This window comes from Ceratotherium simum, chromosome 6 (assembly GCF_057802395.1).
Source record: "Ceratotherium simum simum isolate JZ-2026a chromosome 6, ASM5780239v1, whole genome shotgun sequence".
Classification (NCBI taxonomy): Eukaryota; Metazoa; Chordata; class Mammalia; order Perissodactyla; family Rhinocerotidae; genus Ceratotherium; species Ceratotherium simum.
This window is the reverse complement of record NC_141905.1, coordinates 31,103,213-31,222,824: the sequence shown is the minus strand read 5'-3', so window position 1 is coordinate 31,222,824 and position 119,612 is coordinate 31,103,213. Positions and strand designations below refer to the sequence as shown.

The following is a 119,612-nucleotide window of genomic DNA, read 5'->3' as shown; positions in this document are numbered from 1 at the left end:
AGAGCGTGGGCCCTGCCCATCCTAAACCTGTCTCACGGGGAACAATCAGAGAGCCATGAGCTGGATTTGATGCTCCAGGCGCAGCGAGCCTTGCGTTTGTCCTGGGCTTTGCAAACTTCCAAATAGTTTTATCTCCTTTTTTTCCTCCTGAAACCCTGAGAGGAAAGTAGGGTGGGGATTAAACTCTCACACTGAGCAGGGCACAGACCACTTTTGACCAGCTCTTTGGGGCAGAGACCCCGCTCTGCTGGGCTTGCGGTGTCTGACCCTGACCCCAGCACCTGGTTCCCTAGGAGTTCACTAATGTTTGCTTAAATGAATGATTTCTTTTTAATTAAGATATAATTCACATATCATAAAATTCACTCTTTTACAGTGTACAATTTAGTGGTGTTAAAGTTGTGCAACCATCACCATTATTTAACTCCAGGACATTTTCATCCAATTCTTTTCATCCAAAAAGAAACCTCATACCCACTAGTAGTCAATCCCCACTCCTCCCTCCACCCAGCTCCTGGCAACCAGAAAGATCTGTTTCTAATGAAACAATCCTACCAGTACTCTTAGAAAAATAATAGCTAAGATTTATTGAACACAAACTAAGTGCTTTGGATAGCTTCTCAAATTTACTTTTCATGTGGGTCCTCCAACGTAAGTTTTATTAATCTCCATTTCACAGATAAGGAAACTGAAGCTCATAGGCTAAGAACTTACGCAAAATCATGCAGCTAGTAAAGGAGAGGGGCTGGGCCTTGACCTAAAGCCAGGAAACCCCTCAGCAGGGCATCATTCCTAAGGGAGCCAGAGGTCACTGAGCAGGCCAAGGGGAGTCTCAACTGTGAGTCAAGCAAGCATCGAAAATTTACTGGACACATGCCCTTGAAGCCGGGTATCTGAGGGGTACTGTAGATATTAAACCAATTTGCTGTTTTTCCTGTTCAACTTGAGGGGTGACTCAGGGGTCTCGAAGATTTGTGAGCTTGTTTTGCAGGAGAAAGAGAATGCCTTCGGGGAGGTTGCGATCACCGGATGGCTGGATGGCCAGATAGCAGATGGCCGGCCCTCAGCAGCTGTTGAAGCCCAGAAATCAGATTGCCCAGAGGCTTATCTGGAGTGACCCCTTTGTTTCCCTGAAGTCCCTCCTGCCAAGTCCCTTAGCTTATAAAACCCCCCTGCTTTCTGTTCTAGAGGAGGTGGATTTGAATGAACTTAGCCTCCCACCTACTCGTTTTGGCCAATTTGAATAAACCTTTCTCATCTCTAAGCACCGATGTCTCAGTGTTTGGCTTGCAGGGCATCGGGCACACAAACTTAGCACACAAACTTGAGATTAAGAGGTTCGGTATCACCCTGGCCCTGTGGGAGGCAGAGAGATGAACAGAGAGCACTGCAGCCTGTCCAGGTCAGGGAGACAGCCCTGGGGCTTGGGAAGGTCAAGGAAGATTTCACGGAGGCACCAGGCCTAGGCAGATTAAGAGGATTCCAACTGGCAGGATGCAAGGAAAGAGCTCTAAAAATCGCAGCCAAATCTGACACTGGGAGGGAGGAGAGGTGTGGGGTGGCCCCATATTGGCCTTGGGGCATGACTTGTCTGAGCTGGTGTGGTCCCTCTCCAAGGACCTGCCACAGACCACAACAATCAGGGAAGGTCATTCAACACCTTCTTGACAACCAGAGAACACCTTGATCCAAGAGGGGGAGAGGGTCTCAGTCAACCCCTCTTGTGCCCTTTCCCAGGCAGTTTACCCCACATCCCTCCTCTCTTCCCACTCAATAGTGCCCATAGCTTTGGAACTGAAAATCAGGGCTCCTTGCCTAACAAAGGACTTTGTCTTTGAATTTCCAGGTGCCAGAGGCAGTGGGAAGGCACAGTTTGGATGCTGACACATTGGCAGTTCTATGGAACTTTAATGATTAGTAGGAATGGCAGGCAGATTGTCTAACATCACAGAACCTAAGAGGAGAAAGCCTTGCTAGCTCTCAGCCATAACGAGCTCAGCCAGGCCTGAGGACGTTCCTTGACAGACAACAGGTGACTTTACTGCGGGCTCCCAGGGCTGGGGGGAGCTCCAAGGTACTGGGGTCAACTCAGGGGCCCAGAGACACAGAGGCAGTGTCCCCACTTGAAGAAGAGGCACCCTTTAATTCTGAAGAGCCTCATAAGTGTTTTCCTTTTCCATCTGTAGTTCCAGCTAAATTCATGAGCCTCTCCCCAAAATGTGGTTTAGCATAGTACTCCCAGCTAGGGAAGGACTATACCCGTGAGGATAAGTTCTACTGTTGTGACAAATAGACCCCCTAGCCTAATGGCTCAAATACAACAGAAGTGCATTTCTTGCCTGGGTATTAGTACAGGCCAGTGGACTGGTTAATGAGGCTGCCACCTCCACACAGTCATCCAGGGACCAGACTGACAGAGGCTAGCTTTAACAAGTGGCTTCCAAGGTCTCTTTTTTTTTATTTTTTTTGAGGAAGATTGGCCCTGAGCTAACATCTGTTGCCAATCTTCCTCCTTTTTCCCTTTTTTGTCCCCAAAACCCCAGCAGATAGTTGTATGTCATAGTTGTACATCCTTCTAGTTGCTCTATGCGGGACGCCGCTTCAGCATGGCTTGATGAGTGATGCATAGGTCCGTGCCCAGGATCCGAACCAATGAACCCTGGGCTGCCGAAGTGGAGCGCGCAAACTTAACTGCTGGGCCACTGGGCCGGCCCCACTAGGTCTCTTTTAGGGGTTGCCTCCATTCCCACCAGGGGGAGGGGTACAAGCACGCAGAAGACCAGGTAGAAGGTAATTTTATAGGCCAGGCCTGGGAGTGGCACACCTCCCTTCTGCCCTCATTCCATGAGCTGGAACGCATGGACACACCTAACTGAGGGTAGCCAGGAATGCAGTCTAGTGGATGCTCAGAAAGAAAGGGGAAAACAGATTTTGGTGAGGGGCTAACTGGTGTCTGCCCTGGTGCCCTAGGTCTTAGCCTCCCTGGGTTTCTTGCTGTGCCTCTGCTTGTCTCTTTTCAGCCCCCTTGCAGGCTCCCACTCTGCCTCTATCCCTTAAACACTGGCGGCCCCAGGCCCTTCACTGCACCTGCTCCCACAGCTTCAGCTGACAGCACTCAGCTTCATCTGCAACCCAGAGCCCGGTGTAGATCCTCTCCCAGCCTGAATGAATCCACCCTGACCACTGCTCCTCTGAAGGGGCAGCCCCAGATATAGCAAGGCATGAGAAGACGATGGGCCCAATCAGATATTTGCTCTCTTGGGCATTTATTGAGGAAATCTGATAATGGGCATGTGATAAGAACACTTACAGATAAAAGGTCATGGAGAGCAGGGCCAGAAAGGACTGGATGGCCAAATGCACACTGCACTTATGAGGAAGGAGAGACTGAGTGCAGAGGCCAGAAGAGAGTGAACAAAGCAGAGAGGGATGCTGAGTCATCACTTATACCTAGTAGCCCCTGGAGCCTCCCCAGGTCAAGGAGCTTTCTTGCACCTGTCCAGGAGGGTGTGAACACTAAATCTACTTTTATTTAGGTAATAGGAGTGAGTCTTTGTTTCCAAAGCAGCACTAGAACAAGATCCAGCTTGGCAGAGCTGGCCAGCTCTCTACAAAGGTCATTCTCCCCTACTATGGGGAAGAGGTCCTGCTGAGAAGCATCTGCCCAGCCAGGGACTACATTTCCCACCACTACCCCTTGCTTCTGGGTGATGCAAAATTCTCACGGAAGGAATGTGAGCAGGGATGATATATGTCACTTCTGGGCTGCAGCAGTGAAGAAGGGTGGCTTCCTTCCCTCTTCCTAGTAAAGTCAAAAAACCTAGGCAGGCTTGTGGGGAGCAGTAATGTTGGCCCGTGTAAGAAAAGCATCAGAGCAGGGTGGCAGGGGCAGCCTGATGGTGTTAGAAGATTGACTACATGCAGGTGAGGGAGCAAACAAGTAAACATATGGAGGAAGATGGAGCCGTGTTTCTGACAGGAGGGAGGTACAAATATGACAAGGGCAGAGCTAGAATGAATCTTGTGGTATTGAATTCAAATTGGAACTATTTGTGTTAACTCATGGCTTACGCTATGTAGAGATAGAAATAAATATAGATGTAAGGTCTGTCTACTGGGAGGGCCTAGCAACACCTCAGCATAAGCACACTTAGTTCCTAGATCTTGGCTTCTAAATACCATTCTCCAGTAAAAAGAACCCTGGAGAAATGGCTGATTCCAGAGAAAGTACCAGGTAAGCCCAGAACATTTTGTTTTGAAGGAAGGACTCAAAGAATGATGGGGAGGTGCCAGAAGAACACAGACGCTGGTTGAAAGGAGCTCTCACCAGCCAATACAGGACAATTTGAGCATCAAAATAAATAATGATAATAACAGATTATAATCCATTGAATAAAATATGAATCCATGAGTCCACACAGATAATTAAACAGAGAGAAGGGAAAGCTCTTACAATACCAACTAATAAATGTACAAGAAATAATGATAATAAAAAATTACCATTTGGCAACCATTAAAGTTATTCAGCCAAGAGACATCAATGGATGATAAACATAGTAGGAGAAAGTGGGGTAAGGAACAGTATATTTATATAGTCTCAAAGTATTTCCGCACAAAATACTGTACCAAGAAAAAAAAGGAACTTTACGGTGGAGAACCTAGCAGGCACCACCTTATTCAAATGATCGATGTTATCATCTGTAATGGGACAAAGAAACATCGTGTGCCTCCCAGTAGGACACTGACAAGAAGACATCACTGATGTGACATCCCAGCCAAAGATGCACATTCTGAATCTAATCCTGAGGAAGCGTGGAGAAACCCAACCTAACGCACATTCTACAAATGACTGCCCTGCTATCTTCAGGAAGGTCAAGGGCATCTAACTCAAGGAAAGACTGAGCAGCTGCTCCAAGTCAAGGGGCAACAGAGCCCTGGCAGGTGGGTACAACTCATGATCCCAAATTAGAACATTTTGTCACAAAGACCTTCACTGGGGCATTCAGCAAAAGTGGAACAGAGTGTCTGGGTGAAGGGTGTATGAAGATTCTTGCAACTTTTCTGTAAGTTTGAAATTGTTTCAAAATAAATTTTTTTTTTTTTTCTTTAAAGCAGGAATATCTTCTCCTGTCTCTTCCCCCATCCACCAGCCAGGTACAGAGGCCCTGGCAGAGGACTCTGAGGTCCCAGACCCAATGACAGAGCCACAAGAGAGAAGAAGCCTGGGTTCCTCACCACTACTGCACAAGAGCCACCCTTCCCTTCCCAGTCAGGAACACTACACCTTGGACTTTATATGAGCAAGAAATAAACTTCTATTGTCTTAAGCCACTGAGATGGGGGAAGGGAGATCTTCTACTGCACTATCCTACCTCATTCACTTATTCAACAGCCTGCTGTACCTCTCTACTTGAAGTCCCACAGACATCCCAAGGGAAACAACTTGTCCCTAAACTCAGCCATTCATTATCCTAGTCAGAAATCCAGGCACCATCTGACCTTTCTTTCTCTGCATTGCCCCACATCCAGGCAGTTCCACCTCCTGTGTCGTCACTTCATCTCCATGCCCACTGGTCCTACTTTAACCGTCTTCTCCCTCACCAGGGCCACTGTAACTGGTTCTCTAGCCTCCAGTCTTGCTCCTTTCCAATTTTCTCCCGCTTAGCACTGCCAGAAGGTGCATGTGGTTTTACACTTCCTTGTCCCAGCTCCTGCTCTCAACCTGGAACACCCTCCCTGATTCCAGCCCATTTGGTAAACACCTACTCTCCTTTTGGGGTTCAGCTCGTGAGTCACCTTGATGAAGCCTTGCCTGATCCTCCCTCCCTGGGCCCCTGGACATAGTCTTCCATCTGAGCAGGCCAGGGCTACCCTGCTCATCGCACTAACGGGCTGACACAAAAGTCTCTCCATGATAGCCTGAGCTCTTTGGTACCCACACATGCCAGAATAAACCCTCCCTCTCCCACTCCAGCAAAGTTAGACCTCAGCCTTCACCCCTTGCCTCCATTAATTTACTATGGGATTTCTCTCAAGATAACACGGCCCTCTGGACCCATTCCTCATCCATAAAGGGGAGAACCACCATCACAGGAGTGTTCTATGGTTGCCCAGAGCTGGCACTCCACAAATAAATGTTAGAAACAAGGTACTCCCAGCAATTCTCTCTGCTTAGAATTAGCGGCCCAGTCATCCCCTAAATGGCATCCAACCTGTCAATGATTTAACAGTCATTTCTTGAGGTCCTGCATGTGTAGGGCCGTAGGCACACAGTGCATGCTCCTCACTGGCAAGGTTGGTCTTGGCTCCCAGGGGCTGCCTTTGAACTTCCCAACTCCCACCCACCCCGGGGCCCAGCATAGGCCTTGGCACATCCAGCACTCTGTAAACACTGGCTGCCAGGCTAAGACCACCACCTTGTGGGATCTGCAAGCCCCACCCAGTGCTGACTGGTGCCATGACCAGCTATGAGGACGTCTGGACCAGAATATCCAGTGAGATCAAAGCCCGACGAGACAGCAGGACAGAAAAGGTGTATTTCTGTGCCTGGCACTTTCCTATTCCCAATTCAACTCCCCAAAAACAGAAGAGAAAAAAGAATCTGATCTAGGGGCCAGCCCCATGGCGTAGTGGTTAAGGGCTCACGCTCTGCTGCTGGTGGCCCGGGTTCGGATCCCGGGTGCGCACCGACACACCACTTGTCAGGCCATGCTGTGGCGGCATCCCATATAATGGGGAGGAAGATCGGAACGGATGTTAGCCCAGGGCCAGTCTTCCTCAGCAAAAAGAGGAGGGTTGGCGTGCATGTTAGCTCAGGGCTGATCTTCCCCACAAAAAAAATAAATAAATTCATTAAAAAAAAAAAAGAATCTGATCTATAGACGAATAGAGGTCCTCCTATAGGTCCTGTTTATTCCCAAACCCCAACCACAGTCTACCTCCCAAGGTTCCTGAGGCCCATTTTATGGGCTGGAAAATTAAGGCACTGTCAGAATGCCCCTGTAGGTCAGCAACACCTGACATACAGAGACCCAGGAGTCCTGACTTTCAGGGATTCCACCTCCCCGTAGGTCTAGCAGAACAGGAAGATGCTCATTTCCTTTCGTCTCTGGCCCTCAGAGCAGAGCCTCTCTGCCAAAGCTTCCTGAGGAAGTCCCAGGGCTCTGTCAGCCCAATTCTGACTTAAGAGCAAAGAGAAGCCAAGGCCTCAGTGAAGCAGCGGCTCTACATGGCCTGTGGCCGTCAGGAGACAGTGAACAGATGCAAAACCAGGGCTGGGCTTGCCTTCCAGCCAGCATCTGTCTGTCAGCACCAGGGCTGATGTGCAATTGTACTGGGCTCCCCAGAGGGGAAATAACACAGCTGAGCCTAGTGCCGGGGGCAGAGAGAGGTGGGGGCTCCAGAAAGCACCCCAAAACCGGCTGCCAAGCTGGAGACCCATGGGGCTGAAGAGAAGTTTGATCCCGACTCCGGAGCTGACCACGGTGGGGTGATGGGGAGGTGGCCCAGCTGGGGTGTGCCGAGTCAGGATCCTGAGGCTGCCAGCCTCAGCACTTCCCATGGCATAAACGGGTTGCTCTTCTCTCCAGAGGAGTGACACAGCCTCAGAGCTTGCTCCTCGGTGCCTCTGCCAGGGGCCGTTGCAGCCGCCACACCACCCTCACCGGCTCAGTCGCACGGTCCAGCTCGAGGAAGCCGCCCAGGTCGCCTGTCTGACTGTACTTCTGCAGGGCTGGTTGGAGCACTGTGATGGGGATGCTGAAGTTCAGGTGGGGGTAGGTGGCCCCTGTGTTATTGTCCCGGGTGTTGCTGGCGACAATGCCTATTGAGGAGTCAGAGAGGAAAAGAGGGCATGAGCCAGGGGACAGACAGACGGATGGGAAAGGAGGCCCATCTCCATCCTGGAGGCCCTACGGCTGCGGGGGGCTTGAAGGCCCCTCCGAGTGACTGACGCTAGGCTTCCCTTCGTGGACACTGGCTACCCACACCCTGGTCGCCTTCCCAGCTTTACTTTCTCCTTAACATTATCAATATCTAACACACTATGTTTCACTTACAGTTGTGTGTTGCTTAATGACGAGGATACGTTCTAAGAAATGCATCGTTAGGCGATTTCGTCATTGTGCGAACATCACAGAACAAACCTAGATGTATAGCCTATTACACACCTAGGCTATATGGTACTAATCTTACGGGAACACAGTTGTATACGCATAACCGAAACGTCGTTATGTGGCATGTGACGGTATTTCATTATCTTTCTCTCCAATTAGTGTCAGCTCCATGAGGGCAGGACTTTGCTGTCTTGTTCATGCAGCCTCCTCAGGACCTAGGAGAGTGCCTGGCACAGAGGAGGCACTCAACAAACACTTGTCTAGGGAACGAATAAATGAATCAGACTCACAGACAAGTCTTGTTTGGCCTGCTTAGTACATCTGTATGTATGTATTTTTTGAGACAATTTTAGGCTTACAGAAGCCTTGCCAAAAGTTCCTGTATATCCTTCATCCAGTTTTCCCTTACGTTAATATTTTATGTCACCATAAAACACTTATCAAAACCAAGAAATTAACCTTCATATAATGGTATTAACTAAAGTACAGGACTCATTTGGATTTCACCAGTGTTTCCATTAACTCTTTTTCTGTCCCAGGATCCCACATGGCATTCAGTTGCCACGTCTCCTAAGTCTCCTCCAATCCGGCTCAGTTCCTTAGTCTTTCCTTATCTCTCATGGCCTTGACACCGTGAAGAATACAGGTCAGTTATTCTGTAGAATGTCCCTCCATTTGGGTCTGCCTGATGTTTCCTCGTGATAAGACTGAGGTTATATATTATTGAGAACACCATGGAGGTGACGCGTCCTTCTCAGGGCATCGTATCAGCAGGGGTGTGAGGTCTGTAGGCATTACTTGTGATGTTAACTTTGATCACTTGGCTAAGGTGCTATCTGCAAGGTGTCTCCACTGTGGATTTACTATTTTCCCCTTTGTAAAGTGCTAAATATTTTAGAGTTATGCAAATATCCTGTTTCTACTTAAACTTTGCCAACCGGTTTTAGCATCCATCAGTAGATCCTCCTGTGGTTTCCTAATAGTGAGCTTCTCTTTCCCTCATTTCTTTTAAAATTACTAATTGGAAATCTGTAAGGAAGAGCTGTCACTTGTCTCCATTTTTAAATTGATTTGGTTACTTATTTATATCAGTGTGGACTCATGGATAGTCTTTCTTTTTGGGGGGGTTATAATCCAATACTATTGTTGTTTGTTTTGTGGCTCAAGTTGTTCCAATGGGAGCTCCTTCTAATTGGCTCTTGGTTCTCTCAACATTTGATATGCCCATCATTTTGTTCTTGTTGTTAGCATTTCCTTCCTTTCCAGCACCACAAGGTGCTCCAGGCTCCTCTTGGATTTTCCCTCTCCCAGTCCTGGAATCAACCAGTTCCTGGTTCCTTTCATTAGAGAATAGCACTTAGAAACCAAGATCTGGGCTCTTGGTGTGTTCATTGCAGCTGGGGTGTTACTGCTTCTAGCCCTTCTCAGCAGAGCTAAGATACATATATATACACTATATATATCATATATATATATATATATATGCACACACACCCTAACTCATACATACACACAAATCTATATTTATTTCTGTATCCACTTATCTGTACATATACTTTAAAAAGTCATAGTTGACTTTATTTGTAGACTACGGTTGAAGAAATAAGTAAATCTATTGTAGCCAGCAAGAGCAAGGTCTCTCACTTTGGGAGGAAGCAGTCAGAAATAAGAGAAGGGGAAGCTCACATCAACTCTGTGTGCTGGACTACAACTGGAGGTATTCATATGGACTTGTGGTTGGCGCTTTTTTTTAACAGACAGATTTAAAAAAAAAGAAAAAGAAAAATCTGAATTAGTTACCAAAATGTAAAAATGTTAAGATTTAACAACTACATATTAAAAGAAAAATAGAAAAGGTTCACAGCTTCCGGTGACAAATTAGAGAATCAGCCAGCGTGAGGCCCACATTCCTTCATAATGAGGCAACAGTGTGCTGGCGCTGAGTGGTGTTCACCCCAGTTCACACTTGACCCTCTACTTCCTGTTGTCTTCAATCACTCATTCATTCACTTTACCTGCCCAGCCTCCGTAGACTTTTGAGTTTGTGACCCTTTGATTAATCCAGCTCCTGAGTGTCACAGATCAAATGAGATTAAGTGACTTACCTAAGGTCATGCAGTAGCTTAGTGGCAGAGAAGGGACCAGAACCCAGATCTCTTCCCTCCCAGCTCAGCATCCTTCCCTTTCCCCCCTTAGGAGCAAAACAGCCTGAAAACCTTGGCTACCTCCCTCCTGGGCATAAGGACCACCTCTTTCCAGAGAGAGGTGGCACTCAGGGCTGGACACCAAGCATCACAAGATGAGACTGAGGCTCTGGCAAGGGGAAGCTGGGAGAGGGCCAAGGAGCTGGTTACCCAGGAGGTCCCCTGAGCAGGTGGAGAAGAGGGGTCCCCCACTGGAGCCGCCGTGCACAGCACACGTGGTCTGCAGCATCACCGGTGTGTCATCCACCTGTACCACAGCTGACAGGATGCCTGTGGTCACTGAGGGCCCACAAGCCTGGCCGAAGACGCCGAAGCCCACCACACTGACAGCCTCGCCTGCCAGGGAGGGAAAGAGGGTGAGGCTGGGGAGTCCCTTCGTCCGGCAGGACTCACATTCCCCGACCCATCCCTGCCCTCTCCAATGTTCTAAACTCTCTCTGTCCTTCGAGTTTCTGCTCAGATACTCCTGCCTCCAGAGAGCCTTCCCCAGGTCCCCATGGGAAGAGGCCAGGACCCGCCCTGAGCTCCCAGCACTGCACCTGCCCAGTCACTTCTCCTCAGCATCAGGCTGTTCTCCAGCCTTCACTTCCCTGCTGGACTGCGCAGCCACTTTTTAGGGTTCTTACACCTAGCCAGGTGCTCAATAAATGTTTGTGGAATTAATACCTATCTCCTGCTGGGACTAAGAAGTCTCTTGGTGAAAAAAAAAATGGTGATGACGACTACAAAGTGGCCACCATCTTCCTTTAGCAAGTACTTTGAATGCACGGGGCATGGAGCCAAGTGCTTTACAGGCAACATCTCACCCACACCCCACAATGCCCAGGAGCAGGGAGCATTTTCCCCACTTTACGGATGTGGAAGCTGAGGCAGGGAACGTTATATTACCTGTCCAAGGACACAGGGCCAGTGAGTGGCAGAAGAGATGCCAACTCAGAGAGCTTGTACTCTTTGTCATTATATCACCCTGCATCCACAGAGTGAGACCCCTTGTTACTCCTGTGGCAGCATCACAGAGCCTTCTACTCAAATTATGTCATTGGGGCCTCGAGGGTACAACAACTTTCTGGCCAGTCTGCAGTGTTATAAGGAGCCCCCAAGGCTCAGCATCTCCAGACTACACTGCTGCAGGGCTTCAGGAGAGAGGCGTGCCTTACCCTTCTCCGGACCTTCCACCTGCCCCCCAGCCCCTTGGGCATGCTGGGCACGAGCAGGGAGGCCTCCAAGAGCAGCCCAGGCACTGTAACCAGATGATTTCACGCCAGCCTGATGCCACCCTGACTCATTAATCCAGAGGGCCGGAAGGGAGCTGGTCTGGGGGACTGGCCCCTGATCTGCAGGGTTGGAGTGCCCCACACTGACCTTCCTTCCCGAGCCCCACCCCACACCAGAGGGCCTCTTTGTCCTTTACCTTCATGGAAATGCTCAGCGGGCACAGGCTTCGGGACACCATCTAGGTCTTCCTCCAGGCTCACCACTGCTATATCATACGGAGATGTCTCCTGGGTAGCAAACACCACACGTCCCCAGATCATGGCACTCCTGGGAACAAGGGAAGCAAAATGACAGGCTAGCTTTCTGACCCTTTAGTGCTGGGAGGAAGCAAGGAGATGAGTGACAGTAAGTCATGGACTTGGTGTCAGCCCTGAAACCTACCAGGCAGCAACTCAGGGCATGTCACTTAACCATTCTGTGGTATTCCCAAACATGCTTTACCACCTACCTGTAGAGTACTTCTACGTAAAGCTGCCTGCACCTCAGCATGATTGTAGACCCCTGCCACCTAGTGAGCACTGTGAGCCAGGCCTGGTGTTAATGCTCTGTGGACATCATTCCATTCAGTCCTCACAGCAGCCCTATGAACTGGGTACTGGTATTATCTCCATTTTAGATGGTGCAGTTGAGGCCCAGAGAGGTTGAGTAACTTTCTCAAGGTCACAGAGTAAGTCGTAGGAGCCAGGGCAAACATTTCCAGTATTTTCCTTCACTGCCTCATTTGATACCCACAATCCTGTCAGTTGGTGGGTATGATTTCATCCCTCTGGATCCCTGTTTACATAAAAGCTAGCACTTCTATAGCTCTTACTATGTGCTTCAAGACTTTACATGTCAACTCATGGGGAGGCAGCTTAGACAGATTAAGTGACTTGCCCAAGATCACACAGGGCTTCCTGCTACACACTCTGCAGGGGTAGCTTCCAGCAGAGCTGGTGGTTTCCCTAGAAGCAAGAGTATGTGTGTGGGGGGGGGGCAGGAGTAGGTTAAGGATTTGGGGGCCACACACATAGGGAAATTCTCATCATCAGTCTTCTCTGTAAAGTCACGGCTGTCCTGTGGGCTGCCAGTGTGGACCTCTATGGCAAAGCCGGGCTGGATTAACCTTAGAAATTCAGTAGAGAGATTTGGAAACGCCTGGGCTGCGAGGCTGGGTTGAGCCAGGTACAGGAGAACATCAGGCATTAACACCAAGGTGCTTTGCTCTGGGCTAAATTAAGCACCTGGGACTACAGAGAAAACAGAAAGAACACGTAGGTCACTGTCCCCACTGTCAAAGCAAGTGGAAGTAAAGGAGGCAAGAGTGCTTTTCCCTACAGAGAAGGAACAGATGACTGTCTGAAGTCCCAACCTGGCTGCCAGGATCACCCAAATATTGTTCAAAATATATCTATCTCTCTGCCTGGGCCCTACTCCCACATTCTAATTAGGTGGAATCCCACATCTGTAATTTTGATCCAGAAGGGAAGCTCTGGTTAAGATCTAAGAGATAAATCAAGTATGAGTAACAGGCCCCTCTCATTACCCCAAGAGGGTAGCATCTTGGGCCCCTGGGACCTCACTACGTTTTAGGGGAGAGAGGGCAGGGTTAGGAGGTTTCCATTCAAAGGGTCAGTGGTGTGCGGGTGCAGGGCTATGAGACAGAGAAGCCGCCCAGAAGGAATTCAGAATGGCAGGGAGAGCTCCAAGGTGCCCAGTAGGGGATGCTGGGACGCCCCAGAGTGCTCAAATCCAGAGTTGCTTGATATCTTGCCCATGCCCCATTCATCCCCTGCCAGGCGGCCCAGAGCCCCCTACACTGGGATTCTGGGTGCCAAGGATGAGGGGAGGGTCCCAGGTCTCTACACACACTACACCACCAAAGCACCAGCGTGACGCTAGAAGGCCCCCTTAATCCTCAGAATTATGACCTGAGACCTGAGACCTGGAGAGGAGGTAGAGTGGGGACAACCTTGCGGGCCTTACTTGGGGGTGGTGAAGCGCACCAGAACCCTGGCTGCCTTCCGAGGAGCCACATGCCGGCAGGTCACCACGAGGCGGGGCCCCACGGCCACCCCGGAGCCCCACACAGTGCCGCACTCCACCATCGCAGCCGCAGCTGCCCACGGGGGCCCCGGGTCTCGGAGGGGCATGCCCCACGGGGCGCCCATCTCGGGCGGCAGGAGGGCGGCCAGGGCAGCGGCGCCGGGGTGCAGGCGGCCGAGCGCGGCTCGGGCGGCGCGGAGGAGAGGGGCGGCGGCGCAGAGCAGCGTGAGGCCCACCCACTCGCGGGCCTTCCAGCAGAGGGGCGCCGCCACCAGCGCCACCAGAGCCCCCGGGGGTCGCGCCGCGAACACGCCGCCGCCCTCGGTGCCCGGCAGGCAGCGCGCGTCGGTGAGCAGCAGCGGGCCGGCCGCGTTGCTGAGCACGCCGCGGCTGAGCGTGTTGAGAAAGATGTCCGGGCAGAAGGCCCCGAACGGGGAGCCGCAGGCCAGCAGCGGCGCGCCCTTGGGCACGGCCCCGAGCGGCGCCACGGCCATGGCCGGCCCGCGCTCCTCCGCCTCCTCCTCCGGACCCGGCCGCACGCTCAGCAGCGCGAACCAGCCCAGCGCTCTCAGCTGATCCTCCTCCTCGTCCTCCGACACCTCGTCGTCCGGCGCCGCACTCGCGAAGTGCCACTGCTCGGCCGCCTCGCCCCCGAAGAGGCGCGCGAAGTGGGCCCGGAAGGCCGGGCAGCTCAACAGCAGCAGCAGCTCGGCGGGGCGCGGGGGCTGCAAGGGCCGCCCGCGGGGCCGCGCCGGCGGGCCGGGCTCCAGGCCGGCGCACTGGGGCGTGCACAGCCCGGGGCGGCCCCGCTCCGCGCGGCCTGCGGGACTCGCGGCCGTTGGACCCCACTGCACGTGCAGGCGCAGGTCGTCGCCGCAACTGTCGCCGGGCAGGAAGGCGGCGCCGGCCGCAGTCAGCGCCCCGCTGCCGGCCCGCAGGAAGGGCGTGAAGATGCCCCCGTGGCACAGCACCAGGCCCGGACTGCGGCTCAGGATCACCCCGCTGCAGCTCCACGAGTCCGCCTCCGGCTGCCCCGCCCGGGAGGCGCTCACCACGCAGCCCGCCTGCTCAGCTGCCCTCATGGCGGGCCCCCACTGCCGCCCCATGGCCTTCGGGACGGTGCACCAGGGGCTTCGCGGAGAACGAGGGGGCGAGCGAGGACCCCGGGACACTCGCTGACCGCACGCAGCGCCACCCAGAGCTGGAAGCGAGAGGCGCAAGCCCTGACGCAGGTCTTCCTTGTCGGGCCGGATTGGCTAAGCCCCAAGTGGCCGGGCCCGATTGGCTGGACTTGGGGCCGAGTCCTGATTGGCTGCTGAGACTGATCCCCGCCCCCTTCCCCGCCCCGGTGCAGGACACCTGTGCGCCAACGTAGAGGGCAAAGCAGACCCGGAGAACACGCCAGAGTGACAGGCGTGTGGCTTTACCGGGAGATGGGACGGGGCGGGGGGGGGGGGGGTGTCCCTCGGAACCTAGTCTCTTCTCCGCTTGTTGGGCTGCGGGAAAGGGAACAGAAATGAGCGCTGACTTGGCTAGGCTTGCCCAGGCCATGACAGGACCTGTCAGCATCTGCCCAGGTCTAGGCGATTTGGCCTCTGACTCCTAGGATAATACGGGCAAGGAAATCCTTGGCCGATTCAGTATTTTGAAATGTTGAAAGAAAAACCTACAGCAATCCACTAGGGGACATGGAGTTCACAAGATTACCTCGCGGGCCTTTTGATGCCAAAGCCCACCACGCAAATCTCATGGAAGCTGGATTTGCTCAAAATAAAAGTGCCCTTTAAAAGTGACTATGAGACTATGAAATCCAGCCATTTGTGACAACATGGATGGACATTGAGGGTATAATGCAAAGTGAAATAAGTCAGAGGGAGAAGGTCAAATACCGTATGATTTCCTTCATTAAGTAGTAGATAATAACAACAATAAACAAACACATAGGGACAGAGATTGGATTGGTGGTTACCAGAGGGGAAGGGGGGAGGGAGGAGAGTGAAAGGGATAATTCGGTACATGTGTGTGGTGATGGGTTGTAATTAGTATTTTGGTGGTGAACATGATGTAATCTATGCAGAAATAGAAGTACAATGATGTACACCTGAAATTTTTACAATGTTATAAACCAATGTTACTGCAATAAACAAAAAACTTAAAAAAAAAAAGTGACTATGAGGAACAGTAGCTGAAGTCAAAGTTTTTAATCATACAACTCTATATTTTGCAGTATGCACATTTCACATAATGACATTTCTAACAACCACCCAGGATATATCTAGGTCAGGGGCGAAAAGCTTTTCCTGTAAAGGACCAGAGTGTAAATAGTTCAGGTTTTGCAGGCCATACATTCTTGTCTGAAATATTTTGCAGCTATAGCGTGCAAAAGCTAAAGGAATGGGGTGGCTGTGTTCCAATAAAACTTTATTTATAGACAATGAAATTTGAATTTCATATAATTTTCACGTCACTAAACAGCATTTTTTTTTTTCTCACAGGCCATACAAACACAGGCAGCAGCCCAGATGTGGACCATGAGCTATGGTCTGCCATCCCTGATCTAAGCTAACACACACGTCCCTACTTTTCTAAAGGAGTATCCCTAAGGACAGAGGAGCATGAACAATTATGTCTTTGGGGGGCTTCAGTCTATCCCCAAAGCAGTCACCACAAGCAAGAAATTCTACAAAGGTCTGTTTATATCACTAAAATGCACATTAATTTTCAATGAGATTATTTTAGTACATATTTATGTCAGCATTAATGAAAAAATATTCAATTACTACTTAAATTATATAACCTTTCTGCCTCAAACTTTTGAATAAAACTAACAGGATAATGCTCGCAATGCTCCCAGGGACATAAACCTGTTTGAGAAAGGAAATGATGATCCAGTATAGTGAGGCAGGAGTGAAATTAGCAGTATTCCCAGAGCAGGCACCGTCTTCTTTTGGTTCTGTAACACATAAGATGGCTTGATCACACTAAAATCTCTTAGCTATCCCAACTTCGTAGCAATTAAGAGTGTCTCCCTCAAGTCCAGTGATTCTCCCTTAATAACGCTCAAGCCTCCAGCATGAACTGTCTCGCGTCAGATTTGTGTGTGTTTACGGCATCACAGTAGAGAGTCCCAAGTCACAGCCAACAGCCAGGGTGAGACCTCTTGAGTGCTGGGCTCATTGATCCAGCCTTTAATTCTCCTGTTCCACTCCAAATGGAACACAAAGCAACCCATACAAACACAGACCAACCCACACAAACACAGAACCCATGGCATCATTTCATAGCAAGAGGGACATTCGTTTCAATCATAAGATGCCTCCAATCATTTTAATACTCAAAAAGAAACTGTTCCATTTTGCTTCCCAATCTATTTGTCCTAGTTCCTTAGTTTTAGAACCTCATTTGGGTTTTCTAAAAGCAAGGCTTCCTGCAAGCCTAGCAAATGCACAAGCACAGGTTTCACTCCTTCCCCTATTTTGCCAAATATAGCATTGCACTGAATCTCTCCAATTTTGTATAAAATCATGAGTTTTATACAAAACTCATCACAGCTAAACTGGACCCAGTCCTTGCTAGCACGTCAATATGAGATTTTGTTCAAAAGTCTGCCATGTCTATCCTGTTGCAGAGATGAGTACCAATCCTGGGACCACCGCAGGCTCCAAGGCTCTTAGACAGTACAAAATTTATTACTCCTAGTGCAATGTGTGAACTGGCCTAGCCTTTTTTTTTTTTTTTTCCTGGCAGCAAAACTTAAGTCTATCACATCCACTGTAAATATTTCTTCCCATAAGTAGGAAAGAACTTCCCCCCCACCCCCACCCAGAACAAATGTCATAGTATGTTCAGAACAAACCAACACACACACACACACACACAGAGGAGCAAGATAGCAAGTTTGTTTTAACTTTTTATTAAAATGCTAAGGATACAGACTGACTTTCTTTTGTAAATGACTGTTTTACTTTTCCTGAAATAGGACATATATGCACTCTGATAAAACAGAATGAAAAGTCTCAATTCATGGGAGTTCCTGTACAAAGCTCTGATCCTCACTGTTAGGAGCCAAGCTCCTCACAGCAGCTTCTTTCCACTATCTTATTACAGGAACAGTGTTTTCTTTGGGGCAAGGAATAGACTGGTGCCACTTGACTTTCCAATCCCCTCTTTCTCCAGTAGCCAAAATAAGCCACTTTCACAAAAAGCTGCCCTGTCTAGAATCCATAGTTTTCTCGCTTGCTACAAAGTGATTAGGGACAAATAGGAAAACAAAAACAAAAATAGGAAAACTAACACTGAAGCAATCATACTTCTCATGTCTCTGGATAGAGAAGTATGGGTTACCTTTAGCCAAAGGAAATTAAAAGTATGCAAGTTAACTACCTAGTTCATTCCCCATTAGCTAGATTTGTTCACTTAAGGCTTTAACCCCTTTCCAACACAACAACCATTGTGTCTTAATCCAGCTATGCTTGCTAATAAATGACAGGCATGCTCTTCCCAGATTTATACTTCATTGAGCCTCTACATTTGGTACCTGTAAAAAAAAGTATGCTTTCCCAACAGGTCAGTACTGCAGACTCACAAGCAGAAATCCAACTAAAGAATGATACTCTCATTCCTGGAATATGTTATCCACACTTTCCCCACCCTCACATTAGAAGCAAGAATCCACTGAATTTAGTTCAATCCTCTGTAAATAAGCATCATCATTATCACTTTCAATTTTGAGGAAACTTTTAATCTTTCATTAAAGGAAAAAAAATGAAGATACTCTCCTATCTTAAGACCATCTCCTATCCCTTCATCTTTTAGCACAAGGGTAGAATATTGGTTAAGATCATGAAAATCCAATTTCATTCGTGGCATTAAGAAAATGGAATGCTATAAAAATAGTCCTCATCACACTACGGGGGACGCTGGGGTGCTTACTGACAATAAGGGATGCTGGCTCAAAAGGAACAGCTCCACACAAAGTTCTTGGATTAGAGTTTCCCCAGCTGATTTCTGGAATGGAGAAAGGCAATTTCATACCAAAAAAAAAAAAATCTGGAAAAGCTACAGATGTTAACCTTTACTTCAAACACCAAAAAAACTGATAACTGATCAAAAGACAGAGCTCATGAACAGTCCAATAAAGAGACCAAATTCTGCAAGTGGAAATTTTAAAGCCCAATGAGTAAATCTTTCCTAGATTCACGCAAATGCTACAATACCAGATTTTTAAGTTCTCAACTCACAGAATTAAGAGCTCTTAAGCTGTTAACTTTGTCTTGTGTGACTTGCCTATTCAGAAAATATTCCCCTAGAATCTGTGCAAAAGTAATTGAGACATACCTGCAGTGTATGACAACGTGACAGATGTTCTCAATTTTATGAGGCGAAAGTCACTTTTTATAACTAAAAATGAAAAAGGTGCTAGAAAGCAATGAAATTTCACAACAGTATAAAAGCAAAGACTGGCGGAAATCTGTAACTCTATAAGTAAAATAATAACAATAACCCACTCTACAATTAACTCCTCCGCAGTGAACAATTTGTTGTACAGTCCGTGATGAGGAATGACCCTAGCTCGCCAGTGGAAACCTGCCGCAAACGTGCGGCCAGGGCTCTGCCGTTTCCTGTTCTCTGTGCACAAGGTGATGCCGCCTACTACAAGGCAGTGAGAGACGGGCGCTTCTCTCACCTACCTGCTAACTCAACAGGAGTAAGTTCACTCGGCTGAGCTCTGCCCTCCAAGATGTATCTGTGCATAATTTTATGAAGTATCTAAATGGCATCCACTAGATTTAAAAAAAAAAGAATAGAAAACTCTGGACCAAGTAAATTGTGAACTCAAAAAGTTAGGAGGGACACCAATTATGTTAACAATACCTTTAAAAAATAGAATCACTTTCTTTTGAAATCAACCACAGTGGTGAGACGTGTTTTTCTTTTCAGGTGCCCCATGACGGCACACAGCTTTACCCGGCAAATCCTGCCAGCTTCCAAGTCCCGGGATGCTGACCTGCACCAGCACGTGGGGCAGCGTTACCTCCCAATAGTGTGGAGAAGAGCACATGTCACCACTGGGCGATGAGAGAGCTGACAGAGACTCTTGGCTTCTCAACGCCAGACATGGTTGGAGAGCTTTCCTTGTTCTATTAGAAAAGTTCATGAGGAAGCTGTGAATAGGATCAGTCCAGAGAAGTAAAACTCTTTTATTTTCACTGTCCAAACATCAGTCAATATACTGGGAGAGCCAGCGGAAGCCCTCGCCGTAGCCTTGCCTCTTGAGCACACTGCACATGAACACTTCCATGGGGCGAGCGTTCAGCTCCTTCAGGGTCACATTTCCCTAAGGGAGACAAAACCAAGCAACACCTGTTAGCATCTCTCACTTTCTCCATTCCTCAAAAGCAAATCTAAGTAGGGATTAATCATGGAAATGTGGTCAAGGCCATACAGATGACTTCCCCAGGGCTTCATGCTTTCAGGATAGAATAAACAGCACAGTCTCTCATTCCCAGCCTCTCTCTCTCTGAGAAGAGCATTTGCTTTGAACACGTCAACATTCATCTGGAAAGTTATGGCAGCAAACCAAGAAAGAGGCCACTGGGACCCAGAGAACCAGCATGCTCTTTGATGGACAAAAAGCGTCTGGGACTTTTTGGAAATAAGGACATTCTCATTAACACAAGCATTCAGAAATAGACACTAATAACAGGTTACATCAAGGAAATTAAGAATTCATGTGTGCATAACAATCACGCAGAGGGGAAACTAAGTGAATTAAAGGCAGCATTTCTAGAAAGAAAACAGATAACCAAGAAGAGGAAAGACTAAAGAACCAAGTAAAAAAGTCAGAAAGTTATCAGAGATCCCAGAAAAGGAAAATTTCAAAAATTAAATATGCCTAAACCCAAGCTGAAAAGACCAGGATTCATAATTAATTATAGCTGATCTAGCTCTTCTCTCTCATGAGTACACTTTTCTGCAACAGAGTTCCCCTTCCAACTGGAGATAGCATAACCTGCTCATCTGGAAGACTCAGGTTCTATTCCTGGTTTTATCCACCAACTTGCTGTGTAGACCTGAACAAACCACTCTCAGAGTTTCCCCATCTTCAAAATGGGACAACAGTGATACTGATCTCAGCAAGGAGCACTGAGGATAATCAGTGCTTTGATTTCAACGCTTGGAAAGTGATAGAAATGATCACTCTTCTTCATAACCTGAAATCTCCAGTGGGGAAAAAAAAAAGATTTCTAGCTAAGAAGGGCTCTTTCAGGAGAGATTTCCCAGAATCAGATTTGAAAGACAGTCAGAAAAGTCTTAAAATAGTTAAGTTTGCCTTTTCTACCATTCCCTTCACCCTCAAATACCCAAGGAATGTATCTCATTGGAAAATGGTTAAAGAAAGAACATGCTTCTGCCTTCAGAGAGTTTACAATTACCTAGAGTAAAACAAATCCTGAGCCCAGGTACACTTTTGAAAGAAAAGTAAAATCTAGACAGGAAAACATAAATGTTTCAAAAGCTGTGCATTTCCTTTACAATATGGCCCCTGAAGATTTTCTTACCTTTCCTGTGGTCTGTCCATAAAGCCCAAATATCTCACGTAGCTTTTCTTCACTGATTGCATCTGTCCTGTCAATTTTGTTACCCAAGATAAGGATTGGCACATTGGATATTGTTTCATCAGTCATTAAAGCCTAAAGACAAGATAAAAAAAAAAAAGAGCTAAGTGAGGATCTGTAAGAGCCCACCAGATAATGAAAACAACTTTGACTTTCACTTGTCTGTAAGGTATCACATGTAAAGTGAAAATGTGATCATCTTTAAAACTGAGTGATTAACTAAAAGTTAATCTTGGCATTATATAACACCCTTAACATTAGGTAAAAATTCCCTAAAAATTACCTTGACATTAGGTAAATATCCCCTAACAGCCTGAAAACAATTTCAACTTAAAGCTGTATCTATTTACAAGGCAGTGGAATTGCCCCAACCTTAACCCTGAGCTAAATCACTCAGCCCCAGACCATCCTCAGTCTATCCATTGAGCACAGTCCTATGAGAATGAATGCTCTGGCTACAGAGCCTCAAAGATGACTACAGGAACCCCCCACGTATTCACTGACTGCCCATTGTGTGCAAAGTGATCTCAGGTACTGAGAAGGATACAAAAGGAAGGATAAGACACATTCCTGGCCTCAAGAAATCCTCACTCTACGTTCATACATCTGTCAACAAAACAAGGCAAGTGGATGATTAAGCGTCACAATGAATGGGGACAGAATATAAATACTAAAAGACCTTCAGGGAAATAAAATGGCAAGTAGTCTTGAGGAAAATCTTATTAGCAAAGAGGTGGAACCTAAACTGGGCTCTGAAGGACAGGCAGGGTTTGAATAGCTGGAAAGGAGAAGGAAGAATACAAGCAATGGCTTTTCAGTAGGAAAAGGATTCACGAAGCCACATGGAGTATCACCTGACTGGATTACAGCATTTATGCTGACATGTAATGACAGAGTAAATGGGATGGGAAGGGACAATCAACATTACGGTGTCAGTCTGAGAAGTTAGCTGCAATAGATCCTAAAGACCTCAAATCCAGAAATTACTAGACAGAATCTCTTACTTTTAGTACAATGAATTCAAAAATAGTATCCATCTGTAGTGCTCAAGCAAGAGATGATGATCTAGCCTAAGATGGCAGCATGTAATGAACAGTGTAGCAAGCATTTTGAAGAAATAAGTGAAGAGACTGATGTCTAAATAAGAGACAAAAGAAGAGTCAAACCTGACAGATTTCAAGCCTGGGAATCTAGTTCTCACTGATAGGAAAAGCTAGGAGAGGACAGGAGAGCTGAAGGGATAAACAGGAACATGCTTTCACCATCTTAAGTTCCAGGAAATGTTAGACAAAATCAAAGTGAGGATGTCATTCATTTATTAAACACTAACAAAGTACCTACTATGTATCCGATGCTTTGCTAGGTGTAGGGGTTTCACAAAGAAATAAGACAAGGTCTCTACCATCTAAGGTCACAGTTGGGTTGGACAGACCTATATGGAAACCAGTAAAGACAACAGACACTGTAAGGCAAAGAGTCTAACAGTCTGAGAGGTCAGAGTAGGCTTCCTAGAAATTAGTCATAACTGAACTCTGAGATCTTTTAAAGGACATTTTGAAATTTACCAGCAAATGAAGGTAGGGGGTCAGGTAAGAAAGCCAGGCAGGGATAGCGACTTCTGTATACTCAAGGAAGGACAAGTTGTTCTCTATGTCTGGAATATAGTTCAAGGTAGGCAGTAGAGAGAAAAGAAGCTGAAGAAATAGAGGAAAGATCATGAAAGGTCCTCTATGCTATGCAAAAGATTTGTGGATTTCACTCCGAAGGTGACAGAGATCTATTAAGGATATTAAGTAGAGCAATGACAAGTCTGACAAAGTTCCTTCTACTGGAATCTATAGTAATTAACAGCATTCTGGACTGCATGTCCAGGTAGACGGTGGGAAAGATGCATAGTTCCATTCTGGGAGAACAGGATTGATAGGTGGAGTTGTCCAGTAGCCAGCATTATGTATGAGGCTGGAGCACAAGGGAGGTTTAGATGAGAGAAATCCATCTGGGAGTCACTGGCATGTGGGTGGCAGATCAAGGAATGGGAGTAGCCTGGACTAGTCTGGGAGAGAGTCTAGACCCTGGGGAACACCAAGATTTAAGCGCTAAGCAGAGGAACAGGGGCTTATGAAAGAGTTTGAGAAGTATCAGCCAGAGACAGAGCATCAAAACCAAGAATGCAAAGGGGAGTTTAAAGAGAGAATGGCCAGTGCCAAGAGGTCAAGTAAGGGAAGGACTGCCTTGCAGGTGATTCTACATGAGACTAGAACTATAGATTCAAGAAACATACTTACAAATAAACTTCAGACAGGTTCAAATTGCCAGGAACAAGAATGCAGAGAAAGAGTTATGAATCAAAGAGAAAGAGAAGGCACAGGGTGAAGCAGTAGGGATAATAAAGGCAACATTATAGAAACTATAAAGCCAAGAAAATGCAATGTTGCGAAAGGAGAAAACTTAAAGTGAGTCCTTGATAGTATCAAATACTGCAGATGACCAAACTGAAGCCTGAGAACAGACTGTTAAGGTCTGGCAAGTCATTCAGCACAAAGGTGGGCAGGTACAACCTGAGAATGTAGATCTAAAGACATAAAGAACTCTAATATCTCTTTCAAGGTGTCTCTATGCCAACACTTCATCGAGTGACCATATGTGTTACATGAAAAGGAAAGACATTAATTATGTGGGACAACAAGCATAAACTAAGGAGTGTCCTGAGCAAATCAGACATACAGTCACCCTATGATATAAATGAAGTTAATTTACTCAAGTTCAAGCTGAGTTTCCTCAAGACAGTGAAAAGCAATGTCTCTGATTTTAAAACACTTTCTTCTTGCAACTAGGACTTGCACCAAATGTTAACTGGAATGATTAAGTACTGGCACTACTGAGCTGTATTCCTTAAAAGAAACAAGGCCAAAAAAGGAAAAAAAATACAAACGTACATTAAGCTCAACTTTGGATTCCATGAGGCGAGCATGATCTGCACAGTCCACCAGAAAGACAATCCCATTAATTGCTGGGAGATAATTTTTCCAAACCCGACGTGCTAAAAGACAAAGTTTGTAGCTGCATCAATAAAACAATATACGTTTTGAAACTGAATAACCTAATGGGCTATAAAGTGGGCAAATCTTGGCCAGGTTTCACTAGCATTAGACTCCATATGGCGTCCCAGCCAGTATCAAGTCAGAACAGAGGGTATAAACTGATGGTCCATGAACTGAATGTGATTTTTTAAAATTTGAAAATCAGGGTTTTCTGCCTGATGTTCTGAAAAACTGCAACACCAGCAAATCCCATGCCACCTACCCACACACCAATAATCAGCTGGAACTGAGCGGTGGCTGCCCCTTTAGATGAGGCCTGGGCTCTTCAGTTGGCCAAAGTTTCCACCACTCCCTAACCACTCCCTACTGTCTTACACACCCAGTCAATTTCACTCACTTACATGACCTACCTCACTCCTCGGTCCATTTTAGTTTGCAACCTCTGAGTTAAAATATCAGGACGCAAATCACTTGTCCATATAACTTTAGTCCCAAGTCAGTTCCTTTGACACACTCATCCACTCAGCCCTCAGGGAGGCTGGGCCTGACAGGGGGTTGAGGTTCCCAGGCCAATTACCTTAGTCTCCCGTACTTAACCCAGTGCACCCTATACATTTTATTTTTTTGTTTATGACACGAAGTGATAGCAGTTTGGGAAGCAATGCTTTAACTGTATTACAATTTCTAAGCCATTCATTTCTAGTCCTTTCAATGGGATGACTATGGAAGCATCTCATCTCTACAACAAACAGTTAATAATGGTTACCCTGAAGAGTGGCACTGGGAAGGAGGGGTTGGGGGAACTTGCACTTTTACCCACCATATTTATATACTGATTGCCTACTGAATTTGTTACATTGAGCCTGGACTACTTTTATAAGTTAAATTTTTACAGTTATACAAAAAAAAAAAGGAAACCTCTCAATGTACTTTAGTCAGCATTTTAGTCACTTCTGTAAAATGGTGACAACGTTATTATGAAAAAGTGTTCTGTTAAGTTGATTTTCCTCAGTCAAACAAAACAAAACTACATACATCAACACATTTCCCTTCTTACTCTATCAAAATCTGAAAGCTAAATTTATCACACCAAATACACAATTCCCAGTTCAGGTGTCTAAAAACACCTACTCCTTCTGCATTCTCCAGATGGTCTACATGCAAGTTATAACTGTATTATCCCCGAATCTAAATTTGTAAGCAGTTATAAATCCTTTTGAAAGAAGCAGAAAAGACACCATACACTCATTCCTACTCAAGTGAAAATAATACAATCTCATTATAGAAAAAAAGCAAACAAGATCATCTATAATCCTCCATCAAAACACACTGACTGCTAATGTTTCTATATATTTTCTTTCAATCTTTTTTCTGTACAGGTATTTTATGTGATTGTGATCATACCACATACACGATTTTGTAGGATATAAATATTAAATGAATAAATATATGTTAATGAAATCACTGACTATAAAATTATTTGGATCGCTTCTCAGTTTTTTGGCTAAAATTATTTGGCTGAATGATCAAAATTACCAACATTCTATTTTTTTAACTCTACTTTTCAAAAACTATATTAGATTCAACCAAGAGAAGGCTCCAAAAGGAGACTTCTCAATTAAATTTAAAAACAAATGAGAAAATCTGACAGAATCTCAACAGTTTCTTTTTTCTACTTTCCCAGAATATTTATTCCTACATCTTAAATGTTTTACTCTTAAGCCTAGAATCTTGCCAAATGCAAAGTGAGTGTCCATCAGATAAAGACGCCCCATTGTGTATATCTCTAAAACACAAGACACCTAATAGGAATCTGGGAACCAAATTCACGCAGCCTGAGTAAGGCAAAAAGCACTAAGGAGAACAAGAACAAGAAGTAGAAGAAAACGTTCCACCAACTGCCCCAAATGGATAGAGTATACAAGATATCAATTTAGATCAGTGGTCACAAGTAGTCATTGTATTATTTTTGCAACTTTTGACAAGTTTGAAATTACTTACAAATAATAACTTAATTTCCTACATACTTATACTCCATTAAAATAAAGAATACAAAAGAGACATGACTACATTCGATATGTGATATTGTACTGATTAAGAGGAAAAATGCTATACGGGAGATTATTGGGACAATTGACAAAAAAAGGAATATACACTATAGAGTAGATAAAAATAAAACTTCCTGGGTTTGATAATTATTATGACTATATAAGGAAATATGCACTAAAGTATTAACAAATAAAAAAGCAGGATGAATTCAGAAACATTTCAAGAAAAATAAACATTAATACGTGTTATACAGAGAGGGAGACTAATAAATCTGGGCAAAAGGAATAAAGGAGTGGAGTTCTCTGTATTAATTACACAACTTTTGGCAAATTTGAAACTACTTACAACAAGTGAATAAAACAATTTCGTTAAAGTAATAAGATCTCGATCCTAAATGTAAGCAATTTAAAAGGTAAAAATGACACGCTTTTAAAAAAAAGAGGAGAGGCACAAAATGAACCGTAAGTCAATACCATCCTTCCACTGAACTGTCTCTTACCTTGCTCATGCCCGCCTAGATCAAAAGTTGTAAAAGTCATTCCAGCAATTGTCAGCTCTTCTGATGCTGAAAATCACCAAAAAAGAGGAAAGAAATAAACTTCTCCATCCAACAAGGCCCAGCTATCAGGTTGTAAGCCAATACCACCGCAAAACCTAATGAACCTTTCACCTTGTAAAGAAAAGAACATAGGGTGAAAATGTTCTTAAATTATTCTAAAAAGCTAAGTTTCTTTTTCTCCAAGGTGTCTGCTGCTTTTTAGAAGTAAATATGGGAGATGTGTCCCATTACAGGACTAGTAAGAACAAATAGTGACAAAGTTCCAGAGGTTTATATCTATGAGTATGTGACCTGAGTGTGTGCTATCGGGACTTTTCTCAAGTGAGCTGTCTTTTCGGACCTCAGTTAATAAAAGAACTGTATCAACTGGGGATTCATCCTCCGACCCTAACACTGACCTTCAAACATCAAAAGGTCACCTGGTATTTTCAAACCTACTTGGATGTAATGTTGGAACGTGTTGGCCCAATCTGTCATCCTTGAGCATGTGTAGAAGAGTGGTTTTGCCTGCATTGTCCAAACCCAAGAATACAAGTTTTCCAGATTTCTTGTAGAGTCCTAAAAGAGAAATTTAACATAATTTGGCTCTCTACATACCAAAGGCTGCTTGTATTTAAAATGTTGGAGGAAATACACGCAGTTTGAAACCTATGATATATTTCAAGGAAATGGCCTTACCTAGGAACTGGAGCACACTGCTGAAGCCATTATAGATCCACTCAAAGATGAAAGACATTATTAATGCTTACTACCTGTATAAAACATGAAAGCAACAAATATTAGCTTTCTGAATGCTAGTACAGTTTTGGAGAAGTTAACTCTTATTTCCTGGCCTTGATGCATGTTTACAGTCCCACGTTTTCAGGCATAAGAAAACAAAAGGGGGCCAGCCCTGTACCGTAGCGGTTAAGCGCCCGTGCTCTGCTGCTGGCGGCCCAGGTTTGAATCCTGGGTGCGCACCGACGCACCGCTTGTCAGGCCATGCTGTGGCGGTGTCCCATATAAAGTAGAGGAAGATGGGCATGGATGTTAGCCCAGGGCCAGTCTTCCTCAGCAAAAAGAGGAGGACTGGCATGGATGTCAGCTCAGGGCTGATCTTCCTCACACACACACAAAAAAGGAAAGAAAACAAAGGATTCTGCACCCTGGAGGGAAATCTCTGGCATCCTCAGATCTGTACAAACTCCTGGTTTTGTTTTGTTCTGTTTTTCATTTATTTTTTAGGTAGACCCAAACAGTTTTTCAATCTATGATACTCCGAGAACTAGGAGTTAAAGATATACTTTCCTCTTTTACTGTGTGACTCACTCTTCCAGGCAGCTGCTCATTCACATTCCCTAGATATACCACTGCTGTCTACCAGTTAGGAAAACCTCTAGGAAATCAGCCCCACTAATAATCTGGATCAAAACGTCACATGGATGCACTAAGTAGAAAATATGAAAGGCATATTAACCTGAATGAAAAACAGATTAACCCATCCTTGTATACAGCTCTAAAAAACAAAGTCAGCAAAATCCTACTGGCTGGTACAATTTGCCCTCCTCCATTTACCAGTGCTAGCCTTTCTCGAACAGTATTTGTTTAACCCGTCTCACAGGTATGTGTCTCAACTTATAAAAAGAGATGATATTACTATTTTGGAGAGCCATGAAACGATAAAAAGAGAATCCTTTCATAACATGAATCAAGACCTAACCCATTTTATAAATACGGATTTTCTTAAAATAAGAATATTTGTTCAGAGCATAGCGGTAGGTTCCTAGCCAAGTACATACCTTAATTAGTACTTATATTAACACCACTTTTCCTACTGTTTCCCATAGGCCTAGACAAAATAAAAGCTGACTCAGAGCTACTAAAAGGTCTACATTGGTACACTGGTAATAAGCAAGGGAACCTCTGAATGGAGTTAAGAAGGCAGGATCTGGAGCCAATAGTGGGTGCTAAGGTTTCTCAGAGGCAGCATTTCCTGGTCACAATGAACTTTACCTCAATATCTCTGATGTGGTACAGAAAAAAGAAAGATCCTCCACTTCCTTCCTCTCTCTCAGCAAGAGCATCTGAACACAAGGCTTTATACTAGATGTGACAATTGCTATCAAACAAAACTTGCATTAAGTTGTTTTGTTACTTTTACTAGCAACCTGTAAAAGGACCATCCATAAAAACCCATCTATATTCTCCATTCAAAGAATGTTAGATGAAAAAGAACCTAAAAAATGGAGACAGTGTATGTTAATTATCTTTTCCATCCAATTATTGGGTTGTTGTTTTTTTATCAGACCTGTGGCCTGATAAACTTTAAGGACTGCTTAATGCTTATTTTCTATGGCGGGCCAAATGAAGCTTGGGAGTTTGGGTGGGAGTGGAGACCGAAGGCAAAAGCTTTTATAAAAAGATACTAAATAAGGTTTTTTTGTCCTTTTCAGTAACATGAAAATATATTTTGGCAGAAAGACCAAATTTAGCATGTTAAATAATAGTTTTGTCTGGAAACTTAGTCTGCACTTTAAGAAGTCCAATAAGGTAAATGCACTTCTAAAACTCTTGTGTTTAAGTTTCCACTGTAGGTAAGTAAGAGACCAATGTGCCTCTCCTCTGTAATCCCCTCAAACCAGGCATCTTTCCTGACTTTTCTCTGTCTACCATTTGGAGGAGCGGGGCTCACCTTTAGAGAGCACCTCTCATGAAGGTCACTCCCACCCTAACCTCTCCTTTAAAACCCAACATTTATATATTCCTTTATACTACTTGGGTTTGCAGTCAGTTCTTTATAGACTCTTTGTAATGTTTTACCACATCATTTTAGAAGTATTCCCAACTACATGAATTCTCCAAAGGTGACAAAGGGAAAACCCCACTCGAAGGAATTTTTCATGGTAACTTAACTACTTTGATTTTCCAGTTTATTTTCCCTTTAAAAGTCCTATAATTCTTCCCTCTAAAATGATCTATGGAGAGTGCTTGAAGAAACTCTTCCGGTCTTGTTAAAAAATAATAAAAACCCATACTGGACCCAAAGACTTGCGTTGTATTGCGACCCAAAGTTGGAAACAGCTTCGATGGCACCTCCAACCTTGGGATCTTAGGATTTGTACCCCCTCATGTATATTTTTACAGTTTATACAGCACCTACACACACATCTCATTTCAACCTCACACCAACCCTACCAGGCAAGAATCCTTGGCCTCATTTAACAAGATAAGGATGCTGACACTCCTAGGTTAGGTGGCTTAACAAAGACTGCTCAGCTGGAAAAGTTTTAACAGTGCCAGGACTTAACACTCTCCTCTTTTGAAGCCAAAGCCAAAGCTCTTCCTGTTAATATCACATTTATTTCAAATCCAAATAAAAACATAAAACTTCCTTAACCCACCAACTACTCATGATAATCTTCTACAGTTTTCTTTCTTACAACTCATCACACCTTTTGAATGGTATATTAATAACTAGCATTCTATTTATTTTCTATCCTTGATCCACTCCACCACCTTATGGCATCTTATGGCAAATTAGAGTACTCTGAAATTTAAAGGCTCTAAACCACCAACAGAAGCACTGCCAATGGACCCAAAACTAAAATTTGCAAATTTCAGGACTTATTCAAACACAAAGGAGGAGCACTAAGCTGACCATTAGCCAATAAAGAATCTATGCATCACTTCGTATACATATTCATTACTTCTTATACATCCTCAGAGCAACTTGGAGACACCATTCCAGACAGATCTGGGATAGCAGGCAGCTGGCTTGTAGCTAAGAAACTCTGCTTAGCTGCAGAGTAAATGTCAAAGATCAGACCCACTGCAAAGCTCTATAGGCACCGTGTCACAACCAAAGCAGACGGATAGAGGTACAGGAGAAAAGACAAGAGCAAGAGAGAATACTAACAGAGAAAATTCAGTGCCGACCCTCACAAGTGTGCTCCTGACCTCTCAGCTAGAATCGCGAAGAAAAGATTAATCTATTTAAGAAACGTACATGAAGGAATTTTTCTACATACTGCAGAGGGAGGGGAAAAAAGAGGGAGCTGAAAAGAGAAAATATGGGGTTCGACCCAGGACATCAGATGACAACACACGGCTGAAACTGGGGGGAGCCCTGGACTGGGAGCCAGGAGACTTGGTTGGAACGCTCACACTCGCTATCTTCGGGGCCTTGGCCAATTCGGCGAGCCTCAGTGCCCGAGTCTGTAAAACAAGGATAATCAAGGACTCCCACCCGCCTCCCCGAGGGCTGAGGCTCAGACGACACGGGACGTGAAGCCGTTTCGTAAACAGGGGCGCACAACACCGACTGTCACCCCGCCCAGCAGCTGCAGCCCCCTGAGCGGAAAGCAGACTGACCCGACACCCCAGAGGCCGGCAGGGGACCGAGCAGACCCGGCCGGTCCCCGCCCAGAACCAGCCCCGCGGCCCCACAGAACCGCCTGCGTGTCACTTCCCCCCCCAACCCTGCCTGCGCCGGCCTCCGCCGCGACCCTCCCCGCCATCCAACCCAGCCTCTCCGGCCCCGGCTCCCTCCCTCGCCGCGGCCCCCTGACTCACGGCCCAAGAGGCTCCTCCGGCGGCGGCGGGCGGCTTCGACCCTCCCTCAGAGCACACAGCCCAGCAGCACCCAGGACCGCCAGCTACTCGCCGGATATACGTCACACCCCTCCCCCAGGACTTCCGGGCGCGTGCTTGCCCCCGCCCCGTCGTAGCGACACGGCGCTCTTCCACCCGGTGCCGCCCTACCAGCGACTCGCGCCGCAGAGGGGCGGGCCTCGGGCGTGACGCGGCGCGCTCGGGGCGGGCCCGACTTGGCCCCGCCTCCTCCCGTACGCAGAGCCGGGCGCGCGAGACGTGGCAGCACCGCGGCCTGAGTGGGGGGGGCCGGGATTCTGGAGTCTCGTGGTGGACTTGGACACCCGGGGCCGCGGCTTCAAACCCCACTGCCTTCCCAGGGGCAAGGGGCGGGTCAGAAGTGACGGCCGACGGTGGGTGGGTTCTCGGAAAGAAGAGTTCACCTGGGAGCCCTCGACGTAAGGTGGATGCCAGCAAGCTTTTGCTCTAAGTCACATTTCCCTGTGATAGCCTACGTTTTAGAAGAACAGCTCATGTTCATTGGGCATTTATGTTCCAGGCAGTGCACTGAGTACTTTGCATGCTTCATCTGCCTTGACCCTCATTACCGTCCTATGAAGCAGATACTGTTAGTAGTCCCAGCTCGCAAATGAGAGAACCGAAGTCAAGAATAGTGTGGTAACCAAGCCCCAGTTCATACCCCAGGAAGTGGCAGAGCAATACGTTGGCTCCTACTATGCTGTCCTTCACATGCATTTTCTCATTTGATTCTGAGAACAGCCCTATAAGATTGGTATTATGACTCCCATTTTACAGATAAGAAAACTGAGTCAAATGGAAAGAGGAATGATGGTTTTGGGTAGGAAGACTCAATATCATAAAGATCTCAATTCTCCTTAAGTAAGATTATAAATTTAACATAATTCCTATAAAAGTACTAATAGGATTAATAGGTTATGCATGTGCTTTTTAAAGTACCCTACTTGTTCCTAAAATTCAGATGGAAAAATAAACAAGACTAGTCAGGAAACAAACAGGCTCTGAAAAAGAAGAACAAGGAGGGGAAAGCACTATTAGATATTACAACATATTATAGATCCTCAGTAATTCAAACAGTTTGGTACTAGTGCACAGCAAGCCAAACAAACCAATGGAACAAAGTACAGAAATAGACTCAAATGCATGCAGAAATAAAATAAAACTGGCACCTGGCACCTCCAGCTGTACTCAGAGGAGGCTGCACGGGCAAGCTCACCATCTTCCCCCTTCTTTTCATCCTGTGGGTCTTCTGCGTTGAGTCTGAATCCTGCCCAGACACACAAGTGGGGGGGACCTGTTCTAAGACTTCTTACCAGCTTTGGCTAGACCAGGGGAACCTTTGTCCATAGGGCTTGGAACCCCAGTGTGGGTACCCTGGAGGCACAGGGCTGCCCCAGGGCAAGCTAATGCATTGGATTGCCGGCCCTGATAGAAGCCTGCCTGCAAGAAGTAGGGGGGCTCCCAACCCACAAGGACTTGGGGGGCTCGAGAGAAAAGGAGCATTCGGGCAGGTTCTCAGGGGAGCTGTGAACTCTACTTATCAGCTGGGCAGCCTTGGACAAGTTGACAAATGCCCTAGGCCACTGTATACTCACCTCTAAAATGAGTGAGAGAGATGCTGTGTTGTGCATGTAAGCAATGTTTCCAGAATCTATTTTCAATAAATGTTTCAATTATGTTTTTAAAAATAAATAATAAAAAGGTTGAGGCAATTGGTAGTCAAAAAAACCTAAAGGTTCAATCCAGAAGTCACATACTACACCAAGTAAGTTGCAAATGATTCAAAGATCTGTCTATTTTAAAATGACACCACATAAGTACTAGAAAAATAGAAGCAAGCGTGGATGAATTTCTTATAATCTTGGAATGGAGAAGACCTTTCTGGTTGTGATTGAAAATCCAGAAGCCATAAAAGATTAATAAATTCAACTACAGGAAAATTCAAAGCTTTTATATGGCAAAACAACAACAGTGATGACACCATAACTCAAAAGACAGACAACAAGTTGAGAAAAAATATGTGTAATCACATCACAGGCCAGTGAAAAATTTATATGAAAAAGACATAACAGGGCCGGCCCGGTGACTTAGCGGTTGAGTGCGCGCGCTCCGCCACTGGTGGCCCGGGTTCGGATCCCGGGCGCGCGCTGACACACCACTTGTCCGGCCATGCTAAGGCCGCGTCCCACATACAGCAACTAGAAGGATGTGCAACTATGACATACAACTATCTACTGGGGCTTTGGGGGAGAAAAAAAAAGACATAACAGACAAGAAGACTAACAACACAATAGAAAAATAGGCAAAGGATAGGACCACACAATTCACAGAAAATATAAATAGCTCTTAAGCATAATAAACTAATAATAGAAATATAATAGATATTATTTAAAATATGTAGATGTATAAAATAAAGATGATAAATTTAAAACTGACTGAGATATCATTTTCACCTATCAGGTTGGCAAAAGTCCACCTGTTTACTGGTGGCAAGGCTATTTTAAGTAGAGTAGTTGAGGAAGGCCTTGCAAAGGTGCCGTTTGGATAGGACCGGAGAGACATCGTAGGAGGTAAAATGTTCCAGGCTGACAGCAGAGCATGTGCAGAGACCGTGGGGCCAGTGTGTGCTCAGCAGGTTCCAGGAACAGCTGGGAGGCCAGTGTAGCCAGGCAGGGTGACAAGGGAAGGAGTAGCAGGAGATGAGGTGAGAGGGGTATGGGGTAGGCAGATAAGAACTGGGAATGTTCTAGGACTTCACCTCACTTGCAACTAACAAGTTAGCCTGGCACCCTTCCGTGGGTACCAGCAGAGACACGAGACTCTTGGGGCAGAGACAAAGAATTTTATTACCTCAAGCATAGCAAGTAGCATGAGCTTCATGTTTGTGTCTTTTCCACTTGCCCCCTCCAAGTCTTTTGGGGGTGATGCAGAGCAGCCCAAGTGGATGCTGCCCATATAGAGAGTTTGCATCACAGCTGAGGAACCTAGAGCTTAGGGAACCCAAATCTTTCATAGTGGACAGCAAGCAAACCTGCCTGACCTTTGACTCAGAGGGAGACATTATGACACTGGACAGTAAACAAACCTGTCTCCTGCCCCAGACAGAGACTGTCTTCAAGGCTATGTGTCATGTAAACATCCTTGAAAAGAGAGTCCAAACAAAGGCAGCCAGACCTCTGCTCCAAGAAGTGCAGAAATGCAAGAGATGCATGGAGAATCGCCTCCCAAGAGGGGGCAGATTTTTAGAACCTTGCAGGTCACTGTGAGGACTTTAGCTTTTATTGTGAGTGATGTGGAGGGCCAATGGAGGGTTTGAGCAGAGGAGTTTTATGTAATTCTCCTCATTCTACTCTTACTCCCCTTTGCATGCTCCACATTAGGTAGACAGGCTCTCAGAAACTAAAATGGAGACTGAAAAGTATCTGTATCAGTCAGGGTTCTGAGAGACAGAACCAATAGGATGCATAGAGATATATACGAGGATTATTGTTGGAATTGGCTCACGCTGTTATGGAGGCTAAGAAATCTCATGATCTGCCGTCTGCAAGCTGGAGAACCAGGAAAGTCAGTGGTGTAATTCAGTTCGAGTCCAAAGGCCTGAGAATCAGGGGGCTGCTGGTGTAAGTCCTGGAGTCTGAAGGCCTGAGAACCAGGAGCTCTGATGTCCGAGGGCAGGAAAGGTGGCTGTCCCAGCTCAAGAAGAGAGAGAGAGAATTAGCCCCTCCTTAGCGTGTTTGTTCCATTTGGTCCCTCAACGGATTGTATGGTGCCCGCCCACATTGGTGAGGGTGGATCTCTTGACTCAGTCTACTGAATCAAATGCTAGTCTCTCCCAGAAACACCCTCACAGACACACCCAGAAATAATGTTTTACCAGCTATCTGGGGTCCTTAGCCCTGTCAAGTTAACACATAAAATTAACCATCACAACATTTATTGCAATTGTCAACGTGGGGGTCGTGGATGACCCTGATAAATGCAGTTTCAGGGGAGTAATGGGGATGGATGCTGGATGGGAGTGAACTAAGGAGAGACTGAGAGGGGAGGAAATGGGGCAGTGACCCTGGACCATGCTATTAGCAATGTGGCTGTGAGGGAGAGGAGAGACCGGGGAGCAAGGGCATGGATGAGGGAAATTCATTATTCCTGCCTGCTCAGTATGGTAAAAACTGGAATACCATCTGTGTTAACACATAAAAATTCATTCAACACTTGAGATGTAAACGTTTGGCCTTTTATCAGCTGGAGGATTTCGTATAATGTCGTTTAGAAAAATCATTCTGGAAAGCAATTCATCTAACATTTGAGGAGGTAAAAGTCTTAAGATTTCCAAATGTTTTCCCTTGACACAATCTAGAGTGCAATTAGGAAAAACTTAATTCTTCTTAAAGTAATTGTATGTTCCCCAGTTTACAAAGGAGTTGGAAAGGGCATCTAACTTTAAGTCCTTTCCTGAAATATGTTTTTAGAAATTTCTGCTTGGTTTCTAATTTCCCTGACCATCATAGTTACGTAAACACATTTTAATTTTTAAATATAGTTTCTTAAATCGTAAATGCAACATACAATTCTTGACTGTTCTCAGTGTATCATAGATTAAAATGACATTCATCTATAGGAGGCAGATATATAAAACTTGGATAATAAAATTTCTTGGATAATCAAGTTTATTGTAAAATACAATTAGATAAGCAGACTGTGATCGACCAGGGAATATCTGTGAGATCTTAATGCCTTACCTTAGATTTCCTCTGGACAGCAAATCCCTCCAAAACTGAAAGGGTTTTGGAGTCAGAAAAATCGCTAAAAGAAACAACTGTTTTTTTCTATTGTATTCTTATTCCAGATAAACCTCATATCCTTCTGAATAGTAAATTACTTTTGTTCATCCCTTGTTGTATCTTTGTAAGAGTTGAGGAACCTGATAAGTAAAAAAGTTCCTTCTCCCACTCTTTCCAAGATGACTGAGAAGAAAAAGGCCAATCAGAGCTTCTTGTGTCTTCAGTGGAAAAATACCTTTAACCTACCAAGAAACTAGATTACAGCAAACAAACTGTTACACTCAGGGAGAGTTTTCAAGCCTTTTTTGTCTTGTTGTATTAAGAATAATGCCTTGCCTGGGGCCGGCCCCGTGGCTTAGCGGTTAAGTGCGTGCGCTCCGCTGCTGGCAGCCCGGTTTGAATCCTGGGCGCGCACTGACGCACCCCTTGTCAGGCCATGCTGAGGCAGCGTCCCACATAAAGTGGAGGAAGATAGGCACAGATGTTAGCCCAGGGCCAGTCTTCCTCAGCAAAAAGAGGAGGATTCGCATGGATGTTAGCTCAGGGCTGATCTTCCTCACACACACACAAAAAGAATAATGCCTTACCTTTGTATCAGTGGTTTTACATAATATTTTATTCCAATCAAATATAGCACTCTCAAAAAGAAAAAAAATGGGCAAAAGTCTTGAATAGATATTTCTCCAAAGATATACAAATGGCCAACAAACGTAAAAAGATGCCCAAATCAAACCCACAAGGAGATACCACCTCACACTCACTAGGATGACTATCAAAAAAATAGCAAATAAGTATTGGTAAGGATGTGGAGATCGTGAAACCCTCGTGCACTGTTGGTGGGAATATAAACTGGTGCAGCCCCTATGGAAAACAGTATGGGGACTGCTCAAAAAGTTGAAAATAGAACTACCATATGATCCAGCAATTCCACTTCTGGATACATATCCCAAAGAATTGAAAGCAGGGTCTCAAAGAAATATTTGCACACCCATGTTCACAGCAACATTATTTGCAATAGCCAAGTGGTGGAAGCAACTCAAGCATCCATTGATGGATGGCTGGGTAAAAAAAAATGTGATGTATACATACAATGGATATTATTCAGCTTTAAAAAGGCAGGAAATTCTGACAGATGCTACAACGTGAGTGAACCTTGAGGACATGCTAATTGAAATAAGCCAGTAACAAAAAGACAAATACTGTATAATTCCATTTATATGAGGTACCTAGTGTAATCAAATTCATAGAGACAGAAAGTAGAAGGGTGGTTGCCAGGGGCTGGGAGGAGGGGGAAATGGGGAGTTGTTTAATGGCTATAAAGTTTCAGTTTGGCAAGATGAAAAGAATTCTGGAGATCTGTTGCACAACATTGTGAATGTACTTAACACTACTGAACTGAACATTTAAAAATGGTTAAGATGGTAAATTTTGTTATGTGTATTTTGCCACAATTAAAAAAATTATTTTTTATTCTGTGCCTGGTCTGTTTGGGCATCTCCATTTTCTGCAGGGTTATTCCCATCCTTGCCAGCATCGGCTTTCCCCTTTTTGTCCTGGGGTCCTATCTCTCCCTTCTTTGCAGGGGCATTTTTAGGCCTGGGCTCTGGCTTTGGAGGAGCGGGTTCCACAGATAACCTTGCAGATCAGCTCTGTGGTTGTCCTCCACCTTGGCTTCATCTCCTTTAGCGTGCCCTTCGGCCTTTCTATCGGGCATGGTGGACGTTGAGTGGGACATGGTCGCTGGATGCCAGGAGGCAGCGGTGTGCAGACTTTGGTCATCCAGGTCTCTCCTCTTCTTCTTTACACTGTTTTTTAATGTTTGTGCTAATTGCATTAAACTGGTAAATGTAAAGATTTAAAAATAGACGTTGAAAATATTTAAAATATTCCATGACTCTTTTGACCCTGCTTTATCATGTCTTCAATTTGAAGAGTACTTGGTATCTCATGAAAGGCAAGTATCCCAGCCCTCTCTGACCTCAGCAAGGCTCAGCCTGAGAAAACCAAGGATGCTGGTGTCTCTCCTGTGCCCTGTGGCTGTCTCTGTATGCTCCCACATCAGGCCCAAGGACCAGCAAAGCGACTTCTCACTCCCCAGACACATCACTGCTTTCTGGAATTCCCCACTCACCTCCCCCGGTGACAGGGCACCCAAAGGAACTTTAAGACTGTTTTCAGGCCAAGGCTCTCATGACAGTAAGATGCCACCCTAAGAGGGAAAAGGACTTGCCCAAGGCCACACAGAGGAGCATTCTAGAAGCAGGATTCCATTCCAGGTCATTTCATCCAAGCCCCAGCTCCCGTCCCTGCCCAGGTGGCCTTTCCTGTTCTCTTGGTGTACCTTGGGCTGACCTACTTTTGCCTCCTCTGGAAAGCCCCCTGACTTCTTCCACTGAGCCGGCAGCAGGGGAGGAGCTCCTTTGTTGGATCTCCTTGAATTATACTTGGCAAGAATCATAGTCCTACCTCACAGAGTTCACATGTCACATGAGATCATGCTTGTGAAGTGCTTAATAGAGAGCCTGGCACTTGTGGAACTCAGTACGCCTCCTTTCATCTACATCGGGAGGTCCTTCCCTCATACACAACTCTTGGGTCTTCTCTGCCTCACAGACCACAGCAACAACTAGGATTTAGTCCACAGGATTTTTCCAGAAATATTTCCTTCTTTAATTGGTTAAGAGCAAGCTGGCCTCTAGAGCTCCAGGTAGGGTGACCAACTCATCCCAATTTGCCCAGGACCACCCAGTTTTAAAACCAAAAGTCCTGCGTCATAGGAACCACCTCAGTCCCTGCTCCTGGGTAAACCAGACTGCAGAAATCTTCCTCCTGCCTACGCAATTGGTGACTCAAACCGGGCTTCTTAATCAGGAAAATGTCACAGAGACTAAGCTACCCTACTTCCGTCCACCATCCAGGGGAAAAAGAAGTCTCAATAGTGGTGAAATGCCTCTGTACAAGCAGAGTTGGGGGGAGATGGGGCACGATCTCCTTTGGAGCTATGGTTATGGATGATTTGTATTTGCAACACGATGCATGCATGTCTTAAAAGTCTAGTCATTGGACACTTAAAAACGGTTAAGATGGTTAAAAAAAATTTTAGTCATTGGATACACTGCAAGCCAAAAGTACAGCTGATGCAAAGATGCATCTGTTCACATTAGAAGGTTAACCCAGCACCCACTGCATACTACATTGATGTTAGTAGACTAAATTAATAGTAATTCCTAATTAAAAAGCAGTAGTTGAGGTCACCAGGCAACTCAAGAAGTATTGAGGATGTAACAATAATAAAGCTGTCTTTCCTCACATTGCAGAAATTCCAACTACCTCCATATATCCAAAAAAGGAAAAAGAAAGAAAAAAGCCTGAATGTGGCAAGCTTTACAAAATTTCCAAGTGTGATGTGACAGCTGGCTATATTTAGTAGAATATTGAATTAGAGTCCTCAATAAACTCCAGAAATACACGTTTTAGTTGTGAATACTAAATTATGGTCATATTTTGGTACATAACTATTTGCCTTTAGGAAGCAATGGAAGAATTAATTAGGATTAATTAATTCACTCAATAGTTATGAAGCACATGGTATATGTGAGGATCTAGGCTAGGTGCTGGGAATACAGCAGGGAACAAAAGAGATGGGGTCCCTGCCCTCATGGAGCTTACAGTCTAGTGGCTCTTGGAAATCATCTCCTAGCTTCTTAGTGGTCCAACTGGAAGACCCTCTAGCACCTCCAGAGGGCCTGGGACCTGCTTTGAAAACCATTGCACCACTTTGTACTCCCCTTCACTGCCTCCCACAGGCCACCCAGTAAATGCTTGTGGAATGAATGTGTCCAAATGGCATATCACACCATGGCTACTCCAGTATTTATAGAACAGTCATGCATTCGACAAATATGCTTGGACATTTTCTAATGAGAAGGGTATGAGGAGAAAAAAAGATATATTATCAAACAGCATTGCAAATCACTAGGATTCCTTAAAATGCTTCTGTACCCACTGCAGAAATAAGATTAATATTCCTTTCCAGCTTAAAAAACTCTTGGTGCCTCTCCAGGGCCTCTTAAAGTCCAGGGTCTCCTTAGCAAGACAGCATGAGACCTTTCATTACCTGATCACTGCCTACCTCTCTTGCCTGCCCTCCTTCTATTCTCCAACTTGCAACCAGCATCCCAGCTATCTACAACACATTAGGTTTCTGGAACATGTCACATGGAGTGGATTAAGAATATGCGTTCAACAGTACATCTATATTACCTTTATACCAGTTTAAAAGAATTAGGTAGATCCATAAGTAATAACATGAAATCTCAAAACATATATTAGCATGATCCCATGCATACTTAAAAAACAACTAAATTTTTTATTTACATATTCAAATATATGTGTATAAAGGCATAAAGAAAAATCTAGAAAGATTCATACCAAACTGATAACAGTGGTTAATCTCTAAGAAGGGAGTAGGATTGACAGCAAGCAAAAGGACTTTATCTGTATTTTTTGAATTTTTAACATATTAAAATTTGTGTATTTTTAAAAATAAATAATAGTGAATACATGACAACATGTTTGTCAAAACCCACAGGTAATTACAGCACAAAGAGTAAGCCTTACTGTATGCAAATTTTAAAAAATATCATTTAGGAGATCTTAAATGTTCACATCACAAAAAAGAAATGGTTATTACGTGACATGATGGAAGTGTTAGCCAATGCTATGGTGGTAATCATTTTGCAATATATATATTGTATTAAATCAAGACATTGTACACCTTAAACTTACACAATGTTATATTCAATTATATCTCAATAAGTATGGAAAAAATAAAAATTAAATAGCTGAAGCTACATTTCTAAAAATAAAAATATCATTTAGGAAATTGGGGGATGGAGTGGATGGAATGCAGAATGTGACAAAAAATTTAACTATACTATAAATGTATGAAACAATCTCACTGAAGGGGATAGGGAGTCTGTAAGACTAAAGGCAAAAGGAACTGTGTAAGTACTGTACTCTAGTTGATAAAGTAGTTTCCTACAGGAGTACAGGTCAACAATTTGGGAACCACTGTATAGTCATGTGTCTCTTAACGAAGAGGATATGGTCTGAGAAACGTGTTGTTAGGTGATTTTGTCGTTGTGCAAACATCATAGAGTGCACTTGAACCTAGATGGTATAGCCTACTACACACTTAGGCTATATAGTATATAGTACTAATCTTATGGGACCACCGTTATATATATGGTCCATCGTTGACTGAAACATCATTGTGCAGCACATGACTATACATGTATACTGGAATTTAACAATTAAGTAAACGGATGGTGGATAGTGGGAGCAGGTTTCTCACTGTTGGAATGGGAAGTTATAGATAAGCAAGAGAAGAAAGATAGAATGATCCATGTGGTAATGGATTAGAGTTGGAGACATCTGTATGAACTCGTGTTTAGCTTAATATGGATAGGGATGGTTATATACGGAAATATTTATAGATATTTGTATATACACAGGTTAGTATACACACATTTCCTTGCTATGTCAGCTGAGAGGACCTAGAAGCAACAGCAACTCAGCAATGAGCACACCTAGCCCCCAGATCTTGGTTTCTAATACCATTTTCCAATACAAGGAACCAAGGCTTCTTGGAGAAATAGCTGATTCTAGGGCTGGGGCAGGGAACATATAAGATGAGCCTGGAGCATTTTCTAGTGCCAGAAAGTGAGGAAGTGCCTCCCAAAACACCCAAAGTGAGGGGGGTATGTTAAAGGGAAAAAGAGCTTGTAATGGCCAAAGCTGGAACAATTTAAGCAACACAATACATAAAGTAGTGTCAGATTATAGCCCAAAGCATAAAATAAATATCCATGACTCCACACTGATACAAATAAGTGATTGAATAAATAGATTGGAGAGAATAGACATATCTTCCATGCACAATAATTCCAAATAATTAACGTAGACACTCTGTCCTCAAGGAGGTGGAACACCACTCCCCCCTCAAGTGTGGGCTGCACATAGTGACTTCCTTCCAAAGAGTCCAGTACGGAAAGGGACGGGGGGAGGATATCTTTACAGTGGAGAAACCAGACATACACTGTCTCAGCCAGGTGATCAAGCTTAACATCAACAGTGACACATCATGTTGATAGTATGTGCCCTGCATACAATATGATGAGAATGGCCCTTTACCTGTGTGTTCCTCCCCGCAAAATACATAACCCCAGGTAATCATGAGAAAAACATCAGACAAATCCCAACTGAGGGACATTCTACAAAATACCTGACCAGCACTCCTCAAAACTGTCAAGGTCATCAAAAACAAGGAAAGTCTGAGAAACTGTCACAGCCAAGAGGAACCTAAGGAAACATGACAACTAAATGTAATGGGAGATCCTGGATGGGATCCTGAAACAGAGAAAGACATTAGGTAAAAAATAAGGAAATCTAAATAAAGTGTGGGCCTTAGTTAATAACAACATATCAATATTGATTTAATAATTGTAACAAATGTACCATAGTAACGTAAGATGTTAGTAATAGGGAAACAGGGTGTGGGGTATATGGGAACTTTCTGTACTAATATGCAATTTTTCTGTAAGCCTACAAGTGTTTTAAAATTAAAATTTTATTTAAAAATAAATAAAACTACTTCAGTCCCACTCCTCCCCTTCCCACAGAGAATCTGAGTTCAGCAGGTGGAGACTATCCAGGCGGAAGGACAGAGGCAGAGGGGCATAGACAAACAAAAAAGAAAAAGATCTAAATCAAGAAGTGTGATGCTTGCAGCCATGTTCTTCTTTCTCAGGATTGCTTTGGCTATTCGAGGTCTTTTGTGGTTTCATACAAATTTTAGGATCATTTTTTCTATTTCTATGAAAAATACCATTGGACTTTTGCTAGAGATTGCATTGAATCTATAGATTGCTTGGGTAGTATGGACATTTTAACAATATTAATTCTTCTGATCCATGAACACGAGAGATCTTTCTACTTGTTCATGTCTTCTTCAATTTCTTTCATCAAAGTCTTATAGTTTTCAGTGTACAGATCTTTCACCTTCTTGGTTAAATTTATTCCTAAGTATTTTATTGTTTTTGATGCTATTGTGAATGGGTTGTTTTCTTTGTTTCTTTTTCAGATGTTTCATTGTTGGTGTATAGAAATGCAACTGATTTCTGTATGTTGATTTTGTATCCTACAACTTTACTGAATTAGTTGATTAGTTCCAACAGCTTTTTGGGGGAGTCTTTAGGACTTTCTTTTTTTTTTTTTTTTTGTAAGGAAGATCAGCCCTGAGCTAACATCCATGCTAATCCTCCTCTTTTTTGCTGAGGAAGACCGGCTCTGAGCTAACATCTATTGCCAATCCTCCTCCTTTTTTTTTTCCCCCAAAGCCCCAGTAGATAGTTGCATGTCATAGTTGCACATCCTTCTAGTTGCTGTATGTGGGACGCGGCCTCAGCATGGCCGGACAAGCAGTGGGTCAGTGCACGCCCGGGATCCGAACCCGGGCCGCCAGCAGCGGAGCGCGCGCACTTAACCGCTAAGCCACAGGGCCAGCCCCAGGACTTTCTATATATAAGATCATATCATCTGCAAACAAAGACTGTTTTACTTCTTCCTTTCCAATTTGGATGCCTTTTATTTCTTTTTCTTGCCTGACTGACCTGGCTAGGATTCCCAGTACTATGTTGAATAGGAGTGGTGTGAGTGGGCATCCTTGTCTTGTTCCTGATCTTACAGGAAGAGCTTTCAACCTTTCACCATTGAGTATGATGTTGGCTGTGGGTTTTTCATATATGGTTTTTATTGTGTTGAGGTTTGTTCCTTCTATACCCAATTTGTTGAACATTGTTATCATGAAAAGATGTATTTTGTCAAATGCTTTTTCTGTATCTATTGAGATGATCATATGATTTCAAACTATACTACAAAGCTATAGTGATCCAAACAGTATGGTACTGATGTGAAAATAGACCCATAGACCAATGGAATAGAATTGAGAGCCTAGAAATAAACCCTCACCTATGTGGCCAACTAATATTTGACAAGGGATCCAAGAATACTCAATAGGAAAAGGATAGTCTCTTCAATAAATGGTGCTAGGAAAACTGGATACCCATATGCATAAGAATGAAATTGCGACCCCCTATCTTATATAACTCACAAAAATCAACTTGAAATGGATTAAAGACTTAAACATAAGAACTGAAACTGTAAAACTCCTAGAAGAAAACATGGAGAAAAAGCTCCTTGACAACAATTTTTTGGATATGATATCAAAAGCAAAGGCAACAAAAGCAAAAATTAATAGCTGGGACTACATCAAACTAAAAAGCTTCTGCACAACAAAAGAAACAATCAATAAAATGAAAAGGCAACCTACAGAATGGGAGAAAATATTTGCAAATCATATATCTGATATGGGATTAGTATCTAAAATACATAAAGAACTCATACAACTCCACAGCAAAAAAAAACAATCTGATTGAAGAATAGGCAGAGGAACTGAAGGGACATTTTTCCAAAGAAGACATACAGATGGCCAACAGGTGCATGAAAAGGTCCTCGACATCACTAGTCATCAGGGAAATGTAAATCAAAAGCACAATGAGATATCACTGCACATCTGTTAGAATGGCTAACATAAAAAAAAGACAAGAGATAACAAGTGTTGGTGAGGATGTGGAGAAAAGGGAACCCTTGTGCACTATTGGTGGGAATGTAAACTGGTGCAGCCACTATGGAAAACAGTATGGAGGTTCCTGGAAAAATCAAAAATAGAACTACTATATGACCCAGCAATTCTACTTCTGGGTATATATCCAAAGGAAATGAAAACAGGATATCGAAAAGATATCTGCACTGCCATGTTCATTGCAGCATTATTCACAATAGCCAAGACATGGAAACAACCCAAGTGTCCATCAATGGATGAACAGATAAAGAAGATGTGGTATGTATATATAATGGAATATCATTCAGCCAGGAGAAAGAAGGAAATCCTGCCATTTGCGACAACATGGATGGAACTAGAGGACATTATGCTGAATGAAATAAGTAGACAGAGAAAGACAAATATTGTATGATATCACTTATATGTAGAATCTAAAAAAGCCAAATTCATAGAAGCAGAGAGTAGAGTGGTGGTTAGCAGAGTCTGAGGGGTGGGGAAAATAGAGAGATGTTGGTCAAAGGGTACAAACTTCCAGTTATAAGATAAACAAGTTCTGGGGATCTAAGGTACATCATGGTGATTATAGTTAACAGTGCTGTATTATATACTTGAAAGTTGCTAAGAGAGTAAATCTTAAATGTTCTCACCACAAAAAAAGAAATTGTCATGTGACATGACGTTGATGGAGGTGTTAGCTAACGCTATGGTGGTAATCATTTTGCCATACGTAAGTGTATCGAATCACCACATTGTACACCCTAAATTTACACAGTGTTATATGTCAATATTATCTCAATAAAGCTGGAAAAAGAAAAAGATTAAAAGAGAGCGAGTGAGGAGAGAATGAGGGTAAGAGAGTAAGAGAGAGCAAGAGATATGGAGAAATGTGTAAATAGTATGTATGCATTTATGTTCAATTGTGACTATTTATGGGGATGCATAAGATTATAACATTTTTTGAAAATGGGCTCTGGAGTAAGATGGCCTGCGTTTGAATCCCAGTTCTTCCACTTAGTTGCTCTGTACTCTTGGGTCATTTGTTCAACCTTAGTATGCATGAAATGGATAATAACAGTGTCTATCTCATTATAGCGTCTCTGGTAGCTAGCACAGTTCCTGGCATATAGTAGGTGCCCAAGGAAATTTATTCAATAATTGACTGAGTGAATGAAAAAATGGTTTTTATGGAGATTAAATAAGATTACATAATTTTAGTTTGCTAGCACAATCCAAATATTCAATAAATGTTGAGTATTAGCATCAACATCGTCTTGAGCCGTGGGATCCTTCCTGACTCTAAAACTTTTGCATGGGCTATTCCCTCTTTCTGGAATGCCCTTCTATCTCTTCTGCATCTTGTTGCTCAAGATCCAGGTCAAACAAAACTCCCCTAGTCAGCCTTTCCCCAGTGGCCTCTCCTCATATTGTCCCTCTACTCCTCTTCTACCACTATAGCACCTCTGATGTTGGTTTGCAATGATTTGGGAGGTTTTGGTAATGGCTTTATTGAGATATAATTCACATACCATAAAATTCACTCATTTAAAGTATTTAAAGTATACAATTCAGTGTTTTTTACTATGTTGACAGAGCCGGGCAATCATCAGCCCAATTTTAGAAAATTTTCAGCATCCCCAAAAGAAACCTCATACCCATTAGCATCACTCTCCATCCTTCCCCCCTCACTCCAGCCTCTGGCAACCACTAATCTACTTCTGTCTCAATGGATTTGCGTATTCTAAACTTTCACGTAAATGGAATCATACAATACGTGGCCTTTTGTGTCTGGCTTCTTTCATTTAGCATGTTTTCTAGGTTCACCCATCTCCTGGCTGAATGATATTCCATTGTATATACATACCACATCTTCTTTATCCGTTCATCCATTGACGGACACTTGGGTTGTTTCCATGTCTTGGCTACTGTGAATAATGCTGCAATGAACATGCAAGTGCAGATATCTTTTTGATATCCTGTTTTCATTTCCTTTGGATATATACCCAGAAGTAGAATTGCTGGTTGTAGCATATATCAGTATTTCATTCCTTATTTTCATTCATATTCAGGGCTGAGTAATATTCACTTGAGGGTTATACCACATTTTGTTTATCCATTCATCAATTGATGGACATTTGGGGTATTTACATTTTTTGGCTATTATGAATAAAGCTGCTAGGAACATTTGTGTACAAATTTTTGTGTAGACATATGTTCTCTTAGGTATATACCTAGGAGTGGAATTGCTAGGTGATCTGGTAACATGTTTAACTTTTTGAGGAACTACCTGTTTTCCAGAGTGACTGCACTGTTTTACATTCCCACCAGCAGTGTATGAGGGGGTCCAATTGCTCCACATCTACAACAATTTTTTATTGTATCTCCTTGATACATTCACTCCTACCAGTGAACTTGTTGAAGGCAAACAGTGTGAAATTGCGGTATTCTGTCACCCCGGCTCTCAGCCCAGTGCCAACATAGGATCACCTTGCAACACATGCTTGTTAGATATTAGAAAGCCTACAAAGTCCCCATTCTGCCAGTGATGATGTGTCAGTAGGAAGCAATATGCAGAGTGCAGAGTGAGGCAGATCACTTAGCACAATTCACAGTATAGAATAAGGCAGGTTCCACAGGAAAAGTTTAGTCTGCAAGATGAATCGAGAAAGTCTCTCCCTGGTGCAGTGCTCTCCAAGTGCAGTCCGCAGACAGCACCACCCGGGAGCTTGTTAGAAACACCTGTTCTCAGGTTCCACCCTAAATCTATGAAATCAGAATCTCTGGGGTGGGGCCAGTAGTCAGCTTTAATGAGCCCTCCAGGTGATTCTGATGCACACTGAAGTTTGAGAAACACAAGTTACAGCATTCTTTTGAGGGTTAGTTAGACATTACTAGGAGGAAGGAAAAAGTACACTTAATAAGCTGAGATATGTTTTATGTTCAAAACCCTGAAATTTGAAGCAGTCTCATAAGGAGCTGGCAAAAGGGCAAACTGATGAGACCTTTCTAGAGGGCAGTTGAACACATGTCAAAATCCTTGTAAATCTGCCTATTCATTGACCCTGTAGTTCCACTACTAGGTATTTATCTTCAAGAAAAAAATCAGAGATACTTTTTGAGATTTATTTATGAAGATATTCATTCATTGTGGCATTATTTAAAATTAAAAGAAATTGGAAATAAACCCAAAGGCAAATCATAGGTGATTGGTTAAGTGAACTATATTTTCATTATGTAATTAATTGTCCGAGTCATTTTACATAGCATTGAATATTTTTATAAATGGAGAAAAGTTCACATATTAAGTTGAAACAGTAGGTTACAAAGATGTAAATCAATTTCCCAATTTTGTTTTATAAATACAAGTATATATACATATACATGTGTATGTACATGCAGTTGATTCTCCTTATTTGCAGTAATATTCTACAGAGTCACTCCAAACACTGAGTCAGCGTATACCGAGCTCCTGGGGGAACTAGGTCCCTGCAATCCTCTGGTCACAACGTTTTCATCAACTGATGACTACGTAACCTAGTTTTCTGTGTGTTTCTGTTTAAAGACATCTTATTCAATACATTTTATGGCTTCGTGAGCTTTGAACTCTTTGAATTAGCAGTATAATTCATGCCTGAACAAAGCTTATCTAACGCACGTATTCTCTCCCTATGACATATCCAGCCTTCTTATGCTTGGGAACGCCAGACACCACTGAGCTCTATACCACAGGTGGGGCTGTTTTAAACAGCAAATCACCAACAAAGAGCACACAATTCGAAAAATATGGCACTAAATAGACCGTGAAAAGGACTCTTGTTTACCGTATGAGCGATGAATCAGGAAGGCGGAGCGCCACCGGTTTGACCTCAGCTGGGAACGTGCACATCAGGTGACTCAAATTTTTCGCCACTGTGTGTGTCCGTAAATGACCACGAAAGCATTGCAAGTATTGATTTTGGGATTACAAATAAATTTTAGCAAATAGGCAAATTCATAAACATGGAATCTGCAAATGAGAAATAACGAGGATCAGCTGTCATTATATGTGTGCGTACATATCAGAATCATGTTAAATATGTCATATTTGTGTTGACATATATGTTAAATCATGTTAAAATATATGACCCAGGTACGAGCCCATTACCTTGTCACACAAAATGAGGAAACCGAGGCCCAGGGAGGTAAAAAGATCTGCCCGATGTCACATAGAGCCACAGCGAGGACTCAGGTCTCATGGCCTCGGCACAGAGCTCTTTCCTACAGTGCTCTACAAACTTTGCCTCCGCATCAACTCCAAGACCAGAGGAGAATCAACTCTGACTCCGGGGATCTGGTGGCATAGCCCTAAGACGGAAGCCGCAAATAGCAAATTGCTCTGCAATAGCATGTGTCTCTTCAAAATTCATGGAAAACTAGCACTCAAAACCTGTCTTTTAACCTATGAATAAACTTGTGATTATCCACCCTCCAGTAAAACTGAAGCCCGGGTCTTTGCACAGTGTCTGCCCTGTGGTGTTAGTTCCCCTTGGCACAGGCTGTGTCCCCGAGGGGTGCTGGAGCCCCCCTGTGGAGAGCCACGCATCCCTCCAGAACCTCTTCTTTGTGGAAACCGCAATCACCAGCTGCCGGCTCCATCAACCTGAGGAGAGCAAGGAGGCGGTTATGTTTCTGACTGTTTGAAAAGCCATTCGAGAAGCAATCAGGTTTTTACTGAACTCCTACTGTGGACTCGGTGCAGTGCTGATGACAGGTATAAACATGATGATGGCATGGTCTCTGCCTGTGAGGAGCCAGCAGGCTGTCTAGGGATCCAAGTTCCGTGCTCACCATGGATTTTAATGAGCCGGGAGGAGAGACAGCGATGCTAGGGAAATAGACTTGAAGCGGGAATGCAGGCCAGGGAAGGCCAGGAGGACAGGCCAGGGGAGGATGGCCGCGGGTGCACGGGTGCAGCGGCAGGGAGCTGCATGTCACGTTGGAACATCCACACTACGCCGAAAGCGACGCAGCACAGAGAGCCACAGGGCTGCTTTAAGGTGGAGCATGGGCCCAGAGCTGGAGAGGAGACTAACTTGTCACTGTGGGGAGGGCCGTGGGGATGGGATGGGGTCTCTTTCATGGGCATTCCTGGCCCGTAGTATAGGGCCCAGCCCGAAGAGGCGCTCGAGGACCTCAGGCAGGTCACTCAGCCTTTCTGGCTCAGTGTTGCAAGTGAATTAAGCAAGATGAAGTACATCAAGCCTAGAGCACAGGGCCTGACATTTAGGAAGTGCTCACAGATGGGAGCCGTTATTGTTGCTGCTGTTGCTGTGGGAGATGTTCGCTGGATCATCTCACGCTGATTATGTTACAACCCACTGAGAAAGCTTTCCTTGATCTCTGAGATTTATGACTAGAGCCGTGGTTTCAGACAGCAAGGTATGTTAGCATCACCCAAGGAATTAGTTAAAAATTAGATTCCAGGGCCCGGCCCCTCCTGTTCTAATTCAGTAGGGATGTGTGTGTGTGTGTATATATATTTTTTACAAACATCTCCAGTGATTCAGTGCTGGTGGTTCAGGGACCACTGGGAGAGAAGCCGTCTTGAGCTGGGAGTCTCTGCCACTAGCTGTGCTGAGCACCATCCGTTGGTGTTCTCCTCCTACTTCATTTGACTTTCTTAAAAAAAATTTAAAATGTTATACACGCTTTTAGGAAAAGCAATTCAAAGAGCCCAGAAGCTTATAAAGTGGAAGGAAACTCCCTGGACCTCCCTTCTTCCACGCCTAACTCTACATTCCCAGCCCCCTGAGATAATCATTGTTAGTCGTGGTTTGTTTTTGTTTGTTTCCAGAAATTGTCTGTGCCCACAGAAGCATATCCATTACTGTATCTCTTTCCCCTCCGTGCTCCCTTTGCAAAAAACACAAATAGGATCATAGGATAGAGCAGAGATTGGCAGATGCTTTTGGTAAAGGGTCAAATAGTAAATATTTTCAGCTTTGCAGGCCATCTGGTCTCTCTGTCCCAACTACTAAACTCTCCATCGTAGCTCGAAGGCAGCCACAGCAATTCGTAAAGGAATGAGTGTGGCTGCGTTCCAATAACATTTCATTTACCCCGCAGGTGGCAGGCTGGATTTAGCCCAGAGGCCAGAGCTGGCTGCTGTAGAGCACTACAACTTTCTCTTTTCACTTATGTATTTTGAACATCTTTTCCATATCTGCCCACGCAGTGACTTCATTCTTTAACTGCTACCACAGTAGGCATGATACATACAGCCGTTCCTCAACTGGACAGTTAGATATTTTTCAGATTTGGCTACACTAAACAAAGCTGCCACATACTGTGTGCTTGGTTGACTACTCTTAGTCAACCGGAACAAATTCTTAGAGGAGAACTGCTGACTCAGAGGGTAAGTATGAATTTAAAATTTTGATCGAGATTGACAAATTGCTCTCAGGCTTTTTTAAAAATTCAGATTGCCACATAACCTTGTGATCTTCATTGCTTAATGTTACTCCTGGTGAATATTTTCTGTTAATTTAAAGGTTTTGTAATAACTAAGAGAATGATCCCCAAGACCAACAGAGGGAGCGATGAACTGTGTGGCAACTCACTCAGGTTTCTAACTTTCTAATAAATACTTGCCCGCCATGAAGCAATTTGCGCCGCATTCTTGTCAATGTGAAAGCAAATTCCCTTCTGCCCAGACTCCCAGAAAGCAGTAGGGGCAGCTTTTTCTTAAAGTAAAGAACATTCTGTGCAAAACCACAGTTCAAGCTCTTGCAGAGCAAATATGCTGATCAGATAGGACGTAATTCCCATTACAGCTGCAGCACAGGCAGGCCCGGGCTCAGTGATGGTGAAAATGCGTTTCCCTTCTCATTCAGACCCTTTACACAACTGGGCCAAAGCTTCAGATTCCCCATCTGAAAAAAGGCATTGATCACACTCAGTGTTGCTGAGATTACAATTATGAACCACCAGCCTTCAGTGAGCACCTACTATGACCCTAGCACTGGGCTAAATCATTCACCTACATCCTCTCCACCCGGAGATGATGGTACCATCACCATTTACAGATGGGAAAACTAACGTTCAAATAGGTGAAGAATTTAACCTTGGTAATAGAGTCAGCTGTTCGATTTCCAAGCCTATGGAAAAAATACAATCATATGCTGCATTGAAAAGGGGCAAAAACCTTGCAGAAAACGAGGAACAAAAATGTCTATATTCCATGACCTTGCAATCTATCCCTGGAAATTTATCCTTAGAAAATAATCCCAAAGGAAAAAAGTTATGCCCAAAGATAACAAAGAGCTAAACATTAGAAACAAAGCTTAATAAAAGAGGAATGACTAAATAATCAGTTTGATAGATTATTAAGTACCATTAATGATTGTGAAGACTGAGAAACAATGTAAAATAGTGGGGAAATTCCTGGTCTCAAAGTCACATGACTGGGGTTTAAGTCCTGCCTCTACCACTTACCACGTGAGTGACCTTGGGCAAGTTACTTAGGTTCTTTGAATCTTTTTTCTCATTAAAAAAAAAGATTCCTCTTCTTGTATTAAATAAGATAATGTGTCAAAGTAGTTGGCAATCTCACTAAATGTAAATGGTAAGACTCCATTCCACGGTTAGGCATGGCCATGAGGCTTTCATTAGCCAATGAAATGAGAACATCTAGGATGTGTGTGATTTCTGGGCAGAAGCATCTCATCACTAGGGCAAGGCTCCAACACTTTCTTCCTCTGAAGTGGTGATCAACATGAGAAATGACAATACAGAGGCACGATGTCACCTAGAGGACCACTACCCAGAGGCAGAGCTGACTCGGTGAGTGAGGAATAAACTTTTCTTAAGCCACTGAGATTTGGGGATTGCTGAACATAACCGACCCACCCAGACCATGAGAGTAACCTCATCTGTCTTGCTCAAGACTCTATCCCCAGTATCTAAAACAGTGCCCGGCACAAAGTCGGATCTCAAGAGATGTTTGTAGAATGGCTGTTGTCTTAGAGGTCAGGATTTCTTTTTGGCTTTAGTATGCAGATAACTTTTAGCCAGCATTGATGATGAAGGAGAGAGCTTTCCAATACCCAAGCTTCTCTTTGGGAGTTGTTACAAGTAGAATTGTGTCCCACAAAAATTCACATGTTGAAGTCTATAACCCCCAGTCCTCAGAATGTGACCTTGTTTGGAAATAGGATCTTTGTAGATGTAATTAGTTCAGAAATCATACTGGAGTAGAATGGCCCCTAATCCAAGGACTGTTGTTCTTATAAGAAGGGGGAATTTGGACACAAACAAGCACCAGAGGGGAGTATGCCATGTGAAGATTAGGGTCATGCTGCCACAAGCTAGAAACTACCAGAAGCATGGAGAGAAGCCTGCAACAATCCTCCCCTAGAGCCTTCAGAGGTAGCATGGCCCTGCCAACACCTTGATCTCGGACTTCCAGCCTCTAGAAGCGTGAGAATAAATTTCCGCTGTTTAACCCCTCCAGTGTGTGGTACTTGGTTACAGCAGCCCTAGCAAGCTAATGCACGAGTGTTATACATTTCCCTGCTTTATCAGAAGAGCGGCAGCTTTCTACAGAGGACTGTACAGGAGAACTATTGCTGACATTCTTCCTGCTGGTATTCCAGCGCCTTTCCTTTCCATAAATACGAGTGGGTGATTCCTATCTATTGGGCCAATATTTGTGAAGTTCCCTACATTGATAATCTTTCATTAGAAAACATATTTCTTATCCTAACAAATCAATCACTTCAGAAATCACATATTACAATGACTGAGGCAGCATCTAAAAATAAGACTTACAAAAGGACTCAGACAAATATTCTGAATGCTAACTAAAATCTGAATGCCGACGTTTCTGACTCTGGTCCAGACAAGATGGCATAGCACTGCTCCTCCCCGCTAAGCACAGCTATAAACCCTGGAAATGGCGAGAGAGACAACCAACAGAGAGCTCTGAAAGGTGCTAGGAAGGCGAACTGGTTTGGGGCCCTAGGACCAGAGAGCACAGCGGCAGGGCACTGTGTCCCACCACCCAACAGAAGGGGAGTCCTTCCCGACCCCGACCTAGCAACAGACGGCAGCCCATATAGGCTCATTCCTTGCCTGTAGAGAATGGGGGTCCCTCTAGTGGACGTGACACCACCTGGCAAGGGGGATCACTGGGAACCCAGCCAAAATGTCTCCAGGGGAAGCACTCTCCTTCCTCACAAGGCCTGAGACTCCTTTTCCCACCAAGAGTTACCTAAGCGGGCGGGTAGGCTGAGCCTGAGGGAGAAACCCAGCTCTAGCGGGTGGACCGGTTCAGGAAGCCTCTGTATCTCTGCAGCCTAAGGCTCTCCTCGCCCACCCAGAGATACTAGGGAGGTGGGGTGGGTGGGAGAACCCGTCGGGGGACACAGGCAGCACTAGCATAAAGCAACAGAAGCCCCTGCGGCACCAGATAATCCAAGCAGACCAAAATAACACTGCAAAGCTACTGAGAATTAAACCGCCACTGAAACCACAGTCCACAAAAGTAGGCCAAGACCCACCTGCTGACACTAAATAGGGTGAAGTCTGCTAAAACAAAAGATTTAAATAGGACTTAGAGTCTCCAAATATAATAGACAAAATGTTTAGGATACTATTAACAACCACCCATCACACCAAAAACCAAGAAAATGACAACTTGAATGAGAAAAGACAATCAACGGATGCCAACATGGAGATGAATCCACAAGGATTTGAAAGCAGCTGTCTTAAAACTGCAGTTAGACTGTCAATTAGAAATTCCCATGGGCCGGCCCCGTGTCTTAGCAGTTAAGTGCGCGCGCTCTGCTACTGGCGGCCCGGGGTTCGGATCCCGGGTGCGCACCGACGCACCGCTTCTCCGGCCATGCTGAGGCTGTGTCCCACATACAGCAACTAGAAGGATGTGCAGCTATGACATACAACTATCTACTGGGGCTTTGGGGGAAAAATAAATAAATAAAATTAAAAAAAAAAAAGAAATCCCTTGAAATAAGTTAAAAAATAGAACATCTCAGCAAAGAAATAGAAGTTATAAAAAGGAACCAAATGGAAATCATAGAACTGAAAAATACAATAACAGAAATTCAAGACTTGCTGGGTAGGTTCAATATTAGAGTGGAGATGACACAGGATAGATTCAGTGAACTTGAAGACAGAACAATCCAGAACTCATCCAGTCTGAAAAAGAGAGAAAATAGACTGGAAAAAAAATCCCACAAACAGAGCCTAGGTACCTGTAGGACAATATCGGAAGATCCAACATTTGAGTCCTGGAAAGAGAGGAGAGTGGGGCTGGGGCCGAAAAAGTATTTGAAGAAATATGGCTGAAAAACTCCCAAATTTGATGAAAGACACAAACTTACAGACCCAAGAAGCTGAGCAAACCCCAAACAAGATAAAGTGCTAACACAGCAATAATGATCTTAAATGTAAATAGTCCAAATAAAAGAGATTAGCAGAGAGGATAAAAAATACAACTCAACTATATGTTACTTTTTGTTTTTGTTTTTGTGAGGAAGATCAGCCCTGAGCTAACATCCGTGCTAATCTTCCTTTTTTTGCTGAGGAAGACCAGCTCTTAGCTAACATCTATTGCCAATCCGCCTCCTTTTTTTTCCCCCAAAGCCCCAGTAGATAGTTGTATGTCATAGTCGCACATCCTTCTAGTTGCTGTATGAGAGACGTGGCCTTAGCATGGCCGAAGTGGTGTGTCAGTGCGCGCCCGGGATCCGAACACAGGTCACCAATAGCAGAGCGCGCACACTTAACTGTTAAGTCATGGGGCCGGCCTCAACTATATGTTACTTATAAGAAATTCACTTCCAATTCAACAACATATGTAGGTTGAAAGTAAAAAAATAGGAAAAGATACACCATGCAAACATTAATCAAAAAAAAGAGTGGCTATATCAATATCTGATAAAGTAGACTGCAGAGCACAGAATATTGCTAGAAACCAAGAGTAACATTACCTAATGACAGAAGGATCGACCCACTAGGAAGACATAAAGATCCTAAATGTGTAAACACCAAACAGCAGAGCCTCAAAATGCATGAAAAACTGATAGAGCTGAAAGATGAAACAGACAAATCCAGTTGTAACTGAGGACTTCAACGCCTCCCTTTCAGCACTTGATAAAACAGAGAGAGAATCAGCAAGGATACAGGCCTGAACAATACTACCAATCAACAGGATATAGTTGACATAAATAGAATATTCCACCAAACCACCAAAATACACATTTTTTTAAGCACTATGGAACATTTCCCAGGAGAGACCACATCCTGGGCCATAAAACAACCTCAACAAATTAAAAAGAATTGAAATCATACAGAGTACGTTTTCTGACCCTAATGGAACCAAACTAGAAATCACTAACAGAAACACGTCAGGAAACTAAACAGATGGCCAAAATTGATCTGAGGTTTCATGCACTGCCTACCAAAATCCCAGTAAGGTTTTTTATAGGCATAGACAACACACATAGGCAAAATTTATTTTAAAATTTATATGCAAAGGCACAGGCCCCAGAGTAGTTAAACAACTTGACAGAGAACAAAGTGGGAGGAAGCACTGTATTTGGTAGTAAGGCTTACCACAGAGCTACAGTAATCAAGAGAGTGTGATACTGACAGAGGGGCAGACATAAGGATCAGTGGAACAGAACAGAGGACCCAGAAATAGGCCCACACAAATATGCTCAACTGATATTTGACAAAAGCACAAAACCAGTTCAAGGGAGGAAGAATAACTTGCAACAAATGGTGCCACAGCAATTGGACATCTATAGAAAAAAACGAACTTGACCTAAACCTCACACCTTATATAAAAATAAACTCAAAATGGATCATAGATTTAAATGTAAAATTATACAACTTTTAGAGAAAAACACAGGAGAGAATCTTTGGGACCTAGGCAAAGAGTTAAACTTGATACCAAAAGCATGATCCATAAAAGGAAAATTTGAAGGTGGACTTGATCAAAATTAAAAATTTTGCTCTGTGAAAGCCCATGTAAAGAGAATGAAAAAAGTTACAGACTGGGAGAAAATATTTGCAAACTACATAGCTGAAAAGGGACACTCAAAACTTAATAGTAAAAAAACAAATAATCCAATTAGAAAATGAGTAAAAGGCATAAACAGATATTTGACCAAAGAGGATATAGAGATGGCAAATAAGCACGTGAAAAGATGTTTAACATTAGAGAAATGCAAATTACAACCACAATGAGATATCACTACACGCCTAACAGAATGGCTAAAACAAAAAATAGTGGCAAACCAAATGCTGGCAAGGATGTAGAGAAACTGAATTACTCATACATTGCCACTGGAAGTGTAAAATAGTACAGCCACTCTGGAAAACAGTTTGGCAGGTTCTTATAAAACTAAATATGTATCTATCATTTGACTTAGCAATTACAATGAAAAATTATATTGACACAAAAGTTATCTTGACATATCAACATTCTATGTATAAATGTACATAGCAGCTTTATTTGTAATAGCCAAAAACTAGAATGAGTCTAGATGTCCTTCAACAGGCAAAACAAATTTTGGTACACACATATCATGGAATAGTACTCCACAATAAAAAGCAATGAGTAAAAAGGATGAAATATTGATATACGCAACAACCTAGATGAATCTCCAGGGAATTACGCTGAGTGAAAAAAAGCCAATCCCAAAGGTTACACACTGTACGATTCCATTTACATAATGTTCTTGAAACGACAAAACTGTAGAAATGGAGGACAGATTAATAGTTGCCAGGGATTAAGGATGGGGTGTGGGGAGGACATGAGAGAGGTGGGTGTGGTTATAAAAGGGCAACAAAGGGGATCTTTGCGATGTTAGAACTGTTTAGGACCTTGTAGGATACAGGAACCGACACAGGTGATGAATTGTACAGAACAATACACCATGAGTACAGGTAAAACTGGGAAACCTTAATAAGACTGGTGGATTGTACCAGAGCCAATGTCCTGGCTGTGGACATATACTCCATACATTCTACTACAGTTTTACAAATCTTACCTTTACAGAAAACTGCACAAGGTATAGCAAGAATCTCTATTATTTCTTATAACTGCATGTGAACCTACAATGATTTCAACAAAGTTCAAAAAAAAGAAATCTGAATGCTTACTACATGTGGTTACATGAATAACATCTCTTTTACAAATGAGGGAACTGAAGTTGAGTGGTTGGTAACTGACCTAAGATTATAGAGCTAATAAGTAGAAGGGCTAGGATTAAAAATTCAGGTCTGTACTGCTCCAGAGCTCATGAACTTAATCACAGCTACTCTGGCTAATAACTCAGAATATAATGTAAACGACTTAAGGATCCAATTAGTTGATTAGAGAAGTAAAAGAAGTAAGTGTATCTTTTCAAAAGGTGAGCAAGGTTGTGCTAACATGGTATAAACTAAAAGCTTTTGCTTGACAATGGGATGCTAGGAACTAGGAACTAGGTAAGAGCATAGCATCAAGACTACTGTAAATATAAGGGATTTCATCCTCAGCTTCCTAAAAATAAAGTCCGTTTCAGTCTAATAATTATAAAATTGAATTATAAGATCATTGATAGAAAGCAAACACCAAACAGCACCCATGCCTGCTTGGTAATGTCAGGCTTCAGATTCAAATAAAAATATCATAAGCCAAGTTTCAGCAAAATAATTTTATTTCCTAACACACGGTAAACATATACATCCAATATCCACTTATCTTGCACGTTTATTCACAAATGACTTCCAAATTATAACAACTGCTTTAATATTTACGCATATCCTAAAAGTTATCTTAGTTGAGATATGAAAAATGCTTTTAAGTGGATAACATATATTATTGGAATATTTGTTGAATATATTGGATTGGTCACAGCAGAATATGCTTTAATTAGATGAGTTCCATAAATTTAAAGCTTTGAAAAGCTACTACTTTTGCATCTAATACTTTCCAGATGAATAGGATGCAGTAACGTAAGCCTGTATTCCAGAGAAATTTCCTTAGTTTTTCTGGTGATGGAACCACTTATCCACTGTGTTCAGAGAAAAGAAAAACAAATTAGAATCCCTGTTAAGAATTAAAATACACCCAACATATAACAAAGAATAATATACTTGCTTTAACGTATTCTACTCTGGATTACCTCAAAACAAACCTACGTACATGCAAAGTTTTGCTATGGCAAAAACAGGTAATTTATCAGTGTTTTCTTCTGTGCGTCCTTACTCTTGATACTAATCATACAGACGCGATTCTCACCAAAAGAATCTTACAGAGTGCTGTAACCGGGAGAGAATCATTTTCTGGGTAAAGCAGCCTGTGGCCAGATGGCAACGCAGAGCCCAGCCTGCTCCACTGTCCATGAGGCATTTCCCGGAACCCAGAGGAAAGGGTGGGTCATGGTTTGGAAACTGCTGTGATGGGGGTGGCACTAAAGTTGGTATGTACAGCCCTCTTTCTTCCCACATACACTATGGAACTCTAGAAACGTTTCTTCTCCCCTTCCTTCTCTTTCTCTGTATGGATGTGGTATGAAAGATATATCTAGAGATAGAGAGGTACTTTTCCCACACATACACATAATGTTTAAAGTAATTTTACTAGAATATAGATCTTACCATCTGTTGGTACTGTGCAGGCAGATTCACATGGTGGTGGTAACTAAAATAAAATATTAAAATGTATTAGTCTAATCCCAGACAAAAAAAATAAGCTAAAAGTACACTGACACAAAAATTAAAAAGAATCGGAACAGAAGACAACTATCTCAATTTTTAGGTTCTAAAAATAATTTATAATACATGGGAACAATGCAAGGTTTGTTCTACTGCTAAGAAACACTAACAAATTCAAACCTTGACTTTAACGATATATTGGAGAATAAAAAAAAAGTTTTGAAATAAAGAATAAAAACTGATTTTATACAGGGGACAGCCCTGTGGCGCAGTAGTTAAGTTTGGTGCGTCCTGCTTCGGCAGCCCAGGTTTGCTGGTTTGGATCCCGGGCACAGACCTACACCACTCGTCAACCACGCTGTGGTGGAAACCCACATATAAAAAGTAGAATAAGATTGGCACAGATGATAGCTCAGGGCTGACGTTCCTCAAGCAAAAAAAAGAGAAAGACTGGCAACAGATGTTGGCTCAGGGCCATTCTTTCTCACCAAAAAAAAAAAAAAAAAAAAAAAGATGAGGATTGGCAATGGATGTCAGCTTACGGCAAATCTTCCTCAGCAGAAAACACCCAAAAAACAAAAAAACTGATTAATGCATATATGATTTTATATATATATATATATACACATATACATAAAATGTAGGCAGAGTGTTCTTATTGAAATGTTATGATTGTTAACCAATGGCTTTTTCCTTCCAACTTTTCTTATCCACCTCAACTTTGTCAGAATTCATGTATAAATACAGATAAATCTAAAAGCATTGGCTTCATCATTATATTGTTCTTTTTTCTTTACTACCCCATTTACAAGGCAGTAAAAAGTCAGACCTCATTTTCTTTTGTTTTTCTTATTTAATATTTTAAATGAAAATAATTTAAGATGATCTAATTCAGTCTTTTGGTTAATCTAAAATAGACAGTTAAAAATAGTACAAAATCAAAATTATTTCTTTGATGGATGGTTTTAAGTCTTTTTGAGGATTATGAACCACTCCACGATGGTACCTGAAATTTGATAACTTCATCAGTCCTTGTTATAACCAAGTCAAGTAAGTTCCTATTGGTTCTTTTGTGAAAAATGGCTTATGATAGATACACAGGCACTTGGGTTAGCTGGTACATTCTGGAATCACTTTGTTGTTACAAATTGTACTACTTTGCTATCTGCCCAGTTTAGGGCTGACAGGGCCCTCCCTCAGCTTCTCCCCTCAGTGAAATGTCTACTTGTGTGTGTTCTTGGTTTGTAATTTCAAGACCTCACACAGTAATATGTATACAAGAGGTATGCAAATATTTGTTCAAAGTATTTTCCCTCCCCATTTAGCACCATATGTTTCAGCCACCAGGTATGTTCTTTTTCAAGGAAACTTTTACATACAGCATCCACGATGGCTTTGGCAGCATCAGGACCACACTTAAAGGGGCTCTCAGACACTGTGGTGTTCACGCTATTAAATAAAACAAAGTAGTCATGAGTCAGTAACAAAACTTCTCTCTTAAGAGTTAAAAAACAACAAGTTGAAGATGGTAGGCCAGATGAGATTCAAGTTTGGTTTACCTAAATCTCAAGTTTACTCAAATTGCAGGATACAAAATCAATATACAAAAATATGTTGCATTTATATATGCTAATCATGAACTATCTGAAAGAGAAATTAAGAAAAAAATCCTATTTACAATTGCATCAAAAACAAACAAACAAACCTAGGAATCAATTTAACCAAGGAGGTGAAAGATCTGTACACTGAAAACTATAAGACATTACTGAAAGAAATGGAAGACGACACAAATAAATGGAAAGATATTCCATGCTCATGGATTGGAAGAATATTGTTAAAATGTCCATACTACACAAAGCAATCCACAGATTCACTGCAATCCCTATCAAAATTCCAATGGCATTCTTCACAGAAATAGAACAAATAATCCTAAAATTTGTATGGAACCACAGAAGACTCTGAATAGCCAAAGCAATCTTGAGAAAGAGGAACAAAACTGGAGGCATTCTACTCCCTGATTTCAAACTATATTACAAAGCTATAGTAATCAAAACAGTATGGTACTGGCATAAAAACAGACACATAGATCAATGGAACAGAAATAAAGACCCCAGAAATAAACCCATGCATATATGGTCAACTAATTTACGACAAAGGAGCCGAGAATATACAATGGGGACAGGACAGTCTCTTCAATAAATGGTGTTGGGAAAACCGGACAGCCACATGCAAAAGAATGAAACTTGACCACTATCTTACACCATACACAAAAATCAACTTGCAATGGACTAAAGATTTGAACGTAAGACTTAAAACCATAAAACCCTTAGAAGAATAGGTGGTAAGCTCCTTGACATTAGTCTCGGCAGTAAATTTTTGAATTTGACATCAAAAACAAGGCAACAAAAGCAAAAATACACAAGTAGGACTACATCAAACTAAAAAGCTTCTGCACAGCAAAGGAAACCATCAATAAAACGAAAAGGCAGGGCCGGCCCCGTGGCTTGGTGGTTAAGTGCGTGCGCTTCGCTGCCGGCGGCCGGGGTTCGGATCCCGGGTGCGCACCGAGGCACCGCTCCTCCGGCCATGCTGAGGCCGCGTCCCACGTGCAGCAACTAGAAGGATGTGCAGCTATGACAGACAACTATGTACTGGGGCTTTGGGGGAAAAATAAATAAATAAAATCTTAAAAAAAAAAAAAACGAAAAGGCAACCTACTGAATGGCAGAAAGTAGTTGCAAATCATATATTTGATAAGGGGTTAATATCCAAAATATATAAAGAACTCATACAACTCAAGAGCAAAAACAACAATCTGATTAAAAAATGGGCAGAGGATCTAAACAGACATTTTTCCAAAGAAGATATACAGATGGCCAACAGGTACATGAAAAGATGCTCAAAATCACTAATCATCACGGAAATACAAATCAAAACCACAATGAGATATCATCTCATATCTATTAGGATGGCTATTATTAAAAAGACAAGAAATAACAAGTGTTGGCAAGGATGTGGAGAAAAGGGAACCCTTGTGCACTACTGGTGGGAATGCAAATTGGTGCAGCCACTATGGAAAATAGTACAGAGGTTCCTCAAAAAATTAAAAATAGAACTACCACATGATCTACAATTCCACTTCTGGGTATTCATCTGAAGAAAATGAAAACACCAATTCAAAAATATATCTGCACTCCCATGTTCAATGCAGCATTATTTACAATAGCCAAGATATGGAAACAACCCAAATGTCCATAGATGAATGAATGGACAAAGAAAATGTGGTATATATACACAATGGATTATTATTCAGCCATAAAAAAAGAATGAAATTTTGCCATTTGCAATAACATGGATGAACCTTAAGGGCATTAAGCTAAGTGAAATAAGCCAGACAGAAAAAGATAAATACCGTATGATCTCACTTATGTGTAGAATCTAAAAAAACAAAAAAAACCCAAACTAGCTCAGGGATAGAGAACAGATTGGTGGCTGTCTGAGGTGCGGGGTGGGGGTGGTGGGTTAAATGGGTGAAGGGAGTCAAAAGGCACAAATTTCCAGTTACAAAATAAATAAGTCATGGGGATGAAATGTACAGCATGGTGACTACAGTTAATAATACTGTATTGCATATTTGAAAGTTGCTAGGAGAGTGGATCTTGAAAGTTCTTATCACAAGAAAAAAAATTTTGTAATTATGTATGGTGACGGATGTTAACTGGACTTATGGAGATCATTTTGCAATAAATACAAATACTGAATCATTACATTATACACCTGAAACTAACATAATGTTATGTCAATTATACCTCAATAAAAATTAATTAAAAAAAAGTTGATGGTAGGCCAGATGAGATTCAAGTTTGGTTAGTCGAAAGCTTTCTCACCTATATTAAATATTCTAATTATTTATTTTGGCAAGTTACAGTTATTCTTGTTGTCAATACCTTAAGAAGTCCAGATTTAGAAATCTGAGATTGAACGCTTTGTAATTCTCACTGAAATAGCTAAGAAATGCAAATTAAGATGAGAATCACAGCTTTCCAAGTTAGACAAAAGGAAAAAACAGACAAAACATCCAGTTCCTATCAGCTGGTGAGGCACCAGAGATAAACATTCCTGGCAGGAGTAACACCTGGTTCAATATTCCCGAAAAAGAATCTGGTAAAATGTGTCCAAAACTTTTTTAAAAGTTCATACGCTTTGAGGGGCCGGCACTGTGGTATAGCAGTTAAGTGCACGCAATACACTGTGGCTGCCCCGGGTTCTAATCCCAGGCGCACACCCACGCACCACTTGTCAAGCCATGCTGTGGCGGCATCCCACATAAAGTGGAGGAAGATGGGTACGGATGTTAGCCCAGGGCCAGTCTCCCTCAGCAAAAAGAGGATTGGCATCAGATGTAAACTCAGGGCTGATCGTCCTCACAAAACAAAACAAAAAAGAAAAGTTCATATGCTTTGATAGAGAAGTTCTACCTCACAGAACTCAGAGATTTAAATCATGATCTACAAAAATGTTCAACATAGACGATCTCGCTATTGATAACAGTGAAAAGCTGGAAGTAACCAAAATGTCCAACAACAGGGATGATTAAAAAATGGTTTATCTGTGAGATGAAATATTATATAGAGGTGGAATATTATTATAAAAAATATTTTTAATGACATGGGGAAATACAGTATTAAATTTTTAAAAAATCATAAAGCAAATTGTATATACAATATGATCCTAATTATTTTTAAAAGTATTATATACACCCACAAAGGACTGTAAAAAGAAAAACTCTAATAAATGTTAATAGGAGTATCTTTGGAAAACCTGTGATTAGGGTGATTTTTTTAAAATATATGTTTTCTTTTCGTTTATCCGTTCAAAATTTCTTATATATTAATTGTTGTGGTATAACATGGGTATGATCAGAAATAGTCTATTAAAATGAAAAAGGAAATATCTGCAGTTATCTGTTACTTAACATGCATTAAGGCCATTTCCATAGAAATAAGCTACCACAAAATAGAGAAGTTAACTTAAAAGCAACATCTTACGATTGCACATTTTCACACAAATGCGTAACTGTGCTCAGTTTTTCTTATGTTTGTGGAAAGACAATGTTTTCATTTTACAGGACATTATCCTGACTCACAGAATACAAGATTCCTGAGAATTATTTTTATACATTAGGAATTTCTCATACTCAGAAAAAAATCTTACTGCCCAGATAACTCTTGACATTTAAAAAAAAGAAAGTAATACATATAGTTAGAAAACTCAGCAACCCACAAAATGAAAGCCTTCCTCTCCTCTCCAAATGATTGTCTTCAAAGGCAATCATTATTTATAGTTCTTGTTTCCCTCCAGAAAAAAAATTTAAATATAAATAAATAGATGGCTGGTGTGTGTGTATTTATCTTGCATAAATGGTATCATACTAAATATACCACTATGGACTTTGCTTTTCTCCCTTTATATTTTGTGTGTGCGTGTGTGTGTGCGTGTGTGTCCGTGTGAGGAAGATCAGCCCTGAGCTAACATCCATGCTAATCCTCCTCTTTTTGCTGAGGAAGACCAGCTCTGAGCTAACATCTATTGCCAATCCTCCTCCTTTTTTTTTTTGTCCCCCCAAAGCCCCAGTAGATAGTTGTATGTCATAGTTGCACATCCTCTTAGTTGCTGTACGTGGGACACGGTCTCAGCATGGCCCAAGAAGCCGTGCGTCAGTGCGCGTCTGGGAGCTGAACCCGGGCCACCGGGGCCAGCCCCTCCCTTAATATATTTTGGATATCATTCCAGATCAACATATATAGATTTTTTTTAATGTGCCACATACTGTTGTATTTACAGGCATGCATTGCATAATGATGTTTCTGTCAATAACGGACTGCATATATGACGGCAGCCCCATAAGATAGGTACCATATAGCCTAGGTGTGTAGTAGGCTATACCACCTAGGTTTGTGTAGGTACACTACGATGTTCACACAACGACAAAATTACCTAACAACACATTTCTCAGAACGTATCCCTGTCATTAAGTGACAAATGACTGTATTGATGTACTTAACCATTACATTTTGGTTCTAACTTTTTGCTATTATAAATGAATATCCTTATAAATATATCTTGGTGAACTTTTGGAATATATCTATAGGATACATTCCTAGCAGTGGTGGTATGAAGAAATACATGCAATTTTAATTTTTAGACTGGATATTGTCAAATTGCCCTTCATAAAGGTTGTACCCATTTATACTCTCACCAACTATATGTGTTCTTGGCATCCTTAGCTATTATCTAATTTTTTTAATTTTTGCAAATCTAATGGGGGATAACATTATCTTGCTGAACTGCATTTTAAACTAGGAGTGAGACTGTACACCTCCTTACATGCAAACTTCCTTTTCCTACCTTGTGTCCTCCATCTATTGAGTTGTTAATCTTTTTCTTCTCAACTTGAATAAGCTCTTTATAAATTAAGGAATTTAGCCCTTTGTCATGTGTTGTTAAAAAAGAAGAAACTGGGAAAAACTGTCTCCTGATAAATAAAAAATATTCTAAGTAAAACTTTCTTTTATGGATTTTGAGGTTGTGCTATTTGGAAAGGCCTTCCCTACTACAAGCTAATAAATAAATTCACCTATACTTTTCCTAGAATTTTTTTTTTTTTAACAGAAATTTTTTTTATTGTGAAATTTTTGTTGTACATTATTGTTTATCAGTCACCATATAAGTGCATCCCTCCACCCCTTGTGCCCACCCCCCACCGCCCTTGCCCCTGGTAACCACCAAAAGTTTTATCTGTCAGTGTGTTGGTTTATCTTCCACATGTGAGTGAAATCATGCACTGTTTGTCTTTCTCTTTCTGGCTTAGTTCACTTAACATAATACCCTCCAGGTCCATCCGTGTTGTTGCAAATGGGTAGAATTTTTTAACATTACAATTTATCTGTCTGGAATTAAATACTGACGTAAGACAAAGGCTGCAAACTGAAATGCCGGCAGAGCACCCAGCTAACATAACGGTATATAAAGTAGCTGCACGTAAGAACACTGGTGCTGGGCTGCTTCTACAGGGCGCTTGCGGAGCACCTGCCTGGTTTCCAGCACCTTTAAAAACAAAACCAAACAGCCAGAACAGGGAGGTGGTTGCCAGTGCGCATTTCTGGCATAAGGAGGGTAAAGAGCAAGATAGAGATCTAGTCTATTTTCTTCCTAACAGCCAGTTGGTCCAAAACCAATCATTCATAATACCGTCTTTATTATAAACTAAATTCCCATATATCTTTAGGTCTACCAAACTCTAACAGAACTGAATAATTTGACTTTCTTCAATACCAAACTCTTAGTAAAACAATATCCCTAAACAATACTCCTCCCCACCACCGCTACCGTTATTTTTTTCAGAATTTTCTTGGCTATTTTCACATGCAAATTTTTTCTAGATGAAACTGAATATTATTCACGAACATAATATACCTTTATACTTAACATCTTTTATATTTCTCAATAGTCAAAATTTTCTTCTTCTAGGTCCTGTAGATGTCTTCTTTATATCTTGGGTTTTTTTTTTTTAAATACTATTCCATAGGAGATCTTTTCCTCCATTATAGTTTCTGTTACAGTTTGTATAGAAAGCTATCAATGTACATATACGCTCATTTTGTAATTGGTCACCCTGCTGAATTATTTTTTCTAGGGTTTTCTGGGTATGCAATCATATCATCTGCCACAATTTGCTCCCCCTTTTCCAATATTCCTGCATCAAAACACATCATCTCTCTTGTTTACTTCATTGACTCCTATTTCCAGAACACTATTAGTTAAGTGATGATAGTGGGCACTCTTATAAATCTTTAAATACCGAAGAGGAAGCAATTGTTCTGAACATGTGTTGGGGGCCAGATAGAACTGGATGGGAGTCCTAATTCAAAACACTTATTGTGGGATGACTTTGGTTAAGTTTAATCTCCCTTCATCTCTGTTACATGCTTGGCAAATATTAACTGCTCAATAAATATTAGCTATTATTATTAGTGGCAGTAAATATCGTGTGCACAGTAGATACAGGTTTATTTGTGATGTATCTTACACGTTTACACCAAAGAATACCAACCCTTGAAGTCGGCCTGATTTTACCCATTACACTCTGAGCACCCTGATGCTAGGCCACCCTTCCCAATTACCCTCACAAAGCTCTGATCTCACTGTCCTCTTTATAGTTTCAGCTTCTCTTGTTCAGACAGCATCTTACTGGCACGTTTCAGTTGTGTATATATCTACCTTCCCACTCACTTGAGCAATGACTGACAAAATGGATTATCGCTTTTCTAAGTGAATATAACTGACCAGTGTGTTATGGTTATTAAAACCTTTGGAGCAAGCTGGTCTGCTTTGTGTGTTAAACATGCGGAGAAGAGCTAACGCTTACCAACTGATTCCTTTGCCATCGATTTTCTTCGTCACCAGTGCTCTCCAATAGTCATGGGTGCTTTTAATAATATCAATTGCAAAGTCCTATAATTTGAAGAGATGTGCATTACAATGATAGAAAAGTGTTCTTTTCTTATTATCAACATTTTCCCAAAGCCTGATAACTCTCTTTTGAATCACTTCCTTATATCAAAAAGGGAAGAAAACATTTAAATGAATAAATCACCATCAAGGCTGTCTTAAGTCTTTAGACATTTGTTTTATGATCATATAGTCTTTAGATGGTAACAACATGGTTAAATTATAAGTCTCAAACAAATAGGCCTAAAGCTACAGTTCTGAATGATACATTACCTTATCTTTAAATTCTGCATTGAAAGCAAACTGGTTCTCTGGTTTTCCATCAGGAACCTTGTACCTTCTAAACCAGTCCACAGTAGCTTCCAGGTAACCAGGTTTCAGCCGCTTGACATCATTAATATCTAAGAAGAGAATAAGCAGGTTGTAAGATGTATATGAAATTACTTATGCATTCAATAAAAATATCAAGTACTTATTTTGAGAAAGCTATGGGATGGATTATCAACAAAGTTCAAAATAATGTTAGAGCTAACCACCTTTTTGAGAAGAGAGCACATATATACATTAACAAGAAACCATCTAGTGTCTTAGAATAGCTCTGATGTTAAGTACTAAGAGAATAATCAGTACAATAGTAACTTCTACTAGATAAGAGGAGGTAGAAATGACTGGGGGCTACATAATGAAAGAACAGTTTGGCACGTGTGGATAACTTCTAGGAGAAGGATAGAAGATACTAAAAAAGACAGGTTGAGGCTGTATTCAGAGGATCACACCCCAATTACATACTAAAAGACAAGAAAAATGGATTACACTGATACCTATTGATGGGTTACATATTAAGTGACTAGACTTTTCTTGCTCTATAGTATACGCATTCTTTTTTTTTTTTTTTAAAACACTTTATAATTTTATTTATTTTTTCCCCCAAAGCCCCAGTAGATACTTGTATGTCATAGCTGCACGTCCTTCTAGTTGCTGTATGTGGGACGCGGCTGGAGAAGCAGTGCGTTGGTGCGCGCCCAGGATCTGAACCCGGGCTGCCAGCAGCGGAGCGCGCGCACTCAACCGCTAAGCCACGGGGCCGGCCCCTATAGTATACGCATTCTATATCACAATGCTTTAGGTCTGGCCAACAGAAGAGTGTTCTGTTCAAAAAAACTTCTAAAAGTTTCTGTACAGCCATCAAAAACGGCTAGCTTCAACATCAAACTCAATTTTGAATGACAAAACTGTCGCTCAGTGCAAGCAAATACAAGATACAAGTGCTAAAAATATCAATCAGGAAAAGTATTCTTGAAAGGAGGAATACATTCAACAGAAGCTTATTCATATCTGCATAACATAACTTTGCTTAAGTCCAATTTATAATCTTCATAGTTAAAGAATATCATGCACTCTATTATCATAATACCACTAAAAGCATGGAAAGTTTGCAAAGTGAACTGGGAAATGTTTAAACATTGATAAGCTTCAAAGAACTTATAATTAACATAAAACGTATCACCAGATACAAAAATAATTTGAAAATCCAGAAATCCAAAATGCAAGTGTGGGGTGTTTTCCAACACCAACACCTGATTCTCCAATTCTCCAGGCACCAATTTGGTGTGTCACAATTCAGTTCAATTCTGACACTATCTATCTGGAATTAGCGTCAGATCCCACAAACTAAAGGGATCAGTCCCACAAAACTGACCCCACTTCAGACGCCAGTCGCAAGTCCCAAGCCACACACACTTCTGACTGACTGCTATAAATTAGGGGTTCTCACAACTCCCTCCTCAGGTTTAATTTGCTAGAATGACTCCTAGAACTCAGGAAACACTTCACTTACATTTACTGGTTTATTATAAAGGACACAACTCAGGAACAGCCAGATGGAAGAAATATATAAAGCAAGGTATAGGGAGAGGGGTGTGGAGCTGCCATGCCCTCTCAGGGAAGGTGAACCATCCTCCCAGCTCCTCGAGGTGTTCACCAACTCAGAAGCTCTCTGATTCTCATTATTCAAGAATTCTATCGAGTTCAATCTCCAGCCTCCCCTCATCTCAGAGCTTGGTAGGTGGGGCTGAAAGTTCTCACCCTCTAGTCACCTGGTCTTTCTGCGGACCAGCCCCAGTCTGAGGCTAGCTAGGGGCCCCACCCTAAACCACCTTAAACTCAGGTGTGACCAAAGGAGCTCATTATGAATAACAAAACAAACTACAAACACTCAGGAAATTCCAAGGGTGTTAGGAGCTCTTTGCCAGGAAGCGGAGACCAAATCTATTTTTGTATTATACCACAGCAAGGCAAAATATAAGAGCCGACTAACTCTCTGATTGTGAACCAGTCATTTAAAAGTATGCTGGATCCAGGCTGCGAAACCCTGAACGCCATACTCAGGAAAAAAAAATTAGGAAAAAAAGACCTCAATTTTTGTTCCTCGTGTTATATATCATGTATGCGTAGACAAGGCCAGTGGTCTGCAGAGCTACCTGAACTGCCTCCTGATGCCACATCAAGATCCTACCGACGACAGCACCAGTTCTGCGCTGCTCCTTCTTGGGTTTGGCTTTCTGGACCAGCCAGGCAGTGCTGTAGCACGCACGGAACCGAAGGCTCACTTTCACTGATTCCCACACCTGAGCAGGAGGGGATCTGGCTGTCATGGGCCCCACAATGACAGAGAGGATCAACGTGACTGACCTGGTTGCTTTACTGGGTGGGCCATCCTCTTCCACGGCTCTGTGCGTATCCCTCCCAAAGTTGTAGCTAGTCAAGAGTCCCCTCTATCTAGACACGCCAATAAACTCTTCAGATTACAACTGATGACAGACACTGCCTTAGGTTGACATTTAGGGAAAGCTACACACTACTTGCACCCAGCCACCCAGAGCAAGTTTTCAGGGTTCTAACAACCTCTCCTGCAGGGAAATGAGACCCCAGCAAAATGGTGCTAACATAATGACAGGCACAGCTTCACTAACTGGCCACAGCACGCCACTTAACATGTGCAGTCTTGTGTAAGTCGTGCATGTGAAAAAGGGCACAATGATCAAGAGAATCAGAGCTGTACCGTCAGGGGGTTAGCGAATGGTATGAATGCATTCTCGCTGTACAAAATGTAAACAATACAGAAGTATCTGAAACACAAAGTCAGTCTCTCTTCATCCTCCTTCCTATTGCACTATTAAAGGACTGGTCTTCCATTCCTTTTTAATGAACTTACATATGCAAATGGACACATATTTAAACATATATGAGGTCATACTCTGCAAGGTAAAGATAACAGCAGAAAGGAATAATACCATTTTGCCTTAGTGATCTTTCCATACCTGTATATGCAGGTCTACTTTATCCTTTGTAACAGCCACACAGTATTCCATCATCTGGACAGACCATAATTATTTAACCATCCAACTGGTGATGGACACTCAGGCTCTTTCCAGGTTTTTGCTACTATCAACAACGCTGCAATGAATATTCCTATATATACATCCATCTCTGTATATATTTATGAGGAATTCCATGGAATAGATACTTAAAGTAGAATTGCTAGGTCAAAGTGATATTGATAATAATGCCAATTTTCTATAAATGCTCTAGAAAACAATCTTATTTGGGATATTTGAAAAATATTTCCAGTGTAAAAGGAGAAGGCAGCAGTTCATCCTCCCTTCATATGGTGCTTTTCACTTTTGCAAACCCTTTTCACCTAGTCTCTCATTTGACTACCATCACAAAATCATGGTATTTACAGATAATTATGAACTTAACCGAAGTTATGTGGCCAATAAGCTAAAGAATCCACATCTCAGCAACTAGTCCAATGCTCTTTCCACTAACAAGACAAATCTCTCTTATTAATCTTAACAAGACAAAAAACCTTTCTTGGCACTACCTAGTAATGTCAGAATAATAATGCTTTGAGATCTCCTAGCTCACACAACTGTGATTAAGAAAATACAACGCCTAGGAGAAAGAATGGACCACTACCAGGATTTCCGAAACAGGTATAAACTTTACCACTAGGATAGCTGTAGGCTGGCTGCTGTAATCGCAATAAACAACCATAACCATCAACACTCCTCTCTTGTGATGAATGTAAAGATGTTGACTCTTGCATAAGAAATCTCAAATTATAATTTGGTTACTGGAATCAAATGCCTTAATTAGACCCAAGAACCCAACAGATAAATCACAGTGCTGTCCTCTGCAGTTCTGAGGCTTGCCACCTTTTAAGTGACCGAGAAATCATGTGATTTTCTGGAGGAACACCCAAATCTTTGACATGTACATCTTTTTTTTTTTTTTTTTTTTTTTTTTTTTAAAGATTTTATTTATTTTATTTTTTCCCCCCAAAGCCCCAGTGGATAGTTGTATGTCGTAGCTGCACATCCTTCTAGTTGCTGTATGCGGGACTCGGCCTCAGGATGAACGGAGAAGTGGTGCCTCGATGCGCACCCGGGATCCGAACCCGGGCCGCCAGCATCGCAGCGCGCGCACTTAACCGCCAAGCCACAGGGCCGGCCCTGACATGTACATCTTATTAATGAGTCTGATAATGCTGAAGTTGAGGTGTCAGGAGTAAATGTGCTCTCAAATCTCATCAAGGCCCCTACAAATCAATCCCTTTGGACTGGTTACATCTTTGGAGGCTACAAAACATGTCTTGTTTTCTAACCATGGTTAGGGAGCTACAGTATGAAACATAGGATTCACTGGCAAGTGCATATGAGGACTTCCATCACCAGCCTATGGTGTTCCATCTTCAGAGAGTTAGAGTAGAGTACTTCTGTAGGCACAAGCAACATGACTCTCAGGTTAACATCTCACTGTAGAACCCCAATGAGGAAAAACAATCAAAACTTCACAGCCTACTACTGGACACTGACTTGAGTGTTCTTCCCAATGACTGAAATGTAGCCATCAGCCCTGTAACATCTACAGAGAAATACATTTGGTTCACATCATTTTTAGACCTTCTCAATAGCACCTCACATCCTATTTTTTTTTTTTTTAATAATTTTATTTATTTTTTTTTCCCCCAAAGCCCCAGTAGATAGTTGTGTGTCATAGCTGCACATCCTTCTAGTTGCTGTATGTGGGACGCGGCCTCAGCATGGCCAGAGAAGCAGTGCGTCGGTGCGCGCCCGGGATCCGAACCCAGGCCGCCAGCAGCGGAGCGTGCGCACCTAACCGCTAAGCCACGGAGCTGGCCCAACCTCACATCCTATTAATGATGCTCTTAAAGTATTCCAGTTGACTTTTTTTCTAATAAACTTTTAATTAATTAATTTATTTATTTATTTTTTCCCCCAAAGCCCCAGTAGATAGTTGTATGTCATAGCTGCACATCCTTCTAGTTGCTGTATGTGGGACGCGGCCTCAGCATGGCCGGAGAAGCGGTGTGTCGGTGCGAGCCTGGGATCCGAACCTGGGACGCCAGTAGCGGAGTGCGTGCACTTAACCGCTGAGCCACGGGGCCGGCCCTAAACTTTTAATTTTAAAGCAGTTGCAGGGCCGGCCCCGTGGCTTAGCGGTTAGGTGCGTGCGCTCCGCTGCTGGCGGCCCGGGTTCGGATCCCGGGCGCGCACTGACGCACCACTTCTCCGGCCATGCTGGGGCCGCGTCCCACATACAGCAACTAGAAGGCTGTGCAACTGTGACATACAACCATCTACTGGGGCTTTGGGGGAAATAAATAAATAAATAATTAAAAAAAAAATAAATAAATAAAGCAGTTGCAGATTTACAGAAAAGTTGTGAAGATACTACAGTAGAGAGTTCCCAGATACTCTACACCTAGTTTCCCCTGTAATTAGCATCTTATATGACCACGGTACATTTGTCACAATTAACGAACCAACATTGGTACATTATCAACTGAGGTCCTTTTCTTATTCCAGGATTCCATTACATTTAGTTGTCATGTCTCCTTAGGCTACTCTTGGCTATGACAGTTTCTCAGACTTACCTTGTTTTTGATGACCTTGACTGTTTTGAGGAGTGCTGGTCAAGCATGCTGTAGGATGCCCCTCTACTGGGATTTGCCTTATCTTTTTCCTCAAGAATAAACTAAGGTTGTGGGTTTTGGGGAGGAAGACCACAGAGGTAAAATGCCATTCAAAACACATCATTTCAAGAGTACATTCTCTCAAGATGACTCTTATCACTGTTGATCTTGACCTTGATCACCGGGCTGAGGTCGTGTTTCTCAGGTTTCTCTGCTGTAAAGTTGTTCTCCCCCCGCCCCCCGCCCCACTTTCCACACTAGACTCTTCGGAAGGAAGTCACTATGTACAGCCCGCGCTTCAGGAGTGGGAAGTGTGCTCCACCTCCTCAAGGCTGGGTGTATTTACATAAATTATTTGGAATTATTCTGCTTGGGAGAGTTGTCTATTCTTCCCCATTTGTTTATTTATTCAATCATTTATTTATGTCAGTATGGACTCATAGATATTTATTTTATACTCTGGGCTATAATCCAATACTACTTTACTGGATTCAGTCAGAGTCAGAGAAGGAGATGGGTTAAGGACTCGACTTGCCATTGCTGCCTTTGAAGACCGACAGGGGACATGAATCAAAGAATGTGGTGGGCAGCCTTTAGAAGTTGGAAAAAGCAAGGAAAAGAATTCTCTCTTAGAGCCTCCAGAAGGAATGCAATTCTGCTGACACCTTGATTTTAGCCCAGTGAGACTCATTTCGGTCGGGCAAGAGAAGACTAATTCAGTAACTAGATAAATGGATTAGATCATTAACTAGAGGCAAGGTTAATATAAAAATAGTCAAGATAAAAAATAGTCAAGATAAACAAGACATAACGTTAAAAGGTATAAACGTTTCTTTTTCAAAAAGGACTCAGACAATCAAATTACAGCACTAACCTGTACATTTATGGTCAATTGGTTTTCAACAATGAAGCCAAGACAATTTAATGGGGGAAAGAACAGTCTTTTCATCAAATAGCACTGGGACACTTGGATATACACATGCAAAAGAATGATGCTGGACTCCCATACACCATATACAAAAATTAACACAAAATAGATCAAAGACCTAAATGTAAGAGCTAAATTTGTAAAACTCTTAGAAGGAAACATAAGTGTAAATCTTTGTGACCTTGGATTAGGCAATTGTTTCATTAGATATGACACCAAAAGCACAAGCAACAAATGAAAAAATTGATAAATTTAGACTAATAAAAATGAAAACCTTGAGTGCTTGCATTAAGAAAATGAAAGGACAATCCATAAAATAAAGAAAATATGGACAAATCATATATCTGGTAAAGGTCAAGTACCCAGAATATATAAAGAACTCTTGCAACTCAACAATAAAAAGACATACCCACTAGAATAGCTATAATACAAAAAGATAATAACAAGTGTTGGCAAGAAAGTAGAGAAACTGGAACATATTATGCACCGCTGGCAGGAGTGTAAAATGGTGCAGCTGCTTTGGAAAAAAGTTTGGCAGTTCCTCAAAATGTTAAACATCAGAGTTACCACAGGACTCAGCAACTCCACTCCTTGGTATATACACCCAAGAGGATTAAAAATATATGCCCACACAGAAATGCAAATCAAAACAACACTAAGATACCACCTCACGCCTGTTAGAATGGCTATAATCACCAAGACAAAAAACAACAAATGTTGGAGAGGATGTGGAGAAACAGGAACCCTCATACACAGCTGGTGGGAATGCAAATTGGTGCAGCCTCTATGGAAAACGGTATGGAGATTCCTCAAAGAATTAAAAATAGAGATGCCCTATGATCCAGCCATCCCACTACTGGGAATCTATCCAACGCACCTGAAATCAACAATCCAAAGAGGCTTATGCACCCCTATGTTCATTGCAGCATTATTCACCATAGCCAAGAAGTGGAAGCAACCTAAGTGTCCCTCGACAGACGATTGGATTAAGAAAATGTGGTATATATATACAATGGAATACTACTCAGCCATAAAAAAAGACAAAATCGTCCCATTTGCAACAACATGGATGGGCCTGGAGCGTATTATGTTAAGTGAAATAAGCCAGAAAGAGAAAGACAAACACTGCATGATCTCACTCATATGTGGAATATAAACCGACACATGGACAGAGAAAACTGGACTGTGGTTACCAGGGCAGTGGGGGTGGGGGGTGGGCACAAGGGGTGAAGGGAGTCATATATATGGTGATGGACAAACAAAAATGTACAACCCAAAATTTCACAATGTTAGAAACCATTAAAACATCAATTAAAAAAAAAATTGTAAATTAAAAGTGGGAAAGAAACAGCTTGATGTGTTTAATTATAAAGCTGTGACAACTGAAATAATATTTGTTTGTGCTCATTCTTTTCTCTTTAATGATTTTTAAACATAATAGAAGGATCTTTATTATAAAAAAGTGATGTTTTTTCCATGTGTGCTTTCTGTGAAAAATAAAAAGTATTTTTGATCTATAAAAAAAAAATATATATATATATATATATGCCCACACAAAACCTGGTACAGCAATGTGCATAGCAGCATTATTCCTAATAGCCAAAAACAACCTAAATGTCTATCAACAGATGAATGGATAAATAAAATGGTATATATCCATATAATGGAATGTAATTCAACCATAAAAAGGAATGAGTACTGATACATGTTAGAACACAGATGAACCTAGAAAACATTATGCTAAGTAAAAGAAACCAGACCCAAAAGACCACCTATTTTACAATTCCGTGTATATGAAATATCCAGAATAGGCAAATTAGAGACAGAAAGCAGATTAGCAGTTGCCAGGGCCTGAGAGGAGGAGGGAATAAGGAGTGACTGCTTAGAGGTACGGAGTTTCCCTTTGGAGTGATGAAAATGTCCTGGAACTAGATAGCAGTGATGGCTGCACAACACTGTGAATGTACCAAATACCACAGAATTATACGCTTTAAAATAGTTAAAATTGTGAATTTTACGTTAAGTGAATTTTACCACCAAAAACAAAGGGAATGAAATACTGATACATGTTACAATGTGGATGAACTTTGAAAATATTATGCTCAGTGAAAGAAGCCAGACATATCACCATATGATCCCACTTATGTGACATGTTCAGAATAGACAAATCCATAGAGACCGACACTAGATTAGTGGTTGCCAGGGACTGAGGGAAGTGGAGATAGGGAGCAACTGCTAATGGATACAGGGTTTCCTGTTGGAGTGGTGAAAATGTTCCAGAATTAGATAGTGGTGATGGATGTACACAACCTAGTGAATACATTAAAATTCACAGAATTGGGCAGGCCCCGTGGCTTAGCGGTTAAGTGTGCGCACTCCGCTGCTGGCGGCCCGGGTTCAGATCCCGGGCACACACCGATGCACCACTTCTCCGGCCATGCTGAGGCCGCGTCCCACATACAGCAACTAGAAGGATGTGCAGCTATGACATACAACTATCTACTGGGGCTTTGGGGGGCGGAATTCACAGAACTGTATACTTTAAAATGGTGAATTTTATGGTGTGTATATTATATCTCAATTACAGAAGATTTTTAAAAAAATAGAGCAACCGATTGCTAGTATAGTATGTACAGAAGGAAAGGAAAAAACAGGAAACACAAACTACCAGATTTTTCTTTCCTGGAACGAAGGAGAAAGTTTACTTAGTTAATTACTGAAGTTCAGGAGTAGAAATAACAGTGCTTTGTCAGGTTTGCTCCTTCATTCTTGAACAGCTGGAAGGACATGCTTACAATCCTGTCATTACAGGTTAAGGTTGGTGATGCGTAAGGTTTAGGTATAAAGACTCAGACTCTTCATATTTCCTTACCGTTATAATTGGCTGCGTCAGGATCATCCACATTAATAGCAATGACTTTCCAGTCGGTTTCCCCTTCATCAATCATAGCCAAGATGCCCAGAACTTTCACTGTGATTATTTCACCTCTTGCACATACCTGAGAATCAATAATCACAGTCAGGCCAATACTACAGAATGAAAGTTTGGAAGAAAGTTTAACTTGGTAGATAATAGGAAATAAGGAAGATGTGAAGTTTCTGTAAACTTACCTTAAGATTGTTTCTTTAAGCAATTTTTAAAAAGCGAAATAAGTAAATGCACATCAGTCTTATCAAAATTGAAAATAGGTAGCCCTTATTACTTCTAGGTCCTAGGAAAATCAGTAACACAGTTCAGGGTAATTAATGTTTTTTGAACTGCCATTGATTGTACCAAAGAATAAATGCTCCATAATTTGTTTCAAACACATATTTAAATGTGCTTTCTTGACTTTTTATTTTACAGACGCCCCTGAGTTGGCAAGTCATACAATGACTTAACTTTATGACTTAAAAAACTGAATGACATTACAGCAACTAGAAGGATGTGCAACTATGACATACAACTATCTACTGGGGCTTTGGGGAAAAAAAGGAGGAGGACTGGCAATAGATGTTAGCTCAGAGCTGGTCTTCCTCAGCAAAAAGAGGAGGATTAGCATGGATGTTAGCTCAGGGTTGATCTTCCTCACAAAAAAAAAAAACAAAAGCTGAATAACAACTTTTCAGTTGTTTACTATTTCCCTGAGCCTGAAAAAGACCATAAAGAAATATAACTATAGTCAGAATCTTAGAGCAATCCTATTTGACAGGGGAATCCCTACCATAAATCACCAGCTCATGAGGTTATTTGGCGTGGGTCAATTCAGTGACCACTCTAAATCACTGGGCAAGGTTTGTCTTGTATTGCGATGAAATTTGCCTCCTAGTACTTTTCACCTGTTGACTAGTTGTCTGCCTTCTAAAGCAACGCAGAACACATTCACTTCTTCCACAGATATGTATAGCCATACACGTATATATACACATTTTTTTCTAGAGTAGGTTTAAATGTACAAATTATAATATACAAATGCTTAGATAAAATGGAAGCTTTTAATTTATCACCCAAAGAGACATCAATATTTCACTAATATTCATATATTTTACTCACAATATTTTTTAAAGTATGATCTTATTATATTTCATTAATATCATCTTAACACTAAAACTATTTCCATTACCTTGCTTCCAATTTCACACACATCAATTGGGTCATTGTCACCACAACAGCCAGTGTGTTTGTCATTGTGTCCTGGGTCTTCCCAAGTCTAAAAAAAAAAAAAAAAAAAAGGCTTAGAATTTATCATTCCTATACATGCTACTGACAAAGTGGATCATGTTGACATTAAAAGATAACATCCCATGAGCCTTTCTGCGAGAATATGAATCTTCAGCTATTTTTTCCTCATTTTTAAGAAACTCTTTATTCACGTCTAAGAATAACTACAGAGAATTTTAATTAAATGCTAGGGCTCCTATCATGCATATAATGCTAAACTAAATTTAAGCTTTAAAACTGATAATGATCCTATTTAAAACAAAAACCAACCACCTAATAACTGAGACAACAGGCAAACACAAATATAGACCCAAATACTTACTGAAAAAATATACAAAAAGAAAAGTGCTTTGATGAACTCTTCGTACTTACTATCTTCTACTAACTAGATTTTCTTTAAAATAAATTTCCAAAGCCGAGGTAAGCAGGCAGTAATACTACAATGGAAATGATGTGTACTGAGGGTCAAAATGTCATCACTGACCAGGAGCCAAGTTGAAAAGTTTAATCAGGATTTTCCGAAGCTTTCTTTCCTGCTAAATTGCAAGACAGAGTCCTTGCAGAGCATCTCACAAACCAGTGGATGATCTGTGCTTGCCCAGAACTTAAGTTTAAAACAGAGCTGTTGTTTTGGTTCTTTTCTCCCCCAATCCAGAACATGTTACTTGGATTTGCTTGCCTATTAAGCCAGAGAGTAAAGGCAAAAAGATAAAAGTGAAGGGGGATACAGAAGACCGGACCCAACAAAGCCAAATCAAGCCTCCAAAAGAATAAGGATTTCAGCAATGCCTTCCCAGGGGCACGGAGGCCAAATACTAAATCAACTGAAGTACAAGGTGAAGTGCTATAATTAAGGCAGACAAACGACTTTGTGATTTCCTAATAAGCTAGATGAGTTTGACTTGTTTTGGTAACTTAGAGATTTCTTCACACTAGATTCCACTTAAGAGACTTAATGTTAATAAAAACAAACCATTTATCAACAGGAAAATAAGTTAAATATTTCATGTAAAAATCATAAGTCCACAGTATTAGCCTAGCAAAACCAGAATTAAATATCCATCATTTACTCATAAAAGACATGATTCTAGGGCCGGCCCTGTAGCTTAGCGGTTAAGTGCACGCGCTCCACTGTTGGCGGCCCGGGTTCGGATCCCGGGCGTGCACCGACGCACCGCTTCTCCAGCCATACTGAGGCCGCGTCCCACATACAGCAACTAGAAGGATGTGCAGCTATGACATACAACTATCTACTGGGGCTTTGGGGGAAAAAATAAAACAATAAATAAAATTATAAGAAAATAAAAGACATGATTCTAGTGATTCTTCATTCAAACATGATACAAAAACGTACTACACACACTGGCATTGTGCTGGGGATAAACTGGTAAACAATGCCAATATCCCCCTCCTCAAAGGACTGACTATTTAGGAAAATAGAATCCCATTATTACTTTACCACAAAGAGCTTGGCTTAAAGAAGGAGGAATGACTTTTAAATAAAAGTCAACAGCTGCGAGAACTGACATGTGCCAGGTTACCAAGTGCTTTACTGCTCACAGTAACCAGATGAGCTAAGCCCTATTAATATCTCAGGCGAGACACTAATGTCACAGGGAGGAAGAAACAGGCAAGTCAGATAAGCCAGGAAATGGCAGACTCGAGATGTGAACCTTAGTGTCTGGTGCCAAAGTCAGTGCTTTTCACCACTGGCTTATATTGTCTCTCTCAATAGATGTGCCACTCATTCTGCAAAGAAAGAGCTTTTATAGTTTATAACCAGTCCATATAGAAAAATAAATATTTCAGAAAAGAACAAACTTTCAAATGTGAATTTAAGCACCGTAAATATTTACCTTTCAGTTTATCTTGAAAATAAGTTATTCAAAGAAATATTAAAATGAGTTAATTACCCCTTATGCTTTTTAAATCTACTATAGCAAAAACTTTTTGAAGGTGTTTAAATTTTTTTTTTTTTTAATAACAGCAAGGTTAACTTTTTACCCTTGCACAGAGACATACCTGAGGGATGGCACCATAGTTCCAGATATATCCTTTATAAGGGAACAAATTCGCAACGTAACGGAGTTTTCCTTTCTTCACATCTTGTTTAATTGGGTTTAAAGGGTCCTTTGTAGCAATCTAAAATAAAAAATTTCAAATCATTGTATATTTGGATGTGAAATAATTTTCAAACAAGGATTTGAGGAATAAATTATGGACTGAATCTCCCCTAATTCCACTTTAATGATATATTTTACCCCCAACAGTTTTATAATTTGAAAATAAAAGTTTCTCCATAACCAGCCTTTAAGTGGAAAACTTATTTGAGGTATACAGGAACTATCAAGAAGGGAAAAAGAACACTTGCTAATTTCAGAAAGCACAACCTAAAATTAGCTGGAATAAATCCTAACATTTGAGAAATAAAAGTACTAAGATTTTTATTAAAAGGGCAAAATAAATATTACCCAACTTCAGCTTTCCATTAAACATTTAAAATTATTCAAATATTTGAGTGTCTGTTACATCCAAAGTGTGCTTACTGTCAAAAAGCTTAAGTGATATAAAATATGAATAAATATCCATAACATAAAGCCAAATATGTTAGGTGTCATCAGAAATTTACAAAATGCAATAAATTCCAATAAGATCACTTGTGGCTGGGGTGACTAAGGAAAGCCTGTTGACTCTGTGGAGGAGTCAGTGAGGCACTTACAAAGACAGAGGAGAAAAAGGTAATTCTAGGCTTTGGGAACGCAAGAAGCAAAAGTGTGGGGAAGGAAAGTCTGTAGCATATTTGCAAATAGAAATGCTTGAGTTTAGATGGAGCACTGAAGGACGACTGGCAGGTAATGGGAGATATAAATGGAAAATAGATTGGGACTAGACAACAGAAAACCTTGGACTTCAGCTGTTTAACCTTTGAGCAAATCAGTGTGGCTAGATCAAAACTAATATCCTATGTCTGACCTCAACATAAGACGAAACATACCTCCATTTTTGCATTAGACCAGCGTGGTACTTCAACCACCATGTGGAACACATCCTGAAAAACACAGGGAAAGGGAGATGGTCACAGGAGCTAATTAGTTCTCTTACTTCAGTGAGCACGCCCTGGTTCCAAAGTTAAACTGTTCATTGTATCCCATCTTTGAGGTCAATGGACTTTCAACAAAATGCATCAAAATAGAAGACAGATTGATGGATGGAGAGATAAAGCAAATAAAGCAAAATAGTCACTGTAGAATCAAGGTGGTAGGTATATGGTTGTCCACTGTAATTCTTCAAACTGTTCTGTATGTTTTAAATTTTTCATTTCATAATAAAATGTTGGTGGGGGAGGAGAATGTTTCTATAAAGAAACAGTTTTTAAACATAACAGAACTTATCTCTCTGAGGAAGGCCATCTTCAAAGCAATCATCTCCAAAGGCTGTTCATTTCCTGCAGTGCCACTGCAATTACTCACAATGTGTTTGTGTGTGTGTGTGTGTGTGTGTGAGAGGAAGATCAGCCCTGTGCTAACATCTGCCAATCCTTTTTTTTTTTTTTTTTTTTTGCTGAGGAAGACTGGCCCTGAGCTAACATCGGTGCCCATCTTCCTCCACTTTATATGGGACGCAGCCACAGCATGGCTTGCCAAGTGGTGCGTCGCTCGCACTTAACCACTTGCGCCACCAGGCCGGCCCCACTCACAAAGTTTTTGGGTTTTCTATTTCAGAGGTGGTTTATAAGACAAACCCCAAATCAGTTTAAATACTTTGTCATACTTTAGTTTTTAGTCTCAAACAAAATTAATCAGCTCGATTACCCACATTATCCTTCCAATTTGGCTGTTTTTTAAAATCAAATACTCTTCAAAAGGATAAGAAGTTTGACACTGGAGATAAAATAATATGTTCCAGGGGCCGGCCCCTGGCTTAGCGGTTAAGTGCACGCGCTCTACTACTGGCAGCCCAGGTTCGGATCCTGCGTGTGCACCGACGCACCGCTTCTCCAGCCATGCTGAGGCCACGTCCCACATACAGCAACTAGAAGGATGTGCAACTATGTGCAACTATCTGCTGGGGCTGTGGGGAGAAAAAAGGAGGAGGATTGGCAATAGATGTTAGCTCAGAGCCGGTCTTCCTCAGCAAAAAAAAAAAAAGAGGAGGATTAGCACGGATGTTAGCTCAGGGCTGATCTTCCTCACAAAAATAAATAAATAAATAAATAAAATGAAAGATCTGTGTGTCTGTGATACAAGAACCAGTCAGGGCTGTAGAAGTTTTCAGCAGCAATACCTTAAAGGTTCACAAGATGGAGCTGTTACTACATGAAAGATTGAGAGGCAAAAACCAAAGAGTGGTTGTTAATTTTTTTAAAGAAAATATTACAAAATGAATAAATTGCCTCAAAAAAAAAGAGTAGCAAATAGAGCTGAAATCACTAATTCGAAGTTTTGAAACTATATTGAACACTGTAATGGAATTAAATGATAAATACATATAGATCCTCAAAACTACATTACGTAATATTACAAACCTGCATAACTAATGGAAAGCAAAAAAAAAAAAAAAAAAGAAAGAAGAAAAACAACATCATAGGAAAGAAAATATCTTCCAGAAAATGTAAGATAACTCTACTGCGAACAGGAGCACTCCGAAAGCCCGGAGGTTTGGTGCTTTTTAGAAATTAGCTGGGCCAAAAAGAGAAAGAACTATGCTGCAAGCCTAGAGCCAATTCATTCATTTTTCAACAGATATTTATTGTGCACCACCGTTTTGCGCCAGACACTTTTCTAGGTGCTGAAGACCAGCAGTGAACAGATTAAAAGCTTTTTTGACTCCCTAAAAGTTGGATCCCCAACCAGGTCGTTTCAGCTGGTAGGCCTCAGGCTACAGCTTGGGGTCCGCAAACCTACGGGCAAGACTAGTCAGTAAAAGGAACACATAGCACATTTTCAAGGGTATGTAGACGCTGTAGTGGTTACTGTTATCTTTTTTTAAAGCAATGAATTTGTAGTACCTTTTAGTCATTATTTTCTCCATCAATTATTATCACAACAGAGGATGTTTTCTAAATATTTTGATATAAACAAGCGGGGGGGGTTCTCATTCTTTAGCAGGAAGGACTAAAAAACAGTTTATTTCTCCTAGACACCATGGCTACAGTTCAGGAGGTTGCCACTAGGCGAACAGTGATCCTTAGGATTTTCAGGGCAACCAATATGAGAAATTTAGCCAACTACTCCATTGCTAGAAACTCCTTTACTGTTGATTATGCATTATGCATTCTAATTGCAACTCCTGTGCACTGTTGGTAGGAATGCAAAATGGTATATAAGTGCTGTGGAAAACAGTATGGTGGTTCCTCAAAAAATTAAAAACAGAATTACCACATGATCCAGCAATTCCACTTCTGGGTAAATATACCCCTAAAAACTGAAAGCAGGGTCTTGAAGAGATATTTGTACACCCATATTCACATCAGTATTATTCACAATAGCTAAAATGTAGAAGCAACCCAAGTGTCCATTGAAGGATGAATGAATACATAAAATGTGGTATATACATACAACAGAATATTATTCAGCCTTAAAAAGGAAGGAAATTTTGACATATGCTACAACATGGATGAACTCTGAGGACATTATGCTAAGTGAAATAAGCCAGTCACAAAAAGACAAATACTGTATGATTCCACCTACATGAGGTACCTAGAGAAGTTAAATTCATAGAAACAGAAAGCAGAAGGGTGGTTACCAAGGGACAGGGGAGGAGGAAATGAGGAGTTACTATTGACTGTGTATAGAGCTTCAGGTTTGCAAGATGAAGAGTTCTGGAGAAGGGTAGTGATGGTTGCACAATAATATGAATGTACTTAATACCACCAAACTGTACAATTAAAAATAGTTAACATGGCAAATTTTATGTTATATGTATTTTACAATTAAAAAATTGGAAAAACTTTTGCATTCTAATATTTCCAATGTTTATGCATTTAAAATACTGAGACAAGATTTTAGGAAACTTAGTATCACCCAGTTACAAATTCATGCCTTCTTTCTTTAATCCCAACTGGTTTCAACTATTACTTAGCTCAATCCTGGATTTATTGTCTTATTATCTCCATCGTTAGGACTTCTCAGAACTCTGTTCTCCACTCCTACTATGCTTTCTAAGTTCTAAGTCCCTGTTCTGGCATCAAGCTCTCAGCTCCCTGTTTACAGTTTCAGAGAAAGGAAAGATGATGTCAGTATCCCTAGTAGGATGATTCTGACAAGCCTGGAGGAGGCAGGGGAAAGCCCAACTATAGCTTTAGTTCTCACTTTCCAAAGTCAGAAAGATAAAATAACATAACAATCAGTCTTACTTCCCAGATTTATAATCAGTTCATCAATAAGACAAGAATGTTAATGTTAAAGATGTCCAGATTCTGAGATTGGAAACTTAAGTCTAAATTATATCACTCCATTAATCAAAAAGATTTAAAATAAAATTGTTTTAGGTATAGAAGAAATGTCAACTATATCTTGATTAGGCTTTTAACTTCATTGATCCAACAGGAATATTAAAGTAGTACAGTGATCATAAGTCTTATCTCCAAACTGGTTAGTTTTCTTGTGGATCAAGTCAGTAGTCTGACAGGGTGTTTATTAACGAATAGGCTCTGGCTATGTGGTGGGCTATTATTACTAATGTAGCTTAGTAGGTGTAGAGGGAACATGCTCTTAATTTAATTACTTCCGATCTCTGAATCTTAGTAGTAAACTTAAATGCATCTTTAATGGGAGCTTTATGAACACCTCATGACATGATCTGTTTCCAACACTGGATCTAAAGCCTAGGGAACATGACATGCTCTACTGCAAAATTACATAAGTGGCTTAAATTAGCATTTTCAAGTTGATTAGTCATGTGTTTCTCTAGATAACTTCAGAAATTAAGTGAATACCAGACTTAGGGAAAAATTCAAATCATCCTCTGAGTCCATCATCCTTTATTTTTCTGCTTTGCAATAAAATTTGGAGAAAAATAGTGGTGGTAGAGAGGATTTTCTTCTAAATTCATCTAGCAATTAGACATAAAGCAAGAAGCTAATAAACAAGGGTAGCTTGTCTTTTTTTTGTTTGTTTTTTTAACTTCTAGAGAAGTTTTAGAGTATAAAATCTCTATTAGAAGAGCTCACATCGGGCCGGCCCCGTGGCTTAGCGGTTAAGTGCGTGCGCTCTGCTGCTGGCGGCCCGGGTTCGGATCCCGGGCGCGCACCGACACACCGCTTCTCTGGCCATGCTGAGGCCGCATCCCACATACAGCAACTAGAAGAATGTGCAGCTATGACATACAACTATCTACTGGGGCTTTGGGGGGAAAAAATAAATAAATAAAATCTTTAAAAAAAAAAAAGAAGAGCTCACATAATAAGGAAAGGCTTCACCCTCATAAAGGTGCTTTTGAAAAGGTATAGCATATTTCATCATTTCCAAGAATATTATGCTTCATTAAGTGTTCACCTAGTGACAATGGCTCTTAAACCCTTAGTTTTAAGTTTTGGCTTCAAAATCAGTTTTGTGATTACAAAATATACTAAGTTGTTAAAAGTAAATGGGTTCCTCCTTGTGCAATGTTGGTGGGAATGTAAATTGGTGCAGCCACTATGGAAAACAGTATGGAGATTTCTCAAAACACTAAAAATAGAACTACCATATGATTCAGCAATCCCACTTCTGGGTATATATCCAAAAGAAATTAAATCAGAACCTCAAAGAGATATCTGCATGACCATGTTCATCGCAGCATTAGTCACAATAGCCAAGATATGGAAACAACCTAAGTGTCCATCAACAGATGAATGGATAAGGAAGATGTGATACACACACACACTGGAATATTTTTCAGCCTTAGAAAAGAAGGAAATCCTGCCATTTGTGACAACATGGATAAACGTGGAGGCTATTATGCTGAGTGAAATAAATCAGACAGAGAAAGACAAATACTATATGATCTCATTTATACGTGAAATCTAAAAAAGTCCAATTCATAGAAACAGACTGTAGAATGGTGGTTGCCAGGGAGTAGGGGAAACGGGGAGATGTTGGTTAAAGGGTACAAACTTTCAGTTATAAGATGATTAAGTTCTGGAGATCTAATGCACAGCATAGTTCTATGAAATTTGCTGAGAGAGTAATCTTAAGCGGTCTCACCACACATACACACACACGGTATATATGTGAGGTGATGGAGAGGTTAATTAGCTTGATTGGGGGGATCACTGCACAATGTATACATACATCAAAACACCACATTGTACATCTTAAATAAATACAATGATTATTTGTTAATCATACCTCAATAAAGCTGAAATAAATTTAAAAAAAATTTTTTGTGTGTGAGGAAGACCAGCCCTGTGCTAACATCTGCCAACTCTCCTCTTTTTTTTTTTGCTGAGGAAGACTGGCCCTGGGCTAACATCTGTGCCCATCTTCCTCCACTTTATATGGGACGTGGCCACTGCATGGCTCGCCAAGCGGTGTGTCACTGCACGCCCGGGATCCAAACCTGCGAACCCCGGGCCGCCGCAGCGGAGCGCGCGCACTTAACTGCTTGCGCCACCCGGCTGGCCCCAAAAAAATTTTTTTAAAAAGAAAAAGTAAATGGGTTCCTGAATTATTTCACCAACAAAAGTCTATTTGAGAAGCTGACAGAAAGAAATATGCGGACCAAAGTTCACACTGTGTGCCCTTTATTCATTTAGAATTGTAACTTTGCAAAAGAAAACCTGATCTATACCAAAACAAATTTGCTCAATGAATAGTGTTACGATTCTGGGGGGAGACAGTTAACCTATTACATTTTTCAAACCAACACCTTTCAGTGATACTCATTTGTTTTCCAATCACACAGATTTTCTACTCATAGCAGTTCCAACAAAGTCTTGTATTTGGTAATACATACTGCCATATGTACCTATAGAAAGTAATAAAACTTAATTGACATGTCTTAACTAAGAAAAAGCTCCTATTGTTTCCCCTCAGAGGAGCTCTAAGATGACTAAATTTTGAAAACAGATATTCTAACCACAATCTGTTTACTTTCTTCTCTTTATAAAAATCAAGCAAAAGAGTGCATTTCCAGCTGTCAAACTCTTCTATTATTTCCAACGACTAGGAATTTTGACCATAGACCCTTTCTGCAAAAGAGGCACATTTACACCAAACTGCAATTTCAGCGAGTTCACGGAACATCAGAAACCCATCGATGGGCATTCCAGGGCCATGGGGCCACCAAGAACCCCTGGACTGGAAGACTTTATAGCCTTCCCAAAGGAAGAAAGTTCTTATTCACTTCCTTTGAATTCTAAGCTAAAAAAAAAATACTTCTTTTTTTCATCATTATCAAAGAGATATTTACTATAGAAAATTTGGAAAATACAAAAAAGCACAAAGTACCATCCACCCCACATACATAACCATAATCACTCAAAGCAGTGTAGCTCAGTGGTTAAGACCACAAGTTCTGAGCCAGAATGCCTGGGTTTAAATCCTGCCACCATCGCTTATGAGTTCCAGTTGGTGATCCTGGACAATGGGGTTAATAAAAGAATCTAGCTTAGAGAATGGCATGATGGCTAAATGAGATAATCCACATAAGGGTTTGGCCTAGTGCCTAAGGAAGTATTCAATAAATATTAACAATATTTTTTGACTTTTTTTTATTAGCATGATCTCTAATGAAACTTCATCAATAAGCTTCAGCAATAATACATACAGAACCGTGGGACATCAGTGTAGAATATAATTTAAACACCCACTAAGACTAACAGTGCTCAGAGGTAAAGTAACTTGCTCAATATGCCAAAACCAGTAAGTGGTGAAACCAGGACTAAAATCAAGATTTCTCCCTCCTAATTCAGTGATCTTTACTCTATAAAACAGAGCCCCAAAAGGCTTCAGAAATAACCAGTCATTGTGGTCAACGTCATCATCCTATTTTTATCTTCTTGGTTATTTTGTATTGAGACTTTACGATAAGCCAGGCATCATGGCTGCACATCATACACATCTTGAATCATCGCAACTTTACCTTTTTGACAAAACTGATAAACCACAGAAATTATGGTTAGAATATCTGCTTTCAAATTTAGTCACCTTAAAGCTCATCTGAGGGCCGGCCCTGTGGCTTGGTGGTTAAGTGCGCGCGCTGCGATGCTGGCGGCCCGGGTTCGGATCCCGGGTGCGCATCGAGGCACCACTTCTCCGTTCATCCTGAGGCCGAGTCCCACATACAGCAACTAGAAGGATGTGCAGCTACTACACACAACTATCCACTGGGGCTTTGGGGGGAAAAAATAAAATAAATAAAATCTTTAAAAAAAAAAAAAAAAAAAAAAAAAAAAAAAAGCTCATCTGAGAGGAACAAACAGGAGCTTATTCTTAGCCATGACATGTCAATTATGTTCGCTTTCAGTTTTCATCTATGTTCCCAGTTCTAACTTTGGTTTAGAAAATGCAAAACCAAAAGATAAAACAAAAACCTCCAGAAAACCCAACCATTCTATATATATATAAAGTTGGGGAAGACCAACAGTGTTTAAATTATTAATTTAGTAACATTTCAAAAACTTCCATTTATGGAACTGCCTGTAAAAAGACAGAAAATTCAAAACGAAGCAACCCTGTAAGGAAGTGAGCTATCTAAAAAGCACCCACTTGAGCAGTGCATCTTCTCTAAAAGTTTCAGGTACAGTGAGATAGTCTCTTTAAACAGTTAAGAATGACACACAACTGCAGAAAACATTCTGTTAAACTCCTGAAGCATCAACCTATTTGATTAGAAGCTTGACTTTTTTTTTTTTTTTTTTTTAAAGAGGAAACATAGCTCCATATTTATGTCCTCCCAACGGTCACCTGAAAAAACAAAAGGCCTACATTGTTAGAACTAGTATTTAACATCAGAGTTTAAGCTATAGAATAGAAAAATACCAAACTTCTAAAATTAAAATACCAAGTCATGATATTTGAGCACTTTAAGATTTAGAAAAAGCTTGAATCTACCCACTGTTCCACACTGTTTATGCTGTGTTCTGGATTTTTAAAATTTGTTCTCTCTGAAGTTTTACATTGGAAGACACTCTGAGCTACAGGTGTTTTTATATTTGATCCCAAAATAGACCCAGAGCAAAAGACAACCCTACAATTAAAAAAGAAAAAAAAAAAAAATCCAGGGCCGGCCCAGTGGTGCAAGCACTTAAATGCTTGCCCTACGCTGCAGCGGCCCGGGGTTTGCAGGTTTGGATCCCGGCGCGCCCCAACGCACCGCTTGTCAAGCCATGCTGTGGCGGCGTCCCATATAAAGTAGAGGAAGATGGGCACGGATGTTAGCTCAGGGCCAATCTTCCTCACCAAAAAAAAAAAAAAAAAAAAGAGGAGGATTGGCACCGGATGTTAGCTCGGGGCGGATCTTCCTCACAAAAACAAACAAAAAAATCCAGTGAGTCTCTGCCTTTGCCTTCTTCCACCTAATGGATTTGGAAATAATCCAAGCAGGGTATCTGAGTCACAAGGATTTCCAGAATCGGCTGGATTGATTACCTAATAGCATATATACCAAATCGAATGCTGTCCACATTGAAAGATCCTAATGTGGAGTAGAATATAAGCCTTTGGGCATTTTTCCTTAGTAGAGCTGAGTTGTTTTAAAGGTACATTCCCTCACTATCACCCCTCAAATGACCGATCATATTAGGGATAAAGTCTATGGCCACACACAAAATTATTTATGTAAACTTAATCACATTGGAATTTTTAAAAATCACCCTCTTTTCTAACTAATGGAATTAATCAGATCTTTTATTTAGGCTGTAACCCAAAATAATTTCTGTGTAACACACCTTCATTTGTGTTTTGTATAAACTAAACTTCCTTAAAAACAAAAGAACTCGTTCCTGCCTCTCAGGCAGGAATCTTTAGTGCTGAAGTTCACTGAGGTCTGGACTGCTGGTGAAATCCAGAGTTGCTGCAAGAGTTTGTGCTTTTGAGCCAGCCCAGGGTCTTCATTTGAGTAACCCCAGACTACAGACACAACCAGTTCCGCACACAACTTTTAGAGTAATCTAAGTGAACACGTTTTACACAACACCAAAAGGTAGTTTCAGTTTCCTGTTTGGGGGTAACTTGAAGCAGCAATAAGATTAGACACCACAACTGCTATGATCATTCCGGTCCCTGGCTAGAAATATTGTCACTTATAGCTTATAGCTATGGTCTGAATGTTTGTGTCCCCCCAAATTCATATGTTGAAATCCTAACCCTCAAAGGTGATAGTATAGCAGGTGGGACCTTTGCCAAGTGCTTAAAACACGAGGAGGAACTCTCATGAATGGGATTAGTTCCTTATAAAAGGCTCCAGGGAGATCCCTAGCCCCTTCCACCATATAAGGACACAGCTAGAAGTCTGCGACCAGAAGAGGGCCCTCACCCAACCATGCTGGCACCCTGATCTCAGACTTCCAGCCTCCAGAACTGTGAGCTATAAATTTCTGCTGTATATAAGCTACCAGTCTATGGTATTCTGTTACAGCAGCCCAAACAGACAAAGACACCATGAACGCACAAAAAAAAAGCTATATGTGCTTCCTTAGCACATCTGTATGCCAAGGTACCACCACCAAACTTAGGGTCATCATTTCATACCTCTTCATTACTCAAAATGGTCAGAAGTGACTGTTAAGTACTTTGACATACATACCTATTATACAACAAGCAGATAACTCAAGCCAACCAAACGATGCCAATTCAAGAGGAAAGAAGGATCCTACAGTTCATATCAACTCCCCGGAAATCAGATGTAACAAATTAGAGTTTCTGAAGAAATACAATGTTGAGACTCCCACAGGAGAACACACTAATTAGAGGTCCCTGCTGTAATTGTGGCACATAATTGGCCTCAGGCTGTTTGCACCACTGCCTACAGCTGGAGCCCAGCTCAGGCCGGCTTACGAAGGCTTGATTTCCTGCCAATGGCTAAGTGTCATTACAGAAATGCAGCCAACTTCCCGGTAGAAGTATAATGAATTTGTCTATTTCTGATAGTCAAGCACAAAAAAACAATAAGACTCAGCACATGCAAGGATAAGACATCTATACTATTATTCCAGACGTGCACTGGGACATGAGGTTCACATGTATTATGGACCAACATCTAGCTAAGGAAGATCAAAAACCTATGCAGCTTTTACGACTCAAAAAGATTTGTACTCACTGTGAATCAAGCTTCCTGGTTGAACAAAAAAATTTTTTAAAGGTATAAAAAAGAATCAGACATTTGTCCTTGTATCAGTTCCTAAATACAGCACAAACTTCTCTTGGGAAAGAGGATAAAACAAGCTATGCTTTTTTAAAAAAATAACTATTTAAAAGTTGTACAAATACATGCTCTTTGTAAAAAGATTAGAAAATATGAAAAAGGCAAAAATGAAAATAAAAACAAAAAAGTCACTAGCAATCTACCTCCCAAGAATCAAAGATTTTGGAATGTAGACTTGTAGACTTTTTTCCTAGGAAAGTAAATATTCTTACCAATTTGGGGTAAACCTACCAATTTGTGCTCAAGTTAGATTTCCTCAGCTCACTAGCGTCTATAGGAAGAGACATCTCTTGAAAAGTTTGTGGACTTACCTTTATTAACACTATTTGCAGATCTTTACCAGTCCACTGAAAGTACTGAATTTTCCTGTATTCACTAAATAATCTAGTTTATTTTTACCATTTAATAAATATCCCAAAGCCCAAATTTTGTGCTGGCTACCTGGTGTCTTGACATGAGTACAGCCATGTTTGGCCGCTCCATTGACCTACAGCCACCAGCACAAAAAGAAATATAAAAGCTGCTTTCTGCGTGGTGGGAACTGGCCCTTCTCCCACGGAGAGAGTCGCAAGTTGTAACATTTCAAGGCTTTGGGAGCGTCGTACCACGGGATGGACTGGCCATCTGTGCCAGGCTAAGACGATAACCAAAGAGAACAATGCACGTACACAACTACTGGGCTGGGACGTTAGCCAAGGGGCTCAGTGCACGTACGCCACTGATAACCATTGGTGCATGGGAACACTGGATGCTTGCTCTGTAAACTCTGTAACTGCTTATATAAACTGCTGGAGACTGAGACCTGGTGAGAGTTCCACCTGTGGAAGGGACGCCTTGCCCAGGACGTGTGATCCTTGCCCAGCCGTGTCGATTGACAGGACTCTCCCGGCAGTGGGGCGTGGATGTTGTGAGTAATTGATTTACTGTGAAGTAATTGATCTGATGTGTTCTCTTTTCGGTTGATTTGTGTCATTTCCCTTCAGTCGATCTGGTGTTTCTCTTTCCGATCGATCTGATGTTTTTCCCTCTTATTATATGACCTATTCGGATCTGCTGCTATCTCAGCCGATGTGGATGTTTTCCCTTTCCAGTCGAGCTGGTGTCTTTTCCCTCTTATTATTTGACCTATCCGGATCTGTTTGCGGACTATCGCCTTTACTATCCTCTATATAATAAAATATACCCTCAGTCCATTTGTTTGGAGTGGAAAGTTTCTTTTACGTCTCCGATTGAATCCCCAAACCTCTCATAACACCTGGTTAATTTTAAAACCACTTATGAAGTACTAAGATTTTAGTTTCACATACAAATACAGAAATGACCAATCTGATTTTTTTTTTAACCAAGGAAGTTTTAAAAACATTTACTTCCGTTTCTCTACTCCTCCAATTTATAGTTGCTTCTTTAACCAAATAATCTGGATTTAGGACTGACTTATTTAGTCATGGTGCATGCCCCTTTAACTCACAGCATAATGAGGCATGTTAAGCACTTGTTAAGACATATTAAGAAAATCCCTGTGTGGAACTAACTGATCTGAGTAAAGAGACTATGTTTAAAAGATAAGGACATCTTACCTTATCAGCATAAATTGGAACATCATGAAATGGAGATATATATTGTCCTTTTTCATTTTCTGCAAAATGAATTAGAAAAAGTTATTACTTTTTTTGGTTAATTACATTTCCAGATGTGTGAAGTACACATTTTTTTAAGAGATTTTATTTTTTTAGACCAGTTTGAGGTTTACAAGAAAATTGAGAAGCTACAGAGATTTCCCATATACTCCCTGCTCCCACACATGCACAGCCTCCCTCCTTATATTCTTCACCTTCCTCACCTCTCGGAGATTGGGTTAGGTTTTCATCCAATGCATTCCGCAGGCGTCTAACAAGTACTGACATCTATAATGAGGGTAGGGACTGCCTTAGATACCTTTATATTCCCAGAGCCCACCAACACCTGGTATACAAAAGGTGATCAAATTGTGTTGGGTTGATGTTACATCAGTTAACAGTTTACGGAACTAATGAAATACTTGGGCTCCAGGAGGAGACCAATTTGCTGAATTAGAAACCATGTTGCTTTAAGTGATTTTCCAGGAAGACAGAGCCATCTTAGATTATGGTTTTTCTTAAGGATAAACAAGGTGCAACAACACTTTCACAGGTAACTTCTGTATTCTAGAGACCTAACTACCATATCCAAAAAGTAATTTTAAAACTTCTTTACTATTCTTTAAGAAACCTAAGGGTCAGTCCACATTGCATCCCTTCAGGTTTAAAAACCAAAGTGGAATAGGAAAAATTTAACAGTGACCGCCCCCAATCCCATAATGGTCCCTTCAGAGTCAACTGTGACTTTGCGGTCCACCCACTATCAGTTTTAAAAAGACTGGCAGGGCCAGCCCCCTGGCTTAGCAGTTAAGTGCGCACGCTCCGCTGCTGGCGGCCCGGGGTTCAGATCCTGGGCGCGCATCGACGCACCGCTTCTCTGGCCATGCTGAGGCCTCGTCCCACATACAGCAACTAGAAGGATGTGCAACTATGACACACAACTATCTACTGGGGCTTTGGGGAAAAATAAATAAATAAATAAAATTATAAAAAGCCTGGCAAACGTAACATCATAGAGGTAAAAAATCTTCTATTAAGGAAAGAGGCTAAGAAATCTATGATTTGAAAGAAAACAAACGAAACTTAAAATTATAAAATTATATAGCTGGTTTTAATTATCAGTATTTCTTAAGTTCTAGAGAGTTCCATCTGATAGATAATAATAATTACTTTAGCGCCAAAGACAAGGAAGGAGTGGCTTTGGTCTTCTGTAATGGCTATCGAATGCTCGCTACCAATACATAACTAAAAACTGTGTTTGCTCTGCAAATACAGCCTGAGGGCAATTACCCAAATCACGCCCCACCTTCAATTCCCAGTCACCTAAATCCCTCCTATAGAGAAATTCTGGGGCCAACACTAACTCCAGAAAAAACAGTCCAGTGAATTATTCCTCAAAAGTTCCTGCACTGCTCTTGCTGCTTAATCCTGAAATAAAACGGGGAGTTCCACCCTTCTTGGATTCTACATGGAAGTCTGATCTTTAGCTGCATGTGTTAACTTTAGAGTTCCCTTTCCTCTTCCTCCTACATCAGGCTACTTTTTGCTAGGAGCTTTGCTCATTCTTCAGTATTCTCATTCGTGCCTCTACCCCCCCCCCCCCCCCCCCGCCTTCCTGCCGTTCACACACAGAACTTGAATTCCCATTTCTTTCCGAATAAATCTGTAACGAATTTAAAACAGAAACGCCTTTGGTGACACATTTTCGAACACCTCAGTTATCTCTAGTAATCTATTCCCAGTAGCTTGGGGGCTGGGAGTAGAGGATAAAGATAAACCCGAGGTAGCTTTCCTCCACTTACAAGGCAAAAGGCGGTGCGCCAAGGAAAGCCGAGCGCCCCCAGCCTGCAGCTTCCTCGGCTCCTGGTGCAGTTCTAGGTGCGGACTTGGAGGAGGCACCCCTTTGACGCCGATTCCCTGCACATGGGTGAAAACCTGGCCTTCTTACTCTGCTTCCCAGATTGACGTCACCTGTTCGACTGGAGGGGAACAGCTTTCTGTTTCATAAGGCGCATTCCTAGCATCAGTGTTACGGGAAAACACGCGGTGGGGAGGCAGGAGCGCTACCCGGATCCCCGAGGGATGGGTCCAGTCCTCCACTGACCGCTCCTGATCCAGCTCAGTTTCACTGTCTGCAGAACTAGGGGCTGGACTTGACCCTCCTCAGTGCCCACAATCTGAGATACAGTGAAGGAATTAAGGTTTTAGGGACTCACCCCCCGCTGGCCCCCACGTACCTCCAACTTAAGCAATCCTCTTACGGGGATTAGTTTACCTCCAGGCACCTTTCTGGGGTGACTCAGTGGTTTTCCTTTTCCCATTAGACACTGCCTGAGTTGGACACCTGTAAAACTAGCCTGACCCAGTTCGGGTCCAACAGAGCGTAGGAAAGAGGAACGCCGACCCACGCCGTCTCGCCCGCGAGCGGGACGTGAGAGACAAGAAGGCCGGGCCTGCCTAGGCCCCGGGGACCGGCTGGAGGAGCCCCGCCCGCGACCGGGACAAGGGGTCGAGCGCGGGCCGCAGCCACCCTGGCGGGACGCAGGGCGAGGCCAGGAATGAATGGGCGAGCGGGCGGGGAGGGGCCGCGGGCCGCCGATACTCACTGAGGAAGACTCGGTACTCCAGGGTGAAGGGCGCGGCGCGCTCCTCGCTGCTGAAGCCGCTCATGGTGCCCGAGACGAGGTGCCACAGAGCCACAAGCCCACACGCGGCGCGCAGCGACAAGGAGCGACCTCCACGCCTGCGCACTGTGGCGACTGGACCAGTGAGCGGGGCGGAGAGCGGCCTTTAACGCGGCTCGCGCTGGCGGGCCCACCCCGCGCGCAGGCGCACTCCGCCCGGCCCCCGCGTCCCCGCACCCGAGCCCCGCCCCCTCGGGCCCCGCCTTCGCGGACCGCCCCCCTGGCTCCCAGGCTGGGCCACGTGGCTGGTGGCGGCTGCGGCTCTGTTCTTCTGGCTGAGCCAGAGGGCTTTGGGCCTCTGACAGACGAGGGGAAAAGCGCAGGTTCTCGGCTTGGACCAGCTAGGAATTGACTGCCGACTTCTCCCCCACCACGCACACTGGAACTCACCTTTGACTCTCGCACACCCACCCTTCTCCGAAGAGTAATTCCTTATCTCAAAAGGTGTTTGTAAGTCACCTGCTTCGCCAGACGGGCCCTGCCTGCGGTCCTAAAGGTGGGCATTTTTCTGATCCATTTAAGCTTGAGGCGTATTACTGGCACCCGAAATGGCTACCAGCTAGGTACCAGCTCCTCCGCTTTCTACTGTATAACGTTGGGCAAATTGCTGTTAACCTCTCTGACTCAGTTTCTCATCTGGGAAATGGAGATAACTATTTCTTGGGTTGTTGGGATGATTAGCTGAGCTGATACACGTAAAGAGTTGGAGGAGGAGCCTGGCTTGTTGTAAGCACTTATGCCACTTCCTTGCCCAGCCCACCGCGGGTCCCCAGGGATTGCAGATGGAGGCATCGGGAAAGTCCAGGCATGAGCTCAGAGTCCCTGGAGGACGTTCCTCTCAGGCATAAGCTCCTTGGAGCTTGTTTTTCTACTTCTGTTCCATCGTGTCAGGCCAGACCCCAAAAACTAAAGTCTGATTGAGGCTGTGGGCAGATAATTGCATCACTTACTTCCCCAATCCTATATGTTAAAAAAAAAAGTATACTGGCCAGCCTGAGGCATAGTGGTTAAGTTCGTGGGCTCTTCAAGGGCAGCCCAGGGTTCGGAGGTTTGGATCTACACACTGCTCATCAAGCCATGCTGTGGCAGCGACCCATATACAAAATAGAGGAAGATTGGCACAGATCTTAGCTCAGGGACAATCTTCCTCAAGCAAAATGGGGAAGATTGGCAACAGATGTTAGCTCAGGGCCAATCTTCCTCACCAAAAAGAAAAAAATATAGAGCCAACCCTGATGGCCTAGTGGTTCAAGTTCGACTGCTCTGTTTCCACAGCCCAGGCCTGGTTCCCAGTGTGGAACCACACCACTTGTCTGTCAGTTGCCACGCTGTGGCGGCAGTTCACACAGAAGAACTAGAAGGACTTACAACTAGAATATACAACTGTGTATGTACTGGCACTTTGGGGAGGGGAAAAAAAATCCAAAAAAGAAAAAAAAGGTATATTTCAAAATCCTAGTTAGAAATCAGGAAATGATTATTCACTAATTTGCTTATATAATAATGATTATTTCAATAAAAATAAAAATTTTATTTAAAAATTTTGATGGGCTGGGTTTCTTTAAATAATCTTGTTTTTCTAAGGCATTGAAGGTAATGTGGACATTTTAATTTAAACTCTTTTTTTTAAAACAATGTCTATTATATAAAATGAGATGCTCCCTGCATTATATGAAAACCTAGTAAGATAATTTTCTAATTAGTTAAAAAGAATGTCCCTCCCTTGTCTCTATCCAAACTCCCATTCATTTTCAGAAGGCCATGATTCACTGACATTTTGAACACTACACCACATTGTTTTACTATAGAACACAAGGGCAGAAAAAAAATAGAGCAATAGTTTAGTCAGTAAAACAATGTATTACTGAAAGGTAAAGGAATCTCTGCAAAGTGAATACTAATTAGAATCAAGTTGAGAGAGTTTTTTAAAAGGATGCTCTTTTGATTGAACTGCTCTCTCAGTTTTCTGTCTTTGAGAAGATGGAACTAGTTTTCTTGGAAAAACCCAGAATCTCATCTGTGACTGACTTATGAACAAACAGAAATGATGCAATAATGTGGCACACATACTTTCTCTTTTGCTTCCTGCCAGCTCAGAGCAAAATAATAAAGTCTTGCTGACATCTGGACTGGTGCACTAGCTCTTGTTTCATTGAATGTGTTCAGAGAGCCAATCAGTACCAACTCCAGTAAGACACCAAGCCCTGGCCTTGCTGGGGTACAAGTCAGTGCTTGGTAACTTTCCCTTGCAGACAAGGAAGGTGAGCCCCACAGGCCCAGGCAGACCTTGTTCTATTTCTCTTGTCTCCTGGGGCCTAGCCCAGTATCTGGCCTAGAGTAGGTGTTTAATGAATCTTTGCTGGACCAGTGGACAGAGGAATTAATGAAAAGAAGGGGGAAAATACCTTCTTAAGTATATTTGACAAAAGAGGAGCCACACTGTTCTCAGACATTATCTTTCTTGCTCTGTACCCAAATCCAATGACACCTTTCAGTCGGCGTCCTGTCCTCTTTGCTGTGGGTGACCCGGTCGGTACCTCCAATTTCCTCGCACTCCCTTCTCTTTGGCTTGTGACTGCCTTCTCTTCTGACATTCTTCCTACTACTCTGGCCACTCATTTGTCATTCTCCTCCTTAGCCTTCTCTTCATCTCTTTATCTTAATCATCATTGTCTTTCTTACTTCTCATGTTCTGTTTCTCTAGAGATGTCCTCTCCCTAAGTTATCTTGTGTATATATTTGGTGTCAAATACCACCTATAGGTCCTATAACATGAAAACTTTCAAATCTGTGACTCAGTTTTATTTAACACTTGTTGTGGCCATGCTCTGTGCTAGGTGGTAGGGATGTGGCGCTTAGAAAGACATGGTCCTGGCTCTCACAGAACTTATAGTCTGAAGGGAAGACAGACTTCCACAAATAATTACAATAAATTTGGATAAGTAGAGTGACAGAGGACATATAGGGCATTGCATTATGGGAGCAGAGAACCTCTTCAAGGAAGTGACCCTTAACCTGTGACCTAAAGATTGAGAAGGGGTTAATAAAGTGAAGGGGACAAGATAGAGGCCAGAAAGGGATTATTATGAGATGAAACCAGAGACACGGTCAGGGTTAAATGGTGGAGGGCCTTGGAAGACCGCGTATCGGGTTTGAACTTTTTCCTAAGAGCAGTGGGAAACCTAACAAAGGTTTTTAGCAGGAAAGTGGCATAATCAGAATTGCCTTAAAAAGTGGCTCTGTTAGCAGCTTGGAACCTGAATTGAGGTTCAGCAAGACTAGAGGCAGGGAAAACAATGAGAAGGCTGCTGCAATAGCCCAGGTGGAAGATGATGGTGTTGCTCTGGGCTTGGGTGGCAAAAGAGAAGAGTAATTATGGAGCTATATTCAAGATCGAATCGATGGACTTGACCATTGGTTGGGTGGAGTAGAAGACGAGGGAGATGGGTTGGAGCATGATTTCTAGGTTTCTGGTTACAACAACTTGTTGAATGGTATGTCATTGACTGAGATAATTTGGTTGGGACAGAAGATGAGAAAAATGATGACTTGGTATTGAGTATTATAGCGAACACTGCTAGTAGCCTGCCCAATAGCATATTACTTCCTCTTTTCTCAAAGAATCCTGATTTTGTTCAGGAATCTACTCGTCTCTGCTTACCTTTGCTTCAGGGCAGCTAGACCCTCCACTGCCTTCAAAGAATGAGTTTTAAATGAGCTAGAAGGCTGCTAGAGGGTTTCTGGAAAAAGTTTACTTTCTCTTAAAAAGAGAGTATACTTTTGGATGCTTATTGTTTGAAGCCACAGAGACAGGGGGTTGTTTGTTATAGCAGCTTAATCTAGCAAAAGGCAACTAATACAAATGGCTAAAGCAGCCACAGTCCTCTTATGAGGCATCAATCACCAGGGGAGTTTGCCTGAGAACTAAGCTGACATGTAGAGATCAGCAAAGCAGAAAGAGGGAAAGAATCTGAGTTTTTAAGATAACTTTGAGTTATTGACTTAACCAACCCTGGAGTTACTTTGCCTTTGGAACCTTTTATTGAGTTAGATAGTAAATTCCTTAGAATTTAAACCAGTTAAATTGGGGTTTTCTGTTAGTGAAGTCAAAGCATCTTGGCTAAAATGGACTGATAGCCTGAAAAAGAAATGAAATTCTGACATACACTACAACAGGGGTGAACCTTGAAGACATTATGCTGAGTGAAATAAACCAGTCACAAAATGACAAATATGGTGTGATTCCACTTACACGAAGTACCTAGAGTAGTTAAATTCATAGACACAGAAAGTAGAATGGTGGTTGTCAAGGGCTGAGGGGAAGAGGGAATGTGGAGTTATTTAATGGAGTTTCAGTTTGGGAAGAGAAAAAAGTTCTGGAGATGAATGGTGTGGTGATTGCACAACAATATGAATGTACTTAATGCCACTGAACTGTACACTTAAAAATGGTTAAGACGGTAAAAAAAATGGTATAATTAAATATATCTTTCTTTACAAAAAAAATCCACAAAGTTTGAGACATTTGTGATCAATAGTTACTCCAAAATTTTTACATAGGGTGATGTATCAGCTAGGTCCAACCAGATAAAACTACTCAAAATGTTTAAAACAGAGGGACTTTAATGCAAGGAATTGGTAATAAGTAATAGAAGAGCTGAGAAGCCGAATACAGATTAGCAACAGCAGGAAGCCACCACCATCTCCAGGCTAGAGGGACTATGCAGGAGGAAGAGGCAGGGTCACCCAAAGGGAGTTGCTCAGGGACTGTGGTCTGAAGCTGGAAGCACAGTGGGCCTGCCCATCTGGAGACAGAGTTGCTGCTGGAGATGCTGCCTGGGGCAAAAAGAGAAGGGGAAACATATTCTTTCCCTTCCTGATGCCCTCCAGTCTCCTGCCAGTGTCTCCCAGTGGCTGGGCCCAGATGAAAGCCAACTGTATTCATCATTTTTGATTAGTTTATGCTGCTGTAACAAACACTATAAAAAATCTCAATTGCTTACAAGAAAGAACATTTATTTCTTGTTCAAGTTCCGTGGCGGTGTATGGGTCAGCTGTGGTTCTGCCCCATATGTCTTCCCATTTGCAGACTGAGGCTTAAGTAGCATCCTCCATCTTGATCTTGTTGCAGAGGGGAAAAAGAAATGGCCAAACCACACAATGGCTCTAAAGCTTTTGATCACAAGTGGTATATATCACTTCCACTCATTCAATTAGCTAAAGCAAGTCATATGACCTTGCTTGATGCCACTGGGTCATGGAAATAAACTCCTTTAGCAGACACTGCAAGTGGGTAACCATGTATAGGAATGTATAATTCTCCTACAGAGAGGGAAGCAAACGGTAACAAGAATAGTCTCTTATCACAGTCTAGTTTCTTTCTCATATTCATTTATCCCCTTTTCGCATGAAAAATATACTCACTCTCCCTACAAAGAATGACATCCCAAAGTCTCAACCAATCAGGACATCAGAGTCAACTTAGTATCTCATGATAGTTTCTGCATTATGTCCAGACATGGCTCCTCTTGATCCAGAGACTTATGAACTTAGAAACAAACAAATGTTACCTACTGCCCCCCACATCTATACCTAATAAGAAATGGTTGAACAAGGACAGAATAAACACTGGAATAAACACTCTCATTCACCAAAAGAAAGAATGGGAGGCACACAACCATGACTGATTTTCAGAATTCCAAAGTCCTGCCGGGTGTAGGAAACATTTCTTGATTAAGTTCCAGTTCAGCCCCCTGTTATTGTTCTTCATAGCCCTTGGCTTTATTCTCTGGAAGGTCCTTTCTTTTCCATTGTCCTTCTCGGCCACATCTGGAAAATATGTACTCCTTGGGGGCTGAGCAACTTTTGCAGCTTCCTTGCTGCCCACAGATATTTGGATCCCAGAAGTTGTTCTCCAGCAGTCACAATCTCTTTTAGACCGAGTTGGTGTATCTTGGAAGTACAACTCTTTTTTAAAACTTGTATAGTGTTTTACCTATCTGATTATAGCCAGCTCCATGTGCCAACTACCACACCTGTAATTCCTTTCAAGACATGCCTCTCTCTCTAGGCATAATTGCTAAGGTAACTTGAACTTATCCGGCCTCCATTGGAGAGCATGCCCTTAGTCTATTTTTCCTGAGACATTGTAGCCAACAAAGGACTTACTGGAAGGGCACTGCTCATGCCCTTGATCTGGTCTCTCTCCCACGCCTGTTTTAACTTGAGGTGTAATCAACTTTGTTACTCAAAGCATTTCAAAATTTCTATCCTTTATTGCTTTGAGATGAGCAACAGTTGCATCTTTCCACCTGCCAGTCCTGGAACTTCTCTCTTTTCCTTTTCATCCCTGCTTACAAAACAGCCAATTCTTTTCTAAACTCATCTCTTTCTTGTAGTATCCTGTCAAATGCTGCTAAAAGCAACCAAGGTACACTAGTAACAATATCTTTCCCAACCTCTTTGCATAAAACCACAAGCTCCTTGGTACATTATCTGCCTTCCATATGACCAGAGGCTACGGTTTCCTTGCTGCCCACCACTAGGCCCCAAAGCCAGTGACACACATTTTAGGACAGTATTCTGCTCCTGCCTTCAATTACTCTGTTAGTCAGCTTTTTCTAGGTAATGTTGTGTTAACAGGAGAGGGAGGAGAAAAAACATGGCACTGTGATGTCTTGGAAGCCAGGGGAAGAGGAAGTGTTAAGAAGAAATTGTGATTAACTCTTTTTTTTTGCTGGGAAAGATTAACCCCAAGCTAACATCTGTTGCCAATCCTCCTCCCTCTCTTTGTTTTTCCTCCCCAAAGCCCCAGTACATAGTTGTATATTCTAGTTGTAGGTCTTTATAGTTCTTCTACGTGAGCTGCTACCACAGCATGGCTACTGACAGACAAGTGGCGTGGTTCCGTGCCAGGGAACCGAACCCGGGCTGCCGAAGCTGAGTGCACCGAACTTTAACCACTAGGCCATCAGGGCTGGTTCGTGGTCAACTCTTATGTACAGCTGCCTTCTGGACTTCTCTGCTTGGCTGGCCCATGAGCATCTCATATTCACCAAGTCCAAAAATGTGCTCACCTTTTTCTCTCTTGAGTCTTCTTTCTCAGCGAATGGTGCCACAACTGCCCCAGTCAGCCAACCTAGAAGGTCCTCTAGGCGCCTCCTGGTTAAGCTCTGCAGCAGCCACTGATGGTTGCCCACCCAAGACCTGTTCACTCTTCCTTTCTGCTTCCCAGCAGGTCTCTGTTGTTCTTCAGACACGCATCCACGTTCCCCTGTGTGGCCATGTGCTTCAGGGAATGCAGTGCCATCCCATCCCCAGGAGAGAGTCTGATTAGTCCAAGTTAATCACAGTGGTTCCATTTCTCTTGCTAATGACTGGTTTGGTCATGGGTATGTGGCACAGTTCTGGCCAAGGCAATCTAAGGGGAGGTGTGATAGAGGCTTCTGTGAAAGGGTCTCTTGCTTCTATGAGAGATACACTAGAAGAGGCCATCTCTTCTTTTTTTGGATATTGTCATGGAATTTGCCAACCACAGCTGTCTTACAACCTGGAGGAGAGGTAGCCTGGTAGTAATATTGATATACCTACAATGAAGATGCCAAGTGGAAAAACCTTGGGTCTTGATAATGTCATTGAGCTCACTTAACCAACCCTGGGCCTTCCTTGCCTCAGGTCTTCTTATGAAGAGATAATAAATTGACTTTATTAATAGTTAATAAATTGTATGAGATAATAATTTGACTTTGCTGTTGTTGTTGTTGTGTTTAAACCAATTTGATTCAGAGTAGTCTGTTTCTTGCAGCTGAAAAACATTCAAATGGATACAACTTCTCAATAGTCTTTCACCCTCTCCCTCAGGTTAATTAGATTGGAGATGGACTCTAGTTCCAGGGATGGGCCTTGATGTGTCTAAATCAGTCACTGTAATCCCATCCCCTTTGACTGTTCCAGAACCCCAGTGAAGAACATGGGATTCAGAATATGGCATTCCCCTAGCCACAGGGATTGGTTCAGGAATGGACCCCTAACCCAATTTGAACCAGTGAAAGTTTGCTGCCTCCTTCTGAGAAGTTACTTTGCTCTCTTAGGAGAAAGTCATGGGGAGAGACAAACCCTCTCTCTCTTAATGTAAACAAGAAAGCATGTTGCTCTGATTGCTGATAGCCGCATTCTACACCACAAGGGAAGCCACCCTGAGGATGAAGTTCACACTGAAGATGGCAGAGAAGAGGAATGGAGACAACCTGGGTCCTTGATGACATTGTTGAGCCTCTAGATCAACCAGTCCTCTGTGCTTACTATTATATGAACCCATATGTCCCTTTGGTTTAGGCCGGTTTGAGTCAGATTTATGTTACTGGCAACTAAAGGCATCCTAGATAGTGACCCATCCTCCCACGCCCTACCAGTTACCAGGTGTGATATTGTGATTTCTAAGAAATATATATATTTGCTCATTCAGGTTATATATTTGGTCTTCATCCACAGTTCTTGCCTCACAGCTCCCAAAACCCTTGGCATTTCCTGAGCCATAGGGGAATGGGAACATCTTTTGTTAGAGTATTTGGTCTCTTGTCCTCAATTCCTGAAAACCTTCAGGGCCATAAAGGTGAAATGGGTGTCTTGTTGATGTTAATGAAGGTAACTTTTCGACCCCACCCAGGGCTGGGGGCTGGTTGCCAAGAGAACCAGCCATGTGATCAAAGGATTGGAACTTTCCGTCTCACCCCCTGATTTCTGGGACGTGGAGGGGGCTTGAGGGTGAAACATTTGCCAATAGGCAATGACTCAATCAATCATGACTACGTAATGGAGCCTCCACTATAACCCAAAAAGGATAGGTTGTCAGCCCTTCTTTTTTGGAGAGCTTCCACACTGGGGGAGCAGAACGCTTCCATGTGCCACTGTGCCAGGCCCCAAGCTCCACGAGGGTAGAAGCCCTTTGTTCGGGACCCTGCCCTATGTATCTCTTCATCTGGCTGTTGATTCGTATCCTTTAACATCCTTTGTAACAAATCAGTAATCTAGTGAGTAAGTGGGTTTTCTTGAGTTCTGTGGGCCATTCTAGCAAATTAATCAAACCCGAGGAGGGAGTCATGGGAACCTCTGATTTATAGCCAGTCAGTCAGAAGTACAGGTAACAACCTGGACTTGCTATTGGCATCCTGAGTCGGAGGGGGTCGTTGGAACCTCCAGTTTGTAGCTGGTTGGTCAGAAGCACAGGTAATGAGCTAGGCTTGCAACTGGCATCTGAAGTGGAGGGCAGTCTTGGACTGAGCCCTTTACCTGTGGAACCTGATTCAACTCTGGGTAGACAGTGTCAGAATTGAGTTGAATTCTGGGACACCCTGAGGGTGTCAGAACTGCTTGTTGGAGTGGGGAAACCTGCACACACACACATTGGAGTTGGGTCCAGGAACCCTTTGCACCAGGTAATGTTGAATTGATCTCTCAAACATGTCTTGAATTTGTCACCTCTACTCCATCCCTAGCGCCTCAGCCAATGCCGGGATTTCTCACACAGATTCCTGCAAATACCTCCTACCTCACTGGTCTCCAGCTCCATCTCCCTCCAAGTCATTCTCTACCTGCTGCCAGTGTGAGCTTTAACAGATGAAGATCTCAGTGCATCACTTCCCTGCTTCAAACCCTCTACTTGGTTGTCTCTAACTCAGTTTTGTTTTGTTTTTTTTACAGGGAAGGATTCACCCTGAGCTAACATCTGTTGCCAATCTTCCTCTTTTTTTTTTTTCCTCCCCAAAGCCCCAGTACATGGTTTATATCTTAGTTGTAAGTCCTTCTAGTTCTATGTGGGACGCCGCCACACCATGGCAACTGACATAAGAGTGGTGTGGTTGTGAGACTGGGAAACGAACCTGGGCTGCCGAAGTAGTAAGAGGGCCAAACTTTAACCACTAGGCCATCAGGGCTGGTCTTCTAACTCAGTTCTTAAGACTTATTTCAAGATTCTTATGGGAACCCTTTCTGACACTCCTCAAGCTGTTCCATTGCTTCTTTGGCCAACCATGATACCCCATCAAAGAAAATACTATACCACATTATTTTTCTCTTTTCTATCTCTGCTCACTGGACAGTGGGGAGGTCTATGTTCCCAGACTCAACTGACACTAAGTTTGTTGAGCATACACATGCCAGAATTAACTTTCATCTAAACTGTCACATACACTTAAGAGGGGAGAGATAACCAAGTAGCTAATTTAGTGTAATGTCAAGAACAATGGACTGCAACCCACAAAGCCTGAAATTTGGTTTTGATTTCACCAGTGAGGAGCTGTGGGGACATCAAGGAAATGCCTTGGCCTCTATGCATCTGTGAAATGGGAATACCGAGGTTACGTCAGTGGTAACATAGTCTACTGTCTACCTTTTTTGTAGGGATGGTTATTTTGCCTGGAAACTTTTCATTCACAGTGAAAACACAAAAAGGGCAAAACTACTAATGCGATGGAAAGTAAAAAGTAAACACCAAACTCTTTCATAATGAGTTTATTTTCCATAATTTTTAGCATAGGTAACAGATTCATGTTCCAAACATACGGACCAGAGGAGAATGAAGGGGGTGATGATGCTCATTAGAGGTGGCTTCAAAGGACCGCCAGATAGCACTCTGAATGAACAAAACACATGACACAAAATGCACTCCCTTGGGGGCAGTCAAAACACATGAAGGTAGGTTATTCTGTCACTAAAACAGCTTGGCTTTGGCTGTTCTACTCTCCCTGCAGAGGGGAAGACCGAGTCGGGTGGTGGTGATTACTTCTCAAACAGAGAGTGATTTAACACCACCACTGGCTATGTGACAGGTAAACTAATTTGCTCAAATCACGAAGCTTGGGTTTTTCCAGCCACATTCATTTGGTTGCTTGCACATGACAACAGCAGCATTTGTTGGTGATGGGATGCAAAGGCCCGGGCATTGCAGCTAGCAAGAGAGCACAAACAACTCAAGGCGGGACACTACAGCTAGTTCAGCAGCTTTCACCCCAAGACCACAAGGCAGGGGAGTCGAAAGGATGATTTCTTTCAGCCCATGACTGCACGAAGGCTTGATGTGGTGTTGGATCAAACTAAATTTACACCTTTTACTTAAACTGCTGGTATTCCCTCCATCTCAAATCTTTGGAAGCCACTGAACGTGATGGAAATGTGGTCTTCTGGCCCAAACAGCAGTCTGGAGCCTGTGGCTGGCTGGATTTATTTTTAGGATTCGAGGGGACCTCTATCAAGCCTCTTTCTTTTATTCTGAACCTCAGTTTCCCAAATATACGAAGGAGGATCCACAGCAACGTGGGGGAGTGGCAAAAGCCTGGGTTTCCTGGTCAGATGGACTGAGATGTGAATCTCAGCCTCAGCACCTCCTAATTATATGATCTTCAGTAAGTTGTTTGACTTCTTTGAGCCTTAGTTTTCCCACTTATGGTATGAGAATAATAATAAACACCTGCTTATTTCATTACTTCCTTCTTTCAAAAGACATTTATTGAGTGCCTCTTATGTACAAGGCAATGTCCCAGATCTGAGTCCACAAAGGTGAGTGAAATAGACACAGTTCCTGTCCTCCTGGAGCTTATGGTCCGTTGTGAGAAATACATAACAGACACAAAGCACTTAGGACCACGCCTGGCTTTTAACAGGCACTTAAGAAATGCTTTGAGTTGACTAGAAATGTAATTATTGAAATTCAGTACCATTTTGATATGCATTCATTCATTTTTCATTGATCCCTCTCCCATCTCAGGGCCTTTGCATATGTTATTCTGGCTGTCGGGGTTCTTTCCTCAACTAGTCACGTGGCTCCCTCTCTCATTTCATTCATATCTGTACTCAAACGTCACCTCCTCAGAGAGGCGATTCCTAACCACCTATTGAAATAGCCCTCTCATGTCAATTATGTCTCAATAAAAATGAAAAAAAGCATTTTTTTAAAAATAGCCCTCCCACCTCTATCACATTCTATCCACTTATCTTACTTTTTTTGTGTGTGAGGAAGATCAGCCCTGTGCTAACATCTGCCAATCCTCCTCTTTCTGCTGAGGAAGACTGGCCCTAGGCTAACATCTGTGCCCATCTTCCTCCACTTTATATGGGACGCCGCCCCAGCATGGCTTGCCAAGCAGGGAATCGGTGCGGCCGGGATCCAACCCGCCGCAGCGGAGCACGTGCACTGAACCGCTTGCGCCACCGGGCCGGCCCCACCACTTATCTTACTTTAAAACCATTCTTGATGGGTTTAAAAATTATCTATTACTGTTAAGTTCCTCTTAGATTTTGGGTAAATTTTTGTAGTAAAGTCTCTACAATATAATCATATTTTTAAAAGACAGACAGATTTGAAAACACTTTACAATAAAAGATATAAGAATGAGGGGCCAGCCCAGTGCTGTAGTGGTTGGGTTCGTGCACTCTGCTTTGGTGGCCCGGGCTTTGCAGGTTCAGATCCCAGGTGCGGACCTACGTACCGCTCATCAAGCCATGCTGTGGTGGCGTCCCATATAAAGTAGAGGAAGATGGGCACAGATGTTAGCCCAGGGCCAGTCTTCCTCAGCAAAAAAAGAGGAGGATTGGCAACAGATGTTAGCTCACGGCTAATTGTCCTCAAAAAAAAAAAAAAAATATATATATATATATATAAGAATGACCAGTAAGCATATGAAAAGATGCCCCGCATCACTAGTGATCAGGGAAATTTTTAAGAGACTGATACTACTAAGAGTTGGCAAGAACAACTGGAACTCTCATATACTGCTGATGGCAATGCAAAATGGTACAGCAACTTTGGAAAGCACTTGGGCACAGTTAAACTATACACTTACCTTACAACCCAGTAAACCCGCTCCTAGGTATTTACCCAAGAGAATTGAGAACACATACACATATAAGGACTTGCATATGAATGTTCATAGCAACGTTATAAATAATTCATAAATTCATAAAAACTAGTAACAACCCATGTGTCTATCAACTGATGAAGGGACAAATAAAATGTGATGTATCCATACAATGGAATACTACTCAGCAATAAAAAGGAACAAACTACTGATACATGCTACAACAGGAATGAATCTCAAAAACATCATGCTAAGTGAAAGAAGCCAGACTGAAAGGCTATACACTGTATGGTTCCATGTGAATGACATTCTGAATCAGACAGGTGGTTATCTGGGGCCAGGAGTGGGGAGAGGGGTGACTACAAATTGGCACAAGGGAATTTTGGGGGGACACTGGAAATATCTTGAGTGTGGTGGTGGTTACACAACTGTATACAATAGCTAAAACTTGAACTGTGCACGTAAGGTGGGTGAATTTTATTATATGCAAATTATTTAATAAAACTGTTACAAAAGTTTAAAACATATACATATATATGCGTAGAAAGTGACTCTATGCTTATCTCTTGTGGTGGGATTCGGGCGCTTTTTATTTTCTTCTCTTTGCTTACCTAAATTTTGTAAAATTTCCACAATGATGATAGAGTGCTTTTGTAGAGAGAGAAACCAACAATAAAATCCATAAACATAAATAATTGGGTTATTCAACAAGGAATCTATTGTTGAGCCAACATTGTTTGCTTGTAATGACGCCCATTTGGGTCACCTCCTTCTCATCTATCTTTTTTCAGTGGCACTTCTAAGGGGTGAGCTGAGGAAATGGATGCAAAAAGGTACAGAGCTTAATAGCAACGCTTTGTCCATCCAGCTCTCAGTTTGGCTCTCACCTTATTTTTGGATGAATACACAGTAGACTAATGATGGGGGGCTCTCATCCTGCTTTGCCAACTCCACCTTCCATTCCAACCCAATCAACTCATGCATCCTCCAGGCCCCACGAGAAAGTCCTCACAGGGCTGGGCAGATTGTGGTTCGTGGGGTGTAGGCTGGGCCCCCGCCTCCAGCTCACACTGGTCTGTTGAGTGCTGCATGGTCTTGGAGAAGGCAAGAGGCCATTTATCAGTGGAGACCCATGATTAGAATGACCACTCGTGCTGCACATGGCAGGACGGGACACGGAGTTCCTCTAAGAGCCCCCTCTGGGGTGGGCGTGCTCAGTGTCAACAGGCCTCTCTGGCTCTTTTTCCCTGTCACACATCCAATTCATCTCCTAACTTTCCGCCTGTGAAAAGGCAGTCACCTTAGGAGACCTGGCCAGCCCGTAGGTAGAGGACGCCACATCAGGAAAAGTCTGCATTGCTTGCCCTTGCATGCCTTGGGGTAGCTGGACAAGGCCCCTGACAGGGCCCAGGTGTCAGGACACAGGATTCTAGTGAGGATAATAAAGCTATACTTATGAAATAGCTTCAAGAAATATCATCCCATGGAGGGAGCATGCAATTTTCTAGCTGCTTTAGTCAAAAAGTAAGGACGAGCAGAAGCTCAGAGCAGTTGGGATGGCACAGGGGAGGGAGATGAATCATAGGTTTCCTTGAGGCCTCTGCTTTGCCACCCATAAATGCTAAGTTGGGAAAAATCTTGGGTTCCCAACCTGGGTTCTCTGTCCTCAGGGTTCACACAGACACTATTTTCAGGAACTACTTCCAACACTTTAAAACTCCACATGTTATTCACAGTAGTAAACAGGTGAAAACAACTCAAGTGTCCATTGATAAATGAATGGGCAAACAAAATGTGATGTATGTATATATACAATAGAATATTATTCAGCCTTAAAAAGGAACAAAGTACTGACACATGCTACAACATAGATGAACCTTGAAGACACGCTAAGTGAGAGAAGCCAGTCACAAAAGGACAAATACTTGTCTTTGTATGAAGGACAAAAAGGACGAATACCTCTACTTGTATGAGGTACCCACAGTAGTCAAATTCAGAGAGACGGAAAGGAGAATGGTGGTTGCCAGGGGCTGGGAGGAGTGGGGGGTTAATTGTTTAATGGGTACAGAGTTGCAGTTTGGGATATTAAAAAAATTATGGAAAGAGTGGTGATGGTTACACAACAATGTGAAGGCACTTAATGCCACTAAACTGTACACTTAAAGATGGTTACAATGGTAAATTTTATGTTCTGTATATTGTATCACATACACAAAAAAACAAACACGCCACAGGTACCCACAAGACCTCACTCCCTCACAGAAGTATCAAGTCATACCTGTTAGCATTCAGATCAAATTTCTGAATGGGCAGGCATAGCCTTTGATTGATTTTTTAAAAGAAATAAAAATAACACCAAAATATATCAGTTATGACCTAGTGTGGTTTTTTTGGCAGGCACAATCTTTCAAAGCATGGTATCTTTGGGGGAAATAAAACAAAGGGGCCTTGGTGGAAAGGTTGGCTTGAGTGAGTGCCCTGGTCTCCCCCTGCTGTAGGGGCTGTGATTTTGTGGTTGAGGAGGTCATGCTAGAGGAGAAACACACCCTAGAGGAGAGACCAAACTGTGTCTCTGGACAGATGCCACCCAGCCACAGGGACAAGCATTTAGGTTTGAGATGGCCCTTTCTCTGGCCTATTTTTAGAGCCTGGAGTCAGAGTTCTTCACAGTAAGCAGCTAGGAACTCTCTGGCCTACATGACACATAACACTGATACAGTACCAAAAATGGGGCCCATATGTGCACTAGCTACTGAGGGACAGGATGACACACCCTGTCTTGAGACCTCATCCATCACCCCCGGACACCTGGACCAGGTAGGGTTGTGATGGATCCTGGCAACCCGCTCAACACATAGGTGTATAGATATTGTATGCAGAACAGCTCAGGCCGGATACTACAAGAATAAACACAATAGACTTTCATTTCCCAGACCAAGAGCTTGAGGGTAGGGATTCTGGTTCCAAGAACATTCTGTTTCACTATCAGGCAAAAAATCTTTGTGAGAATTTCCAGCTCTCCTCCCCATTATGCCCAATCCAGCTTCCCTGAGAGGCAGGATGTGGTGTGGGAAGAAACCACCAGAAGACAAATCCTAATCCAAACTCTGCCCCTCTGTGGCCTGTGACCTTGGCCCCTTTGAGCCTCAGTTACCTTTGAAATGGCAACAACATCTCGTTCTACCTCATTTGTATGGATCAAATGAGACAGTGTCTGGGAACACGCTTGGAAAGAACATACCGTACAATTGCTTACGAATTTTCTTCTGCCTCTACATCCAGTACTTAGAGTGGAGTAAACGGGGTTAAGTCATCCTGAATTGATTTGGAAACAATCAAAGCCTCAGCGTCACATTCGCTGCCTTGACCCCTGGAAATGTTCTTTTTTATTCACTAAAATTCTAGCAACACTGTGTTTTCTATAGAGACGAGGGGGAAACGTCCAGTTAACTGCATGTTGTTGGGGCCGTGCAAGGATCACCGAGGCAATCTCATTTCCTCTCATCTCAGAAGTCTCCTTTCTTCAAGGTGATATAGGTGTGCTGGGTGAGAGCCACGTAACCAAGGGGCCTCCTGGTCCCCAACCCTTTTTAGGGTTTATGAGCTATCTGTGTTGGGGAGGGCTTTTGTGTTTGTCCTCCTGGAGGACCACAGGGCACCACAGCTTGTCGGCCAACTTCTGCGCCCATCCCCGGAGGGAGCAGGGAATGAGGCCTTGGGGAAGCCCTCGTGCTTGCCCCTCCAGTGAGCAGCTGTGTTTCCAAAGGCTGAAGGTGGGTACTGCGCTTTTGCTTCCTCCTGTCCGTGAATAAATACACCGATGCCTCCACGTGGCCTTGCAGCTGCCTCTTGCATTTTGAGTCTTGCCTGGGCCTGGGTGATGGTGGTGGGCCCTACGAGGAGAGGAAGGAGAACTGAGCCCCCCACCCCTTCTCTGGGCTCAGACCCAGAGGGCAAGCCCCCGGGGCTCATTCCACAGCTGCTCAGACATGACATCCTGTTGCAGTACTTTGAGGGAGAAGAGAACCGCCCTGCACACCTCTTGCAACAAACAAGACAAACCTACGCAGAGCTGGCAGGAGGGGTGCACTGTTCTCCTGGGAAGAGGTCAAGGGGAGTGGCTTCAGTAATACATAGGGAACTCAGGACATGGACACAAAGCATCAAATGGACAGGCCAGCTTTGCTTTTTGCTTCTTCCCAGCTGCCTAATGAGGATTCACACATTTCACTGTGCTCCACCTTAACAGGCCCTCCTGGAGAAAGGTGGAGATGATAAAACCACACAGGCCCCGGAGTCAGACAGGCTCTGGTGGGATTTCCAGCTGAGAGACTGGGCTAGCCTTATCTCCTCTCCAGGCCTCAGTTTTGCATCTGTAGAAGGGGGATAAGAAAGCCTATTCCCAAAGTGTTGTGAGAATTCAATGAGGTGATGTTTGTGGCATCTACCACAGAGGGGTTTTGGGGAAACAGCTTCTTTTCCCTTGCCCTCCTTGGCCTCTCGCTGAGGGGGACGGTAGTAGAGCAGATATCACTAACAGTGGCCCACTGCCTTGTATTTGAGAGGGAGGCACTATAGTGCCTTCTTCAAAACCCCACTGGGCTGCTATCACGTCCAGGATTCACATGTCCAATCGGCGCCCTCAGGCTCAGGGCCTGTCCTCCCTGTACCATTCAAACATCCCAGGCTGGCATGGAGAGGGGTAGATGGGAGCAGCCAGGACCCTCCCCGGCCAAGCCATGGTGGGCCACCCGGCCATTGCGCAGCGGGAGGCGGCCAGGCCTGGGGCCCCCACTGCTCGGGCCCGACTCGGAGGGCAGGCCCGAGTCGCTGGGCTGCACCTCCACAAAGACCCGCGTGCGCAGGAGCCGGCCGGGCCGCTGGGAGTAGGCCTCCTCGTGGCTGTCCCACGGCGGCAGGCAGAGCTGGGCGCGGAAGGCGGCCTGGAAGCCGCGGCGGAAGTTCTCGTTGAAGTAGCCGTAGATGATGGGGTTGGCGCTGCTGTTGAAGAAGGCCAGCCAGTGCGCGAAGGGGAAGGCGTAGACGGTGACCAGGTGCAGCTGCGGCTCGCTGAGCTGCCCGTAGTCGATGAGCAGCAGCAGCGCCCAGAGCGGCAGCCAGGACAGCGTGAAGAACAGCGCCACCGCGACCAGCATGTGCACCGCCCGGGCCCGGCGCCGCGCCCCGCGCGCGCCCTCCACCGCCGCCGCCTCGCGCGCCCGGCCGGGGCCCGCGGCCTTGAAGAGCTTGCGGGCGATGCGGGCGTACAGGACCACGATGAGCGCGAGCGGCGCCAGGTAGATGTGCGAGAAGAGCACGGTGGTGTAGACCTTGCGCATGCCCTTCTCCGGCCAGGCCTCCCAGCACGAGTAGAGCGGGTAGGAGCGGTTGCGGGCGTCCACCATGAAGTGGTGCTCCTCGCGCGTGACGGTCAGCGTGACGGCCGAGGGGCACATGATGAGCAGGGCCAGGGCCCAGATGACCGCGATGGTGACCAGCGCCTTCCGCAGGGTCAGCTTCTCGCGGAAAGGGTGCACGATGCAGCGGAACCTGCGGCGACGGAGGAAACAGAAGTGGGGGGTCTGGGCGGGGGTCCCAGTCGTCCCCGAGGTGAGAGCCAACCCTGGCAACCCTGGATGAGGGCTGGTGGGGTGTGGGCGCTTGACATTCGTCATCGCACCTCAGGCGGCGTCAAAGAACGATTCAGACGTTAATTAGGTTAGTTTGCAAGCTAACTGGTTTCTTACCTCTGAGGGAGTCAGCTCCTGGCTGAGTAGCAGAGGAACAAAGGCAAAAACAGGATTTACAAGAGAGAGGGGAGGAGGAAGCTGCAGGCAGTGTGGGAAATAATGGATCCTGTCTGTGCACTTTGGGGGGTAAAATGGTAGCTAGCAGAGCGATCAGTCTGCACATTCTGTCCTTGAGTAGGCTAAGTAAATGTACCAAAGAAAACAATTTTTAGCTGTTTATGGATTCTCCAGAAAACCTTGGGAGTTCAGGTGTGGAGCCTATGTAACAGGCTGTCCCTATGTCACATGGGCCAGCATCCTTCCAACAGTGCCACCCCAGTAGTAGGACAAGTCTGCACCATTTCCTCATTAGAACGTTTCACCAGTGATTATTATTACACCCTTAATTTACAGATGAGGACACTGGAATTCAGAGGTGTTAAGCAACTGGCTCAAGACCACACAGCTAGCAAGTAGCAAGAACCAGCCTTGAACCCAGATTTGTCTTACTCCACTATGCCATATAAACCTTCACTGTGCATTAGAACCTCCTGAAGCATTTTAGGAAATACTCATGCCCAGTTCTCCTGGCCAAAGATTCCAATCTAATTAGTCAGGGAAGGTCCCATGGCAGTTTAGGGGCTGAACCTGCTCTAGAACACAGGCCTAGAGCTGACTCCCAGCCAAGTGCTCTTTCCACTTCAAACTGTGTCCTGCCCCCCTGCCTACCCACCCTTTCCCCTTCCTGACAGCACCTCCACCTCTCCACGGTCTGTCTCAAGCCTTGCTGTCTCAACCTGTATGACTTTGGGCTACTGGTTTCATAGCATCACACACTTAAAGAAATTGCCAGGGAACAAGTAATTTTTAAAGCATGTAGTACTGGCTATAAGTGCAATAGCAGTTAATGGACGGAGGAGAATCGTGGGGCAGACCAGGAAGGCTTCCTGAAGCAGATGGGAAATTGAAGAAGACTGCAAACACCACTGGGAGAGGTTGCATACTCACACATCATTCAACGATGATAACAAAATGAAGACCAGTGAAGGAGAGGGACTTCCCCCAATTACCCAGCTAGTTAGTGGCCTTGCAGAGACAGGAACCCAGTTCCATCACCCCAGCTGCCCACTTCACTGGGTCACAAAATACTGGGTTTGATAAGGGCAGAGGTGGAATGAGGATGAGGACCCTAGATTCTAGAAAGGGCGGAGCTAAGAAGTGCCTGTATGGGGAAGAGGACAACAAGTTGGGTGTGCGTGTAGGAAGAAATAAAATCGTATTAAGAGCTGACATTTGGACCCTGTGCCAGGTAGTGTCCAGTTCTACAAGCAGAAGCTCACTGAAGCATTCCAACCACTCTTCAGGGTATTTACCATTTCACAGATGAGAAAACTGAGGCTCAGAGCAGTTAAGTGACTTAGTGAAAAGGCTCACTGAGGGGCAGAAGGGAGAAGGACTATTTGCAGTTAGGTCAGTGTTTTATTGCTTGCCAAGCCTCCTTGGCCCCTGGCTCCATTATATTAGCAGACCCATGCTTATCAGAGAATCTGATGGACTCTGAGGCTGAAAGACCAGAAGTAGCTGGAGATAGGGTGGAGATAGGGGGCCAGTAGGGCCTGGACTGCGTGGGACCGGCAGTGAGGCTGTGGAGGTGGGGTGAAGGAGCAGAGACACACACTTCCTCTGCAGCTATACTGAGGCCTGCCCATTAAGCTGGCTCCCCTGGCTCAGACTCATGGGTGGCAGGGTCTTGCTGCTCGGGGAATGAGGACTGCCTTCAAGCTCCTCACAAGCCCCAGGAATCCCTGTTAAATCTCCTTAGAAGCTGCCTCCAGGCCTTCTGGAAGGAGGTGGTGGTGTCCTCTGTAGGTCCTCCAAGTCTAGAGGGCAGCCAGCCACACAATCCTTCCCTTTATGGCTCAGGATTTAGCCCCACCCACTGCAGAGCAGCCCCAGCCTTCCAGCCAGCCCAGCATTGAAGACAGTGGCTCTTCTTAGTGCTGGGCCCAAGTCAGCCTGGGATAACCCAGTCGGGAACCCTCTCACCTTTCCACGGCAATGGCCACCAGTGTGAAGACAGAAGCCGACACGGACATGCCCTGCACCAAGCCGCTCATCTTGCATGTGGCGTTGTCGAAGGGCCACCCTGCAATGACAGAGGCCACCATAGAGTAAGAGATGTCTCACCTTCAAAAAGCCAGGGACCTTGTGCCGTCTAAGCTAGTCCCTCTGTGGCTTGGATCTTTCCTCTGTGTCCTGCTAGGTGGTCATCTGCTGATACACTTCCAGGAATGAGGAACTGACCATCCCATACCACTGTGGACAATTCTATTAAAGAGACAATTTCTATATTGACGTTGATTTCTCTCCATGAGCTTTGTGTGAGGAAGATCAGCCCTGAGCTAACATCCATGCTAATCCTCCTGTTTTTTTTTTTTGCTGAGGAAGACCGGCTCTGAGCTAACATCTATTGCCAATCCTCCTCCTTTTTTTTCCCCAAAGCCCCAGTAGATAGTTGTATGTCATAGTTGCACATCCTTCTAGTTGCTGCATGTGGGATGCGGCCCCAGCATGGCTGGAGAAGCCATGCATCGGTGCGTGCCCAGGATCTGAACCCGGGCCGCCAGCAGCGGAGCGCACGCACCCAACCGCTAAGCCACGGGGCCGGCCCTCTCCATGAGCTTTGGATCCACCCAGCCCTGCCTGGCTTTCTGCTCCCATAGCCCTGCCCCAAGTTCTAGGCCAGTGGTTCTCAACCCTGGCTGCTCACTAGAATCGACTGAGAGCTTTGAAGGAACCAGTGTCCAGGCCCAAGCCAGACCATTTACAATCAGAATCTCTGGGGGTGGGACGCAGGCATCTGTATTTTTACAATCTACCCAGGGGATTCGAGTGGCGGCCAAAGATGAGAACCACGAGGACAAATCAATCCTGACTCCCAGGTCGGGGCAGGTAGAAGCAGCTTTAGCCCCTCCTACTGGCATCCTCACTCTGATCCCTGGGCTTCTGCATTGTCATGAGACCTGGGCCACACCTGCCCTCAGGATTGGTAATCAGATCCACATCTTGGGTCCTGAGGCCATGTGTTGGTAACTGCCTGGTGTCTCTGCTTCTCTAGGCCTGGGGGCCCCACCTTATTCTTGTCTACTGTGCTTGGAGACAGGAGTCCTCTCCCAAGGCTGGGGCCCTCCTGTCACAAGCTGTGTTCCCTGAGGTGACTTCTTGCCTGCACGCATATTGAGTACCAGGCACTATCTCATTCAGTCCTCACAACAACCCTATTATTATCATCTCCTTTTTATAGATGAGAAAACTGAGGGGAGATTAATTGATTTACAGTCTCTTTGCCCACCATGGATTAGTGGTGAGAGTTCAGTCTGGGAGCTGGGGAGTTTAAATGTCATGGGAAGTCAGCATCGCTGTAGAGAGCAGATTGGTTCCAGCAATTCCTCTCCCGAGTTCATATCCTGAAGACATTCCCCCACTGTCCACAAAGATGTTCACTGCAATGTTTTTTGTAGTGATGGAGACTTGGAGGTAGTGGTGTGCTGGTAAATCAGCCCTCAAGAAAAAGCTCTGGTTTGTAGCATTTGCCAATTTCTGTGGTGTAAAATCTCCCTACGTGGCAAAGTTCATACTACCAACATGATGTCACTGAACATGGACAAGCTGGCTCCAGTACACCACTGGGTAGAGGCCACCTGGGTGCCCATCCCTGGGAGACCAGAGGGTAAAGTGTGGTGGATGCACATCAGGGAGTACCAGGCGGCAGCTGGAAGCAACAGGTTAGATGTACCCATGGCAACACCAATAGAAGGCTTAGCGAATAAAGAAGTGGAATAAGATCTGTAACCCAAAACCACTCAATTAAATTAACAATATATCCACAAAAATAACCAGGAAAGTCCCGACACAGAAAAACTTCAAGGTGAACCAGCCCCTACCAGACATTAAAACATATTATCAAACACCTATAATTAAGACAGTCTGGTATTGGTGCATGAATAGACAAGCAAGCAGACCAGTAAAAAGGACAGAAAACCCAGCAACATACTCAAGTACAGTAGAAGTTTAGTACGT

General features: G+C 42.8%; 4 protein-coding genes and 1 pseudogene across 11 annotated transcripts in view; all 5 read right to left on the bottom strand.

Moving 5' to 3' along the window:
* Positions 1 to 3,242: 3,242 nt before the first annotated feature.
* On the bottom strand, positions 3,243 to 14,827 carry TYSND1 (trypsin like peroxisomal matrix peptidase 1). 3 transcript variants are annotated; one of them, XM_087432081.1, is made up of 4 exons: positions 13,559 to 14,823; positions 11,730 to 11,860; positions 10,469 to 10,654; positions 3,243 to 7,822 (listed from the first exon to the last, which is right to left on the bottom strand). In XM_087432081.1, exons 1-4 carry the CDS (start codon positions 14,722 to 14,724, stop codon positions 7,605 to 7,607), a joined length of 1,701 nt encoding a protein of 566 aa, XP_087288207.1. In that variant the 5' UTR covers positions 14,725 to 14,823; the 3' UTR covers positions 3,243 to 7,604. The 3 variants fall into 3 exon arrangements, with proteins under 3 accessions (XP_087288207.1, XP_087288209.1, XP_087288208.1); XM_087432082.1 differs by lacking the exon at positions 3,243 to 7,822 and adding an exon at positions 7,829 to 9,857 and having other exon boundaries at positions 13,559 to 14,827; XM_087432083.1 differs by lacking the exon at positions 10,469 to 10,654 and having other exon boundaries at positions 13,559 to 14,826.
* Positions 14,828 to 19,798: 4,971 nt separating this feature from the next.
* Positions 19,799 to 31,554, bottom strand: SAR1A (secretion associated Ras related GTPase 1A). Its single transcript, XM_004427027.3, has 7 exons — positions 31,438 to 31,554; positions 27,565 to 27,638; positions 27,325 to 27,444; positions 26,827 to 26,892; positions 24,174 to 24,277; positions 21,181 to 21,312; positions 19,799 to 19,955 (listed from the first exon to the last, which is right to left on the bottom strand). Exons 2-7 carry the CDS (start codon positions 27,620 to 27,622, stop codon positions 19,839 to 19,841), a joined length of 597 nt encoding a protein of 198 aa, XP_004427084.1. The 5' UTR covers positions 27,623 to 27,638; positions 31,438 to 31,554; the 3' UTR covers positions 19,799 to 19,838.
* A 6,147-nt stretch (positions 31,555 to 37,701) lies between these two features.
* On the bottom strand, positions 37,702 to 37,989 carry LOC147916823 (non-histone chromosomal protein HMG-17 pseudogene; annotated as a pseudogene).
* Positions 37,990 to 58,646: 20,657 nt separating this feature from the next.
* On the bottom strand, positions 58,647 to 97,040 carry PPA1 (inorganic pyrophosphatase 1). Of its 6 annotated transcripts, none has more exons than XM_087432076.1 (15): positions 96,875 to 97,018; positions 96,544 to 96,625; positions 96,336 to 96,445; positions 96,071 to 96,247; positions 94,493 to 94,556; positions 94,230 to 94,288; positions 82,301 to 82,354; positions 81,328 to 81,447; positions 79,208 to 79,294; positions 77,977 to 78,103; positions 68,449 to 68,576; positions 68,093 to 68,178; positions 61,044 to 61,113; positions 59,608 to 59,650; positions 58,647 to 59,021 (listed from the first exon to the last, which is right to left on the bottom strand). In XM_087432076.1, the coding sequence occupies exons 5-15, from the start codon at positions 94,554 to 94,556 to the stop codon at positions 58,990 to 58,992; spliced, it is 870 nt and encodes a 289-aa protein (XP_087288202.1). In that variant the 5' UTR covers positions 96,071 to 96,247; positions 96,336 to 96,445; positions 96,544 to 96,625; positions 96,875 to 97,018; the 3' UTR covers positions 58,647 to 58,989. The 6 variants fall into 6 exon arrangements, with proteins under 6 accessions (XP_087288202.1, XP_087288203.1, XP_087288204.1 ...); XM_087432077.1 differs by having other exon boundaries at positions 96,373 to 96,445; XM_087432078.1 differs by lacking the exons at positions 96,336 to 96,445; positions 96,544 to 96,625 and having other exon boundaries at positions 96,875 to 97,032.
* Positions 97,041 to 109,923: 12,883 nt separating this feature from the next.
* Positions 109,924 to 119,612, bottom strand: part of NPFFR1 (neuropeptide FF receptor 1) — a gene marked incomplete at its 5' end in the record, with an annotated part of 12,295 nt that continues 2,606 nt past the window's right edge. Inside the window, 2 exons of the mRNA XM_004427162.2 lie at positions 109,924 to 115,353; positions 117,579 to 117,678. Coding sequence (XP_004427219.2) covers positions 114,477 to 115,353; positions 117,579 to 117,678 — 977 coding nt within the window. The remainder of the gene's footprint in view (positions 115,354 to 117,578; positions 117,679 to 119,612) is intronic.

Excerpts from the sequence above, each read along its gene's own strand:
- SAR1A (XM_004427027.3), bottom strand. The coding sequence starts at position 27,622 with ATGTCTTTCATCTTTGAGTGGATCTATAATGGCTTCAGCAGTGTGCTC. Across the intron at positions 24,278-26,826 it reads TCTAGGCGGGCATGAGCAAG|CACGTCGGGTTTGGAAAAAT; the intron begins GTAAGAGACAGT and ends TTTGTCTTTTAG. Across the intron at positions 21,313-24,173 it reads AATCCAAAGTTGAGCTTAAT|GCTTTAATGACTGATGAAAC; the intron begins GTACGTTTGTAT and ends TCTTGTCTTTAG.
- TYSND1 (XM_087432081.1), bottom strand. The coding sequence starts at position 14,724 with ATGGGGCGGCAGTGGGGGCCCGCCATGAGGGCAGCTGAGCAGGCGGGC. Across the intron at positions 11,861-13,558 it reads GTGCGCTTCACCACCCCCAA|GAGTGCCATGATCTGGGGAC; the intron begins GTAAGGCCCGCA and ends CCTTGTTCCCAG. Across the intron at positions 7,823-10,468 it reads CTGCTCAGGGGACCTCCTGG|GCATTGTCGCCAGCAACACC; the intron begins GTAACCAGCTCC and ends ACTCCTCAATAG.
- PPA1 (XM_004427026.3), bottom strand. The coding sequence starts at position 96,938 with ATGAGCGGCTTCAGCAGCGAGGAGCGCGCCGCGCCCTTCACCCTGGAG. Across the intron at positions 94,289-96,874 it reads GGAGTACCGAGTCTTCCTCA|AAAATGAAAAAGGACAATAT; the intron begins GTGAGTATCGGC and ends TTCATTTTGCAG. Across the intron at positions 68,577-77,976 it reads TGACGCAGCCAATTATAACG|ATATTAATGATGTCAAGCGG; the intron begins GTAAGGAAATAT and ends TTCTCTTCTTAG.